General features: G+C 39.0%; 2 protein-coding genes across 2 annotated transcripts; one reads left to right on the top strand and one right to left on the bottom strand.

Annotated features, from left to right (window-relative positions):
• Nucleotides 1–16,387: 16,387 nt before the first annotated feature.
• Nucleotides 16,388–20,262, bottom strand: UTP23 (UTP23 small subunit processome component). The gene is made up of 3 exons (XM_086742579.1): nt 20,024–20,262; nt 17,792–17,966; nt 16,388–16,893 (listed from the first exon to the last, which is right to left on the bottom strand). The coding sequence occupies exons 1-3, from the start codon at nt 20,209–20,211 to the stop codon at nt 16,507–16,509; spliced, it is 750 nt and encodes a 249-aa protein (XP_086598705.1). The 5' UTR covers nt 20,212–20,262; the 3' UTR covers nt 16,388–16,506.
• Nucleotides 20,263–30,622: 10,360 nt separating this feature from the next.
• EIF3H (eukaryotic translation initiation factor 3 subunit H) lies at nt 30,623–120,302 on the top strand. The gene is made up of 8 exons (XM_086741188.1): nt 30,623–30,774; nt 52,333–52,489; nt 102,537–102,704; nt 104,194–104,293; nt 105,689–105,838; nt 114,503–114,623; nt 116,861–116,993; nt 120,042–120,302. Exons 1-8 carry the CDS (start codon nt 30,655–30,657, stop codon nt 120,137–120,139), a joined length of 1,047 nt encoding a protein of 348 aa, XP_086597314.1. The 5' UTR covers nt 30,623–30,654; the 3' UTR covers nt 120,140–120,302.
• Nucleotides 120,303–126,741: the final 6,439 nt, after the last annotated feature.

Genomic DNA, 126,741 nt, shown 5'->3' with positions numbered 1-126,741 from the left:
ATAGCAGCTTGCTGTATACCCCACTCACTTAGAGAGAACACCCTCGTGATGGATGACAAAACTATGTAAAAAAAGAACAGAGCGTGCTGATAAATTCATTGTGCAGTTTTGATCTATTGCCTTTCTAATACTCCATCTCCTCAGGACTTTCTCTTTTCAAATGTCTTAGCCTCCTCAGCTGTGGCTCTGTCTTCCTTTATTTATTTTTCTTTTCCTTTATTAAATTCAAACTACAGGACAAATGTTTCAGTCTCTTCATCCAGGTATGGAGATCTCACCTGCTCTAGGCCAAAGGCAGGTGAAAGTCTGTCCAATACTAGTGGAAACTTGGATACACAGAGAAAAAAAATCACTGTGGGAAAGTGTGGTGTCTTGTCACATGAAGCAAAAACTGTCTGAAATGCCAGTTCTGTTGAAGTGAGTGGAAATTTCCTGATGGATTTCAGTGAGGTCAGAGCTTTGGTCCTGGAGTTTGAGACCATGGAGCTGGGCTGTCCAGGGCACATCCCACAGCCTTGGTGCTGTAACAAAAAGAAACTGTGCTGTGGAATGATGGTCTTCATCACCTCATGGGAAGAGGATGTGGGCAGATGTGACTGCAGGGGACTGCATTGGGTGAGCTGCCCACTCACTCTCTCCTTATTCCTCCCTGTGCCAGAGAAGGTTTCATAACCTCACTTTGTCACCCATTCCCAGGCAGGATCCAGTGCTCCCCCTTCAAGGCCCATTTTTAAACCCGATGATTTAAAAGAAGACTAATAAATGACACTGTCAGAAATTGAAAAGCTGATTTGTCAGGATTGAGGGAACTGATGGATATTCCTTATGCTGAGAGAACACAATTAACATTCCAACATTATCATTACGAGGCCATCGGCCAATTTGGTCAGTTAACTTACGTGCTGCCTTTTTGCTTTGGCTGGCAGCCTCCCGGTCCAACCCACCACCCACGCCGGATCCTGCTTCCTAGCGTGAAGCCAGGGCTGGCACAGCATTCATGTCTGATGGAAACGGCAGTTTCCTTATTCCTAAAATGATCTGCTGAGCTTGAAATGGTAGTGCTTGGCACAGAAGGACACGGAGCAGATACCACAGACCGAGCCAAGGAGTCTGGGGATACCTCATACCTACCAAGAGGTACAGACAGAAAAAAAGGCACAAGTTTCCCTCTAAAATGTCCTCCTGTGTGCAGGTAACAAGGATAGCAAGCCTGAATTGCGATAGTAGTTGGAAATGTTTTAAAATCCATTTGCAGGTCACATCTAGCAGGCAGGCAAGCTGTCATCAGCTCTGATTTCACCATTTCATTTCCACTCGCTTTCATTCACGTGGAAGGATCCTGGAGTGCCCCGGGCTGTGATCTGCTCAGTTCTATTTTTGGCTGTCTCCTTTCTGAAAGAAGGTGATTTCTCACATGTGGTTGTTTTCCAATTATCACTTGTTGAGACATACCCCCCGGTTATATTACAAAGAGAATCAGGTGGCAAGCACATATGTACAAGTCTTTATTCTAAGGCACAGGAATACCGCACTGCTCTGAGCTTCGAACTGACACTGTAGGGACTCTCTGGAATCACATTTCTTCTGGCCGAGCTGACCCGGCCTTTTACTCTTCCATGGGAGATACAGAAAGTTAAGTATCATCTAATTTACCTGTGTGTGTGAATAGAGTGAGGGTGATCCATTGTAGAAGATTTAAAACAACCAAGTGTCTCCTACAATATGCTGTAAAGTTCCCCTTGTATTTGATATTAAGGAGGCTTTTTTTTCCAGTTACGGTTCACCCACTGCACACCAAGCTGTGATCCAGCTGCTTCCTTCATTTCAAAGGCTTAATCTTTCTGGTGTACAATATTAGTCCGCAAAGCGCTTTATCAGAGAAGCATGGATTTGTGAAGGGGTGAGTGGGCGAGCTAGCAGTGCCGTGCTCTTTCTGTTTGCTCTATCCCACTCACAGGATGCACGGGATTACCTTTGAGCTCTCTCAGCAGCACAAGTTTGAAAACTGGGAAAAAAAGGTGACAATAAATGAAAGATTTCCATTAGCAGAGAGCAGATGGACTCGTTCTGCATCAAAAATCAGCTCAAATATTGACAGCATTACAATAACACATCAAATACAGGAAAACAAAAGCCTTGGGGCTGCCATGCTGCTTATGGCAAACCATACCATGGGTTGGTCAAAGCTGCCTTCCCTCCTCATCATCTGCTATCCCGGCAGAGTCCCAGGGCAGGTCCCAGAAGTCCCCAGTGCATCCCAGCCACAACAATAGGACAAGCAAGGGCTTTTTTGGAGCAGTCTTGTCATCAGTGGAGGCTCCCTTCTGTGTAAGCGTGCAGGACCAGCTCGGTGAAACCTCCAGCCACTGGTTTTCCCCCATTCTACGAGCTCCCAGAAATGGCAAAAGTCCTGGAGAGAGCTGCTGAGAAGAGAGGATCTCTTTTGTTGACGCTGTGGACATTTCATGGCTCATAACCTTTGATTGTTTTTGGCAGCCACCTTTTCCTTTGCACCAGTGTGGTCAGCAGCTGTCTTTTCTCCTTGAAACTTGAATGAATTTGACATTTTTCTGCAGTTTCTGTTACTTTGGTGAGCAATTTATCCCAGGTTCTTTACACCAGCTGCTTTCCTCTTCCAGCTGTTTGCACACATCTGATGGAATGATTTCATTAGAGCAGCTTCAAGCCCATTGTAGTCAATGCCCCAGTTTCTTTTACAAGTCATTGAGATGCAATTCATTTTCTTGCTTGTAGTTTTGGGGATTGAAATTGAGCTGCATCAACATTCTGGCAATTTCTAGTTGTTTCTTACCCATTTTTTTCATTAATAGACATCCTGCTTTTTCTAAGCAAAGAGTACACCCATTAGCCCCTTCCTTCTAAGCATTGTTTGATTCAGAAAACGAAATCTGAGAACCAACTCACAGAGCTTTTCATCTACAAATGCATGTATTCAGCCTATGGTGAGTTGTTTTGGCTCTGGTTCAAACAAGAGCACCAGATGTAAAAATGATATTTGCAGGCCAGGCAAACTGAAGGAGAAAACCAGTATCTTCCTCAGAGTGCCAGAAGGATGCGCACAGTAAGGGTCGGAGCTCCCTGTTTAAGATGTGGGGACAGAAAGAGAAGAGGTCTTCAGGCCTGGATTGCAAAGCCTTGCTTTGTACCTGGGCATCCAGTACTGGAGATTTCTGTGAGCAACAGTTAACAGAAAGAGTGCTGAGAAAGAAATAAAAGGTATGATCATGCTGCAAAAAGCATGTGCAACTAGTTAAAAAGTTCAATAATAGCACCAGATAGCCAGAATGGAAAATGCCCTAAAAATGTATGCTTACTCTCTACAGAGGCTTGCAGTTGAAATTTCAATACAGTAAGTGGACTATTTCCTTATCAAATGTGACAGAAGGCAGAGCTGACTGTAAGGTACCGTACAAATAGGAACTATGACCATTATTTAAAGGCAGTATAGTGAATAGTCTGACACCTGGAAATCCATCTACCAGTAAGAACAGTTATTTTGTCCACGCCTAAATCATATTTCTGAACCTTTTCTACCTGTCAGTAGTTAAGTTAGAAATAATTACATGATTCAATAGCATGTTTCTGGAAAAATAAGTAGTACGAGAAAACAGGGGTTTTTCTCTCTCTTCAGCTTTGTTTTCCATGCTCCCTTCTGTGCTGCTCTCACTCTCCAAGTATTATATGAGGGATTCAAACTAATCTGAAGGAAGAATCAAGTAGCCTGGAAATACCTTTTTCTAAATTACATGTGCACTTGGGCTTCTGACTCATAGAATAAACCGGTGCGGTGGATTTTATTGAAATTGATTTTATTGAAAAGAATAAGCAAAGGAGTTTACTCTTAAGGCAGCAAGGGTTAATCTGCTACAATTTTGCTAAGTAAATTAAAAATGGAACAATATAGTGATTGCGTCAGGGTTCCAATTAAGACTGAATCAATGGAATCACTAAATCACGGAATCACTAAATTAATGCAGCAAGCAATCAAACTGGAGTCCGAGGTTGGCAGTGGAAAGAATGACTTTGTGTTAGTCCTGCTTCAAGCTCTCATGAGAGCAAAGGACAGAATTTAAGGAAAAGCCAACATCCTTTCTGTCTCAGGTTGCAGGCTGTAGTCTAACCAGTGCATGAAATCATTTAGCCAGTGAAGAATCATTTTGGTTTTAGGCTCCCATGCCAAGGAGACGCTGTAATCCCATCCTGTTTCATTTTGAGGAAATGCAATTTAGAGAGTTCTCAGCAGTTCCTCTTTAACACGGCCTCTTCGTGCTCGGCTGCTGCCAGCGGTTACGGGTTAACTGTTCTCTCTGAATACCGCAACAGCTAGAAACTTCCCAGAGGAGAATAAAGATTCGTTCCATGAGGTGGAAAATAAACAATACAGAGAGGAGCCTGCTGCCCCCAGACCAAGGGCTCTTTCTCCTGCCCAAGCACTTGTTCCCATCAGCAAACTGCCAGGCAGTGCTCTTCTGACCTGTCAGCCTTGAGGAGAGGCTACTCCAGCACAGAAGTAAACATATCCTGCAGTAATTACTCCAATTGAGTGGCTTTGGAACTGGAAAAGTTACCTGAGATGAAAGACACTTCTCTTGAAAATATCCATGACTCTGGATTACAGTATAAAATGTCCATCACATTGTTTGTGGTGCACAGAAAGCCTCTTGCATGGGTGTCATGGGGCATCCTCCCTCCGGACCTTCTGGACTAAGTGCCCTACTCGAACTGCCCTCCCTGCCCACCAATCAGCTAAATAAGTGGCAAGACTTCAGAACAATTTAGAATAATTATTTTATTTTATTGCTTGTTTTATGTTAAGTCCCTTCAAAATTTAAGCTGTCTTAATTTTCAGAAGAGAAATCTCAGCCTCCTTGCTGTGGCTGGGGCTTTCTTGCTGCTCTGCTTTTATCCAAGCAATTTCAGGGGAACACAGCCTGTTAAATTAAATGCTATGATATTTTCCAAATATTTCATGCATATTCTTCTCAAGACAGAGTGGTGCAAGGAAAACAGTGAGCTTTTACCTGTGGAGATTTAGGTCAGTCTTCACCGGTGAAGTTTCAAGAGCCACGTTTTTAAAGATGCGTCTAACGTCGAGTAGGGAACTGTGTCCCTCCTTTGCTGGGGTCCATCGTCACAGGCACAGGGTGTTACACAGGAGAGAAGGTCAAATCGCTATTAGTCAGAGTGGCTCCACACCTGATGTAGTGCCATCAATAACCAATATCACTCCTGTCCGAGTGCAGGGAAGTCCTGTGTGGTCACTGGATCACACTGAACAGTCAGAATGGCCAAATGATTTCTTCCAGCTGAAATCACATTTAAGGCGTAACGACTGGGGGTTCAGCCTGCCGGGCACAAATACATCACATCTGGCAAAGCCCTCGGGGTTGTGCCATCGCCAGTAACTCGAGAGGGCTGGGCAGGCAATGATAGCCCTGCCACAGACTTTCGTGGGACAAGTGAAAAATACATAGGCAGGCTAGCGCGCTTTACTGGATTTGACATATTTTTAATGAATTAGGAAAAATCCATGGTAAATTCATTAAGACTTTTCCATGGGGGTCTCTAACCAGAGTCCCACAGCTGGGATTTAAAGGTCCTGAGACAAGATGTAGACGTTTTCCCCTTGGATGAGGCCCAGAGAACGTATTGGAAAGATAAATGCACGCTTCTCTCCTCATCTTCTTTCTTTCTCTGTAAAACATTTAGGCTTAGATCTTCCCTGGAGACTGGCACCGTTCCACTCGTTGCAGTAGAGCTGCAATAATTTATGAAGGGCCTATGCATTTTAAATCACGTTCGTTATGGCAGAGACAGAGGGAATATTGCAAACCACGGTCCCTTTCAGACGACCACATCCCCTTCAGCTCTTGGTCCCCACCAGACTGCTCTCCCCATCCTCACTTCAAAGGCAGGCTTGGCGGAGGTTTCTCATCCTCCAGCACCCCGGCTCTGACCTGGGGACAAGAAATGCCTGCAGGAGCAGAGCTGCAGACAGGGGCAGCTCAGCACCCGTGCGCCCAGGCCGGAGCAGCCAGCGTGATCCCCGCTCGCTGCACTGAGCACAGGCAAAGCCAAGGCTCCTCGCAGACCCCTCGCCACCACCTCTGCAGACATCCCCGGGGCTCCCCGGGGCGCTCAGGCTGCCTCGCACCCTTCCACTTCGCAGCCAGACCCCAGGCCCCGTGCCCAGCGTGGCGTCACAAATCCCCCAGTCTTCCCCTGGAGCCTCTGCAGGCCTTGAGGGTTCCATTTAGCGGCCCTCTGAAGTAATTAATACAGGGGGCCATATGCTGATTCTGCAGAGCCCATTAATCACTTTTGCTGAGACAGAGGGACTGTTTGTACAGAGTTTACAGAGATTATCGCCCTGGCTCCGGGATTTGTCACGTTGCATTACAAATGGTGTTTTAGTGAGCTCCTCAGTTCCCAGGGGGCCATAACCTGTCTGAGGCGAAGTCAAATACCGTCGAGCGGCAGAGGTTTCCCAAGAAGGGGCTTATCTGTTCCCAATTGCTTGATTATATAAATAGGACTTCAATATGGGATACAAATGCAATTAATTCCTCAAGGGTTACATTTGATAATGGCATAGAAATTAATCTTCAGCTGCAGAAATAACACTGGCTGTTTCACAGAGTTTAAGTAAAAGCCTGTAGAGATATCCACTATCCTACCGAAAATATTGTTTTGGTTTCCCTTTTAAAATAATTATATTACTGTTCTTGTAACCTACTGAGATTTCTTATTTGAAAATGTTTTACCAGGGCTTAATTCATTAGAAGCTGAAGGAAAGGGCACAGCTGCCACAGAACAGCCGAGCTGCAAGCCCTGTCCTGCACAAGTGGTGGGCTGAGCCAGCGTTCCCAGCTTCCATATCCGCTCTCCCAGCCATAATCTGGCAGAAGGATGAACCAAGACGGAGTTTTACAAAGTCATTTAACATGCTGAAGTACTCCGGCGTGAGTTAGTTGCCTAGCACCATTGAGGAGTTCATTTTAGATGACACTAGGCCATTTCTCAGGGATAACTGGGAAACTCTCATGTGATTCTATGAGGAGATGCTGATTATGAACCCATTCCTGCAAAAGTTTACCAGCAAGACAGTCAGATAAAGACAGTCATAAAGCCAATGGTATTAGTGAAGAGTAAACATTCTCGGGACCATACTGTACATTTTTCAGCTGCTCCTTCTGCTCTCAGCTGAAGAGCAGAATTTCCAGTCTTAAGCTTTCACTTTAGTAAACTTAGTAACTTAGGTACACTTAAACTTACTTAAACTTAGTAACTATTAGTGTTATGGATTCCTTTTTTTTATGTTGGATTTTATTTTCTGGGCCCAAACTACCTATACATGTAAATGCATCCAGTGCCTTCCCCAAATTCTTGTTCTCCACGTGGTAAGTGGCAGTTCTATTCAGTTCCCGGTCCTTACACCTCGTATGCCCACGCAGAAGACCTATGCAGCTAAATGCCACAGGTTTTTCAGTTGTTTTCACAGACGAGTGAACCTGGAAGGGGATGGAGTGAGAGGAGAAGAGGGGAAAGGACATACAAAGTCGGGTGGGATCTGGCTTTGATGCAGAGATGCTGGTGCAGGGGTACAGCCAAAGATAAGTGGTGTTCACGTCACTCTCAGGTATATTAAACAAGTGGTGCTTACAGGTAGGCAGATGAGTATGATATCAGGAGAAATGTGTTGGGGGACCCGGACATGCAGTTTTGGCCCAATTGTGGATAAAAACACTGAGAAATCCTTCAGAAAAAAAATAAAATAAATTTTACAATGTGAAAGCAGGGCATTGGTCTTCCTCAGCATAATGGTACCAGATTTGTTTGTGGTGGAGGCAAGTTTGTGTATGACAGGAGGGTAGCTGAGGAAGCCTTAATCAAGTGTAGTTTAAAAAAAGCATACAAGAAAGAAAAGTTTTTTTGTTTAGAAGTTTGGTGATTATGTATTTTGAGCAATCCTACCACCCGCAGCTTGAGTCAGCTAGCTACTTCAGAGACTTTTGGATAGCACAAGTGAACAGATGGTGTGTTTGTGACACCATCAGGTAGTGGGCAGTGAATATTAGTAAACTGGCAAGTATCCACCAAAAATTATTCCAAAGCAGATAATTAAATAAGTTATAAATAACGACAAAAAAAAACAAAACCAAAACCTCAATAGTTGAAAATGAAAGAATGAGAGGAGGAAACAAGACTTTTTCAGATGAATTACACAGACTTATTTCTTACATTTTCCTAGTCCATTACACACAGAGACCAATTAAAAATCTAATAAATTAAACATCCCTCAGATATTTTACATAACTGAAGCTAATTGTCTGCCATTCTAATATGGTCAAGCATATGTAATAACAATGTTCTAGCTCTCACTAGTGTTAAGAAATAAATATAGACTTCAAATCAAGTCCCCCAGACATCATAAAAGGTCAGGTAGATGGAAAAAAAAGTCCATTGATTGGCACAGAGCAATGATTTGTATGAATGTCATATCCCCATTTTAATTTTACTGTCTTCAGCTCAGAAGCCTGGCAGGCCTGCCTGGGTTCTGATAGCACCGATTTTGTATTTTTTTCTGCACGTTTCTCTCTGACTCAAGCTTGACACCAACGGTATTGTTCTTGTTTAGGGCAACAATAAATCTGACTTACTTTCTATATAATGCAAATGGAAACACTGCAATTCTGTAAGCATTCTACTGACGATGCAGATATCTTATATCATTATTTAATATCCAGGTTAATTAATTAAACAAATCTCATACAAACAAGCAGTTCCCATTCTGAAAACTCTTTGTAGATACTCAGAGGTGAGATCTAAAAGTGGGATAGAAATACAGTCACGAGACTTGGGAGAAGATTCTGGCTATGGAAAGGCAGCCAAATAGCCATCAAGGTGCAGTCAGGAAGGCTGAGGCTGAGGCTTGGCTATAACTGAAGTTGGACATAGATGTCAAGAACAACAAGAAAGGGATCTTCAGATATGTGAGCAGTAAGCAGAAGCACAGGGAAGATGAACGACCATTGCTAAACAGGGCAGGGAACCTATGTAGTTCTTAGTGCAAGGCCACTGCCTACAATATTTGAAAAGTCATGGAGATCAGGGGATATCCCTGATGACTGGAAGAGGGCAAATGTCATACCCATCTACAAGAGACGCCTGACAGAGGACCTAGGAAATTACAGGCCCTTTAGTCTTACTTCAGTCCCTGGGAAAGTAACGGAATGAGTCCTCCTAGAAAGTATCACTAATCAAATGAAGCAGGTTATTGTGAAAAGCCAGCATAAATTTACCAATGACAAACAATGCCATACTGGCCTGATCACCTTCTACAACAAAATAACATCTTCTCTCAACATGATAAAGCAGTAGATGTTGTTCACCTGGACTTCAGTAAAATGTTCAACATCATTTCCCATAGCCTTCTCCTGGACAAACTGGCAAGGTACAGATTTGGTGGGTGGTTTATGAGAAGGGTGGGGAATCGGCTAACAGGCCAGACTCAGAGGGTGGCAATAATAGTTTCCACTTAGGCTGGCAGCCTGTCAAAAGTGGGGTCCCCCAGGGATCAATATGGGGCCCCACGCTGTTCAACGTCTTCATAAATGATCCAGATGATGGGATTGAAAGCAGCCTCACCAAACTGGATGATGATACCAAACTGGGTGTTGAGGTGAACATGTCAGAAGGGAGAGCCATCCTACAGAGAGACCTGGACAGGTTGGAAGAGCAGGCTAGCAAGAACTATATGAAATTTAACAAAGACAGACAAGTGCAAGGCCCTGCACCTGGAACGACATAACCAAAAAGCCCAGTACAGGCTAGGGTCTGTGTGGCTGAGGAGCAGACTTGCTGACAGGGACCTGGGGGTCCTGATGGACAACAAACTGACCATGAGTCAGCTGCATCAATGAAGGCAAAATGGATCTTCGGCTGCATCTGCAAGAGCAGAGATAAAGATGTCATCATCCCGCTCTACTCAGCGCTTGCCAGGTCACACCTAGAGTATTGTGTCCATTTCTTGTCCCCACAATCGAAGAAAGGCATGAACAAACTGGAGAGGGTCCAAGGGAGGGCCACCAAAATAACAAAAGGGCTGGAGAACCTGCCCTGTGAGGAAAGACTGAAAGAGGTAGGTCGTTTCTCCGTGGAGAAGAGAAGGCTCCAGGGGCACCTCATTATAGAATTCCTGTACTTAAAAGGCAGCCACAAAGAGGATGGAGGCTCTCTCTTTCAAGGAGCCAGATGAAGAAGACAAGGGGCAACAGGTACAAGCTGCACTGTGAGAGATTTCATATTGACATAAGAAAAAAATGTTTACAGTCAGAACAATCATTCACTGGAACAATTTCACCAGGAATGTGGTGGAATCCCCATCGATGGAGGTTTTTGAGATGCAGTTGGACAGGGCAGTAGATAATCTCATCTAGGCTCCTTCTCCCATGAAAGGTTGGACCAGATGATCTTTTGAGGTCTCTTCCAACCTGGGCTGTTCTATTATTCTATTCTATCCAAATTATAATTTCTATCTTAATTGCAGGGTACAAGTTTACAACTCTAAGTCTTCTGTATAGCTGAGTTTTATTTAGGATCTATTGTGTACTGGGCGAAGACTGGGCTCTCACAATAGTGTCTGCACAGTAGCCAGTTGACTTGTGCATGCTACTGATCCCAGCCTCTGAAGAGCTTGAGAGCTCAGGGAAATATTTACACCACCACTGCACAGGGAAGAAGCCAAGACATGTCCAAGGGCAACGGCATTCAGCTCAGGCATCCAGGGAGTCGGTGGCAAACCAGGAGCTGAATGCAGATTTCCTGTCCTGTGCGTTTTCTCACAAGACTCTTCTTGTCCATGGTCTTCCTCAAAGAACCAGAAAGCAGAGACACTCTGGTCATCTCAAGTGGGCTTGAATAAGTTGAAATCTGTCTTCCTGTTAGATGCTGCTGTTTGCAACGCAGAAGATACTTCAACCTGGACAAGAGATGATTGAGGGGAAATATCACAGAGTCTATGCAGTCACAAGAGGCACAGGAAGGGTGACTAAGGGATGACTGCTTAATGTTTCATCCATGACAAGGGCTAGCTAGTAGGTAGCATATTCAAAATAGACACATGAAAGTATTTTTCATAAGATGTGTTCAAGTTGTGCAACTCCTTACCACAGAAAATTAAGAGGCTTAAATTTTACACAGTCTCAAGGCGAGACTGGACAAATTAGTAAAACAGAAATTCATTGTGTGCTGTTAAAAACACAGTATTTTTCCTGGGTCAGGAACTCCCTAACAAATTGTTAGAAAGTTGGAAAGTAATCTGGGGAAGTACCAAAAAACCATTTTGTCTGTTTTCATCCTACTCCCGAGCAACAGCTTTCAGCCACTATTGGAGGCGTGATGCTGGGCAAGACACATTTTTGGACCATTCTGGAACAGCCCTGCTTGTATTCTTGGGAGCTGACAGAGAGGTCAGGGGAGGAAATAGGGAGCCAGGAATTCTAGAAAACTGCTCTCTTCATTTTTTTTTTTCTGAAAACGTGCCTGTCGAAACAGATGCCAATTCACAAAGTGAAAAATTTCCTCAGTGTTTCTCCGAGACAGTCTGAAAGAGTAACCGCCCCGAAGAGTCAAATCAGTAGCATCTTCAGCCCCAGAGGAATGAACATGGCAAAAAGATCATTCCAGATCAACTAGAAGTCAAGACTGCAACAAGAAACTTTGAAGTTCCCTGCTGAGTTCCTGGAAGAAGATTAGACTTTAAAAAAACCATACCATGCTTTGGGTCATGATTTCCACAGCCAGAAGAGCCCCAGTCTATCCTAGGCTATTGCTGTGAGTACCCTCAGGAGTAATTAACTACACGGATTCACCCTATCAATAATGGCACAAATAAGGTTGCTCCTGGATGTAGTATCAGTGTGCCGGGCAGCAAGCCACGCGCAATGTCAGCCAAGCTCTACAGAAGAAGATTTTGGCTGCAAACCTGCCAGTGCTGCAAAGTGTGTAATATTGAAAAACCATGAAGACGAGGAGTGTTTGGCATGGTGAGATGTATGCTCTGCGGGAAGTCTCGGGCTATCAACGCAGGGTCTGTGAGCGGGTTAGTCAGTCTAGCTCCCTGTTTTGAAAAGGCAGAAACTGAGTCAGAAAGGACAATGAAGTTTACCTAAGGGAATGAAAAAAAAATTTTTCCATTTGTTTATGGTTTATTGTTCTGTTCCCTACTCTCCTCGATTGCTAAGCCATTTCTGATTCACTTTTCACTACTGACCAATTCTTTCCTCCAGTTAACACCCAGAAATCCTCACATACATTTTTCTCTTTTCCTTGGCTTCTTCTAAATCCCAGTGACTAATCTACTGTCTCTTTTCTTCCTCCCAGCTCTCAGCTCTGGGCTGTTTTTGATGGGAGCGTTGTTAACAGCTTTGTTGTTTCCCCGTACCCATACACAGAGCACAGCTGCATGCTTTCCCTCTCGACTGCAGAAGAAATCAGAAAATAAAGTCCCCCCGAGAGAGCCCAGCCTGTCTCTCCTGTAACCAGCCGAAGCAACTTCTGCAAAATGACTGCCTCTGTGGGCAGACAGCTGAGCTCTCCAAGACAAATTTGGGACTCAGAGTGCACAGACATAATAATTACCAGAAATACATCACGAGCCCCTCTCCCGGCACTAGTTAGGCCATTCCTAAATCACAAGGTGCAGCCTCTCCCTCACTCCTGACCCTCTGGGTACAAAAACTTCTGCTTTCTGTCATTCTTTCTCGGTACACTGCAATCTTTCTCCCTGAAATTGTAAATGATAACACCTGCTGAGGCTCTTATTTGTTCATTCCCCGTATCTCCAGCTGCTCCCTGTGTGAGATATTACGCCCACATAGACGTATGAAATATACAGTAGCTGCTTGTGAAACTTCTATATGAAAGATGCAATGAGTATAAATAATCGTATTGTTCCCGACGTTCTTCATCTTCTATCTGACAGAACATGTTCAAGAAACTCCAGGAACACTCTGACGCTGACGGAGAAGTCACTCACACCGTATCAGCGTAGCTGAAAACAAATGAGCAGGACTGCTCTGGACATCCTATTTTCCTTTCACCACCAGAATATATTTATTCTTCGAGTCATTCCATATTTATATTTACTTTAATGATTCAGAAACATCCCAGGTTCCAGAAGCTTCTAATTAACTCATCTGTTTAGTGTCGTTAACAGATGCTCAGGGAGTGATTTATTGTACAATACTGGATCACACCAACGTATAAATCCAGCCAATTGAACTGGCAGGCAGTCTGGGTAAATATCTTCTGCTGCTGGTAGACGAGACTGTCCTGAAGTCAGCATTAATGCCCTGCAGACTGTGGCTGAAGCATTATTGTTTTCTTCTTCTATTACTCTGCACATGTAGCATGCATTGTACTGTAAAACACCAGTTATTTCCTTCTTTTTAAAAAAAAGATTTAGTGAGGTACTGCATATGACTCGGGGTATATGTTTAGCCTGTCTGAGAAAAGAGGAAACCAATTGCCCCAAAGAAGTTTTCACTCAAGCTCCTTTTAATTGATCTCTGGCTTTCTGCAGTTTTGAAAACAAAACAAGCTCCTCCAACACACTGCACAAAACGATCGTAAACTTTATTAGAAAGGTCATTTTGGGAACCCTGCCTATACTAGAGGTGTGGCCAGATCTCCAGACCATTTATTAATCAACAAGGGAGTGGGACTGGCCACCGCGGTTTTGGGCAGACCATGGAGCTGAACATCAACAATAGCAGAGTTAGTTCTACAGGCACTTCCATGGCGGTGTTTTACACAGTGCCAAGAGATGCTCCCAGTAACTCGCGCCACTGAATGATCAAGGGACTCCGGCATGCTTCTAGCCCGGGCCAGCTAAACCTCCTCCAAATCCTAGCAGGCAGAAGCAGCGCAGGAGAGAACATCTGCACGGGGCCATTTGCAGGCAGCCACGCCAGCAGGCACTACCAGACCCCAGCCTGGCCAGAGACAGTCCATGCCCGCTGGGCTCGGTGTCACAGGCTGCTCTCAGCCCGCCAGCTTTGGCCTGGCGGACTTCTTCTACTTGGAAACAAGGGGGGGGTTTTCTTTTCAAATTTCAAAATGGTAACAACACATCGTCTGATTGCCACAACTTGTTGCCTGGGCAGGCACCCTCTTCCAAAACTGAAAGGCAAGTTATTTACCTCTCTGGAGGAGAGCTGCAGCTATGCTGCAGACAATTTGTATGGCTTTTCTCTGAAGACCTCACTCCCTTTTCATTCCAGTTCTTCCCAACAGCAACACCATGACTCAGTTTGTGTTAACAAAATACTAAGGAAACACAGATAAATATTGTTTTAAATTCCTTAAGGTGGGAGTCATTAGAGGACTGTTAAAATATTATTTTTTTCAGTAATTATGTTTTTTCTGTCTATAGTCTTCAAAAAAGGTATATTTAAGCTTTGTGTTTCAACTGCACTGAAAGGGACTATTGCAAATAATTAGGGTGTGTTTTCTGCTCAATTTTTAAAAACAATATTTGTAGTAAAGCTACTGGCTTTTAATACACTTTTGACTTGGAATGAGATTTTGAAGACAAACCATGTCTGCTGTCTGCTCCAGGCTTTACTTACAGCAGTGCTTTCTGCAGATGACTTTGGGGAGGGCGAAGAAATACGAGCAATGTTTAAGGGGAAATGGTAAGCAAAACAACATTAATATAGCACTGCGCCCAAATAAGTGAAGCAGAAGGGAGTATGACATTTTGAGAAAGGTGGCAGGCATTAAACAAATATGCTGCATTAAGGAATTTCTAGGAGTTATCAATTTTTTCCTCAAGACTCACTATTAGCAATCAATGTAGGAACACCACCACGATGAGTGTGACTGTTTCTAATTAAAGCTTTCCCCTCTAGTATAGCACCATTCCTTGCTGCTTCCATCTCTCGCGGTCAGTTCCCAGGGCGCATGTGTTCTCTCATATGGAACAATAAAGGCCCAGTGCACTCCTAACAGCTGTGCTGCGAGGAACGGCTTTGGCCCGGGGCTACAGCAGCAGTGTACAGTGCTGCAAGCACAGAGCACACTGATGTACCTCCCCTGCGCTGGCTTGAGGAAGACTGCAGATTCTAGGGAACAACCCTGCAGTTTCTGCTAAGACTGGCCAACTCCCATCACTCAAGCTGGTTTCTCAAACTCCACGAAACAATGGTCCTTGGAATTTGAAAAGCCAACAGAAAGCATCATACACTATTGCTGTGTTACGTACTCCAGACATTCAAGACCCTGTGCAGGCAATGCACATATGAGAATTACTTTGCAAATGTATGATGATGGTTGAAGGATTGTTTAAAAAACATGGCTTCAATTTGTGTAGGTGAAGAAAGAGGAAGCTTTCCTTTTAAGTATTACATCTCAGTTAAGTAGAAACGCACCGAGAAAAGTTAAAAATCTGGTAAGAGATGACTGGGAACACAGTTACAGCACACCTATGCCACAGGATGTAATATATTGCATACTCCTCTATTATGTCATCTCAGTCATTCACTTCTGGCTCCTAATGCCACTAAACATGCAAGGTGCAGGAAACAGCTACTAAAGAAAACCAAGTACTTGAAACATTTTTGGCAATTCCCTCCTCCAACCCAACTCTGCTTTGCTCATAACGTCGCAGAACAGTGAAATATGCAACAGGGCCCGAGCCCCATCACCGCCAGCCGGCTGTACTTCAGGACTCCGCAGCTGTGCTACGCTGCGATGGCATTAGGTGTTAGCCAGTGCTTTGCTCCAGCATTTTCAAGTTGCATTCTTCTTATTCAAAAAGGAAGAGCAAACTAGAGAGAAACCAGGCACACTACAGATGCCATTATAATATCAGGAATATCAATGCAATCACATGCCCTTCAGGATCCTCTTAATAAATAAGGATTATGAACAACAGACATATCAGTTCACATGGAGTTTACAGAACAATTTAGGCTGAAAGGGACTTCTTGAGGGCATCTGGTCACTTCACAAAAAGCCAACTTTTGTGTTCAAACAACACAGATAAATAAGATACTATGCTCTTTCAGGTCAATTCCACATTCTGTAACAGAACAACTGTCAAAACTAGTTTTAGTAAGAACAGCAACCTAGATTTAGAAAGAAGTCTAGCACCCCACCAAAATCCATCTGAAACCCAAGAAGCATTTCTGAAAAATTGCTGCCGATCATGTGAACTCTGTCGGGAATCAAGATGCTAGAGAGAATAATTAAATATGAGGGTTCCTAAAAATTTTATCACAAAGCCAATTATTAAACAACAGAATAAATTATTAGGACAATAACCTGCAAATGTTGAGACGCAGTAATGAGCAGTACCATCTCAAAAAAACAAGTTTTAATATTAAAACAATTTGATTTCACATGACTGCACATTAATCTTTCTTCTTCCAAAGTTCAAACAGTGTTCAAGTCCTGCACTGTTTACAAAGATGGTTGGTTTTATTCTTCTTCATTCTTCTGCACTGACTGCACGGCTTCTCCTTTAACCCTATTTCGCTTTCTTTTTCTTCTTTTCTTCTTTTCAGCAGAAGGCTCCTGACCCTCCTGTGTTTTCTTCTTTTTCTTCTTCAGACAGCTGAGAGGATTGGGGCCGCCTGCCCTTTTACGTTTTCTTCTCTTTTCACCTTCTTGCTTTGCTAATCCTTCTTTTTCTTTAAGCTGCACAATACTTTGTTTTTGGTGCTCTGGAACAAGCTGATTTGTTTGCAACTTTTGAACAAATGCCAAAGATTTAGGTGAAGGTTTGTCTAGCACCATAGTGTTCTGAATAATAAAGAGGAGAGGAACGCCAGCCTTCTTTTTCACTTTGTTTGCTAAATCCTGGTCCTGTAAAATTAAATACTTTGGTCAATATTTTCGGATTAAACGATATTTGCAATTCAAATGTTACCTACTTTCAATACAAAACTATGAAGATAAATTACATTATGAAAAAGATAAGAAACTTAATCTAGCAAATATACCTGGCAGTGCCTTTCAGAGCCATTTAAATTTCAATTTTTCTCCTTCTGATTAGCTATACTTCTGATGGAAAATTTATTAATGTTTCCTTTTTTTCATGCATGTATAAGCGTACGTGCACTTTTTGAGAAAAAAGTCACCGTTCATTAGTAGGTAGTGCACCACTTCACAAGAAGTAAGATAATTTCTCTGTAACAAGTCATTTTAAACTCCTTGTATCTGTCTGTATACAGACTTTTACTGTAAATCATTTTATATATAGTGTATATAATTTACACATACAGTCTCAATAACAGACCTAAGAAAAAAAACACCCTTCTTATTTGTACACAAGTTCTACCTTTATTCTTTAGTTAAAACCTCCAAAATTTCTTAGAATTCAATTTATATGGTCAATTAACCATATTAACCAATTAACTGTGCAAAACAGTTTGGGACAGAGGATGCACACACAAGCAATATGCAAATTAACAGTCATTAGTTGTTTTCTTACATGTCAATAGGCAGTCACTATGGCTTCTACACTGTCTGCTGAACTAAGCAATATCCTTCCCGGGTAAAAATACCAAGTTTTTCAAGTAAGACAAAAGATTTCCTACTTCATAGTTAGCAAATATACTTAAGAGTGAGTAAGGCTTTTCAAGATTAATTCCCACAAGCTATTTAAAAATCTCATCATCAAGGTTTCTGTGGGTTTCCTTATCCTTAGGTATCAAAGGATCACTTCAAATGAAATGGAGTTATGTTTGTCATGAGCATTTACCTGTGTAGCAATAAAGAAGTGATGAGGGTTGCCTTCTTGAATCATGGAAAGTAAACAGGCTGAACCACTCACAGGATCCTTGCGGTGAGAACAGTTTTGAACTTGAAATCTTTGGGCAATTAGTTTTGCTCCGTACAGCGCTTTCCCCAATGATTCCAGTTCTTTTAGAACACAGCTGAAAACCAAATGCAACAGTGATTTCTAATCAGGAAAGTAACTACACATTTTTTTTACAACAGCAAAAGGTTCACGTGAGTTAATTAGGAATGAGCAACGTGCAGTTGCTCAGGCTCTATGATCTGTAAATGGCACCCAGTAATCTGAAAGCAGTAGCCCATCCCCAAGTAACCCTTGTCTTCACCAAGACTTCCTCGGTTCCAAACAAAATTAACTAGCAACAACATTAAGTTATATTAAATGGATTTTAAAATATTTTGTATCAGTGACAATGCTAAGTCCTTACATTTATGTTCAGACATCACCTAGCATATGAACTGCTGCTTCACAAATAAAATTATGTTAATTAGCACAAACTGATTAATCACTGCATACGAGTTGAACTCTTTACTAGTGTCCATCACCTTGCCTAAAATGCTATCAGAATCCAACCAACTCAAGTAAAAAAAGACAAAAGATTGTCCGTATCATTAAAGATCTGTCAGTTTACGGCTTCACAACATTCCAGTTAAGCAATATAATGAAAACCTACAATCCTCCTCCTAGCAGCACTTAGAGTAAATGTCCACATAGGACAGCACAGCAGCCTGTGAGGATGCTAGCTTGGATACTCAGAAATGAATAGAAGAAACCTAACCTACTGCGGCCACTGAGCCTTACCATTAAATGCAGACAGTGGTAGGAACATATGGCCTTGAAATAGAGCTTCAAGGACACGGTAGCATAGTGACTAATCAGAAGTGAACATGTCAAAAACCTCTTTGGAGCTTTTGTTTAGTTTACAATTAATAATGGTAAGATATTAATTAAAACTATTTTTCTTTCCAGAGAAGAAAGTTTAGCCTTGGAAGATAATCTTTGTGGAGCCTTGAGCATGTTTTTTTTTTTTTGCAAAGACCCTCAGAGTGAGCCAGCTCATTTCCTCAGGGAAGCTCTGGTCGTGCCACTGAGGTGTTGCCTCACCAACTTACGACTCTTGACAGCAGAAAAAATTAGTCCATTCAGTTGTTCTAAGTGAAAACAGGTCAAGAAGACCAACAGATATTGCTGAAAGAAGGAAGCAAGAATTGACATTTAGACATGACCAGAATACAATTTGGACTAAAGTTATTTGGGGACAGGTTGCCCAGAGAGGTGGTAGATGCCCCATCCCTGGAAACATTCAAGGCCAGGTTGGATGGGGCTCTGAGCAGCCTGATGGAGTTGGAGATGTCCCTGCTCCTTGCAGGGGGGCTGGACTAGATGACCTTTAAGGGTCCCTTCCAACCCACACCATTCTATGATTACCAAACCTTTCACAGCTAAAGTCATGAGTCGGTATTTTCTACTGTGTACAGGCCAGTTCTGTACGCTTCACCAGATGGCTGAGTGTCTAATTTCTGTAGCCTAGGGTATCCATCTTCCTGGAATTTTCAGAACTTGCTTCCATCATGGGCAGCCGGCTGTTCCGTCATTGCAGAAACCCCAGTGTAAGAGACTTTGCCACACACGATATACAAAGTCAAGTAAAGACAAAGCCAATTTCAAGGCAACTTAGACATTTAGCGTGCACACTTTACCTCCATGCCTTTGTCTAGCACACCCTTGCTCTCCCTTGAGAGCGGTTCCTTTGTCCCCCTCACCGGCAGGCTGAAACGCTAGACAAGCAGTGCCTCGCTCCCTGCCCAGAGATCGGAGCTTGCCTCCGTTCCCACTTCGACAGGAAGAGGTGAGCGAAGGAGGAGGAGGCCTACCCAGGCACCACCCCTGCCCCAGTTCGTCCCTCAACGGTTTCTGCCATGTTTGGAAAGGCAGCTGGTACTGAAAGCAGCTCCTGTCCCTCTGCAAGTTAACTACAGCCCCCCGCGCCACCTCCTCAGCCGCGCAGCTCCCGCCCCGCCGCGACGCCGAGGGGCCTCGGGCACCAACGCGACCCCCGTCCCTGCGCCTCGCACCCGCCGACCCCGCCACCCTCCCGGGCACGCGCACTGCGGCTCGCTCCCCTCGCCGTCCGTCCCCCCGCCACCCCCCCCGGGCATGCGCAGTGGGGCGGCGCGGCGCCCCCCGCGGCCTTACCGGGTGGTGCAGAGCTGCGTGGCGCCGCCCAGGTACCCCGGCAGCTGCTCGCGGATCTGGATCTTGTTGCGGAGCGCGGCCTGGCAGAAGGTGCCGTCCAGCAGCACCTGGAAGGGCTCGCAGAAGTGGAAGTTGTGCTTGTAGAAGCCCATGTTCTTCTTGGCGTGCTTCTGCCGCGTCAGCTTCATGGCGCCCTCGGAAGCTGCGCTGGGCCCGGCCGCCGCGGCGGAGAGGAGCGGGGCGGGGCCTACCGCCCCCCCCCCCGCCCTTCCCGGGGCCTGAGGGAGCTGGGGCCTGCGGGAGCAGGGGTTCCGGGTTCTTGCCGGGTGCCGTGGTCGCCTGCCAGGGTCTGGCTCCCTTGTGCCTCACGGGCCAGGCCGGGGATGAGCGGTGCCTCCGACGCGTGAGCGGGGGAGCTAGCAAGGGTCTGAGGCCTGCAAGGGTCCCACTCAGCCACCTAGTATTTCACAATGATTGCCCGAAAACTAGTTATTTGCCCTGTGTTTGTGGTGTTATGCTGGCTCCTGCCATTTGCTGTGAATCAGCAATATGCAAGATTTTTTTTTTCCTGACTTAGTATAATGATTAAATTCCAATTACTGTGCCAGAGACTTCATCATCAGTGTATTTTAATCATCCATCAGCATACTTTCTTTAGGAAGGCTTATCAAATGCCTGCTTTTATTGTTTTGCCTGTATTAGGTACATCAACTTAAGCTCTACATGCACAAAGTTCAAAATTAAAGTTGTCTACATTTTAATCCTCCTTTCCACGAAAAACAGAAAATACAATTTCACTCTAGTCTGGGGAAATAGCTGCCATTCAGAGAGCTAGATTGCACAAACTCCTCCCTGTTCATCAGAAAACCTGAGCACACCAGACATCTGGCAGTTAGGAAACTGAATGTAATGCCTGTATTTTAGGCAGGCAAAGGGATGTGATACCTTAACACCATCAAAATTATAATGAGAGGCGTCTGTCTTGCTGTGCAGGTACAACAGCAGACATCTTTCTGCCAGGGACAACTGTACTGCAAGCGAAATTTGCGGCTACCTGCCAGTTAGCTCGCTGTAATCAGTCAAACTGCTATGAAGTCATTTCAGCAAATACCCACCTGTCATATTGGTCTTTTTGCTACCAAATAGACATAGGAAACATCTGCTTCCAAGGTTAGTTAGTATTAAGAGAAACTGAATAATAATGCACTTAATTACTATTCTAGAAATGGAAATGTTTGAATGGGAAGATATTTTAAAGTGGCTACAGGACGAAAAGTGGGAAGAGCAGGTGATTGCAAGTATTTCCCGTGGGATATGACTCTGCTGTTGACAGTATTCTTCTGTCATTAAATCCTTCTTTCCAGCTGTCTTTGGGGCACAGTTGCCCGTGCTCGTGAGTATCGTAGACATGCAAGGATATACGCCTTACTCTGCGAGCTAAGTGAAAAGTTGAATTCATTGGTCTTTATTAAACTTCAGTCCCGTGGCCAATGTATTCCCATGCTAGTGTGGTGTCTCAGTTCCTCTATCTAATTTCATTAAAGTTAAACAAAAACACTCAGCAAGACTCCAAAGTGAAATCTTATTAGATTTTTTTTTTCTTTTTCTTCCCCCTCCCACCCCGCCCCCGCCCCAACTGCCCAAAGACAGGCACTTATTCCTTTTTAAGAGCACTTTGCCAGCACATCTCACAGTGGAACTGCCAGCTAGAATGTGGACTCTGCAATGGTAATAGCTGCTATTACAGAATGGAGATTAAAAGGAGAAACAATTAAACGAGCGCTTGAACTGGTCATCATTTTGAACTAAATGCAAAATAAAATACAATCCAGAGGAGGGTGTTAAATACGATTGTGACGAGATACTTCTTTGCTGTTCATTTCGTAAATACGGCCATCACAGCAAGTTGTAATGCAATTGGTATGGTAAAATATGTTCAGAAGGCTGGCTAGCAGGCAGAACAGCAGCACAGATTTCTCCTTCTTCATTGTGCAGAAGATAGCTTTAACTGCATGGTAAACTACTTGCCGCACCATTCTGTAAATTATATTTCACTTCTATGCAATTCCTTTGAAGTTTCTTTTTAATAAATTTTAGATATTAAAAGTAGTGTCTGTAAGAATACTGTGACAGTGCAGAGAAGTGGAATTTTTTCAACATTTTCTTCGATGTTTTTATAGTATTTTACATATAATAAAAGTCACCATTTTCCTTTTAAGTTCAATTATTTTACTATGCCTATGAACAATCTGAAGAGTGGATTTTTAAAAATAAGCCTAAGGATTTTATGGAAGATGCTGAATCCAGTGGTCTCTGGGACTGGGAGGTTGCTGCTCCTGGCTGCGGAAGTCCATCCACGTACGCTCTCTGGACCTGGGAGGCGTTTTAGGCTCACATGTATCCTGGACAAGCGTATGCATGCACACACAGAGCACATATATGACGTAAGTACAGACAGTGAGGTGGACCACTGCCTGCTGACGTGTGAGCCTCCTCCTCCCCATTTTCCTACATGTCCCCCTAGATCTACCCTGATCCTTCCTTTCCCTGCCTCTGGCCAGTTCTGTGAACATCCCTTAGCAAGTTTTTGCATAATCCCACAAGCAATCCCCCTGTTGATATCCCGTAAAAAGTTTTGCACAGTCCCATACACCCCCTCAAATATGTTGTAACACTCGTAATAATCATGTTTCCCCCATCTTACCAGTGACAAAGCTCAGGTTGGGTTCTTTCGTAGCTCCTTTAATGGCTGAAGAGTTCTGCTCTTCACTGTTCGTTTTTTTACCATCTACTCATTCGACAATTTTTGTGTGCTGTGTGTGTTTAATATATCACTTTCCTTCTTATTTCTTATTTCTTTTATACTGAATAATCCTTAACCAGATGACTTAATGAACCAAATGCTCTCACATTCCACATACCCTTAGAGGAACTGTCTGTAGCACAGCAAAGCTTGTCATAAAGTTCAGAGGAAGATAGCTTTTTGAAATTACTTGCTATTATATTTTTATTTGAGAAGTTTCATCAGTTATCTGTCTGCACCACTAAAAGACTTTGAGGGTGGTTTTTGTAAGTCACCGTTTTATCAAAGAACTAACAAACCACTTGCAGTATCAGTAGACTGCCCACCAGCAGTGTCATTGTGGAAGTGAACCTGAGGAGGAGAGTGGAAGGTGTTGAAGCACTACCTTTGTTAATGATGTGACTTGTTTCTCCAAAGACAGAAAACAGAATTTGAAATGAGGAACTTCTTTTTCTGAAATACATGTTCGTAATCGCCGCCAGACAGGATACTGGTCTAGGGTACAGTTCTGATCTAACAAAACAGTTCCTGTGACTTTATCAATGATATTCATACCTTGTGGGTAAATAGACAGTATTTATGAAAAGAAGATGTCACACTGAAGAAGGAGACCTTCTGTACATCCAAAGTGTGAGGAGAGCTTCGTGCTGAACTTCCCAGACCTGCACAGTGATGAGCCAGGAACCTGGGCTTGTTCCAGCAGAGTACTGGCTCTTTGCAGAGAAGACCATCTCTTGGCATATGCGAGTTCAGCTCTGGTTTTGAGACGCTAGGTAATGCAGCAGTAGAATTAAATAACATTAAATTGCTGTGACATGTGGATTACTTGAAGTGAAAGCTGTTCTTTATCAAAAGAGCTTTGATGTAGGCCTAATAACAAAGATTTCCCTTAATAGCTGGCACTTGGCAAATGCTTGTAGCTTGGCGAGAAAAACGTCTCGGCCCCTGATTCTCCCAAACTTGTTTTGTGTCAGACCTTTTTAATCTGAATGTGTTGCTTCTGGGCAAATGTTGTGCTCTGTGGTTATCTGCAGTAAATCTTAGCACAGACATGCTTGAATATGAAAAATGAACTGACTTACAAAAAAGAAAAGGGTAGCGTTTTCAATTACAACATTTAGAAACAAAACTATAATAAACACAGGACAGTAAAACATTGTTGGAGTGTGTCTGAAAATACTTTCCTAGGTATATTTTTTATTTTTTATGAGATATGTATAGGTCACAGCAGAAGATTCCGCAGTATTTAATATGCTAAATTATATTTGTCGGAATGTTTATTATTCATTGCTGGCCTCTCCTTTCATTGCCTTGGGGCTGGATTTGAGCTTTTGAATTTTAGCCTTCATCGTGTACATTCATCTTTTACAGTACCTATTTTTCTGTTATCTCATGGGAATGCAGCATCTGGATTTATAATAAACGTGGCTGTGACAAGCTCTGTTTTTTCTTTATGGATTGGTACAAACTCAGCAGATGAGAATTTTGTATGTGATAAAGCTTTCTGCACCTTTCTGGCTCTACTGTTACCAGGCTCCTCAGTTAGAAAATTACTTTAGGTTTAAATACCATAGCTGCTCATCACAGTATGTCCCATGTTAACTGTCTTTTAAATTGTGTATCATAAGAAGCACATATTTAATGTAGAGGTTAGGATATTTAGTTTCACTACATACTGGTGCTTCCATGAGTAAGAAATAGAATACAATGGATAAGTGACTACTTATAGTAGCAAATACTTTGAGAATGCTCTGGAGAACAAAGATTTTGCAGGAAACTTTTGCTTTCTTACTAAAGCTGAAAGAAATTACAGGGCTGAAAATAATCAGTGGGATTCTTGACAGCTTCTCAAACGTTATACCAGCTTTTCTCTCTTTTTTGACCTAGAGCTAAATTCCCATGAATGATGAACAAAATCAGATCTTATCTAATTTAACTAAATCTTTTGTCTTCCTGAATAGATACACTTCACTGATACATATAATTTAGTTTATGCAGCGTTTTTGGTTGATGCAGCTCTCTAAGAGGTACATGTTAAACAACTGGTTTCACGCTGCTGCAAGGACACTCAAGGGCACCCTTTGAGAGCAGCCTTTCCTCCCTGCACTGCTCCTCCAGATCTGCACTGGTCAGTTGCCATTCTGCGCCACGTATGACCTGCTGCAGTACTGCTCCCTCTGTCCTCCCAGAGCTTGCAGAAGCACTTAAGAGTGATGTAAAAGTGCTGCAATCTAGAAAAATAGGAGATCTTTGTGGAATACTCAGGACTGGAGTTGTAACCTCAATTTGGGGAGCAGGAAAAATGCAGCAGATGTCTTGCCAAATGCTGATTATATGGTAGCTGATGTGCTAGGTAGATAGAGAGGAAGAATGGAGTGATGCTTTACATCTTGTCTCCTGTTGTGCCTATGAAAGCATTCATTGCTTCATTTTGAGCAGAACCTCCCTCTCCCCCTTTAAGTATTTCTGATAGAAAGTTCAGTTTAAGTTCTTTTAAACAACTACATGTTTTTACTTTGGAGATTACAGGAAGATTGAAGACATAAAACATTTTGGATTTTTGGTATGCTTACTTCCATTTGTTTCCTCATTCCTTGTTCTCCTTAGAGAAGGTTGTTATCTTCGGCATGTGATAGCTTGTGTGTCATCAAGAATCAGAAGGTGCATTAGTTGATTATGAAGATAAGGCAGAACAAATTGACATCAAAAGAGAAATTACATGGGAAGCCTATCTCAGACAAGAAGTTAACTTTATGGCCAAAATTCTAATTTGTGCAAGATAGATAATTCATTTCTGTTGTCTGAGATACTACACGTGTCTTTTCAGCCTTTCTTTGATTTCAGGGAGAAATCAGTTAACTGGGAATAGGGAAGTGAAATCTTTACATTGTGGTGATAAATGAGATACACTCTCTATGCTTACATAGTTTTCTAACTTGATACTGTAGCAAGAAACTGGCTCTGCTTAGAAACATAATAATTTTGTGCAAATAACTTCTATTTGTTTTGCACACCAAAATTAGCACTTAAAATGTCTCAGTCTTTTTTTTTTTATAATAGACTTTCCATTAGGCAATTTTATTGTTAATTCCTATGTAATTTTCTGTTCCTCTTAGTTGTATGCTAAAGAAATAGCTATAAACACCTGGAATGTAAAAAGAGTAGATAAGAATAGAAGGTAACTGAAAACATTTATTGGAAAAGTTATTGAAAAAAAAAGCAGAGAAAAGGTTGAGCAGTGGAAAAAAAAACCCTTCCCAAGAAAAGAACTTGTATTTTTCAGATGTTTCCTTAAGGTGCAGAAATACCTTACTGTCCATGATAGCTGCTCCATTTTGTTTTTACAGTAGTGCTTTTACATTTAGTCAAGCAAATGCTAAAAGGTTGCCTTTCTAAGAGCATGGCTGAAACCATGCATGGCCTCTGAAATCTCCATTTTACAGAAAATAAATTGAATTTTCAAAGTTCACATTCTGGTCCTGTAGTTCCTTTATTACATTTGATGTTTGTCCCTGGGGGTTTCTATGCTGCTGCAGCTCCACTTTTACTGTTTTTCTGTCACTCCTGCACCTTATTACTTTCCATTTCCTATTTCAAATAAAAAAAATCCAATAAAACAAATTTATTTACTTTGATTCCCTTGAAGAAAATTAGAAAAAAAAAAAAGTGGATTGGACTTCAGTATTGGCACCAATAACTTCTAAAGTCAGAATTAGCCTAATGACAAATACTAGTACTTTAAAATTATTTGGTACAAAATGCCCATGTAGTTATGTAGCCTGATCCTAAATCTTCACAATAAGCTCTTCTGTGGAAAGTAGTAAGCACTGGATGAATATCTGACATGTCAGAAAAGTATTATTTGTCAGTGAAGACTGGGTGTAGAGTGCTATCTTATTTATCAGGGAGAACCTTTGTTAACGTGGGTTGATACGCCAGAGGGTATTTCCTTTCCTTTAGACTGAAAATGCTGAGGTCAGCAGAACACAAATGGCTGGAAACCCTGAGTTACACAGGGTTTATACACAACGCTGCTTCCTGAAGCTGTGGTCGAAATTTGGAATTGCCTGCACATGGCACGCAGCGCTACTGAATATAACTGTAGTTAACAGAAGGAAGAGTAACGCATGCACTTGGCAAAACTGTGTCTACTGGAGAGACTTGGGGGCCCCTGTTACATCTTCTCCCAACCGCTTTTTCTGGTAAACAAAGTTAAGAAAAGAATGAGCACTTAAGAGATTTTGTCTGCCCCATGGCTTCTGAAAGTCGACTCGCAAGTCTACTTGCCTTCCTCCTGCTTTCTCCCCATCCTGTGGGAGAGGGGAGTGAACGAGAGGCTGGGTGGGCGTTTGGCTGTTGGCCGGGGTCAACCCACCACAGATACCAGTGACACAGAGGGACCTTCTCGTCATAAGGATTTTCGCTCTCCCTGTGGGGTACAAAAGCAGTATGTGAGTGAGAAGCTACTACCAAAAGGCGTCCTGTGAATATAAAGCAATTTGAAAAAGAGCAAAGAGGCCATGCCAGGTGTAGAATTACGTGCAATAAGCTTTGTATTTGAACGTAGGGGTTAAGTACAGCTTTATAGTCACTACAGTTCTCCCAAATACAAGCCTTACTTTACAAAGGAAAGATGTTAGATACTTACTTCATTTTTAAGCAATGCATCTGCCTGCTAAGGCAGAGTAGGTACCTTACATATAAGGGCACATTGAAAAAGGTCAGTAGTACATTCATATGGAGATATGCCAAGTGTCTGTGTTTCTTGACGTTTGAAAGTTTAAGCCTGAATATCTCATCTCTTTGAGAAAACTGAGCTTTTTCTGAGCTTGAAACGTCTGTAAGGGTGCAAGATATTACAAGGCATTTTTAAGTTGATGTTAGGTAAATCCACCAAATTTTGGAGATTATTTTACTGGAAACAATTTCTTTTTGTAGATAATTAATGTTGGTTTAGGCAACTGTAGTTCTTAGTGCAACTTTGTATTTGGAGTGCTGTTGTGTCTCAGTGCAAGTACAGACGGCTGTATGTGTATCCCAAGTGATTCTTCCCTGTTCCTCTGTACTTTGTGATAATGAACTTAAGGTATTCATTATGCTTAGAAATATTTGGAATTGCTGAGAAGGTAGGGAGGAAAAACACTGAATTCAGACACAACCCATCTACCAAGTGGTAACAAGTCACTGCAGGTGAGCTGATCTCTGGTAGCTGTTCACGTGCGTGGTCTTAGCCTGCAGCACACACAAACATAATTCAGCTTGGTTTAGCCCTTGAGGGCTGACAGTTTGGAAGGGATTACATCTTTGAACCCTTAATCAGATAATTTCCATTTAGCAACACGAGTTCTGCTCATAGCATTGATACGCTGCAGCACTACTGTAGAGATAAATGTCACATCTGAATTACACCAAGGTTTTTACTTACGCAGGACTGGGGAATAAAAGGGTTCCATCTGTCTTTTGACTTGGAGTATCATTTAAAAATGATTAATGGAGTTTGTGCACCACTTGAATTTTCTAAAGCATTTTGTGATAGAGGTCTTCTGTTTTGTGGTTTTCCTGAGCAGCTTGGGCAGTGTTACTAAAATTTTTCAGTCTGACATCATTTTTATGTCCTCCTTTTCAAGAATTCAGTATTTTCAATAGTGAAAATTTCTGAGGCCTCTTGCCTGGAGCTGGTGAGTTCCATAAAGTAGAAAGTTGATATTTGTGTTTCATTTTTCATGTTAACCACAAGTAACCAAATTGACTGAATTATTCTGGCAGTGCATTAAGTAACATGAGCCCTATGTCAGTCCCTTGAATAGGGCTATTTTGGGTGCCTGCAGCAACCTCTTTGAACATGCTGATGTTCTGTGCTGTAGCTACTTGTTGTTTTTTTTTTCCTTTCTTTTCTTTTTTTTTTTTTTTTAAATTACATTGAGTTTCTGTTCAAAAACTGATAGGCAGAAATAATGTATCACATTTGTCTTATCCCAGGGGTTTTCATTCCTTTTCAGGTCTCTAAGAATTTGCCAGTGGTAAAACATTGTGCATTTACTGACAGAAGGCATGTTTTATATATTTAAATACCTTTCACCAACATCTTTGAAGTAGCCCACAGATCTCCAGCAGTCCATGGACTGGAGTTGAAACCACTATATTATCATAATACTGTTTCCTAATCTTAGTTTTCTTTAATTAAAGCTATTTGATCATATTTGTAAATTAAAACTGGATATGTATGTATGTATAACAGCAAAGTGAAATATTAACATTGAATCAAGCAACTTCAAAAGGCAATGCCAGTGGGAGTGCAACATGCAGTCGTGGAAACCTGTGAAGGGTAGGACTCAAATTTGCAACACCTACGTGATGGCTGAGATCATCAGCCACAGCATACTGCCTTGAAACTCTGAGTCGTTATTGCATCAGCCTCTCTACAAACCTATTTCTTAGAACAACGCCCTAATCCTGCTGCACGTGCACACTTCAGTCTCTTTGAAGCACATTTGACCTCAGCGAAGCTGCAATTCTAAACTTCACCCTTAATCTCCATTTAACAGATTTTTCCCAAAGGGAAATCTAAAGTGGGATTCATCACACCTAACTTTAGACATCTATTGTGAGGTGTTCTTGGTTAAGCTGAGTATCTAGGTTTCTTTGTAGAGTCAATGCAGATCTGATCAGTGGTATCAGTAGCATTTAGGTTTGCCTGGTGGGGATAATTATTATACTAGATTCTTTGCTTGAATTTGTTCCAGCCCTGATGCAGGCAGCTGGTAGGGAATATTCTTGTGATGCTAAGGCCATTTTACAGGAACAGGCAAATGCAGGGTCTATGTCTGCTGAAAAAAGCAGATACATCTTTGTATTGGTGTTAGTTAATATGTTCCCCTCCCTCCCAAAGTTAGAAATTAGTGTCAATTACATTATTGGAAGGGTTCATGGTGAATTTTAATGAGGTCACATATTTGACACAGTGTCTGGACAGCTTTGGGGTGTCTGGTATGTCTACCTTTCACAACCCATTTAATTTTTCAGAAGAATGCGTAAGATTTGAAATACTTTTTAAAAAACAACCAACAAAAAAAGAGCAGCAAAGCAAAATCAACAGTTAACTTTTAATACAACACCGAAACCCTTTCCCAAGAACATGAGTAGTTAATCGTTCAGGGTTTTGTTTGTATCTGTTAAAATTTTGTATCCGCTCTCAGTGCTGATGACTTGTTATTCATGCTCAAGACAGATATTCACATAATTCTATAGCAATGTGCTTTTCTAGAGCTAAAACCCAAAGCTTTCAAATCTATTCTCTCTTGGAAGTGCTTCTCTGTCGACATCAAGCTCGTTTACTGGGCATCAACGCTCCCCCCCAGCAGAGCCTCCCCCAGCCCTGCTGGGGAGCCCCCACCACAGCCCCACCGGCTGTGCCAAGCCTGGCCCAGCTGCAACTTTACGGGACCTTCACCATCAGAATGGCCCAAGGAAGCCATGGAAACGCACCCCCAGGCTGTCAGAAATGGCTGCCAGGCGCCAGCCAGCATGAGGAGAGGCCTCCATGGCCACAGGCGCCTGTGAACTTTTGAAGTTTTTCTAGAGAACAAAGTCGCCACAGGGTTCATCCTGCTCCCGGTGCGCTCGGGCCCGCGGTGCCGGCTGGCGAAGCCAAGCCAGGACCGGTTCCGAGGCCCTCAGCATCCCCCGCCATCGCACCCCGCGGCAGCACCGCGCATGCGCCTTCCTGCCGCCGAGTTTCCGCCCGGAGCCGTTTCCCCGCGCGCCGCCGCGGCCTGGCCGCCGCTTCCGGTGTTTCGTTTTTCTCTCTCCGGCCGGTGCGACGGGAAAGATGGCGTCGCGCAAGGAAGGCTCCGGCGCTGCCGGCAGCGGCTTCGGCGCCTCGAAAGGCAAAGGCAAGGCCGCCACCACGGGCGACTCGGCCGTCAAGCAAGTGCAGATCGACGGGCTGGTGAGCGGAGGGGCTGGGGCGGCGCCGGCCGAGGGGCGGGCGGGGCGGCCGCGGCCGCGTGGAGCCGCTGGCGGGGCCGGCCCCGTCGGTGGGGTGCTGCCGCGGCCCGGGGACAGTGTCTGTGCCGGGGCCGGGGTCGCCGCGACGCCCCGAGGGGCAGGAGCGGTTTCGTTCTCCTCCCGACCGTCCTAACCCGCGGCCAGGCTCCCCCCGTGCTCACCCCTGGGGAGGGGAGCGACTCCCGCCCTGTGGAAGCCATGGCCGGGACAGGGCAGGAATTAATTGCTTTGAAACATTTCCTTTCTTCCTTCCGCTCCGCTGCCTGGGTTTTCTGTTTACACCTCTCATAGCTCAGGCTGCTGAAAACTACACAGGTGTAAGAGATAGTGAGCATGGCGGGTTTTTCCCTCGTCAGTTGTGCTTTTTGCTTTCTTTGTTAGGACTCCTAATACCTACTGCATTTTATTAATAAGAAATAAGCCGATGGATTCATGGGATTTAGCAGAGAATGAAGCCGTTCTAGTGGAGTCAATCCTTGCAGACCTTAAGTGGCAGAGCATCTGTTGAAGTTGGTTCTTGGCTTTGCTGCTGAGAGTTTTTGTGTCGGTTCATGTATCGTACAATTGATATTACTCGAGGTGATGTAAAGTGGGGAAAAAATAGTTGCTTGAACTTCTTAGGGATGGAACCATTGTTTCTTCCCAAGTGTCACCAGAACACTGTACAGTTGAAGTGTGAAGGAGAATCAGTGTATCAGTAATGAGAAGGGAGATAATAATTTTGGGGCAAGCTTTGAAGCCTACTTGACATTTATTAGTGTTAGTCCCCAGTCATTATCTTGGAGTTAGACAGTATAGTAAGTCTTTGGGAAGAAGAAGAAGAACTTACTTGTGTTCTTATGAAAGAGAAAATGAAATAGAAAACAGATGTTTTCAAACTGTGTGTAATCTGCTTTGTGAACCACTGATCATTCAGATCGACTGTGAGTGGCCTTGATGGCCTGCTTCTGACAGTCCAAGAAATGTCTATGAATACTTTTTGCTTTATGCTTTTTATTTATTTGTTTATTTTTTTTTCTTCCCCTTGTCCTTGTGTATTCTCTTGGTACAGCACAGTGGTGGTGCCTCTTGCATAGAATCTGTACTGAGGAAGGTGACTTACTGAAAACAGTAGAAAGCTTGCACCTCTGCACTTGTTGAAGGTATCTCCCAGTAGGTCTTACACAAAGCATTCTTGGGACGCTAACAGTGTGGTTCACAAACTTCCGTGGCTGCTGTGGTGAAGAAAAGTGTTGGCATAAACTTGCTTGCTTTACAAACAGAGTAGTTCCCATTACAAGTCCTCAAAATATTGTATAGAAATTCTGCACTTGTAATATCTTAAAGATTTAAATATTTCGTCTGTACTCTCAGAAAGTAACAAGACATCAACAGTAAGCTTAAGTATGACTGTCGTAGTTTAGCCTCAGTCAGGGCCAGACTACACAGTCTCTCTCTCGCTCCCCCCACCTTCCGAGAGAATAGGGAGAGAGAATATAGGAAAACGGCTCGAGGTTTGAGATAAGGACAGGGAGAAAAATCCTTAAAGTTACCGTTACGGGCAAAACAGACTTGACTTGGGGAAAATTATTCATTTATTACTAAAACCAAAGCAGGATAATGAGACAGAGAACAAGATAACCTCCCTCCACCCCTCCCTCTTCCCAAGCTTAACATTATCTCTACCACCTTCCTCCCCCACCCCCCAAGCGGCACAGGGGGGAAAAGGGAATGGGGGTTATGGTCAATTCATTGTATGTTGTTTTACGCTGCTGCCTCCTTGCTGGGGGAAGAACTCCTCACGTTCCTCCCCTGCTCCAATGTGGGGTCCCACCGGCGGGCCACAGTCCTTTGTGAAACTGCTCCGGCGTGGGTCATTTCTTCCACGGGGTGCAGTCCCTCTAGAACAGCTGCCCCAGCGGGGCACAGCCTCCTTCAGACATCTGCCTGCCCTGGCACGGGGTCCTCCATGGGCTGCAGGGGGATCTCTGCCCCTCCGTGGGCCTCCATGGGCTGCAGGGGGACAATCTGCTCCACCGTGGTCATCTCCACGGACTGCAGGGGAATCTTGGCCAGGAGCCGCATTACTCCTCCCCCTCCTTCTTCACTGACCTTGACGTCTGCAGCCATTCCTCTCACAAGAAATTCTTCACCATCAGGCTCAGGCAGACGTCTCTCAGGTTCTCTTCACATCTCATCTCTTCACTTCTCTTGGCTGGGCTGAGTTGGGCCCAGTCAGCTGCCCGGCGGAAGGCCAGAGGATGAGGTCTGCAAGGCCCCAAGGCTCGCGTCTCCCCCTTTTTGCCCCTGCTCAGGTTCTTCACATCTTCTCTCTTTTTTTTTTTTTTTCCTTCTGTTTTCCCCTTCTTAAACACAGAGGTCTATCAGAGGTGTTATCAGGGAACATTCTGCTACCAATGGCTCGCCCTTGGCCAGCAGCGGGTCCGCCCTAGGCACGGCTGAGTCCACTGAACAAAGGGGAGCGACTTCTAGCAGTTTTTTTACAGAAGCTACCACCTTAGGCCCCCCTCACTAAATAAAACTGGAACAATGACCAAAGTGATTATGTGCCAAACTTGGGAATGTGTTTTGGTGACCATCAGGGAAGTTCATGACCTCTCACTCCATTGGTGCCTCATCTCTTGGCAGTGGCATAAGTAATCCTTTCAAATGGCACTGCTTTGAAAGCAAAGGCATGCTATGTAGGTTGATTTTGGGTCTGTGTATGCAACATAGAATGTATGTAAGAATGTGAAAGTACTTTTAGAAAGCTTGTTATTTCAGAAGAATGGTGAAGTAAAATAATATTGGTAATGAAGAGATGTTCTGAATGTCAGTATGTTACCTTAAAACTTAATACATAATGAATGATGCAGCAATACTTGCTTTTCTGACCTCCTTTAAAATTTGGTACAAGTAGAGCGTCCTATAGTTAACTTCTTTCTTATTTTAATCTGATTAATTCCTTACTGTATTGTGTAATGGTGTAATTTGGATTTAGATAAGTGTAATTTTTTTTTTTTTCCAGGTAACACCGTAGTAAATTAAAAAGCACTGCCATGGCAGTGGTAAAAGCTAACAATGAAACCCTAATTAATAAGATAGGCTACATTTGCATAACCTTAAAAAATGTTAGTACTATCAGTGTGTTCTTCGAAAAATAATAGCACCAAAATTTAGGAAGATTGAGGGAGAACTGTCACATTATAGACACTTGGTAACTTGATTGACGTATGTGAATGCTTGTTTATAAAATGCTTCTGAAAATAAATGTGAATGTAGATTTCCAGTCTTCACAGTGACAGAGAGGAGGGGGAAAAATACAAGTCTTTACCTTTTTCTGTCAGCTTTTCTGCTAGGTAATTAAGGTCTCAGTCATCAAATGATACATAATGCTAGCTACTGTATCATTATGATAATGAGATTCCAAGTATTTTGTTCTAGTTTTGGTAGCTTGAATGTAGTTTTGTTTTCGGACTCATTTTTGAGAGACTTGTAGCAGGCAGAAATTATCTACTTGTACAGTTATATTGGCAGTTTTGAGTTAGGAATGTCTTTTGTGAGGCACAGTAAGCAAAAGTGAGTAGTATCCTTCATCCAGCTCAGGAATACAGGGAACGACCACAATATATTTTAAAAAAAAAGACTATCTGGTTGCTTTTACAACATGGAAAAAGACACTGATTTCGTGTGGATCCTGAGCCATTGATGTTGAGGAGGTTTGTTAAATAAGGCATCTCTGAGGTGCTTGCTTCTTGGAACTGGTCATCTTCTGAATTATTTAATTTAATGGGTGTGGCAGTTTAGACTGTGGGGTGAATAGAAACACGACGTTTCTTGTACTCCTTTTAAGACAATACTGTGATCTGCTTTGGGTTTATTTAGTAATAAAAATGAGTAGTGACAGCCTATGCTTGTTCTACAGATCACTGTGTTTAACTCATCCCTAGTGAATAGGGATGCGTAGTCTATGTAAGAATTTGTACAGCTGTAGGGGATAACACAGTTTTAGTTGTATGTTATGGAAGGTCCTAATGTTTCTGGTTTATGCCATCATAAAGTGCTTGTGCTGATTCAGCCTGTATTGGTTCAGCAAACAAGGTATCCCATGCATTTAAGTTTTTTTACATTGAGCTTTTGTTGATACAGCAGTGTGTCAGAAAAATTCTATGCTTAATGAAGAAACCTATAGTGAAAGCAGTTTCCAATATAGGGGATCTAGCCTTTCTAAGAAATTAGAAATTGCAAGGTGAAAAATAACCCTCCAGAAACTCACACTTATAATGTGCTTTTTCTTTCAAATGAGGTGTAAGATCTCATGTGCTTGTTTTTGACCATTCTGAGAAAAAAAAAAAAACAACCAGAAGATGAGTGCAATACATCACGTTTTGTTGTCTTTGATCCTGTTGTGGAAATTTGAATAGAGATTCTATCGCATTCTCTTCATTCAAGTAGCCCAAAGAAAACTTGTCTTCACAGTAGCGGTGATCACATGTAAGATATGTCCGTGGTTGTATTTTTGGTTTTGGTTTTTTTTTGGTTTTTTTTTTTTTTTTTTTTTTTTTTCTTTCTTTCTATGTGTTTGTGGGTAAGCAGCCGTTTCACATTTCTGCTTTTTTGAGAGATTGGCACTTAACTGATCACTTAAATATGTGATGATTATGACTGCAAGGAGCTTTATGAAGACTCTGAAATACCTTCTGGAATTCTTAGGAACAGTAATTGTAAATTGTATAGTGACTGTCCATCTGCAATAATCACAGAAGAACAAGCGATGCTTTTAATATAAGAACTGGGCGGAGTGGGGGGAGGGGAGTATGACTGTTTTTTGCAGCTTGGTTTGCAGTAGACTTTTGGACCTAATTAGAGCCCTCACCTTCTTAAAGCTGTTTATCCATTTGGAGTACTGTACACTATTTTAACTTGTGTGTGTTGCTTTAGAAAGGCATTTTTAGAAGGTGAGTGACCTTATCCTTTGAATAGTCTTTTTACTCCACTCAGCTATCTACTTGCGTGGAGTCCCTAAGAAAGAGAGCTCTCTTGAAAAATAAGTTTAGTTTCTAAAGTTTAGTAAAATCACCAGCAACTTTGGAAGTATAGATGGGAGAACATATATGAGCATGAACATAAGTTTTCCTTCTATAGGGACCTAGACTAATAATTCTACTGACTGTCTTATATTACTGGAACATGTGTATCTGATGTAGTCACCTCAAACTTTCAGTTGTGTTTAAGAAGAAGTACAGGGTTAAGATCAGCTTATGATCATCTTTTGTCATTTGAGAATGTGAATTTAAACAGAATTCAGACATATGAAGACTGAAAATTGCTTTGGCTAGTTATTAGTTCTGGGACTTCGGCGTACTCTCACCTGCCTGGTGGTAGGTCAGGGAAGCTTGTTCCAGATGTGCCAGCTGCATTCACAGCTGGTTACAACTGTATTTAATTGCAGGCATGCCACTCAGAGATTAGAAAAGTTGTGTTTGTGACCAGACATCTAGGAGTCCCTTGTAGATAATTAAATTTTGTCTCTGTTCACTTTTTCATTGAAAGAAAGGATATATAGCATAAGCTTTTTCTAAGCTTCACATAGGGAGGAGAAAGGAGAGCACAACTCTGGTGTGTGTGCACGAGAAAAGCGCAGAAGGAAAGAACGTAGGCTTTCTTCCTAGTTGCTTGTGTGCAGCAGTTTGTCCAATCCCTTTCTCCTGCTGAATGGGTAAGTAGCAACAATACAACAAATATTGTAATGTGTAGCTTTTGCTACATGTGCTGGAGGCCCTTCTGATTTTTTTTTTTTTTTTTTTTTTTGTGTAGCTGGAAGGGTCTAAGTGTATAAGAGAACCATATTACAGCTTGAATGCTTCCTATTTCTGGCAGAACTAATGAGTGTAGTTCAGACTAGGTTGTGCATGACTTTGAGCTGTTTCTCCAATGGTTATAAGCTTGCTAGATTTTCAGTTTCACAGTTCTATGACCCTTCATAGCAGGGTACTCAAAAAACCTCTCTTAGGATCTTCCCCAAAGGGGTAATAATGATTGCATGCTGTCTGAAAGAAATGTAAAGCAGTGCCATAACTTACTTACCTTTTTCTTCTTTTTTTTTTTTTTTTTTTTTTTTTGCAGGAGCTGTTGGTAGACTTTAGTTTGTTGTATTTTTAGAAATTCTTTAGGTGGGACTGATTTTTTTTTTTTTTTTAAATTCAGGTGCTGAAATTAATCAGGTTTTCTTTGCTTACCTTATGTTCTTTTCCTTCAGTAAGGTGCAATGAATTTCACACTACAAGCTGATGGATTTTAGGACATTAGCAGTAGTTACTCCTTTGAATGGAAAGAGATTTTTCAGATTAGCTGAATAGACATGACAGTTTTCTTTTATGAGTGCCTACCTGGGCAGTGAAGTGACCCATGTTGATATACAAAAAGAAAAAATACTTATACCTTGTTGTTTTGTGTGAGAAAGCAAGGGAGAAGACTGGGTTACCAAATGATTGCATTTGGAGAAGAATAAAGTCCATAAATTTGTAAGCACTTTTTTACAAGACTCTTGTACTTACACGTACTAGTCTGAGTGGTCTGAATTTGTTAAGTTGAGTATAAGTATTAATTTTCCTTATTTCTACAAAACTGATCTTAAATCTGAAATTAAAACTTCAATTGCATACCTAAAACTATTGTAGCTTTCTGTAAAAATCACATATTTTCTGGGAGATGAGGTTGGTGCTGCTGTATTGTTAATTTATACAGATAGCTATATGGAAAATATATTGGTGTTTGTTTCCTTAAAGCTGTCAAGCATAATCTTTCCTCTTTTTCATTTTTTTGTCCTGAATTCATTTGGGATCTGCATTATACCATGCAGATAATGTAACAGAAGAAAACTTCTGGTTTTGTTTGGTGTTGAGATTGTGTTTTGAAACACTACTCTATTGTACAGAATTTCAGATGTAAACCCACTTATGGAATATTGCTATTTTCTTCAGAACCCTGTAGTTTACTTGTTTTTCAGTGGAAAATTTGAAATGAGAGAGGGTGAAAAGGAAATACTCTGTTAATTTTGTGCTTATTGGATTAATGATAAAGGTACTTGGATTTCTTGTGTCTTTAATTTTAAATAAGAACCATTGTTAACTGTAGGAGAAAGTGTAATTAATAATTCTGATCAGCTGCATTTCCTGATATTTGTTATCTCTCAAATGGTAAGATTTTCCTTCAAAATTACTCTTCTGCTGTTTCAAATTTATTTGACCTCTTACATATACACTGGGTTGTAGGCTTTAACAGTATGAGTGCCAGCGGTTTGCTCTGTAGTGCCCTTACACCCTTTCTCTCACACAGCAGAGTGAATAAATGAGGCAAAGAGGACAGCGAAACTCTGTTACTGAGGTAGCTGCACCGGGACCGTGAGAGCAAACAAAATGAGTTACTGTGTTGTCATTAAAGAGTCTTGCCTTCCAGTTTGCTGCATTATTACAATGGAAGTTTGCAGGGCAACCTTGTTTCATGTTTGTAGTAACTCTTCAGTTAACTTTTGCAATATTATTATTCTTTTCAGCAAAATAATAGTGTATCAATATTATTTAGGCTCAGTGTAACATTGCTTTACCGGCCTTGCAGGTTGATAGCTGTAAGGTGTTGTGAGACTTCAGTTGTGTTTTTCATTTACAGGCTGGTTTCCCATTGCTACCTAGCCTAATCTTGCAAACTTGTACTCTTGGGTAAGCTTATTTCTGGAATACCCAAAAGTTTAGTTTTATATAAAGGAAGCAGCATGCAGATTCTCCATTTTAAAAATTTTCTACTGTTGACAGTACCAGGAAACACTGTAGTCCTAATAAGAGATTATGAATTTCCATCAGAGTTTGGAGACTTTTCTAGAATGCTTTTTTAGTGAAAAAATGTGGAAATATTTCCATAATGTAGAAAGCCTGAATACTAGTAACATTGCCCTTCTGTAGGTAACGGATATTGCTAGAGCTTTCAACAGAAGCCTTGGATAGAAATGGATAGAAATGGGTGAGGCATACCTGAAACTTTAGGCTGTCAAACTCTGCGATGAGGGTTAGAGGCCATGTTAATACTCAAAATGATCTTCTAATGCCAGGTAATATTTGTTCCAGCTACTTAATTCTGTGAGTCTTTGAATACATATTTAGGTGCATTTCTTGAAGTTTATATAGAATTTAAGCTAAACCTTAAGATATCCTTGACAGTTTGTTGATATTAAATAGAAACATACATTGGTTAAAACATAAATATGTTGTAGGCCTTGTCTGCATTTGTATTTGCACCAGTGTGACTGTGCTGTAGATGTTTCTCCTGTGTCAGATATGACTGATTTACTCAAAGGTTGCTACTGTAAGCCTCAGTACATCATCACTGATTTGGTGATGATGTAGTGTGCCTAATGATTTGTAGTCTCATCTATGGGATATAGAGGGTTGGGTTTTTTCCAAACTATTTTATTTAACATAGACAAAAACCTGTGAGTCTACCTCTTTAAAGACACTCTAACATTACTGAATTGTTTTTCAGTAGTTGTGGTATTTAAGTTGCTTGTGCCTTGTTTTCTTATTACCAGCCATTTTTGTTCTAAAGGCGTATGACAGATAGGATTGTATCCCCAGCTGTTGATAGAGAAGGCCTAGTTAGCTTCTTGGATGAGAACCTCTTTAGAGTGATTTGTCTGACGATAGTAAATAGAACAACAAGGTATCCTGTTTACTGAAAATAAACTTTTGAGACTTATCTTTAAATGCTCTTTCAAGCGCTTTTTTTTTTTTCTTCAGATTATAGATGTTAATTTTCTTGGGAGGAAACCAGTCAGTTTCCATGGTGTTTGAGTACCCCTCATTTAAAGTTGCTAATAACAGTTAAGCCTGTATTGAACTGGCTAAAAATCTTTGACATTTTCTCAGGTTATGAAAATTGTGCTTTTCCTGACATTTCATGGATACTTTGAACTGTGGAGAAGACAGAAGTCTTTTGTATTAGTTGGGTGATATGTTTATACTTTCTATTAATCTTCACATGCGTTGAGTTGCAGGAGTATAACCCATAGGGGAGCTTCTCACATGTAATCCATACTTACATTCAGAAGAGAAAGCGCTGATGTGTACTAGCAAGTTGAAAGGGGAAGAACCTCCTTGGAATAGAGCACTTTCCATTTTTCAGTCTTAGTGAAGTGCCAGTGAAGTTCTGAGGCACCAGCCTGCGTTGGTTTTCTTACCCCTTCTTCCCCTTGCTGGCTACGTCCATTCGTAACACTTCAGCAGGGCAGTCAGTGGCTGTCTGTGGAGAATGGCCCACAGTGTCTGACCTGCTAGATTTCATGACTTGGCCTTGTCTGTTACCAGAGTAACAGTGGTACAAATCAAAACAGTAAAGAGTTCAGCAACGTGTGCCAGTAATATTATCTGTGTTCTTTGTGCCTCTTTTTACATTGTCATGTTCCTATTTAAAGCAAAATAAAAATGATTGGTTTGTTGGTTTTTCTTCCTTTTTTTTTTTTTTTTTTTTTAACTAACCTAGGGTTCCTTCAGTTCTGGGTCTGAGTGGTTTCTTCTAGCAAGTAAGAGACTTTTTTTTTTTTTTTTTTTTAATTCTAGACCCTTGTTCTTGCTATTGATTTAATTCTTAAATGTAGGCACTATCCCCTTTGAGATTTCTTAACCTGATGTGAGTAAAGTACCCACATCTGGTGGTCTGAGGATTACAATTTTGGTGTGTTTTGTCAATGGATAGCAGGTATACTTGCTAACAGAGCACAAACTTTAAATGATTTGTAAGAGTGCATTGGTGCACTCAGCATCTACTAAGCGTCATAGTAAGCATACTCCAGTGAGGCATTTAAAACTAGAATATCTGGTATCTCTTCATACTGTGAAACTGGTGTGCTGACAAAGGAGCTAATCTAAATGTGGAGGTGGTTTAAATGCGTTGAGCAGTGTTACACTTCAAGACTTGAAGGGGAGAATATAGTTTCAAAACAGCCTTTTTTTTTTTTTTTCTTTTGCTGTGTGCAAGGAGGAATATGTTACCCTCAACACTACTGTCATTAACAGTTAAGCTTCTCATTATTTTTTGTTCCTGTTATGTGGGTATCATACTGGTCTCTTGCCTTATGGTACCTATTTGACTGTGCTAATACCAAGGAAAAAAGTATTTCCGTGAAATATCTTTTTAATCATTAAAATATAGTAAGTTATTTTAATGTTACATCAGGAACAAATGAGATAAATAAGACACAAAGCTGATGCTTAGGTGTTAAATTTGACTCGAGTATCTCCGAGTGGGGAGGTGACAGTTGCTGGCTTTGTTGCTGAGAGTGTGCATTATGTCCTCTTGCACACTGAAACATTGTTAAATATTCTTTGGTTTTCAGTTTATTGTTACAAAATTAGACATTTGCAGCTGACATGCAGCATGGTGTAGTTGAGGGAAGCGTACAAGATGCTGCAGACCACGGGTATAAAACCTGCAGATACTGCAGGGTACAGATACTGAAAGGCCCTTTGTGGTGCATATAAAATGAACATCTGTTATGCCTTGTTATATCTTAGGGCTTTTTCTTCCACCTTTTAAATAAATCTTACAGACCTTATGAGAGGCCTGTAAAAAGAGGAACAAGTATTTTGGGTTTTTTCTAGTCTTTGAAAAAAGGTAATGTATTTTCAACTTACTGTTGCTGTAGTTTGGTTTTTTTTTTGTGTGTTAATCTTTCTTTGCCAGAGAAAATTTTTTATATGATTACTTGTATGTTATTTTTCCATATCTGCACATGTGCTCAAAATACCTTCTTGATGATGGTACGGTTTTAAGCATGTTGATCTTTCACGTTTTTTAAAATCTTCAGACAGTGTTAAGGTTACAGATACCTGCTTTATCAACAATGCTTAGCAGTTAAATTATGTTACTGCATGTTAAATGATATCCTAGTAGAAACAAAAAACATTGTTAATGTAATAAACTGGAAAATTTAATGCCTGTATAGTAAGTATTCTTGTTAGTATTTTGTAAGATTATCCAATAGTCTAAAATCAGGAATACAAAACAAAGACAACGTAACTCGTTTAACTTTGATAGTGTTTTTTGTAACATGCATACACAAGGTTATTTAGGAATAAGCATGAGAATATTCTTGAATCACTTGTATATGGATACTTAAGCATTTTATTAATTTTTGGGGGGCTTAATCTAATTTTAGAGTCAATAGAGAGACTCATTTACTCACTGGAGTTTGAGGATGCACCTGAATTTTGCATGCAGTAACAGACATTCTCTTTTATAAACATTTGGCCTTTTACTGGAAAAGGAGGACTGGGGTGTTGCTTTGAGCATATAAAGTTTGTCAGTTCCTAGCTTTGTTGTGTTCAAACATTGTATCTTGCTTTGCAGTCCATTTGCTGTGCATCGTCCCGTTCCATGGAGCCTTGTATCCGTACAATATGTGATATACATACCTATTCGTGTTAAGCAAGTGTCATGCCCATTTGGTGTTTAGGGTCTTGGAGGCATAAGCCACTTCTTTTCGATGTTTTTGGTTGTTTTTAATGCCGATCTGAGGAAAGTAAGCAACTACGTTGACAAAGTTCATCATTAATGTAGGACTGAGTTTTGAACACTTAATACTAAATTATTTTTTAATATTAAATTGTTATAAATGCAAAAAAAACCCTATTTTAAAGCTTTTTAAACTTTAGGTGCCATATAAGTTATTTACTGCAGCTGTCATATCACTTTTTGGGAACAATCTGAAAGCCATACTGCCATATACGTTGGCACTCTCAGTGATAAAATTAGAATAGTTGTTTATAATCTTACTGTCACAGTAGATATTATTAGAAATGAAGCTGTTCTAGAAGTGATTTTCACATGACTATGTTCAGATGGTGATAAAAAGGCTAGTCTTACCTCTGTTTGAAAGATGGGGAAGCTGAAGCTTACCAACAGTAAGTGACTTTCCTGCTTTTTTTCCTCAATTTTATACTTTAAGTCATCAGGAAAACTGAGACTCAGTCCTGGCTCTGTTCTCTGGATTGCACTACCTGTTACTAGGAGGATCTGTCTCTGTTGCAGATCCTTAGCACATAAGCAAGTTCTTGCCAGAAAGGATAAGTACTTGGATATGGAAAAAACTGTTGTACAAAAAGTTATAAATTATTAAAATGACATGGAAGTCATGTCCAGTAGGGATTTACTCTGGTTACTTGGAAGCATCTGTTATATGCATGTGGAAGTCATGATTTTAAGACACACCCTTAAATGGTGTATGAGTTCCAGTGCTGTTGTGCATGGTATGGTCTTTGAAAAAGATTAGTAATCTCAGATCAGCCCCTCTTCCCTATCTAGCTCTGCCCTATATTACTAATTTTTAAAGGTCAAATAGATAAGGGTAGCTGTCTTGCAGGTTTTTTTTCAGTTTCAAAATGATAATAGTTTGGCACAATCTGATTGAAAAATAGGCTGTTAAATAAAATTTGCTGCTACTGCTTTTGGCTGTTGTCTTTAAATCTTTTTTTTTTGTAGGAAGATACTAGAAGTTGATGCTGAAGAGAGAACCTTTTATTTGCAAATTCACTGCTAGCTGAAAGAGCCCTGAATATCTTGAATGATGGTGACTCACTACTACACGGAACATACGTATTGACTGTGTGTTGAAGTATGAGCATAAGGCTCTGCTGTATCAAGCGGAAATTATTGAAACTATGCTTGCCTTTACTGCTTCTGTATGATTTCCATCTGTTATGCTCTAAAGAAGTGTATTCATATCAGGTTTCATTCTTGAAATGACGGTTAGGTATTGAATTCATTAAGAATAATAAGTATAAATTGTATTGGCAACTTACAAAAATTGCCTAAAGTACTGAATGTTTTCAAAAGATCTGAGTTCTGTGAGATTTGTGAAATAGGAGAAATAATACACTAAGTAGTCCTGGGAAAATGCTCCATCCTGCTTGTAACTAGCAGAATTTTGGACATTAAACTTATTACTGCCCTACGGCTGCCTCCTGACGGTGTGCTAATGACATCTAATGCCCTGCTGCTCGCACAGTTGAAATCATGGGGCTGCCTTGCAGAAATGTTTCTATAAGGAAGTGATTCTGTGGTGCATGTGACCCTGATGGTTTCCATGGGAATGAGCATGGATCCATGCGCTGTGAAATGTATTGTGAAACTTTTTATTGTGGAGAAATACATTATACCAGTGAACAGGGCAATGGAGAATTTAAATACACAAATATAATGGTGCCTTTTTACTTACTTTGAGGCAATATTTAAAGTATACTAATGGCTTGCGAACAACTGTGGAGTTGATTGTTAACCTGAACTGTTGTGCAGTCTTAAAAAACAAATTAAAATGTAGTGGGACAAAAATTGGAAATGAATTGATCTCTTTGGTAGAATGTGCTTTGATTGACATTCGGTATTTTTCTATGTTTTCATAAACTTTGCGTTTCCCCACTGTTTAATTACTTTGATGCACTGCAGTTTTTGCTTTAACGTCTTCCCTTGGAAAGAACAAACATGTAGCTTGGGCATGAGTAAATAAATGACTTAAACAAGTGTTTCATGGTACCTACAAGACATTAGCTGATTAACGTAAGTTCCTGATAGAGTCAAGGAAAACAACAACCTATGAAAACCCAACAGGCCTCTAACCAAAACCCAGTAATCTCCCTTTCTGATGTTGTATTTGTATGGAGACAGGCTTAGTGTCTGTACTGTTTCATTTTTGCAGGCTGAATTCTGCTTGCCTATTTATGCCAGTAGCAAGTTCTTTTTCATTTTATATTTTAGGTAAGGCATATATCAGTTTTAGTTCTAGGTATTAATTAATGGTTTGTTTCATGTTCTGTGTCTGATTTCGTAGAAAATAAATTATTCTTATAATTTGGAGTGGCTTTTTTTTTGGTAGACTTTATGGGGGTTTTTTTTGTTGGTTTTTTTGTGGGTTTTTTTTTTTTAATTCCTAGGCTTTTGAAATGTCTCAGTAATAGAATAATTGAGAAGGTAACCCATGTGTACAGCAACTGGGTGTGCTTCCAGTAAGTACAGTGTATGTGTCAGTCACTTGGCAGTGTCAGTAGGAGTCTGGACTTGTGTGAGCGACCACCTTTGCTGGAAGACTGAGACTGCTGGAAGGTGCAGGCAGGCGTTGTTGCTGTAGAAGGCTCTGTTCTTGTTAGCCTGGATTTCCCTCTTGCTTAATGGGAGATTCTAGAGCTCTTGAAATGCAGCAGTTTGGAAGTAGTTCTTAAAAAGAGAAGTAACAAAACAACTGAAAGAACAGATACTGAAGTATTTTACATGGGGTATTACCTGCTGGTGGTTTAAGCTTTGCATTGAACGTGTTGCTGAGATATAAATAATCTGTGTAACAGAGTTACAGAAAGTGAAAAATGAACTGAATGTCTACTTTTTCCAGACAGAGCTTCAGAGTAAGCAAGGTACAGCTTTTCCAGCCATGCCCCAAAGAGTACACGTAACCAGTTAGTGTTCAGGACGGAGTGATAAAATGCTTCTTGACCTGTTGCTGACTTTGAGTTGTGCTTTGAGTCAGCTGCTTACTGAAATAAAGTGGCAAGGTATAGTCTATCTACCTTAATGCCATGTGTGGATATTATCACCTTTGTCTTGTTGAAAAAGAAAACACACAGGAAAGTCAGATAGCTATAAGCACTTTATGAGGCAGGAGATAATATGGAAAACCATCTTGATTCCTATAATTACAGGGTGATATGGTAGAAGTGAGAGAAAATACTGGTGTTAAATCAGTAATCTCTTATGATTTGGATTGTTTCCTTCGGCTTAACATACATAACGTGGAGCTGCACTCCTTTATGAATGTTATTGATGTTCTGTTTTGTAGTTAAATCGACTGAAATCTTGAGGTTTACAAACTAAGCAGGTGATATGGTACCAACTGATGTCATAAGTCACCCAGGGAACAAAAAGCTTTTGGATGCTTTTCATGTGCTTCCTAATACTCAATATTCATGTAGTGCAGGAGCATGTAACATCCCTCCACTTCTCCCTCTTCCCCACAGAAAATCCCACTGAAGTTCAAGATCAACTATTTTCCATTCAATTTAATATGGATTTCCAAAACGGTGTGGTACTGAGGACCTAAATGAGAGAAAACCAACACAATCCTATGATTTATAATTTTAGTGTGAAAATATGTAGTATCCCCTTCTTGAGGACCACCTCAGATCAATATGCATTGTTCATAACAGTTGAATTCAGGCTCAGCTCCAGGAAACTTCCACTCTGATGTCAAAAAGATTTTGATATTCGCACCTGATTGCGATGATGTGAAATGGCATGCATCATTCTGTTGTGCCTCTGATATAATTATTGGTTTTAAGCTCCAAATTTCTGTTAAGTTCAGAAATAAGTTTTTAACATCTGGTGTTTATTAGCTATTGAGTGACATAAAATGTAAGCTTATTATTCCAAGAACTTAATTTTCAAAGGCTTTGTAAATGTTGGTGTTAAGGCCCTAGCCAGTCATGATAAAGGTAAAACGTGGGGCATATGAGGCCTCTGTGCAAAGGACAACTAGCATACTTGCTAGACAGAACAGTGAGGGCTAAGGCTCGTTATTTCTAAACTTGCTGTTCAGAAACAACATTTTTTTTAAAGTTACCTTTGTTTTGAAGTCTACCCAGTCTTGTCCTTTTGGCGTTAGATTTTGTACAGTATGTTCAGATTAAGTATCTTTCTGATTACTTGTCAGGGAATTAAAATACTTTTTTTTGGCCACCATTCATAGTAAGGACTGAAGATATCTGTCAAAATAATTACTTTAAGATATTAATGGTCTTAGTGGAAAATGATTTTTTTTTTTTTTTTATTTCTCCTAAGATAAAATTGATTTAAGAGTTGCAAGAGCTTTTATTCCAAAATTAAGCATGGAGAAGAAAGGAATAAATGTTTAGACATTGATAATGTTGGGAATGGTAAAAAAATTAGCACTGTTGAATAAAATAATCTAGAAAAACTTAAAAATCTCTGCAGATGATTTAGAATATGCGTTTAAGTAAATTCAGGGTTCGATTTTCAGTAGAGATTGAATTTTCCACATGATACTAATCTTGAGAAATATGACAGTTTCACCTCTAATCTTCAGTTCACCTCATGGCATGACTTTGTGTGGTGGCAGTCTTGTGTCATGAAGCTTTATATCCAACACTTAAAAGACGAGGTTATCAGCCTGTTCATTTTGCGCTTTTGATGCGGTATCTGTCAGTGCTTTCTAGAACATGTTTCTGTGGACTGCACTGATTAAGTTGGAATTTTTTATGTGTGTATGTAAACATCTGTCTCCTTAATCATCTGGAGGAGAGCGTTATGGGTATTAGACATATGTTTTCTTACTCTTAACCATTGCAGTGATATCTTTAATTTACTTCAGAGTTCCTTTTCTCCTGGCAGGAAAGTTGAGAGACTTTGTTACCATCTTATCAGGTGTTGCTATAGCCAGGAGACAAATCAGCTCAAGGCAAGTTTTCGCTTGGTCAGCTTCCAGAACTTGTCTTTTCTAAGTGTAGGATAAGCACTTATCTGTAGTGTGTAAAAACCTCATCTGGAACTATTAAAAAAAAAAAAAGGTAACATTGGCCATGTTTCGCTGTATCTTGCTCTAGTTTTCTCTTATTTTTTTTCCAAGTCTTTGTTTAAAAACAAAGCCATTCCATGCTTACCCGAGGATTTCAGAACAACTGAATTAAATTTAATTTCTATGTAGCTAATTGATTAAGTTTCAGTACAACGCAGGTTGTAGATTTGCTTTTGGTATAGTGTGTGGTGAGGAAGCAGTCAGGGCCACTAAATTAGTGTAAAATTTGGTATGTCTTCATTTGAATATTATTAAACAAGTGAACTAGCTCATCTTTTTCCAGGGGTGCCATATGTTCATTTTACGTGTGTCAGGTAGATGTCTTAATTTTAGACATCTCTGATTTTAGCACAGTTCAAACTCAATTACATGACTTGTTAGTTATGATAGTTGAGATCTATCCGTTTACAAAAATACAGTAACAATTCTCTCTTGAACTTTCTGCTGTGATTTTAAGTAAAACTACTTATACTGAAATGCTTAAACGTAAAAGGTCATGATTTGAGTTTTAAGAGTTATTGTAGAGAAGGCTCCGTATGTGATACGGATGTATTCAAAATATATCAGACACTGTTAGTGGTAATAGCTTTTAAGACTCTTTTACCAAGCTAAATGTAGATCAGAGTTTCACTAGTGTTGAATGTTGAGGGGATGTGAGTGTTGGGGCACCTTCCGCATTTGATGCCCGTGTCAGTTCTGGTTTGTTTGAAAACACCTACATAGCACAGTGTTACACTCTCTCTCCATCCTCTCCCCAGATGCTGGCAAGTGGTGCTGGTGGCTGTGCCGACAAAGCTGTCTTGGGTGGGCAAAAATGTTAAGCGTTCATAAAGATTTAAATACTTAAGACTGTAAATCAGCTTGTTACATCATGTGTCCAGTGGGCTAGTAGAAGCTTTCTCTTGTTTGGTACCTCATCTGTAAGACACAGCACGGGTACTGCAAGTCTAGTTTCGGTGTGGTGACTTTCAGCTCTCTGGAACACAATTGTAAATGAATCTACAAGTGCTTTGATTTGCTGTTATCTCTCTCTAGAGAAATACAGAAATGTGCATCTGGGCATATTCATGTCCTTACAGTGGAATCTTCCCAGATTCCCTAAAGGCTTATGGTTCTTCAGCTGATAGTTCATGTTGTAGGTATTTCTGTAACATGATACAAACTTTTGAAATTAACAGCTGTGATGTTGGGATGTCGCCAAAGTTAAAATTTGGCATTATACTCCTACAGCTAAAATATGTATCTTTGAAGTTTTTAATAGTTTCAGAATGGTTCTTTTTTGTAGTATGACTTCATTCTTGATGTTCGAGTGGTGTTTTGAAGATCTGAAGATTAGAAGCACTGCTGAACTGCAAGCTGCTACTTTTTGTTGTTGTTGTTGTTGTTAATTGAGGATTAGTGGCCATTAAAATCTGACAAGTGGCTACTCCAAGTGATTAAATTGCTTTGGTATTTTGAATACCAAATTTACAAGGCTTGGGGACTCTTGAGTCTTATTTAGGAGATATTTGTACATTGTTTTCTAAAGAGTCTCTGTGTACCTGAATATTTCTTACATACTAATTGTATTTACTAAATCAAGCTGCATACAATTATTGGCTTGTGTGTTCAGAGGTATTAGAATTTAGAAATCTGGTTGGTTTGTTTTTTTTTTTTTTTTTTTAACAGTAAGTCAAATGACTGGATACATTTTCTACTTGCATACTTAGCCGTTCCTGGTTGACCATCTGCATTACTTGAGTAACAGTAACTGTTGAAATGTGGTTGGGTTACTGTTAATTTCACGTAGCAGTGGTATAGCAGTGAAGGGTCTAAGGCTATTTAAAAGCAATTATAGTTTGCGTAAGGAGGCAGTATCTCATGATAGATGAATAGGTGAATGGGAATTATAAATAGTGTTTGGAAAGTTGAATCAGCATTGGTTGAAATATGGGCTATACTGGTGTTCATTTAGATTTCTTTGGGATTATTTTCTGTGTCATTTGGAAAACCTGATTTGTATTTTTCAGTGTGCTATGTTACTTGCATTGTTTATATTAACACTTCTTACATTTATTTTCAGATCCATAAAACTATTCTGGTGCTTCATAAACGTAACATCTTCTAGGAAATGTCTAGATACAAGTTAGTGTTCATTTTTTTGGGTGTGCGTGGGTTGCTCAATATGAAGTATTGGTTTGTGCAGTCAAATCAGGAGATGTCATGACATTGTTTGTATAGTGGTCAGCTCTTCCTACTGTATCTAGACTAGCAAACAAATGGAAACAACATTTTTTGATGTTTGAAATGGTCTTTTTGTCGTTAGAGACATGGTTCTACTTTACACTTGAAGGTCTGTTTTTAGTACTGAAACACAAGTTCCAATGCATGTTTGCCTCATGGTCATATGGTAGTATTTTGGTGACAGGTTGTTCAATGCAAGTTTAAGAGCCTGCTCCACTGAAGACTTGTCTTACGTGCTAAATAAAACTCTCCAGAACAAAGAACAAAATGAAAACAAGAATGGATGTGTTTCTCAGACTTGTTCACTTATCTTTTTATAAATTATTTCAGTAGCTAATGTGTTTTCCAGTGCAGTCATAAACCTGAACTTCTCCAGCATATCTAATGGGTGTGAAATTTAGAGCAGTGAGTTCATGACCTTCTCTGCTACTTTCCTCAGACTCCATTAGAAAACAAGCTTGCAGGTAGGCCTAGACTGTGGTCTGTATCTCCCTGGATAACATCTGCTGTGGTCTTCAGGCTGGAGATTGAAAACTGCAGACTTATGTAATAACTTCCTTGTGTATTGGGGTATTTGGTTAGCATTTAGGAGTTTTGAACTAGTTTTATCTCCCTGAAAAATCATTGATACTCGATGACAGTCCATGCTCTTTTCATTTGCGGCTGCTTTCTGCGAGCAATTATAGTCAGAAATACTGCCATAAAATTGGCCTCGTATCACAAATGGTCCTGGAACGGAATCAACACGCGAAGAGAATTCACAGTAACAAGGACAGTCAGCTTGCATAGAAGACTCAAGAGCAAATGAGGAGAAAAATACTGGAGAAGGTGAAGCTTACAAGACTGTAAAGATACTGAGAATAGTTACGCAGTAGGCAGAGAGCGTGCTGTACTGTAATGTGGGCAGTTAGTTAGGAATTCCTTGATTCTTATGAGCCAGAGCTTATGGCAAATATATCATAAACCTTAACTTCGCACTAAATGCAAGCTCAGTATTATTTATATGCTGGCTCTGTGGTAGAAGGCATCCATCTTCTACATCTAGGTGATCTCAAACTGGTGCTTGCTGTACTGCTTTTGGCATTGTTAAAGTCTACTTCACTGTCCATTGATCTTGATTTCCTTACTGTTTTCCCATGAAATGAGATTTATCTAGCCAAAGTATCTCTTTGTCTCTCTGCTCTGTAGACCTCTTAACAAATTGGATGAAAAGATATGGCTTCGGAGGGCTTCAGGGACAGATATGAATATCTACTGGGGTGAAACAGTGTTACCTACCTGTGGTTGAGAGGCTTTAGTGTGAGTGTAGCTGGATGCAAGAGAAAGTAGAAGTGAACAGAGAGAAAGTATTGTGGATAAAAAAAGAATTGGTAGGTGTTGGTAAGCTGTTTGATACTTATATTCAACTTATTTTGGAAAAGATATTTATTTTCCATTCTCCTTCCACCCCACAAGCAGGTTGTATATGAAGCTCCTGTTTTCCCGTTTTACCCTAAGAAGGCAATGTGTTTGTAAATAACTTATTTTCTAGTCACCTCTTTCTTACATTTAACTTACATTGTGGCACTTTAATGGTGTTTTTTAAAATTGTGACATAAAGTTCTGCTAAACAGCCAAGGGGAAAGCTAGGGACAAGTATGCGTTGGGTTTTTTTCCCCCTGCAGAATGTTCACTAAATACCAGTATTTGTACAAAGTTGGTTCTTAGGGTGGTTGAGTTGGAATCCATTACACTAGTCTGTTTGCTAACAGACAGTAAGGTACTATTGCTTTAACAACAACATAGTCACCAGGTGTTTTCTGGTGCATTTTGCTTGGATGGATTAGGGTTTAGTGAAATAAAATCCACTTGTGCTGGACAAAGTGTAAGTTCTTTCAAGTCTGTGATTGTGGTTAATGTCTTATCTTGTTCTTAAGCATAAAATTGTTCTTCAGTGTAAAGTGTTTCTGGCAAATGATTGACTATTTTAGAGTGTTTTTGTTCATACTGTTCCAATTTACAGTATCATCTCATGAGAATTATTCATTGTGGAGTTCAGATTTAGGGAATGAAGTGATAATTATATTACTAAAAATATTATGAGCAATTTATGCTCCTTTTTTCTTTTATCATTCATTATTCTTAAATATCCTATGACACATAGTTTACTAAATATGAATTACATTATCATCTGAAGTAAAACTGCAACGAGATGTAATTTTGAAGGTTAATGGAACTGAAGTTTGGTGCATTTTATGCCTTTAAAAATTTTCCTACTCGTTTCTGCATTGTTATACACGTTTCTGCATAGTTACTTTCAAGGTGTTTTGATAGTTTCTTGTTCAATGTTTCCCTCAGGAGGGAGCTTATTGCCCCTACAAGGCAGCTTTTAACAGTTACAGTGACAAGGTAAAGTAAAAAAGATCAATATTTCATCTTAGAAGAGTGTTTCAGAAAATTGGTTTAGAACTGCATTTTGACCATTCATTTAATAGTCTTTTTTTATTCTCTTGTAATATTAGAATGGCCTCCAGTTCTTCAACCTGTATGAAAATTGCTGGTGTTTAAGTCAGTAGCTCACTTGGTTTGCAGATCTAATTTCTGCAGCACTTCAGTGATTTAAAAATTCCAAGTATATAGTTTGAAGACAAAAACCCCACTGCATAATACTGTTTTCTTGTAATTGTGTTCTAGGTTGTCTTAAAGATCATTAAACATTACCAAGAAGAAGGACAGGGGAATGAGGTGGTCCAGGGAGTGCTGCTGGGTCTTGTCGTGGATGACAGACTTGAAATCACAAATTGCTTCCCTTTCCCTCAGCATACAGAAGATGATGCAGACTTCGATGAAGGTAATGGTTACAATTTTGCAAAACTTTAGATAAAACAAAAAAAAAATTGATGTGCAGAAAAGGATTTTTTTTCCACAGTCACCGGAAACTTCTATGTGATCAGAGTGTATTTTTTTTTGATTTGAGTTATCAGTTGGTTACTCACCGTGCTATCCTGCATATCCAACTGAAATCTTGTCTGTGTAAGGAAAGTTATAGGGATAAACACTGTTTATATCGGCACACTTGTTGAGTAAGACTGTCCACGCAGGAAGTTACATAAGTTTCCATTCTGTAATTCATGTAGACTTTAAAGCTCTTTATGAAAATGCCTGTTTGTGTATTATGTCTGTGTATATATACATGTGCATATGTGGTCAGGCATATAGATTGCCTCTCTGTAGAATTATATGTATGTGTAAAGTACTCGTTGAAAGCCTGAGGAGCAGAGCTTTGTAAGTTTAAGAGGCATTTGTTAACTTGAAATCTGGGTGATATTTTTGCTTCTTCAAGTAAGACTGAAGAAGCATCGGTGGTTTCTGCCTTGGTATTTCCTTGCTGGTCCTCATTATGTTTTGTTATTGCCACTGTAAGTCAGTATAATTGTCTTGAGACAGAATGGTATAAAATTTATAAAGTAAACTTGAAAGGCTTAGAGTTCTAATATTGGTTATATGTATGTGTGTGTGTTTTAATGATACTGGTAGCAGTGCTTCTTTGTTAGGGCTTAGAGAGACAGTTTAACTTCAAGAGAAACTAAAGAGACAATACAGTCAAAGTAGTTGTGATTGGAAGCTTGATTCTATCTAATTTTCCTAATTCAATATGAGCAGGATTACTTAAAGTATAAACTGCTTTTTCTTGCTTATGAAGAGGTTAGTTATTATTAAATTAATATTTTATCTTATTATAAAAGAATCTTGGACTCTGCCTTTACAACAGAGATCGTTTTAAGAATTCTTTGCAACTTGGGAAGGTTTCTTATCTATTTATTGCTTCTTTTGTAGGATTATACAATTTACTATATGGGGAGAAAAAAGAAAAACACAAAGGAATCTTAATTGTCCTCCATTAATACAGTGCTTGAGTCAGAACTATATTTTATTAAAGCCTGAAAGATGTTTTCAAGATTCCTTCTTTTCTGGAGCTCTTCAAAGGATTGGAGTAATCTAAATTTTTAATTGGAGGTCATACTTCAGGTTTTTTTTTTGTGTAGAAAATAGCTGAATTGTTTCCGTGGAGCTGATAGGCAAGCCAAGAGTGAAATAAACTTCTTCGTTTCCAAGATGGGTTCATCTCACCATATGATGACTACCGTGCTGAAGCTGTAAGCCTGTGATCTTGTATGGAAGGTTCAACTTTTCTGCTTGGGAGAAACTTAATTCCAAGAAAGTGGCTCTTGTTACCAGTCTGTCTTTTTTCCCTTTTTAGCAAATAGGCAATAATCCTGGCAATGGTTGAGGAGCTTCCCTCACCTGCATGTCTTAGCTTGTCAATCTTCTATTCCCATACTGCAGGCACAGAAAGAAGAGCAAACACTAGCCAGAGCAGAAAGTGAACCTATCACAGTGAAACTGATGCATACATCTGTCAGTGATAGGGAATTTGCAGCCAGGTCAGGGGAGCTTATCTGGCCTGAATCATAAAATCTTTTAGGTTGGAAAAGACCTTTGATATCATTGAGTCCAGCTATTAACCTAACAGTGCCAAGTCCACCACTGAACCATGTTCATAAGCGTCATGTCTACATGTCTTTTAAAGATGTCCGGGGATGATGGCTCCACTACTTCCCTGGCAGCCTGTTCCTATGCTTAATAACCACTCGGGTGAAGAAATTTTTTCTAATACCCAGTCAAAACCTGCCCTGGCGCAGCTTGAGGTCATTTCCTCTTGTCCTGTCAGTTGTTACTTGGGAGAAGAGACTGACAGCCACCTCGCTACAACCTCCTTTCAGGTAGTTGAACTCTATAAGCCAAACTCAAGAGCCATTTTGTATTGATTTTCATCTTACCTAGCCTCTACAATATGGGCCACATAGAGGTTCTCTCTGTATTCTTCTTAGTGAAACACAGTTAAACAGATTGAACCATTCAGGAAACAGTGCTCATGTTCACTCTGCATTCCTTTTGTTTAGGATCTGTTCAGCCCTTTGACCTATGTGGTAGAGGCTAGGGAAGATGAAAACCCAAACGAAATGGCTCTTGAGGTTGCCAGCTGAGCATTAGGTACCTTTTTAAGCTCTGTATAGAGTTGTCTTCTGTCTTTGTCTATGATAAAGTATTTATTTTTATAAATACTCCTTGCTTGATTTCCTTGGAGCTATGTTTCCCTATGCAAGCATCCTGCCAGATTTTCAGAAGTTTCTTTTTTTTTCTTCTAGATACAGATACTCCAGCATAGAAATATCTTGTTAAATACCAGAACCTTAAAATTTAGGATGCTAAAAACCAAACCAGACAAGGCATCTTCCTCCCCCTAAGACTTGTATGTCACTTTGGTATCACAAGTGGCTTTATATATTTGCACAAATTCAGGCCCCAGGATATGGCAGGAAGGAATAAGGGTCTTGGCACAGCAATGCCTCCGTCACCCAGAATGATGCTTAATGTTGTTATAGATGTATTATATATACACACGCACTAAGCAAGAAGGAAAGTTATATATTCCCCCCCTCCTTTGTCTAAGATTCTGGAACAGGAACAATCTTATTGAGATTCCAGGTTTCTGGGCCTGCAGAAGGCATTTCTTAGCAGACTTTGGTCGTATTTGATCTTGTGTTAATGCAAGGTCTGTTACACTGGCTGAAGGGCCACACTACCCCAGCTGCCTCTCTCCTGAGGGGAGGAAATGGGGAGCAACCATGGTGCAGTTATCTGTTGGCAGAATTCCTGATCTGCTATGCTGAGAATTGAATGAATATACCAAAATAATAATTTATTTCATACAATTTTGCCTGAGCTCTGGGAACAGATTACCTTAAAACTACTCATTTGCCTTGTGATCTCGAGGTGATTGGTATAAAGAGAATTGTGCTTAGGTACAGGAGGGTGATATTTGAGCAAACAAACTGTTAGATAATTGGCAAGAGGCATTTAAGCTAATGTTTTCCTCTTTTAAACTGAGCAAATCTAATATAAAACACATTTTTGAGGGTGCTAAGAAAATATCCTTAATTTGAACTTGAAATAGGTATGCGTGACATTTAAGAATCAGTTTGATAAAGTGGTATTTGTAACTTGTTAGCAACAACCATTTCTTCAGATGTGATTAGATATGCTTTTGTTGTGGTGCTATTTTATCTCCTGCTAATGCCTGAGATAATAATAGGTTTTGACTATTTGCTGCAACAGAATTCCTTCAAAAATGAAACTTTTATTAAAAAAAAAAAACCAACAACCCAGACTTATTCTTTTAGTACAAGAACGTTTTTAGTGCAGTTTGAACTGGGCTATTCTAAAATCTACAGAAAACATGAGGTTTTTTTAGCTTCAAGTAATTCTTCTTATGAATCTGTGAAGATTGTCTACTATTTATGAATCCACAGGTGTTTTTCATCTTGGGAAGTTTCTCCTGCAGTGTTGTCTTCGTACAATTCTTTTTACAAAGTGTAATTTTTTGGTAAGATTTTCCTGTCAAGGAAGTCTTAAACACCTAGGCTGGCCTGCTGCAACACGAGTTTTTTGGAGGGAGTGGGAGGGTTCAACCCGGATCTGTGTTAGAAATCTGTAGGTGAAATTTAGTTGATGATGTGTGAGCTAAAGGAGGAAAATTGCAGAACAGGGATATGTTGTTGAGTCTTCAGCAAAAGATGCTTCAACATGGATGCTTGGTATTTTCGGGCTGCACTCTGGGCTTTTGGGCAGGCGTTCACTTTTCAAATAACTATGTTTCCTTATTACTAGTGTACTTAAATTCTCATAGAATTTATTTCTCAAAACACAGGTCTTAAAGAAGATACTTTCGATTATCTATACATGCAACCCCTATTACCGTGCTCTCCCCCCCACCCCTATCCTCCACCCAATGGATTCAACTCTTGTGTACGGAAAATCAGATTTGTGCTGTAAGGGTTTTTGGCTTAGGCACTTCTGTGAAATGATGTGGTATTCCAGCTTGTCTTTGTGAGGGTACTTTCTTGATAATTACTTTCACTTTAGGGCACTTCTGAGCTTTTTTTCTGAGCATAGTTTTGCTTTCTTTCAGTTAAGGTTTACAAAAAAAGGTGTGATGCACGAGTTGTATTTTCTTCCTAAGAGATAAATGTATTATTCTCGACAATAAATTGTGTCTCTAAGCAACATGTTAAGTTCAATCCTTTGCACTTTATTGTTTTTATCTTCAGTGCTATTCATTGAGTAGCTGTTCTCCTTGTTTAAAGGAAATTTATATTTCTCTCATTGAAAGCAACAGTTAAAAATGTAGTATACATCTTGTAATTTATTATAGATCTTGTGAGACATTGTTTTGATAAAGTATTTTGAAAGATATTTTATTTCAACCCGATATATTTTAGTGCCTTACTTACAAAGCTGAGATAATAAATTAACTGCTGTGATAATTATACCAATTGAAACTTTGAGACAGTGATATAATTATATCTCAAAATAAGTTCTAGAAGGTTGTAACTTTTTCTTCTTTCATAACTATGCAGCGTTCTCTCTGAAATGCTTCAGGTTAAGAGGTGATGCCACCTTCTCCTCCTCCTCTCCCCCCCCCCCCCGATTTTTTCTTTCTTACCTGAGAAGGTTAATTTTGTTTTTGAATTTTCAGATCAGAAGTATCTAGATAGTTAAAGATTCTAATACCTGCATTTTTCAGTGGGGTAGGTTGTTACTTAGTTGTATCATCACTCGGTAACAACTAGAAATAACATAGTGCCACAGTTCCACAAAAACTCACCATTTTCTTTGTGGCTGTTTAGCCTCAGATGAGTGCAATTGCATATGGAGAAACATGTCGTAGCTCCTATATGGTACTTTTCCAGGGTTTTAATTGACCAGAGGTAGCAGCAGATCATACTGCTGAGCCTTACCTCCCGTGTTGCCAGTACAGTGCATCACTTGCGTGTGATATGTGGTTCTTGCAGAAGCAGAGGCTTCAGGCACCTAAGAGGAACATGCCTAGAAAAGTTAATTTAAGATAAAGCAATGAACTGAATATGTGCTTTTCAACTGTTGCCTACTGCAGTGAGAATGAAGTTAATGTTGGCTGTGTTAAGGCCTTTCCTTTTTTTATTGGAGGACTTGTCCTTGAGGTTGCATTTCTTGAAGTGAAGCCTGTGATCATCTACGCCGGTTTGACATTAGAGGGGCTTCAAGACCAAAGACACGTGAGTTCTTATGCCCTTGAGCGTACTGTGTCTCAGTGCACAGGTGTGGTGGTGTTTGGTGGACTGTTTTGGCTTTTTAAAAAGCATCTTGGTAAAAAAGGCTACTGTCTCCTAGAGCTATATATATATATTTTTTCTTTTATTAAGTTAATAGCATAGCTCCACAAACAGGCTTGTGAGTGCAACTGGAGTATGAACCCCTAAGGTGCTTGAAACCCCTGTATGGTCAAACCAGAATCTCCCAGACAGTACGTATGTACCTATAGAGACCAGATTAACTGTGTGAAGGTTGATTTCTTTTGCCAGTATTGCTGTAGAAGTCCTGGTGTCATTAAATCACAGCCCCCTAGCTGTGTTGATTCATCTCCTTTCTGTAAAGACTTCTGTGAGGGCTAAATTGTGCCATTTTTTTTTTCTTGTGAAAGCAACTTCTAGTTGTTCCCATTTTAAATCTGCTAGTATTGTAACTCAAAGGTTTATCGTTGTAGGCGTATCTTTTATTTCTCTTGTATTGATGTGGGACAGAACTTGAGCATGCTGTAACTGTGTTCTGAATAGGCAGATACAATTTTAGCTGACAATTTTTTTTTTTCCGGTGCTTTTGTTTAGTTTTAGTCTCTTTAGGTATAACAGTTGGCAAAAATAGAGAAGGTAATGTGTATTGTCTAATATTGTAAGAAAATGAGATTTTTATGAAATGCAGAAATCTATATGCTATATGAATTTTTTTTTATTTCACTAAGGACAAGAGGAGATGACCCAAAAGCTCCTAAATCACAGCCTTGATTCTGACTCCAGTTGTAGTCCATTTATCTGAACTCCTCAACCATGTTTTTCCTAAGTTCCTATAGTAATTTAGGAAGAAAACAACCCTGTGTAAATGTTGACTTTTCAATTACCAAGTGCTTGCAAAAGCCCAGGAAGTTTGTGTGTGCATTTGTGAACTTTTACTTTGCGCTTTATGTAAAAAGAGTATTGAGTTGTAAGTTGGATTTTTTTTTCATTATAATTTCGGTGTAAAGAATTAATGAAATAGTCCATAGACTTGGTAAGGATTAATTTATACATGGAATTCAGATAATTACAATAGAGGGTAGATGGTCACTTGTTAAACACACAGAACAGTCTTGCCTGGTCTTCCATGTTTTGTTTTGGTTTTTTTTGTTTTTTTTTTTTGTGGGTTGCTGAAACTGATATTGGAATATACTGGTTGACGGATAAGTTGGTTATTAGATGTGCTTGATTGCCGTGTGATAAAATGTACCACATAATCAAGGTTCTTTATTAAAGCAGCTAATCACACCGGAGTTATTTTGTACTTTACCTGTCACTGGGGCAAGTTCTTGATTCGTTTCCTAAAAAGAAACGAATGCCGACACTGTTCGCATAATTGCAGTGGCTCAGTGCAGCAGCAGGCACACAGCATGTTAAATGTTTTGCGTAAGTTTCCATACTGTGCAGCCTTACCTCTGCTGGAGATTTCTGTCTTTACTGGGCGAAGAAGAAGAAATTCAGATAAAAGTCTCCTTTTCACAGCACAGTCCAAAGCACCTGTATGTGCAGATCTGTGGACTTGTCTGTATCAGGTACAGCAGCGGACCCCAAAGTCCAAAGGAAAAAAAAAAAAAACCCAAAAAACCCCCCCCCAAAAAAAAACACCCAAAAAAGCCAGGAGAGGAGGGGTGTGAGGAGTTACCAGTGTGTCCCCTTGGCTCCGCGTCAGGGCCGCAGCAGCGCGGGCTGGGGCCCGGTGGAGCGCCCGCCAGAGGGCGCTCGCAGCCAGCCCACAGGCACGCGCCGGGCGGCTCGCGCGGGCGGGGGAGCGCGGCCCGCACCTGGGGTGGCTGCCGCGGCCTGTCACCCGCCCGCCTTCCCAAAACGCCTTACAGCTACACCGGCTCCGGGCTCTTCGCGTTCCGTAAATCAGCCTAAATGCGCTGCGTGTGCTGAGGAACTGCATAGATGGGTAGAACTTGATTCGGAGACTTCTGTGTGTGTGTACGTGTGTCCTAAAAGCAGAACAGGAGCTTTCTTGTTTTGCCTGTCCTCCTCCAGTTCCCAAATCTACCCCGCGTAGCCGAGAGAGAGGAGAGACAGCACTTGGGATGCATCCCCTTAGCTTATCGCAGTAGGTTTGTACTGCTAGACTTAAAAACTGCACACAAACTTTTTATCTTCTGGTAGTATTGCATGAAAGGCCTGAAATGCTTTCTTTATTGCATTTCTGGATTTTGAAGTTGATTTTTACTATAGAGGCAATGCTTTAAAGTGGGAGGTAAATCCTTTTGTTCAACATTTAATTTTGAATCAAAAAAAGAGAAATCGTGTGGCTCTTTAAAGCACCAGGCATATTAAAGTTTTATTTAAATCTAGCTCCATTAAGATTTTGCTGCAAAAGAAGTTAGGGTAATTTACTTTTAAACAGGGAAATACTGTACTAGCTTTTATCTTTTTTTTTTTTTTTTTTTTTTTTAAAAAAAAAACATATTTCATGGCATTTTTCCGTGAGTAATTTTAAACATAAAAACCTTGTGGTTGCCTAAGTCCTGAAACATTTAGTCATAGTTTGAGTTTTTTTTTTTTTTCTTAAATAATCCACAATTGCAATGGATATTAAAATATCTAATAAACTTTCATGCTGAACTTTACTGAAAATTATGCTTTTGGTAATCCTAAAAATTAAGTTAGAGAAGCATCTGTTTTAAGTGATAGGTAGTTTGCTGTGTGTGACTATCTTCTAGCAGCATTAGAATGAGCTGGAAGACTGTATCCAGCTCAGTTTTGCGTTCAGCCGTTTCACTGTATGCAAGTTTTGAACTTGAAGCCAGGAGACTTATTTTATAGTTTGTGTTCTATCTTAAATGTGTTCTTTACTTGTAATCACAATACACGATCATTTAACTTGCTATATTTCATATACTTTTGTAACACTTGCAGAAACTAATTAACTTTTATGTAATCAGCAATATGAAAGTCCAATTTCTTTTATTATTTTCTGCAATTTATGTAAAATATTACGAACTGGATATTCTGAATTTGATTTTTCTTGCTAATATAATCAGCTCAACTGACGGAAGACATTAAAGCGCACAAAGAGGATAACCAATTAAATAATAAAAGTCTATTCAGATGTTTAATATCTGTTTTTTGATTTCAAGTATCAATCTGAACTTTATGCTTATATTGTATTTTATGATAGTGATTTGAAAACATTAAGCTTTATGCTTACTGTTTATTAGGAGAGAGAAAATACAGGTTATGTACCCTGAGTACTCATAAATTTTTTTTTTTTTAAATTTGAGTTACAAAGAATCTAAAGGCTGTTAGTTTTTTACAAATTAATTTAATGTGTTATTTGTTCAGTTTTAGGAATATGCAAAAAACTCTAAAATATGAAAATACTTTATATTCCTCCACACTTTAAATCATACAGATGCAAATGACCTCTTGTTTATATTTTATCATTAACTTGTGGAAATATTATGGTAAAAAATGTGCTAGTTCCTATTAAAAGCAGAAATTCCCAAGTAATTATTTCAGCTGTTCTACTACAGATTAGTTTATGAAATCATATTGCTGTGAACATATGGTAGAGGTGAAACTTGCTGGCTTCCCCCCACCCCCAATATACTCTATCACTTACTGAGCATTTGAATTTCGCTGTACTGCAGTTCAGGAAAGAAGTCTGGATATAACCATTTGTATTTTAAGGAAACAGTGTGTTTTCAGGCAATTACTAGAACATATAATAGACATCTGGGTAGATCCTGTATTCATCTTACCCAGCTGAGGTAGGTGCCTTCTTGGGTGCCTAAAAGTTAGAAAAGTAGTAGCTTTAAGGTTACTTCTGTGTTTGGAGGAAGTAAAGCTTCATCCAGAGGGAAACCCAGACCGTGTAAAGATGATTATGTCAGTTCTGGTAAAAACTTTCTGCTTCTTCATTGTTGATTATGACTCTTCGTTCTTAGACAATATGCTACAGGAGCGGACATTTCCATTGGACTGCCTGGATCTCTCTCTCGGTGCTTTTTGCGTGTTTTGTTTTGGTCTGCAGCATGTCCTTTCTTAAGAGACTGATTGCATGTGGTCCCTGTGTTCCCCTGTAGCTTTGGCCAGATAGTTTGACTCTGTACTTTGTTCTTTTGCTAACACTTCTCCCAGTATGACTAGACCAAGAGGAAGAGTGCTCTTTTAACACCTTCTTATTACCTCTTTCCATTCCCCCTCCTCTCTTTTTTTTTGCTAATGCAAGTATTTAGCCATTTCCTACCCTGAAGAATGCTGCAATAAACTTGAGGGAGCTGAAGAAAAGCACAGCAAAATGAACAAATCCCACGTGCTTATATTTTATTCTGAGAGCCAAAATGAAGGAAATGCCTGTAGTTCTATTGAACGACAATTCAAATCAAAACATCTGGGTAGAAGATAGTGGAAACTGATTGAAATAAGTAGTAGTAGTAAATTAAGAAAATATTTTTGGTTCTTGTTTCTCACTCCGTAATGTTTTACGGATTTCTCAACTGCGTAATCTGGAAAAATTATGGAGCATTATTCTCTTCTAGAAGAAAAGGATACATACTTGAGATATAGAACACATTAAACACAAGTCACAATCCAAGTTGTTTATAGCATTTACATTTATTTTACTGATGGGAAAACAGAGACATGTTACTGGCCCGAGGTTCAGTATTGAGTATTGAATTGAATACTTGAAGAACAGACTTGAAATCCGTTTTGCTAACAGGAAACCTACTACAGCAGTGGAGTTGAAGGAATAAGAAATTGATTCACAAAGATTACTAAACTTAAAAGATTTTCTAGAGAAAAAATAGTCTTTGATAGAAAAGAGAAAAATCCTTAGTTTAAGTTTAGATCTGTATTTTAGTAGTATTTATTTATGATTAATGTATGTTGTTAAATCCAGTGATGCAGTCAAAAATGTATGGAGAAACTGAAAAAGCTCGAACTGAGCAAATCTTGCATTTTGCTGTACTGTGGTGAGCCAGTGTATTGAATCTTAATAACAGCAAAATTTAATGAGATAAAAGCTTATTTAAAGCTCTACTGAAAATGAACTGGATGTGCATAGCTGCACATGTAATGGTGTATAGTAGCTTTGGTTTATATAATTCCTTATCTACAGAATTTATTTATTACAGATAAGGTTCTGACCCATCTAACTTCAAGACATTTCCTGTCTTTTGGCTTATGGTGCACTGGTGGAGAAGTTGCCGTAGTATGCAGCTTGTCTTTTGTTTCACTGTTTGCTGAATGCACAGTTTGATTTCTTTTATTGGATTGCATGCTTCAGTTCAGCGTAAATTCATGCAGTAGAAAAATACACATTAAAATAGTTTGTTTACTCTTCAGTAAAATATTCATGTGTTTTTGTAGGTTTAGTGCGATAAATCCTTGATGCACGTATTTATAGCCAACATGCAGCATTGTGGAGTTTTAGTCAATAATAGAAATGAAAAGATTTTGTAAAACTTTTTTAGCAAACAAGACAGACGCTTTTTGTGCGATATATTTAGGTCATAAGGGACATCTGCTAAGGATAATTTTTTAACACTTGCTAACAATTCTAATATAATATGGCCTATTCATCAGTCATATTGTTCCTGACTTGGCTAGCGCGGATTTTAGTGATTCCCGATGTGCATTCAGACTCTCTTAATTGCTAGTTTCTTGCTGTTCTATCTTATTGTTTTGTAGGACAATGCATAAGTGGGCACAGAATAATCAAAATGGTTTCCCTGGCCATATTAGGCACCTAACAGAGATATATTTGCTGTGCAATGTGTGGATGTTTTTGCAAGTGGAAGTCTCATTGAAACAAAATAAATCTTAACCGGGAAATAATTCAATAAAATTTGAACATGCTATTCAACATGTGTGTGTGAATATATATTGAAAATATGTATTTATATTTATACAAGTGTGTGCATATATATATTATATAAATATAAATAAAAACCTAATCTGTGCAATGTATTTTGGAGCTTTTGTAGCATGCATTTATGCAGCAGAGAAATTAGAGGAGCAAGTTAGGGAGACACTACAGACACAGAATGTCAGGATTTTAGAGTCGTTGATAAATTGTTACATAGTGCCAGTTTTGTGCTTTTGGTTTAGAAGGAAAAGCTGGTTCAGAGATATTTGCAGTATAACTGAGATCCAGTCTTTTATGTTCTCATGAACTCAGAATTTGACTTGGCTGTAAGGCGTTTGACTCCTGAAGAGGTCTGTGTAATATTCCCCCAACTAGCACATACGAGGTAGATAGTAAGATGGGCAATACTAGGCTTCATTGTTTGAGGGGAGAGAGGTTATGGTGGGTTTTAGGTTTTGATACTGGTGAAATGGGAAAGCTGACCAGCTGAAGTCTGCCAAAATTACTGAAAGGGGTATTTGCAATTTAACTTCCACGTGTAGATGGAAATAGTGTGATGTGGGGTTTTTTCTTTTTTCTTTTTTTTTTTCTTTTTTCCCTGGCATGTTTGGGGGGTTTTGGTGTTAATTTTTTCTTTTTTTTCTTTTTTTTTTGTTGTTGTTGGTTGTCTGTTTGTTTGGTGGGTTATTTTTGAGGAGTTTGTGTTACTTCATACTGTGTTCTTACCTACCGTTAGAGTAATAGGTGTTTAATGCTTTTGGATAATTGTTCTAATCATTAAGTGTTTTATCTTAATCCAGTTTGTGCAGCTCTGAACTGTTTGTGATAGTGAAAGAAAAAAAAAGTGGAAATTGTAGCTTTTGCAGCAGTTTGGGGGAAGCTTTATAGCTTATTTGAGGTGTTGAATCTTTTTTAAACCAAAATCTTCTCCCTCTGATCAATTTTAGGAGGAAACAAAAGGACTTTATTTGCTAGATTTGTTCCTCTCATTTTTACTGAGTTGTCTTAGCCCATGTAGCTGCAAAACATGAGAATAGTGGGTTTTTTTTTTTTTTCTTTCTTTAAGTGATTTTTAGTTCCGCTCTAACAAAGCATCTTTAGGAAAATTGGTTTGGGCTATTAAAACAATACCTGTAATCGGGAATAAATCAGCTTGTGGCTGTTAAGTCAGTTGTTGAGTACAGTTGAAAGACCATAGTCTACGCAAATGTTGATTTCATTCAGAGTTGAAATCTGTAGCTGTATGGCTTAACCGAAGAATTTTATCAGACTTCATAGTTATTCTCTACATTAAATAGTTGAAAATTTGATTCATCTGTGCACTGTTGATTGAAACAGTTTGGCAAAAGCTTTCTGTAAACTGCTTTACTTAAAGTATACTTTATGAAATATACAGGTTAAGCATAGAGCTGCTGATTTTCTGTGACTGCAGCCTGGAGAAAGGAATGAAGGAAGACTGTTTGAGAAGGGGATTGAAGATGTTGTTGTAAGGATGCAGTTTGGACACTGGGTGCCACTCCTGGTACACACTGAGGCTTGAAAGCCTTTCTCACACAGTGGAATAACAAGCACTCTTAAAAATGGAGGTCTCTGTTACTCAGGAAATTCTGGAGGTCTTAATCTCCTGAGCCAAGTGGTTCTTCTAGTTGAAAAACATATTCCTGAGTCCTACAAGGAGTAACTAAAGCTACAAGGGCATAATTTTTTTTTTAATGATTTTAATCCTACTGAGGATGATTTTCTAGACTTGATGTGTTGCTCTCTAGTTACATAGCTCTCGCCACATAGAAGAAAGACGAAGTTGCAGCACCAAGTATTCAGGAACTAGACCAAATGTAGCAATTCTCCTCAGGAATAGGAAGAATAATTTCAAAACAAACAAAAAAAAATAGGAATATAGGAATGAAATGTCTCCTTGGAAGGTTTGGTACTTATTAGACTAGTACAGCATCAAAAAAAAAGTCATTGAGTGGTGTGTTACTGATGGAAGACTAGAAAAGACAGTTGAGGATCGGTTTGGGATTGATCAACTTACAGAAACTGGAATTAGAAGCATATAGTGATGGTTTCCGGTAGGCACTGAGTGCTGAAGATACGAGGAATGCTGGGGAGATGGAGTGAGGAGTGCGAGTAAGAAGTGCTTAGATGTAAATTGGAACAAAGTTAGTGCTCCCATCCTGAAAGCTATGTAGCTCTCAAACTAGGAAGCGCAATGTGATTTATGCTTTACTGTGCTCATGCCCGAAGGCGTCAGCTGGCTCTGGGTGTCCTAAATATTGTACACGTACTTGCTCAAACATTTTAGAAACAGCATGGGAGTTTAGGTGTCCAGGTGTCAATGGCTTTCAGTGGAATAATGGCACCTCTACCTCTCTAATTTGGAAACTAAAATTTCAGTTATAACTAAAGGGCAGATGGGGCTTTGGAAGGCTAAATGCGATAGCATTTTTAAAATTTTAGACTTCTAAACCTGATTTCCATGCAAGAATTTTATCTGCTCTTTTGTTTGAAAATGAATTGAAATAGTGGGTCAGAAATTAACGTGTGCTTGGATGGTAGGGGAAGCAAGGAACTACTTGAAACAATGACTGACAAGATGAAGGATGACAGAGGTCTTTGTAAGACTGTACTTTGATGCAGTGGTGTAGAATTAAAAACAAGAAGTCCCTCCATCCTCAAATGTAGAAACTTGAGGTCTTGGTTTTACTCTTTAAAATGACATTTGAGAATGGATTCCTCTAATTCACAGTGCTCCATTCTGTGACGTTTGACTGAATCTTCCAAGCCACTTTTCTTACAACGATGTTTCAAGTGAAAAATTAATTGATGTATTTGGATGCATAAAGCACAAAGTTAAAATGAAGAATAAATGTCAAATAATCTTTTTATCTGCTTGCTGTCAGAGTTTATACTCCTTTTAAAGGTAAAGACTTTCAAAAGTAGCTAAAAATATTGACTGTGTTTTTAATTGAAACTTGCAGGTTAAGTCTCTTAGAGTTGCCATTAAATTTTCTGGATTTTCAAGGACAAACACACTGGCTCACAGAAAACTATGGCAAACATGAGTCATTTGGTATCTCATTTGCAATTAGTTAAGCTTTGTGTAGATAATACAAAGACACATTGGTTTCAGTGGTTTTGCCAACTGTGGCAAAAAGCCTGACTCTTAAACCAGTATTGTTTAACTTTTTTTTTTTTTTTTTTTTTTAAATTTTACCGTAGGCCTTCTTATCAAAAGGCACAAGATACCTAAGCAGAGCTAGAAATGAAAGAACTGGCAACAAACCTTCTTTTGTTGTCACCTGGAAGTCTATTAAATGGGCCACTTGAAATAATGAGTATGGCATATGAGAGGCGAGAGCCACCTGGGTTTCATTAGGCTGCTTGATGCTTTGATCACAACTTTAAATAAAGAGTTGTCTGTTTATAGTGTCAATGTTCCTTGTCATTGCTGTGATTTAGATTTTAATCTGATGCAATACAAAAAGGGATTGCAAAAACCAAGACAAGACTCATATCAGAAATCGGTATGGGAGAGGTGGTGGTTCAACTTATCAACCTTGGAGCAAAAGCACCCGTTAAACAGGACCTGTAATCTGAAAGTAGAGCAGTAGATGATTTTCAGCAAATGTGGGACACATCTGCATCATACCATGGAGAGCAATGGTAGTAACTCACACTTGCTGAGAGCAGACAGAGGAGTTCACATGGAGCTGGGTGCTGCCATCTTGGGTGGAGGGATTGGGGTGGGCATGACTAAGGCCATGTGTATGTTGGCATGTTGCAGCCGTGTCCCTTAGGAGCCAGTGTCATGAGTAAGCATGGCTGCAGCACCACGTGCACAGCTCTGGATTGCACTGGGAAACAGCCATGTTCTGGTCCAGCTTCAGCGCTGCCCACTGTATGATGCAGACACTCTGCTTATGATTTTCCTTTGCTTTGCCTTCACGCATTTAAGAGGCAATTTAACATGAAAGAAGGAACACTTAGGTCTGTCCTCTGATCCTGCTCGTTCTTGCTAATAAATTAATAAAATCTGATTCATCTTAATAACTTGAATATGGGAAGTAGCTGTCTTTATTCTTTCTCTTAATACAGTTTTGATGTATCCAAACAAGAACAACAAGCTGGTGAAGGGTCTAGAGAACAAGTCCTTCGAGGAGCAGCTGAGGGAACTGGGGTGGTTTAGTCTGGAGAAAAGGAGGCTGAGGGGAAACCTTATTGCTCCCTACAACCACCTGAAAGGAGGCTGTAGTGAGGGTGGGTGTTGGTCTCTTTCCCTAAATGACAAGTGATATGACAAGAGGAAATGGCCTCAAGCTGAGTCAGGGAAGGTTTAGATTGGATGTTAGGAAAAATTTCTTCACTGAAAGGGTTGTCAAGCATTGGAACAGGCTGCCCAAGGAAGTGGTGGAGTCACCATCCCTGGAGGTATTTAAAAGACATGTAGATGTGGTCCTTAGCGAGTGGACTTGACAGCAGTAGGTTAATAGTTGGACTTGATGATCTTGAAGGTCTTTTCCAACCTAAATGATTCTATGATGCAGTTTTGCAGAGGTGAAATAAAACCTTCACTATATACAAAATGCCGAGGTTGTAACTTTTTGAGACTTTGCTGATTGGCAGGGCTAGGACAACTGCTTGTTTGATAATGTCTGTGTATTTGGTTTGGTCGTGGATACTTAAGCATGTTATTCAGCCTTTTACAATACTACTTTTCTTGCTGAGTTTATCAGATACTCAGCCCTGCTGCTGAAAGTACTTTTTTTTTTTGCTATTTTTTTTTTTTAAGTCTATAACAGGATAACAGCTAATGTTTAAGAATAAGGATGGCAATAGTTCTCAACTGGGATTTTCTTTGTTTCTCTTGTGTGTTTTGGAGTTCTTCAGAGGAGGAAGGGTGAAGGGACATTTTATTCAGTCTCCTTTAAGAAAACGGTTTCTGGAAAAGAACACCACCACTTTTTATCCCCCCCCCCCCCCCCCCCCCCAATGTAGAAGAAGAAGCAGTGGGTTTAATTTTTATCAAGGGAGGATGAGGTGAGTCACCAGGAGAAACACTGAAGGGTAGTAGGCAGGTTGAGGGGAAGTCTGGGGAGGTCTCAAAGGTTACATTAACCAAAGGCTCACTACAAACTGTGTTAATAGGACAAAACAGCTATCAAATGTCTTTTAGCTCTGTCCCTATGATTTGATATCCTACTTATCCTGAATTCAAAAGAGACTTTTAAATTACCAAAATCTATGTATTTCAACATCTGTTGTGTGGTAATATTTTCCGCACACACACACACACACCGTAGCCCCCATATGTGGAAGTTTTCATTTGTGAAGGGATTGATGTGAAGGTGGTGTGATTTCACTGAAAATATTTAGAGTTATGAAGGGGCAAACTGGACTGCATATGAAAACATCTCAAACATTGTAGTTCATATATCTCAGAACAGTATAAAGGAGAAGTGATATTTTACTTTTTGTTATTTGGTGTTTTACTCAATTGTATGTGTTGAAGTTTTCGTGCTTTTGACACAGAAGTAAGGTAGTTTATGTGAACATGATAAGCACACTGCAATGTCCAAATATCTTTGAGATCCACTATGTGATAAAATGAGAACATGTCATTTGGGGAGGATGGAGGAATGGCTGGAAAATGGGGCAAGTCCTCCCGTCTTTTTTTTGGTTTATTTTTCTAGTTTCCAGATTATATATTATATTTTTTTTCTGTGAAATCTAATTTTTCCTTGATATTATTTTAGGAATTTGAGTGTAAAATTTAAAATCCATTAAATATATGCCAGCAATTGTTTCATTAATCCATATTTTCTCTTTCAGAACAAATACAGTTTAATTGTTAAGCTAAATATTTACTTAATTTTAATGCTGACATTATTTGCATTCAGATAAATGTTATGATCTTAGTTACAAACAGCAGCAGGTCTGTATTTTCAGGTTATATGCATGCAGTATGTATATACTGTTCTCCAGTGTGTATATACTGTACATCTCCTTTCTTCAGAAGTTCTCATCGTTGTGTTGCTGTCCTTCAACTTGCTTCAAAGCTTAAGCAAACCTCTTCAAACATGTGTCCACAGTAGATGCTGGACTGACTTGTACGGACCCAAGTCCTGTAACTCCTGCCAGTTATGTTTCAATTATTAGCAGGGGCTCTGGCTGGTTTGTAGTTAGTGCTGCTGAATGGTCCTGAGCAGGCAGCGGTCTTGCTCGCACAGTTTGTGTGAGCGGTTATTCCAGCAGGATCTGTAGCCAAGGCCTCGCTTGTTCAGGCGTGAACTGGAAAGTGCCGTATGAACGGGGACAGATCCGTGACTGCCTGTGGTTATCTGGATCTAACCCATGTGTTTAGGAGACTTCCAGGTATCTTAACCAATGAGGCTGTTTCTGTCTGGATCAGTTCTCGAACATGATACTACACTTAATATTAAAGATATTGGCAAAATAAAGCAAATGGTAGCAGTCAATTTTTATATTCAAGTGTCAAAGCGTAATATTAATATACACTCCCAATCCTCATTAACTTTTTTTTTTTTAAGTTAACTAAAATAGTGACACAACCTCCAGAATACTCTTAAGTCTTTCTGCCAAATGTGTGTGTTTAAGTATGGAAACCAGTTGATCAAATGGTTTGTTTATTGTAAACTTGGATAAAAGTAGTGGTAGTTACTTTTAACAGCACACTTTTGTATAAGCCGGTACTAGGAAATGTGCTGCTAAATTCTAGGCCTTCAACTCAGGTAGACTTTTTTGTTTTAATTTCCTAGTAAGGTCTTGCAGATCTTTCACACAGATAAAGGCCCATCCCCATTTTTTTTTTTTTTTTTTTATATTACAGGAAACTGTTATGGGAATAAAGTAATACAACTTCCGCTCTCATGGAATATTTCTATCATATCTTGATAAAAATGAGATCATCGTTCAGGTTTTATCAAGAAATGACTAAAAGTGTTAATTGCAGATGTGATTGAATAAATAAATTCAGTGAAAGTTTTATTTACTAAATGTATTTTGGCAATAAATCCATTCAAGCTCTTTTAACAAAAAGCCACATTTTTGTTATGTAGGAGTAGAATTAATATCTCATGCCATGAATGACATAATTGATCAGGTGTTTTTAAACACTTCAGCTGTCTTTTAATTTAAAAGGTATTAAATATTTAGAGGTGTAGTTGGTGTTTTTCTTCCCAGAACACTTTTCTTCTCCAGTCAGGACTTCTGTAAATGCGTATGTGTGCTTCTTTTTGTCTCTGTACAGCGTAAAGGTGTGTAGCACACTGAACATCTATAAAATGCTATTGCTGTTGGCTCTGTGAAAAGGGAAAAATATTCAAAAGAAACTTGCAAGAAAAGAATGGAAAGGGACCTCAGTTTCAGGCCTGAGGAACTGCACTTCTGAGCTGCTGGGAAAAAAAAAAAAAAGACAACTTTGTTTATATTAGTAAATCATAACTAGAAGCTGTAGTGAATGCAGAACTAAAGTGGATTTAGCCAGTGTTGTGTAACTTTGATCATCATTATGGTTTGTTTTGCATTTCCTTCGTAGTGTCCCACCAGGCTGTCTTTGAATCGGCTTTGTTGTCATCATGTCATCCACACGTGCAGACTCCAAAACTGCTATTCTTCCTTCCTATCTGGAATCTTGCAAATGCTGTATTTTCTTTAACTTTCTGAAGTATTTTACTTTTTCTTCCTTCCATCTTTTGTATGGAATATCACTTTATGGTAAATTAATTTTTACTGTCACGTCTTTTCTGAAGTCTCTCCCATCTCCCATCCAGATTATAGCATTAGGGTAACAGTTGATTTACATCTATTTTCGTTTCTCTCCTTGATCTTTCTCTTTCCTTCCTCCAGCTTGTCCTGTTAACATAGAGCAGATCTGCCCTTGCTTGCACTGCTGCTTTTCCCCCCCCTGCACTTCCTGCTTTGAAATCTTTTTTCTACATGATCCTCTGACCTGCAGACCAGGCTGATAAAAGTGCAGTCTCTTTGCTTCACTGTCCATTTTGCTGCCTCTGCTAGATCCATATCACTGGTGAATCATGACTGCCAGTTTTCCAGTGTTGGTGTTACTGCCTGCTCCAAACTTAAGATTATTTTATTAATTTAGAGGGAAATCTTCATCTAATATATTATTTAAATAACGTTATGATGAAGGAAATATAAGTGTTAAAACTGGTTATAGACCCAATGCATGTCTTGAAAAGTATGCAATTAAAAATTAAACTTACAAAGATGGCCAGTGATCCTTTTGCTCCTCCTACGCTACAGCTTTTATGCGAGTTAGATGGTATCTGGCAACGTATGTTACATGCAGCTGACAGAAGTTTCATGGATCTCATAGTACCGCAGCCAAAAATGTGATGTCTGTACGCAGCTCGCAGGCTGTGTATTTGGGCAGTCTACCTGAAGCTGCAGATGTCTTGAACCAAATGCCCCTGTTTTATGCAGGAAAGTGTAGGTAGCAGCACCACAAAAGTGCACTGTGTCTAAGATATCTGCTGCGGGGAACCTAGCCAACGTATGTAGTAGAGAGTTTAAATGGTTGTAAAGCTGCCAACACGAGGTAGAAGGTGGGATAAGAGAATGATTTGTACCTCGAGTGTGAGATTAATACCCTGCACTTGCATAGCACCTTTCATTTGAGGATCTTGGCACACTTTATGATCAGTTAATTGCCTCATAACCTCTCTGTGAGGTAAACTATCACTAGTTTACAGTTAAAGAAATTGATGCGTAGAAGAATTTAAGTAACTTCTTTGGGATGCCTGGGTAGTTGTGGGAGAAACTGTGAAGCTTGTCTCATGCTAATTTTGGAATGTCTAACATCCCCACATTAATTTACCTAAACAAAAGGCTGTAACTGATTCTAGCTCTTTCTTGCTTCTCCAGCTCTTCAGTTGTGCGGGTTCCTTTCCTGTTTTTTTTTTTTTTCCCTATGGTCCTTTGAACTGCCACTTACAGGTGGCAGCTGTAGGGAACTGTTGGAAAGGGAATCGAAGTGCTCTTTTAACTGAGAGTTACAAGCACTGCAACTTTTCTCTCTTTTAGGTGCTGAAGAACAGTTTTACCATGAAAAGAACTGAAGTCTTTTGACTTTCTTCCCATTCTCCTCAACATACAGCTGTCTTAAAGCTTCTCCTTGTGTAATATATTTTTCTTATCACTTAGAGAAATCATAAACCAGTTATCCTCTAGTGCCTGAGTTAGCATGCTCATTTGCTAAGTGTTTGTATTACTGGTGATGGTCTAGCAATGCTAGGTGAGATAGACATTACTAAGTAGGAATGCTCATGTTACGGCATGGCTTTGTCTCTGTTAGAATTTATAAGTATTAAATAAAACTGCATCTCTTTTTTAGTGTATGAGCACACCTCTCTGTGGCCTTTGGTATTAACTACGTGCTCAATAAGCAAAACAGACTTTTTGACCTCTACTTTGGAGAAGAAAAAGAAAACAGTAAACAGGAGTTTCCCTTAAGATACTGCAAACTTGACAAGACTGATAATTTATTTTGATCTTTCATTTCACCTGCTGTTGCCTCACAAGAGAAAGTATTTTTTTATTCTGCTTCTTAATAGGCAGTAATGCATCTCATACTGGAAGGCAAAATTATAAGGTCAAGTATCCAAGATAGACAAAAATTTTCTTATTTATGTTTCTTTTTTTTTTTAAACCCCAAACCTACTTTAATTGTTCTGGTTGTCTGATCTGCATTGCATTTAGCAAAGCTATACAGTAATTCTTTCTTAAAATAAGAGCAACCAGAGCTGAACATAATTTAACTGATTTCTTAAAGACAGATCTTTTGAAACAAATGTACAAAGTTTGTCTTTGTTATAGGAGGCAATTTTAGAAACGTTTTAGATGGCACAAGGATGACTGTTCTGATGGGAAAGGTAATGGATTGTTTCCAGTGAGAAAACTTGCCAGCTGTAGGTTTGAAAACCAACAAGTTGAGTGGTTTTGAGCTAGAGGCATCTGCTGATGGTATTTTTAAAAATGATGGTTTTACCCGTGCAATGTGTTGTGTACGTGTAATATTAACCAGCTCTTTCTAGCTTATCATCCTAAGCACAAGAAAATTAATTAGGGTCACATTAGGTATTTTACAAATTTCAGAGGTTCATGCTCGTAAGCATTCGAACTTGCATGATAGATAGCTGAGCAGAACTAATCCCTTATCTGGTAAGTCTTCTAGTGTTTAATGGTACTTGTTCTGCATTTGGGATGTAATTAAAGAGCAGGCATTACTGGAGTACATGTTGCTGTAGCCTCAGTAAAGTTATGGTCATCTTGAAGAGAAGAAAAAAAAAAAACCAACCACAAACACCTTTGGTTGTTTTTCTCTTCTGTGTAATATAAAGTGTACGGTGTTGTGAGGCTTTTATTCATTTATGTGCTCCTTCTGCATGGACTTTCTCTTCTGACTGACTTGCATGCATTTTTCATTGCTGAAATGGTACTGATGCATCGCCCATTTTCAGTGCTCAGTTAATTTGTCACACAGAAGATAACTGACTCTGTGTGCCATAAAATTTGTTTTATTGCCAATACGTTTAAACACTTCTGATTAACTTTTATTAGGGTCATTTTATTAAATTTGATGCCTGCGAGTATCATGCTGAGGTAAAGATTGCTACTTCAGATGGCACAAATTTTATTAAATTGTTATCTGAGAGCATCGTGGTTCTTTGTTCCTGGCCTGGACATCAACTTGATTTGGAATCTGGCAAAAGAATGTGTTGTTTCCTTCTTTTAAATTGGTATCATGCTAAGTAGTAGAGCCTCCCAGATGCTTTACACAATTATTTTTAAAAGATGCAGAAAACCACAGAAATATGAGGAAACTTCTTTTAAAAGCTTGGATGGCTTTTTTGAAGGACAGATTTGTTTGCTTTGCCTCTTCTACAAAAGAGTTCACAAAATAATAATGCCCAGGAAAATGTACCTCTTTGCAGGTAGTTTCATTGTCTTCACAGAGAGTAATACAGCTGGCCTATTTGAAACATTTGCTGTTTCCCTTCACAGTGGGCTGGAAATGAAGTTTTTAGTATTTAATGATTCAGCCCTGGAGGAGATTTTTTTCTTTTTTTTTTTTCTTTTTCTTTTTTTTTTTTTTTAGCTGAAGTGGCTACTTTTAGTGCAAGTTAATTAGATTTTACTCCCAAGAAGAGTAAGACAGTAGTAGTCTCGCTGCAGCTCAACATTGATTTGAAGATTACATTTTATTAATGTATACTTTAAAAATAGAGACATCTTCATTATTTAAAAAACATTGCTGTTAGAAGTAGGTGTTCTTATTTTTATTGATAATAAATAATTTTTATATAACGTAATGGAAGTTATATGATTCTTTATCATGAGGGTTTTATGTGGTAATTAATTGATATCATAGCAGTCAAATAGTATTACAAGTCCATTCTGCTGAGGAATAGAGATGTGCCAAACAGTTACATACTGGGACTTGAACAGGCCAAGTAGGTTATTAATTTTAAGTAGTAAATGGGCTACTAGGTAATGTTTACCTACAGTTTATCCTGGGGAAAAGAATGTCTTTAATAGACTTCTGGAGAAAATTTTAGATGCATTAGCCCCAGTGCCCAGTGGTAAATAGAAAGGCAAAGAAGGACTGGTAAAACGTGTCAAAGCAATGCTTAAGAGAAATGCAGAAGATGATTGCTTACTACTTTTATGTTCACAAGATGATAATTTACTATTGTAGTTACTTAGTGAGAGTTGTGTAAGTAAACAGGCAGAAGTTAAGCAGCAGGGACAATGGAAGGAAATATGGACATTGAATTGGCGAAGAGAGGAATCACAGCAATGAGAGAGAAGATGATTTATACATGAAGAAATAATTCATTTTTACTATGTTGTGAGTTGTAATTTGATGATACTTGGAGTGAAATGGTGATGGAAAATAGAAGTTATAAGGCAAAGTGTTGGTCTGTGTTTTTGAGCAGAGTCTCTCTTTACATAAAGATAAGACTAAAATGGTTAAGTTTATTTCCTGTCTCATAAAAATCAAAGGATTTGATTCAGTGCATAAAACCAGCATTTGAGAAATTCGATGAACTGTGTGCTAAGTGATTATTTTACCTCCATGAGAGACCCTGAGGACCTGCGAGTTTTTGACACTGGGGGAAATGTGTAATTCTTTAAAATAGCTCCTGCTGCTAACCTAAGTAAAGAGAGAACTTTTGTATGAAAGCCTAATATATGTGTTTCCTTAGTCATGCCAGAAATGCAGAGATGGTGTTTCATGTAGGGTTTTCTGTGGCTCCCAGTAACACAACTGCTGAATATCTAACAGCAGTGAATGTTTTTCACCATAAATTGGTAATAGTCTGTGCTTTGGACGAGAGAGAGGATAGTAATCTTTTGCCTTGTGTCGCCTAATCTGATTTTCAGTTCTTCAGTTACATAAACACTACAAAATCAAAATGTGGACAGCTGTTCTAGAACACTGGTGATTTATTTTTTAATAGTAATTTCTATTTTCAGTTTATGTCTTCTGTTAATTTTTTTTTCCCTCAGACTTTCGTGGACTAATCCTCTGCCTTCATATTAAACCATGGCTTTCCTTTTCTAAAAACAAAGGAAATAGCTGTGAAATGTCTAATTCCTTGAGCATTAAGTAGTTTTTCATGTGAAGAACACTCCCCCCCCCCAAGAAGAGGAACATGTTTTTTATGCTTTTTAAAAGCTACTAAAAATACTTTTAACATGGTGTGCTCTATCATGGTAGCCTGTATTTCATGATAAATGCGTATAAGGTACAGATTACAAAAACTTAGTGTACTGTCTAGATGTTATAGAAGGCGATCTGTCTACATACTAGGAAAAATGTTTACTTCTACTCAACAAAACCAGATTATTTTCTTAAGCAGGAGAGCTGTTTGTACAAAATATTGTCACTTCAGGATACATATGAAGTTAATGACTAGATGAATCTGTTTGAGGTGCCATCAGGTGGTGGTATGTGTTTTTGGCACACCATGCTTACTAGCATTCTGATGTTTCAGGCCAGATTTTATTTTAAACATAATTTATCTGAAAACTGGGCATGTAAATAGTGCTCTTCCTCCTCCCCAACAGAGATACACTTTTAAAACATTTTGTTTGAGATGTTTAACTGTGTTGTAAAACTAACTGGAGAAAAGACTTGAACAGATATGAGAAACATAGTATTTGAAGTTTGCTCTGTCTGCTGTTTTTTGTAAGACTATTTTATTTTCTCTACAAGTAAGAAGAAAATAAATTACAGTAAATTAGTATGGCTGGATGGCCATCATGGAAGTTGAAAAAGAAAGAAAAACAGCTGACCTGCTAATAGGTTGTGTAATTTCTTACTGAAAAAAAAAGGATATTTCACAGCTGTTAGAACACAGTGGACAAGACAGTGGACAATATTATAACCAGCTAGAGGAAAATGGGTTGTAAGTCATTCCAAAATAAATAAAGCTTGTGGTTCTTACTGTGATACTGAAGGGGGGGGTGCAGGAAGTAAAATCTTTAGAAATATTTTAACATGTTGTTTTTCTAAGTGTAATTTAATTAATAACTCCTAAGTTTTTTTTTTTTACCATGTTATTTGTATAAGTCAGTTATGACTAATGGGAAAAAAAAAACCCTAAACCAACAGATTTTCAGTTATTTTGTATAGAATCCCACAAAAGATGATGAACGAAGTTTGATAACTGCTGTTTTCCTTGCAGTGGACAGATTGAAGCAGGATTTTTAAGCATTTCTTTAGAATAAGACAGCTACCCTACTCATTTCTGAAAATTTTACTAGTATCAGATAATTGAGGGAAAGGACACTGACAAATTGAGTTGACCCTAATCTTGTCTCACTCACCACTTAATGCTGTGGACAGAAGGAATCCTACTGTTTTTTTGACTCCTTTTTTTTTTTTGCCTTTCTTAAATTACATTAAAGTAACATGTAGGGTTTTCTGGTATTTCTAGTCTTTTGAGTGTCTTGGTAGCTATAGCTGCTGTGGAAGTGGGGGGCAATTGCAGACAAAGGGAGCAGTTTACGAAGGTGGAGGAAGGATGCTGTAGTAGCTTGTAAGTGTCCCTTTACAGTATCTCAGAGACCAAAGTTATTTAAGCTTGCTTTTCGTTTATGAGAGGGAGAAGCTCAACGAGAGTAGCTAATTTGGTGGCAGGGAAGATGTCAACTGATATTTCACCTCAGAATGAGAAGGTATCTGTGTTCTGGCCATAATAAAGGCACATTGCTGAACAAAATTAAGCAACAATGGTAAAAAATAAATATTTAAAGCAGCTTATAACTAACTTGTTAAGTGTTTAAAGTATTTACTGAAGTAGATGATAATTTTTCATTCCAAGTTTATAAGACAGTGCTATGTTATGCCCTCACAGAAGCATGCAAGTGAAGAGAGGATAAGGTGAGATATCTTGAATTTCACTAGAGAACAGGAATTATTTCTCAAGGTGTAACAAACTTTCAGTGTTACACCACTTGTTTTAAAACAAAGTACTAGCTTTTAATCAAGATTTTGCTGTGCTTTAGCGGATACATTTTGATTTTTGCAAATCCCTCATGAGTTCTTTAAGCATGTTTTGAACTGTAATTGCACTTAATGTTTTGGTGAGATGGAGGAGTCTGTATCTGTGAGTGGTTTTTTAATTATATACTGAAATAGTTTTTAAAAAAAATTCTACTATTTGTGTCCCTCCCAATATCCAGTTTAATTAACTGTCTCTATTCAAATACAAGCGTGTTTTCTCTGTTGTTTCTTATGTGCCTAAAAGCTGGGGGCTCTCAGAGGATTTTTAGAGTAATTCATAAACTGCCCACTAATTTTTTCACAGAATTCAGTCTTTTTCTCATAAATTGCATTTAAATGACTGACTGATAAGTTGGAAATGGGTCCTTCAGTTCTGAAGCATATAGGAAGGTGTCCTCCTCTCTGCAACATTATTCAGTGGTGTAGCAGTTAAAACCTATATTAAAAAAGTGGGCCCAAAGGGGTTGCTATACGTTTGCTTATTTGTGTTAAGGTATTTGTCAAACCAAAATGTGGTCACACTGCATTTGTGTGATGCACCAACAGCCATGTTTCCCTGCTTGGAAGTGTTAGCAACTTATTAAAACTAATAGATTTTTTATCAAGCTTTCTTAAGCATCCTGACAGAGGAGTGATTTCTCACAGAATAATGAGAAGGATTTGCAACTGGTTTAAGACAACTCTTTGTAAGCAAGAAGGGCAGTGTTTGTGCTTTTCTTCATAAGTTTAATTGCAATACTACAACAAGATAAGGGGGAAACAGCAAAAAGGAAAGGAGAAGTTACATGAAAAAACAATGGAAAGGCATTGAAAGTGGAGAAATCAGCTTACATTTATTTTAACTGTAACACTTCTTTCCTTACGCTCCAATATTCTTAATACTGTATTAGAGTGTCTTAGAGCGGTTGTATAGGAGAACTATCTGTATCAGCTTTGTAAATTGACATGAAGAAATTATTAGTATACTGGTCAAAGCCAAAGGAAAGCAAATGTCAGATTTATAACAAAGAAAATATCAAGAAACTAGATCATTTAATTGTCAATTTGTTGTTCCTGTATGTAGGAATGGCTTTGTTTTAAATTTTGATTGACTTTTCTTAAGGATGTGTCTAGGACAGAACTTGAGAGGATCCCCATGTGCTGAGTGTAAGCAGTATATTTAGTGAGCTTTGCGTATCAATAAAAGCAGATGTATTCCAAGGTGAAATTTTTCATGTAAAGTAAAACTTACTTGGCTTGACAAGAAAATGAGCAGTAGGGAATGTCCAACTAGGGAGGAAGGCCAACTGGGAAGAAGAAGAAAATATACTGACTATTTTTTATCAGCTGTCCTGTTTAGAGAGGAAATTGAGAGGTTTTGAGAAATAGGGAAAAGATGACTGAGACTGTTGGTATTAAGCCTGAGCTGGTGAAGTAGCAGTCGTTCAATCAGAAGATGCTCAAAGGTGCCACTTCTTTAGAAAGGGCATGGAGGTGTTAGCTGGTGCTATGGGAAAAATCATGATGTTGTGATCTAATCTGAAGGATCAGACTCAATTTGGAGACTTGATTCTGCATTTGCTGCAAAACTAAACACATTCTTCAATCCCTTTAATTGTTCTACTGTTTTACCAGTCTCCCAAGAATAAAAATCTCTATTCTCTTTCTTTCTCACAAGAAATGCAATTCACAGTTGGAGCTTTAATAATATTCTTTGTGAGTCATCTTGTCTGTATAGAGTTCTGCAGAGGGGAAGACATTTTCTTTGATGGTTCCTGTCTTGGCTTATTTCATGGAGTTGTTAATTGGTCATAGAGTGAAATACAATGTGTACCATTATTTCCTCTGCATAACTTGATCCTACTCGACCTGCCGACAGCACCACAAAGCTATGTGTATGGGGAGGAGTGGTTTGCATGCGCTGTGGGATGGGGAGAAGAATGCAAAATGACTTAAAGCAAGATATGTCAACGTTTCCAAGCCCTGTAACTCTACTTGACTATATAACTTTTCAGAGGAACTATTTCCTAATAATGTAATTTTATTAAAAAAAAAAAAAAACTCAGATCGGTAATTCTAACTCCAAGCAGCTGGTAGACCTTGAGTATTAATGCAGTCTTCTATTCCATGTTTTTCTATTTCAGACTTTTTTTGAGCTTTCCTTTATCATTAGAGTACTTTGTGTTGATACACGGTACCCCCAAAATATCTGTTTTAGTTGACAAAGCAAATGCTTTACCCTTTACACAGCTTTTTAAATGGAAGACTTTTTTTAAAAAATAAAAGATTTATTCTTTTGGAATTTTGACACTCCATTTTAAGCGTTTGCTGCATAAATCCTGTATCCATATGTAGGGCCCTCTGAGTATGGGTTTGTCGTCCTTCTCATTCTAAGGTTTAGTGAATTAAAGTTTCCAGTTAATGTCAGAGTGTTCTTGCTTTTGAGTTCTGCATTCGTTTTTCAGTTTCTCATATGTGAAAAACAAAATAAGGCTGTTACAGAATTTATCAATTAATACATATGTAAGTTCTGGATGACTTTAAATCATTCTAGTGCTATTTAAGTTTCTTGTGATTCTCCTGATCAGTTATAGCTCTTGCACGTGTTACTAGGAGCAGACCATTTCTGAAGCAAATGATTGTTGTTACAGGGAGACCTTTGTAGACAGTGTTTAATTTAAATGTGTTCTTACAGCAGTCTCTTGGCTGTTAAATTTTGTAATTCAAGCATCTGTCGTTCAGAGCTCACTCCCTGGCAAAGCAAATCTTAGGTAACAGAGGCATTTATACTGTGGCCTGGAAGCAGCACTGTATTGATTAAGTTGGATGGTTTCAAGAATGGTAAATTAAGCGTAACATGTAATTTACCCCTTCTTTGTTAGTTTAGTAGGACAAGTTTTTTGAATTATGTATAACAAAAAAAAATGATTGAGTGTTTCTAGTTATGATACTGTTCATTCTAGGAGTGATTTGCTGTCTGCAGGTGAACTTTCATAATAAATGTAATCTAATCTAACAGCCAAGGGATGGGAGGGGTCCTGACTGTTCCTCTGTGCGCTTGGCTGCATGTTCCTGCCTCCTCCCTTGCAGAGAATCTAGTGACTGCGTGACCACAAAGTGAGTCAGATTAGTTTGTTGATCTGCTGGAGAATGAGTCCAACAAGTTGATGCAGCTCACATAGCTGGAAGAAGAGGAGGAACGAGTAGGGACCACCCATTCCAACAGCAGTTCGGGCTAAAGAATTGAGTGTAACATGAGACAATATTATTTTTGATCCCATCTTATTTACTTTGTTGTCTATTATTATAGTGGAGAGTTTATTTTACCATAAAATGATCAAGAGCTGTAAACATTATTCAGATGACTTGTTTTATTCTTAGCTAAACATCTAGATAACATGTCAGCTATAGTAATTCTGAAATTAGCCTGGGCAGAATGTTATCTGTATCACAGCTGTACACTTATTTGTCAAATCATGTAGAAAAGCTGAGCAACTGTTGTGATTCTCATTAAGGGAGGAACTAAATTTGAGCTCACAGAAACAGGATAGCTGAGTATTTAAATAATACTTTGCCTGAGATTCCTCCAAATTGCTGTATGTGAACAAGGTAGTGTAAACAGATAATGATTTATAGACCCTAGCATATGTATGTCATAGGACTATCCATATAAGAATAACATTTTGGTCATTTGTGCTGATTTGGTTGGTTTCTTAGGTTTTTTTTTTTTTTTTTTTTTTTTTTGTCCCTGCCTCTCCCAGCCAGCTGATTTGAGTTATGAAAAGCTTTTGCATCACACTTTTCTTCAAAATATTTCAAAGTTATATTGCGAGGTAGACTATTTACAACAGTTTTTTGGAACAGAAGGTGAAGCTTGCTTGCTTTTCTTTAAAACTGAACAAACGCAAGTACCCTTTCCACCTCTCAGTTTTCGTTGTGTCAGAAATAGTCTCTTTCTTTATCCATTTTTCTCCTGGAACCTTTCAGCACTTTTCTGCAGGATGTCAAGGAGCAGGACACAAGCCTAATATGAACACCTAATAACTTGGTATACTTGGTATCGCAATTCTATTTCTGCGTTCTAGATTCTTGGTACCATGCATGATTTATATCATGACACTACTCACTTAACGACACTTTCCATGGACAGTTCTTAATCTCTGTTTTCCCTACTTAACCACGTTACATTCATCCATTCCCTGTTTTCGTCTCATGTCTTGCATTAAGTACATGTAAAACTTTTATTATTATTATTATAAAGGCTATTATGCAAAGGTAAATGGGAGAAAAGGGCCCCGTACTGAGAGAGTTCTCTGCAACACAGTTTGTGTTAACGTGTGGTCTGTTCAGTGGAAAAGTTTCAATGTTCCTGTGATGGCATTAAACATTTTAATCACTTTCAGTTCTACTATGAAATTTTTATCCAGGAAAAATAAGTTTGAGTCTGGATGTCACTTCTTCATCTTCTAAGTTTGACTAACCAAATGCCCACTAGGGTATTTATTCTTCTGATTTTTGTCCCAGGTTTGATGTTAGAATTGTTTAGTGACCGAGCTCTGTTTCCACTGTCAGTAATGTTCCTACCATTTATAACACTGTGTAAAATCCAGTCTTTCTTTCATCAGTACTAATGGAAGTGAATGATAGTATGAGGTGATGGAAACATTTTATTTCCTAAACACTTCTCAGTTTGCCATTGATTTTGGTTACTCTGGAGGACTGATCTTTCACAGCTGTTGCAAAATGTAAGTGTTTTTTTTTTCTATGCTGTGCAGATATCTGCTTTTTTCTAAACTCTCTGTGGCACAAAGGGGTCTTTTTAAAATGTCACAAATACAAAGCAATTTATGTTGGCATTAAATGTAAACATTTTGCTGTCATTGTTTATAGAAGAAATTGAAAGTCTAGGAGTGAATGGGTAAAAAAAAAGATAAATATTGGGGAACCTTCTTGTAGAAACAGGAATGCAAGTTACACAGTTTATTCCTCAGGAAGTATCTTACATTCAGTTTTATCAGTTACCGCTTGAAAATACTTGGGGTTTCACTTTTACATAGTTACAGTAACTATGCCTTTTACTGTCTACTCTTGTTTTTTACAAATACATTTTGTCAAATGGAACGACGTATGGATTAATTAATGGTTGTAAGTTTTCTTGTGGTCTAAGACTAGTGAAAACTATGTATGTATATCTAGTTTTATATACATATACATACTAATATATGTATGTATATAAATATACCTAGATAAATGATTACATATGCATAAAATTGCCTAAAATAATAGGATAGGTTTTAAATGAGATAACTTTACTTTTAGAAATTATTTTCCACTGAGGGTTAGTGCTGGACATTAATACATACATATGGAAGCACAATGTTGATTCAGATGGAAAAGGAAATATCAATTTAGATTGAGGAATGTGTTCCCTATAATCCTCCCTGTTCTCAGTTATTCTTGTAGAGCTTTGCGTAGACCTTGTAGCTATGGTCCGGTAATACTAACTTCAGTAGCAGATGTGAGCCTGAAGCTTATTACATATTTCACCAGATGTTTAATTTATCATTAGGGCAACCTTCTGGTTTGTTTTTTATATCAAATGCTGTGAGAAATCAAAATTCAGAATGTATTTTAAACATGTTATGGGTATTTGGACATAAAGGAACCCTTTTATAAGCTGAATAAGCATTGTAATGTCTCATATTAAATGTATTTTTCTTTTAAACTGTATTTCAGGAAGACACTCTATAATTTCATGTATTGATCCAATTTTCTTTACACTAAGCTTGCTTGTAAAGATAATGTAACCCTAAACTGAGCACATTTTGTTTGTTTATGTAAGCTCATTTTCTAGTTTTGTATTTCTCTATTAATAGTTCATGTGATTTAATATCTTTGTTTACAGCTTAAAATAATCTTTTGGTTGAAGAAGCCTCAACATTTTCAATAATAATTGTAAGTTTCAGAAGAGATCCTTCACAGAGGCTGATTCAGTTGGTAGTTGTGGAAGGAAATTGATCTTTGGGTGGCTGTCTTTGTGCAGCAACCATCGCCTCTGTGCACAGTAGGAGGTCGGAAATTCAGCTTCTGAGTTCTTGCACCTGCTCACATGCTTAAAACCATGTGCTATCCTTACTGTATTTGAGTTACAAGATTGTCCTAAAGCTGGTGTGTGTTTGGTATCTATTAATGAAAGTTTTAGTACTTGTGACATGGTTCAGGAGTATTACAAAACCGTATTTTGGAAAGTTTTACCAGTGAAAATTGTAGAGGACAGCAAGTGAAATGTCTATAAAGTCTCTTTAGTGATTTTGTTCATCAAGCACATTTAATTGTGTTGCTCATCTGGCCCTGTCTCTGCATTCTGTCTTTTCTTTCGTGGCTCCATGAAAAAGAAATAGCATGTTCACAAGCTTACAAAAAACCCCAGAGTGAATTGTTAGTCAACTTCAACTAGAAGGTAAGTAGGAACCAAGTAAACACTAACATCTGACTCTGTTCTGTAGATCTGAATATTACATGAGTTCTGGAGAAAAAAATTCGGACTTTGTGAAATCAAGCAAAAATTGAGTACAGTTCTTGCACTTGAAATGCAGCATTGGAAAACAAGTTCTTTATTGCTCTTGTCCTTGAAAGGAGAAGTAAAAGAGAGAGTCATTTTAAAAACACTTTTGTTAAAGAGTTTGTGAACTCTTGTGTAACATGGAACAGGTCTTAATAAAGACTATTCTGTGTACTCTTACGTTTGTGGGTCTTTCCTTTGTGCCTGTGCAAACGTCTCTCCCCTTCAGGACTTTATTACATAGCCTCCTTGTAACAGCTACAATTGCTTACATAGAAAAATAATATCGGGAGAGTATTTCATATATTTATAACTATCTTTTAAAACAACAGCTGGCTACCAGAGGCAGCGTGATGTGATCAGCAATTGCTCTCCAGAACAGAATTTGGAAGTCTATTTTAAAAGCTAATTGGCATATCTTTTAAGTCTGCGGCAGTATTTCTGTTCCCCCTCATGCTTCCATAGTAATGCCTAAGAAAGGAGGCCTTGGATAGACTTTCATTGCCACGTGGTCTTGTGGGGATAGAGGAGTAGAGAAGAGAGAACAGCCTGGGCTCCACTTATCCTTTACAAAATGACAGTGGAATGGGCAGAGTTTCAGTTGTGTTGGAGTGATCATATAGCTAATTGAGCCAGTTACCTAAAAAACTCACTGAAGAAAAGGCTGTCTGTTGCAGAAATGGTATCGTTTACCATGGACTGGGTTATGCTGAGTCCCTAGTTGAAGTCTGGATTTGTGCAATCATTGTGGATTCATCTCTCCCACGCTGCAGTTTTGGTAGTGCAATTGTCAGTTTGTCAAGCATTTCCAACTCACAGGACTCCAGTGAGGCCATTTTTCACATGGAACCTTCTCTTCCACCTACTCAAGGAGTGGGACACGGTTTCCAAGAACCCTCAACTCTAAGTGTAAAAGCTCAAGAGATATTTGTAGAAAAGATGTCGTAGACTCTTAAGCTAAATGGTAACTGAAGTTATTTACGAGGCAGAAAAAGAATCTTTTTTTATCATGCTACCAACCAACAGGATTGAGATGGTCAAGGTGGTGCTTTATGGCTGAGGACTGTACACACACAGGCTCTATGTCTGTGTGGATACATTAGTGCCCTCTAATAAGCAGCACTGTGGCTCACAGTTGTCTTAGAGAAAGGATTTTTAATTTTTTTTTCCAGTCCCTTTGAGTATATTCTTAAGATAAAATATAGGAAGCACAAATTGCAGTTTTTAAGTAGTTTGGAGACTCTGAGAATGATAAAAACATCTTTCTTCTGAGGCAGAGAAAACTATCAAAAAGTTTGCAGTGTTTCCTGCTGGTACTTGATGCTATGATTGTGATACATTAAATAAATTGGGAAGTTTAAAATAATTATTTGAAGTAAACAGAAATTGAGCTTATTCTTACTGAATTATTGTCGTGGTTTTGTTAGTGAGGGGGGGCCTAAGGTGGTAGCTTCTGTAGGAAACTGCTAGAAGTCGCTCCCCTTTGTTCAGGGGACTTGGCCAGGCCTAGGGCGGACCTGCTTCTGGCCAAGGCCGAGCCGATTGGTAGCAGAATGTTCCGTGATAACGCCTCTGCGATAACGTATTTAAGAAGGGGAAAACAGAAAAAAAAAAAAGAGAGAAGAGAAGATGTGAAGAAGCTGAGCGGGGGCAGAGGTGCAGAGGGGGAGGCACAGGCCTCACGGGCCTTGCAGGCTTCACCCTCTGGCCTCTCGCCAGGCTGCCGACTGGGCCCAACTCAGTCCAGCCTGGCTGCAAGAAGTGGAAAGGAGATGAGAAGTGAATAAGATGTAAAAAAGATCCTGAGAGACATCTACCAGCCTGTTGTGAGGAATGGCTGCAGACGCCAAGGTCAGTGAGGAGGGGGAGGAGTAATGCGGCTCCTGGCCAAGATTCCCCTGCAGCCTGTGGTGACGACCATGGTGGAGCAGGTTGTCCCCCTGCAGCCCATGGAGGTCCACGGAGGAGCAGAGATCCACTTGGAGCCCGTGAAGGACCCCGTACCGGGGGAGGTGGATGCCTGAAGGCAGCTGTGGCCCGTGGAGGGACAGCTGGGACAGCTGTTCTGAAGGGACTGCACCCGTGGAAGAGATGACCCACGCCGGAGCAGTTCCACGAAGGACTGTGGCGTAGGGGTGGGACCCCACGCTGGAGCAGGGGAGGAATGCGAGGAGTTCTTCCCCCAACCATGAAGCAGCGGCGTGAAACAACATGTGATGAACTGACCACAACCCCCATTCCCTCTTCCCCCCTGTGCCACTGGGGAGGGGAAGGTAGTAGAGATAATGTTAAGCTTGGGAAGAGGGAGGGGTGGGGGGAGGTTATCTTGTTCTCTGTCTCATTATCCTGCTGTTTGTAGTAATAAATGAATAGTTTTCCCCAAGTCGAGTCTGTTTTGCCCGTGACGGTAACTTTAAGGATTTCTCCCTGTCCTTATCTCAAACCTCGAGCTGTTTTTCCTTATATTTTCTCTCCCTGTTCTCTCGGAGTGTGGGGGGAGTGAGAGAGAGACTGCGTAGTCTGGTCCGATCGGGGCTGAACTACGACAATTATCTCCTTTCCAGATCCCTTAAAGTTGTCACTGTTCAGCTTATTGAACTTTTATTATTCTTAACTTTTTCTGATATGTATGTATATCTGAAGCACATGTAAATTTTTTGTTTTCAGTGAAATACTTCAGAAAATAGCATTCTTTGTAATATCTTGCAGAGAAAGGATCTTCAGCAGTTCACCTAAATTTTATTCTGGTTATATTATTGTTATTCAAGAGTATGTACTGACTTTATTGATGGCTGCAACTGTTATTTCTCAATTTTCTTGATTTAAATGCAGTTTTAAACAGAGGAGATCATAGTCAGCATGCTAAGATGCTTTTTGGTTTGTATTTCTTTCTGCCATGTTTCCCCATCTGTTGAACAAAATGAATTCTTTAGGCCTCTCTTTTCAAGTCCTCTTGACATTACAGTTCAGTGCTATTCAGTCCTTGGCTTTGTTTCCTTTTTGTCCTTTGACAATTCTGTATTTTCATGTTTGCTTACCATATTGAACTTCAGTCACAAATCTAAGCATAGTTTACGAAACAAAATATTTTTGGACTGGCTTACTCCTGTTAATTTTTTGAAAACATTTCTGTTACATTTTTGACGTTCAGTGAGAGTGGCTAAAATAAATATGGTCTATGGCTGTTAACCGAAGATTTTGTACTTAGTGTGACTAGTGTCATGTTTGCATTTGAAAAAGTATTTAGGCTGAGTCCTTTGAGAATTATATGGTGCTCTGCATAATTGTTTTTATCATTTTCAATAACTAACAAAAAGATGAATGCAGAATGAAGTAAGTGCTTTTGAAACACACAGCGTCTCCTTTGATGAAATTTTACACTACGGTTGTTTGTTTCTAAAAGCTTGTATTTTACTCAAACCAAACCTGGATTACTTAAATCTCCATAATTTTTCTTTAGTATATAGTAGAACTTTAGTGATCTTGGCTCCCTTTAAAAAATAATAATAACAAAATTAAAAATTGACCAGTAATGTTTTATGTTTGGTTTGGTGGATTTTTTTGTTATTTTTTTTTTCTTTACTGTGTTCTAACTTATTAAGTTATCTTTTCCAGTCATAGAATCATTGAATAGCTGAGGTTGGAAGGGATGCATAAAGGGCTCTGGTCGAATCCCCTTGCTCAAAGCAGAGTCAGCTAGAAGTGGCTATCCTGTTGAACAAAACTTGGGTTTTGGTCATCTCCAAGGATGGAGGTTCTCCAGTTTCTCTGAGCAGCCTGCTGCAGAGTTTACGGTGTTGTTTGTTGTTGGGTTGGTTGGGTTTTTTTTGGTTTTTTAAAGTATTTCATCTTTTGTTTAATTTCCAGAGTATTTATGCACATGGATGAGATCCCCCTCAGCCTTCTCTTCTCCAGGCTGAACAGCCCAGCTCTCTCAGCTTCTCTGTGTATGACAAATACTCCAGTAATTTTCATGGCCTGTCCCTGAACTCTGTCCAGTAAGTCCGTGTTGTCTCTTGTACTGGGGAGCCCAGCACTGGATGCAGCACCTTAGCAGAGGGAAAGGATCACCTCCCTTGAACTGCTGGCAACAGTCTGCCTAATGCAGCCCAGGAGGCTGCTGGCCTTCTTTGCTGCAAGGGCACATTGCTGGATCAACTTGGTGTCCCTGGACCCCCAGGGTCTTTTCTGCGGAGTTGCTTTCAAGCAGACCAACCCCAGCATGTGCTGGAGCCTGGGGTAATTCCTTCCCAGGGTCAGGACTTCGCATTTCACTTTGCTGAACTTTGAGATTTCTGTCAGCTTGTTTCTTCAGCGTGCTGAGGTCCCTCTGGATGTTAGCACAAAACTCTGGTGTTTAAACCGCTCCTCCCAGTTTTGTATCATTGTGAACTTGTTGAGAGTGCACTCTTTCCCATCGTCCCTGTCATTAATGAAGATGACAGACGAGTATTGGACCCAGTATTGACTCTGGTGCACACCATTAGTTGACTGGCCTTGGGATGGACTTTGCGCTGTGGATCACAACCCTGCATGCCTCATCATCACTGTTTCTTTTATCTGAATTCTCTTTGGGTAGTCTTAATCTTGATAAGCTCTTATTTTTTTTTTTCTCCAGCTATAATTTAGGTTTGTAAATGTAACTTAGTTATGAAGGCATTTTGGCAGTCGGTGAAATACAGGTACCACCAACAGATTCAGTGATTCATCTTTTCCTCAAATGGGGCTGTTTTGCTTTGGGGCTGTATTCAGAGTAAATGGTGAATGCTGTCCCAGGGGTTTATAATCTTCAGAGAAGAAGCAGGAATGGAAAGAATTGACTTGTCCAACCCCCATCAGGGAGTCCTTCAGCTGAGCAAGCAGTGGAACCGCAGCCTCCAGCTCCAATGTGCTCCCCAGTACACTGTGCTTTTTCTCTTGCTCGTTAGAGAATTGATTGCAGTGGATCTGTCTCTCTGCTTCCCAACTTGTTTCCCATGTACAAAACCTACTTTAAGTTTATAACTTCCTCCTTGGCACAGAGCACCTCTGCCTGTTTAAACAGGGTGTGAGTTTAGTTCTTGGCTACTTTAAAAGAATAAGGCACACTTAGATATAAAAGTTGCAAGTGCTGTGTTGCTGAAATATTAGCTTTGGCTTGCAGAATCCTGCTGTATTACAAGCCCTAGAAAGGGGAGAAATTCACCCTAACTCTGCCTTGTGTAGCTTGATGAAAAGCCATGAACTTTATTTTCTAAACTTAATATTCTTAAACTGTTTATGGTTTTAGTTTTGTTTAAATTATTTGACATCTTTTGCATTTGAACATAGTGCATGATCTCAAGTTGTTAGGTGCCAGAGGCAGCTTGTGAGAAGGCATGACTGTCTTTCACCTCAAATATCTAACCACTCCTGTTTTTATTGTTCCTCTTGCTGTGCTATGGAAAAGACTTTTTGAAGCTGGCCTGAATTCATTGTTTCTTTGAGGACACACTGAAGAAGTTATACTAACAGCAGGCATTGCTAATGTTAGCCTGGGCTTTAGAAACTCTGTGGAGTAATACCGATGGTAATGCCATTCAGCAGATACCTTGCAGTGTTACAGCTCCTAACTGCTGCAGCACTAACGAGCAATGAAATGGAGATTTCTGGTTTGAGTTACCTTGTCTGAATTCCTTGTCAGGTTATTATCTGGACAGTGGTGTGAAATCATAAGCTGAATTTCTTCCCCCCCCCCCCCTTCTCTTTTCTCCTTCTCTTGACGAGTAGAGAGGAACCTTGTAATACTTTGATACTTTGAACAAACACGTGTTGTCAGGCTTCTCAGTCTCCTTTGTTGCTGAGAAGTTGCCTTTTCATTACTTATTGTTGAGCTTGCTTTACAACACCCTTTTTCCATCTATATAAAAGTATGACCATATGTGTTAACATTTACCATGGTATCCACCTTGATTCTTGGTTAAATGTATGCTTAAATATAGGGGATGTTATGTGTATTCTCTCTCTCTCTTCCTCCTCACCCTGCTGCACCACACTCCTCCTCATATGCATGTGTCTATGTATATATGCATACGCACGTAAGTGAAAACAAGGAAGGGATGATGAGAAATCTCATTTTCTTGGGAAGAAAATGGGTCTTGTAATAGCTAACTATTCAGATTATCCAGGACAAGGTTGGAAGTCTGATACAGAGATAGTTTTAGGATTTGGAGAGTGTTAATACATCAGCACAGTTGGTCTGGATCTGTCTTGGCCAGTTTAAATGCAATTTAGTTGTACCAGGTTTTACTTTCTTCACATCTGTGTGGAAAGCCTCTGAAGACTAAACAATGCTTGTTTAAGTACTGCAGTAGGTTCTTGTGTGTTAAAACAAGGACTGGCGTTCTTCCTTCCACACTACGCTTACCCCTTGCCAAGTTTGGCATGCTAAATTGTAGTTTTCTTCCCCAAATTAAGGAGTGAGAATTCTGTTAGAAAGATAGTGGGAACTGGAAAAAACAGCTTTCATGGTTCTTGTGTCAAAACGGTGTAGTTGCTGCCAGTGACCCTTTCGAAACCATACCTGCTGGCTTTCCATGGCACCTGTGTATTAAGCGGCTGTTAAAGCATCATATTGGAGTTATTTAGAAATCTGTACTGCTATGTCTGAAATGATACGCTTTTAAAACGTTAAATGTCTTAATACTGTTTCACTAACTAAATGTCGCACATGCTGCTTAATCGATAGCTGTTGTGGCAGCAATCATGTAAGGAAACAGCACAACAGTAGTGATGTTCTTGAGCATCCCTGTGTTGGAATTGGCATAAAAACAAGGCTTCACCTAATGAAGGATAACATACTTCCTCAACTGATTAGCTCCAAAGTTCTTAATACGTTGCTTTTCTTCTAACATCGGTGCGTAGCTGTATGGGATGAGATGTGCTGAAAATTTAGATGCCATCAGTTTTGAATGATGATTTTCTAGTGAGAATGTCATGTCTCATCACTGTAAGCTTTTGCTGCCTGTTAGAATCCATGGACACTAGATGACTTTTTGCATCTCTACTGCACTGCTAATGCTGTTGCCTGTCATATTGCTATTTACATAATATTATTTGGCTTCAGGATTTGAAGGAGGCTAGTTTTCATTTGCAGGAAGGAACTGCCTTTATCAGAATTTGATTTAACCAGCTGGTTTTTGGTGCAGGCAGCAGCTTCCAAAACGATTGTGCTGTGGCCCTTGGCAGGAAGGACTTAACAAAAAGATGTAGGTTTTCATGAGATGTGAAAATGTCTTGTAATCTCTTTGCAATAATTTAGGGGTCTTTCGGGCAAATTCTTTCACAAGGTCTGAACTACTGGTCCTACTCTTCCTTCAAAACTGAGTATTTTCCTTTGAGCTCCCTAAAAAATGTTAATCAGGGTCTTCTTCTCTTGAGCCCACCTACAATCAGTTTCCATCATGTTGTTTCAGAAACTCTAAACTATCCTAAGAGAGAATTGAGAACAGCTCTTGGTAACAAACATGCTACAATAAAACACTAGCGTAACTTGTATCCCTATAAATATTTCAATATACAGAGATGTTTAGGTGGATAAGTTCTTTAGTTATACCTTCAGAAACCTGCATGTGAAGAACTTTTTGTGTTACCACTAGGATAGTAAATGTTGAGATTTTTTCCTCTGCTTTAGAGTTGCTTAGTGATAATAAGTGGTATTGAATGTCTCCTATGTAGTGTTTGGATCTGTTGCTTGAGACCTGAACAAGCAGGAAACCTGTTGCTCTCAGATATTTCTGTGTGCAAGCTAGAGAAGGGTTAAGTTCTTCGTTATAGGAGAGATTGCAAGCAAGAGGAGTTGATTCATATTATCAGAAAGTCAGTGCTGGCAAAACGAATTGCTGACGCTGGATCTTGTAGTGGAGAGATGTTTTCTCCTTTCCACTCCTCTCCAAAGTCCTACTGGTTAGGACTTTGGATTCTCACTTGGACCTTGTGTGAATGAAAGTTATGTTGTTCATGGCTTGAGGGCTTGGCTGACAGCAGTGAGGAGTGCACATAGATGATTCTGCAGCAAAGATCCAAACAAAGCTACCCTTGGCTGGCACTTTCATGCCGTTCGATCATTTCTCTCTAAGATAGCTGGATGGGATGTCTCAGGCTTTCTTTATGTCACGGACAGTTAAATGGCTGCCTGCTCTGTGGGCTGTGTTAGAGAGGTGTCAGGTGGTGTTTTAAGGGTGTTGCAAAAGGCATACTGAGATGTCCGTCTGACACTGTTCATCTAGGTATTGCACGAAGCTCCTAGATGTTGCTTTAAACGAGAGCTGAGAGTTAAGTGCTATTCTTACTGAAAAAAAGTTAATATGGCATTTTACTGCAGTCTGAGTGGTGAGTAGCAGCACCTGGGCTGAATAAAACTAGTGAACTTTGTAAAACTAATGTGAATTTTGGGGGTTGTGTAGGGTCCTCCATCCTTCCTTAAAGGAGCAGTAGATATTAATTGCTTTAATCCTTCCAGGCACATGGGGAGATGTTGCGTGGCACGAATAGGTCCTTGGTGGAAGAAGCTGTAAGTCTGAGACTAAAGATGTGCTCATCTTTTTTTTTCTAAATGCGCTTAACAAATTTGAGAGCTAGATACTTGTGTAATTTCATTCAAAAGATGTGTTTAAGACAGTCTCTACCATGTCCTTCTGGCCAAAAATTAGAACTTTTCTTGACTGATTCTTCCTGCCAGATGTTTGACAGTGTTATCCCTACATGATGGGCTGATGGAGGACACAAAAAACAAATAGCTTGTGTAAATTTCAACTGAAGAAAGAGTTTCTAGAAATTATTTTTGTTCTAATGGATCTTGATTTATTGTAAGGACAATCCAGGAAAACTGTTGTATGGGGAGTGTGTCTGCTTTAGTGTTTGGACCACATTTTGTGTGGTTCAAGTTTTGAAACTTGAGAACAGCGTGAGAAATTCTTCAAAACAGACATGTGGATATTTAATACCAAGCATCAGAAAACCACTTGCTTCTTTGTATCTGGTAAGACAAGATGAGTGTTTTGGCTTTAAGTAAGCTGTTGAAGATGCCTTCCTCTTCCCCCTACCCTTTGAATTTTTGCAGTGCAAACACCGAGTGGTACAAGGTACCCAAACTTTGAAGCTTTACAAAAAAGAAAAATATTTTTCTACTTTTCAAGGGGAGATGGGCGATTTAGAAGCAACAAACTGCTTTTATGAAGTCATTATTGGTTTTTCTCACTTATTGAAAAGTTATTAACAAAATCAAACTGACTTTGTGATGTGTACTGTATAACATTGCTGATTTCCAAAGTTCAGTGATTGCTAAGTTTTTTCCATTTCAGTGTCTGTCCCTGTTCTTTCAAATTGTTTAATATGAAAATCTCTTAAATTATAAAAGTAAAAAATGACCATGTAATTAATTAATCTTTAAACATTTCCAATTTTATTCTAGATAATTTATAACCCCTCTGAGCATTTATTTAGTATAAAGTTTCATAAAAATACATTAATTTGACATTTGTGTAGGAAAGGAATTAAGATTTTCACCACGTGTTTGTGTACTTAGTTGCTTTGTAACTTACAGCACTGACGTAGAAGTGTTGATAGTATTTTGTAAAGAAAGATCTTTTACCTGTTAGTGTAGCCTCATTGGAATAAACAAGGAAGAATCAATGACCAGTAAAGAAACTTAAGGAAATCTTACTAAACTTTTAAAAAAATTTATTTTATTCTTTTTTTTTTTTAAAGGAGTTGTTTAGTCAGAATGAAATTACTCTAACACACAGTTGGTTTTTTGACCATGCTGATTCCTTTTCATGCCTTTAATCCTACTTTGCATTTTAGCAGCTAGAACAATGCTCATTGGACAAAAATTATGTAAGTAAAGGCTGAAATGCTTTGGGTGTTGAAGTTCATGGGAATGCATTCCTAATAGAAAACGTCTGAGGTTTTCATTAGGCATTTGATGTTTATTAGGAAATGTGATAGCATCTTCGCACTCTTTTACAAGGAAAGCAAGAGTTAAGTTGCCCAGATGTCATTTTTAGTAGCATAATTTACTGCTGTCATGACAATGTAGGCTGACTGAAAGTTTTTTCCTTGATAAAGATTTTAATCTTGTATCAAACCTATGTTCAGTCAACATAAAAATAATAGTGTAGTAAGCTAAATGGATGCCTAGATAGGGATTATGTTTACCTGCCATATAGGAGGAGATTGAGGATTAAGTGAGGAGTGTTTGTAAGATACTGTAAAGATGGAGCTTTCTATATAAATGTCAAGAAAACTACTCCAAATATATGTCAGAAAACCTTCTAAATATGTTGCATTTTCTTCTGGCAGTTGCTTCTTAAAGGTCATCGTCAACAAAATAGTGAAATTATATTGCTAGATTTCAACTTTAATTTCAAGGTGCTGGTTTAAAATGGATTTCTGAGTTAAACACTTTCAGAAGACTCAAGTGTTTTACTATTTCTGTAAGTTAGTATTATAATGCTTTTATCCTTTGGAATAATGTTGCATACCTTAGAAGACGATTTTGCAAGTTATCTTGACAGTCCTGCCCATCATCTTTAGATTATTCTTGAGGATCAGGTGTGTTGATTTAAAAACGGTACACGTTTCCATTATCTTGAGTTGTGTAGAGAATTGTGTGGTCAGTGAAGTTTATTTAGTTTGTCCATAGGCTTATCTGAGTGTTTGCTCATGTGTTAATAAAATGATATGATAGCTTGGTTGGTTTGATTGCCTCCTTATTGAGTGGTTATGTGCTTAGACCAGAGCCCCAAGCTTGCTGTCAAACACTGGGTGAGTGCCAGCACATGTGCAGGAAGTGGTGTGCTACCATTTGCTGCTTTCCTGTTGTCCCGTCACGCACATCCTCATGCTCCCCATTCCCTTGTCTTACTCCTTTTCTCTGGAAACTTGTCCTCATCCTCCTTTATTCCCACCAGTGATAGAGCCACCCTTTCCTAACTTGCCCTGCTTTGGTAGGAGGGATGTCCTTGTGCTGGCCCGTGTCTTGAGGCCACCTCTGTAAAGCAAGAAGGTAGTGGTGGGCAGTTACTGCCTGCATTGCTGTGGTGCCCCAAACACCAGGACGGTTACCTCTGCCCATACTGCCAAGCCTCCAGTCATCCGCTCTGGTGGAGACTAGGCATGGGCAACTGCTGTCTAAACTGGTAATAAATAACAGTCTGTAGATACATGTTACGTCTTTGGTAAGTATCTCCGGACAGAAGCACACAAAACATGTTGTTTTATTTTTATTATGTTCCTGTTACTTTTCACTGTTCACCTATTGATTGTGATACCTCCTCTGGGTGTCCCATACTTTTCCAATAGAGCACAATTAATATCACACAGTGCTGTTGTAAAACTAACATTAAGTTGTGCTCAGGGTTAAAAATGAATTAGTTCACTGAGCATACACCCTCTTGTGTTTCTCCCCTTCTTTCTCCTGAAGTGAAGGACTTCTTATTTTAGAAGGCATTAAGACACTAGCAAAGCCTTAGCTGCTGTAATCAGCATCTCCTCATGGAAGAGGTTGGGCTTTCTGTTACTAGACCGGTCGCATGAGTGCCATAGATGGAGATGATTGCTACAGATTTGCTTTTAATTTATCCCATAGTCTACAAAGAAAATGCAGATTTGTAAAGCGTGCGTTTCAGATGGTATACAGTTTTTCCACGGCAGTTACTAACTTATTAAAATATACAAATTCCTTAAGAAAAATTTATTCTACTTTGGACAAATATGTTCTGCCTTTTTTTTTTTTTTATCCTTGAATTTAGCAATTAAAATGGAGTTCAATTAAGTCTTTTGATGCACTTTTGATTTTGTGGTCTTATGATGGACTATGACTTTTGGACTTTTGCCCATTTTCAGGTGATTTTTTCCCATCCAGCTACTCACAGGCCCTGGTCTGCTTAGCTTCCAAGTTTAGAGGAGATCAGGTGCTTTCAGCACAGTATAGCAAAAATGCATAAAATAGAGTACTGTTTTGTAACCCTGACTTGATATTTCAGAGGAGGAAATGAATATTATTGAGGAAGGCAGTATTTACTTTTTAATTTTTTTCTCCCTGAATAGGAGAATTGTTGGGTTACTGAGCTTGTGCATTTGTCTTCAGAGAAGTGTCGAAGGGGTGGTTGGATATAGATAAAAATCTGCAAATAAGTGCATGCATATGTGTTGCACAGTTAAGCTTAAGAAATATACTTCAGCAGTACCTAAAGGCTTTTTCAGATAAAACATTACCTTTGCCAGAATTAACTGTGAATTCTTATTTCTCTTTGCCCATCCTTTTTATTTGTATTTTTTTTTAACCAGAATAAGTTGGTTGTGGTACTAATTATAATTGTATCTTCACAATTTGAATTGTTATCAATAGATGCAGTCATTGTGATTCATAGCTTTTTAGACAATTAATTGAGATTGTGTGCATGGAGGGAAATGAATTAATCTGTTGTCTCCATAATTCTCTGTGCTTAATTAAATAAGTCAATTTTTCTTCTTTTTAAATGCGTACGCTGGTTCCTTGAGCTAGCATCTGCTAACTTGTTTTCGTCATTGAAGATACTGTCTGAAGCATACATGTGGTTTGGCAAAGCTTAATATGTATAGAAAAACTAGAATTTTTTTGTACTGCTAAAAAGTACCATGTAGTATATAGCACTTGTTTAGTATGCGTGCTACCGCATGGTAGCACTTCAAAAGAGACAAATTACTGCCTTAAAAATACTATCCACATTAGTAGTGGTGCTATAAAAGGAGTATTTAAACTGTTTTTCAATATAGTTTGACCAGAATAACTGAAATTTGCTGTGTTCACGTTGCTAGTTAAATTCAGAGAAGTGTTAGCGCAGAGGCTGGATGCTATTTCTTCTGATAGACTTTTGTGTCCCTTGGAAAGTATGCCCAGTCTTGACAATTTTAGTTAATGACAGTCCTAAGTTTTAGTTCATCTCTCTTCTGGATGCCCAAGATTCTACGAGGAAACAATATTCATCCTCAGATACTCCAGGGCGTCTTTTTGAGGAGGCTGTTGTGAGCGAGGGAGCAGTAGATGTCTACCTTACTTTTGAATCAGTGACCTGCCCTCATGAAAACGTGTGTAACTTCTGCTGTTGGAGTTCATAGTTTAAGGTCAAATTTATGAAATGTGAGTAAAGACAAACACTTAGTTGTGAAATCTGGGCTGAAGGCTATGCAGAAGTTAGTGGTTTGTAGCACAGAGCTGGTTGCTACCTCCTTTGGTAGCGCTGCCTGTGTCCAGTGTACACTGCAGCGAGCTGGGTGAGCAGACATGTAAACCCAGTCCACAGCATGTGACACTGGGTGCAAAGTTCTTCCAGTATTGTGAGGCTTGGCTTTTTAGGAAACATGTTGGTTGCTGCTCCTAAAACAAGATTTCTTCAGGCATGTCAACTTAAAATGTGTTTTGGAAATTAAGACCTTGAGCATTTGAGGTGCCATCAAATGTCGTGCCTGCAGGCCATCTTTGATCAGGGTTTCACGTGTCATAATATTTGCCAGCAGTCTGAATGTGGCCAGGCTGAAATGCGTCTCATCTGATGGCAACGATAACTATTGAAGGACTAAATTTTGGTAACATGTACATTGGTATGTGACCTCCTGACAGCTGGATTTTGCTGAATTGTTTATAAAGAAATAGAAGTAATACAGTTTTAGTGATAAATAAACTTGCATCATGTATCAGGTTGCTACAAGAACACTTGTTTTGGAAGCATTTTAGAAATAAGCTGTTGTTCCAAGAAGGATGTGAATTTGCCAGTTGTTTGTAAACTCTGGTGTCTTTGATTTGTTTGCATGTTAAAATGATGACATGGACCGTTTTTTCCTGTTTTCAGTGCCTCAGTTGATTTGACCTATTCTTAAATTAGGTTTTCAAATAGTGAAGTTATTGACTGAGGATATTTTAAGGTATTTCGAGAACATGGCTAAGTTGTCCCAGCGTTGAACAGATCATTGTGTTAGTGTTCAGTTCTTGGCCTTGTCTCTGATTAATTATATAATTTTGGGTATGTTATTTTCTTACAGGAAAGGTCGTGTATATATCTCCTGTATGTTAAAGCACAGATAAAGTTTCTAATGTTGATAGTACTTTTTAGAAAAGGAAAAAAAAAATTATTTTAGTATTTTCATTAATCTTTTACAACACGTTTGTTAAAATGTGGTTGAACTTAGGGGGGGGAAAATACCTACCAAAGTACTGTAGTAGGGCTTATTGTTTTCAGTCAGAGGATTTTGTTGGTACAAATTCACACAAGTCAGTCATATGCAAGCAAAACACCCATACTGTATAGTTTTGTACTTTTTCTGCTTTAGACAGATCATAGTAACACTTTCTAGCTGCATTAATTCCCACCCCCCCGCCCCCAATTGTTTGCAAACTAACAAAAAAATTGCCCTTATAAAGGAAGGACGTTTTTATTTTTTAAATAATAGCAAAAGATATACTCTTTCTCCTTTTTTTTTTTTAAAAAAAAAAATACACCCCAGAGAGGTGCTCAGGAGGTGCATGATGGTTCAGGAGACAGAGGCTGTGCGTTCTCAACGCAAGCAGCACACTGAGAAGTGCAAGTATGACTGTTGACTTTCCTTATCATAGGGACACGCCTGAACAAATAATTTGCTTAAAAATACAGGTAGGCTGTTTAAATGTGGGGAGAGGGGAAAGCATCCTGATTTGGCTATTCCCCTGTCTTTTACCTTGCTCACCTGAGTTCTGGGCGCTCTCAGATTTAGAGACACTTTTTGGTGGCACCTTTGCAGCATGGCTTGAAACAGCAAACTCTTCTTTAGAAGTGCGTGACTGTCCCAAGTCCTAGCAGATTGAGGGCTGGATAGGAGAGACCTCTTGCATAGTCTGTGCTAAACTTCTAGATAAAAAGATGATGTTCTCTGGATTGGGCAAAAGATGTAAAGAAACAGTGGTAACGACATCAACAAAAGCAACTTGGAGACTGTTATCCATTTGTGCAAGCTGGCAGCTTGTTGGAGCTATCTAGCTACTAATACATGTGATAAAATATATATGTTTGGTTAAAAGAGTTTCCATTTCTCCCTGGTGGCGACTGCATCATGTTTTAATTTCTGCAGTTGCTTTCCCAGGGTAGAGATGTTAGCTATTGATGCTTTATTGGTTCTTTGAGATTTTTCCGCTATTGCCTTCATTATTATCTAACTGCTAACAGTCATGAGAGGAGGAACTGCTGATTTGAAATCTGGATGGCTTTCAGTGAGTCCTTTTTCTTCTAGATGATATTGCTTACCTTTACGTTCAGTTACATATTGCTGGTTGGACCATGCTTAAGAAAAGAAGTTGTCCTGAAACTTGGTTACCAGTTGCCTCTGAGATTAACACTTTTAAGAGCATGTTTTATTAAAGTTTGTAAAAGGTCTGTTTTCTTAAGGTGTTCCCTGTAAGTATCTTTTTCCCATCATTACATGACCACCTCTACTTTGACAATGTCTTCAATTACGAGAGAATTGCCACTGCAAGGAGCAGACTCTGGCTATCTAAAAATCCACATTTAACTTCATTCTCAAAAAATGTTTTATCTCTTTCAGTTGCTTTTGAAAATCTGTTTCTAATTCTTCCTTTTCGTGACTTCATTTGGCTAGAAAGAATCTAACCATAATTTCAAGTTTTAGCATGTTATAGCACGTCATGTCAAAAGCAAGTCTTAGTTGCTTTCCACACAGGTATATCTTTGAAAAGCTTCTTTTAACCAAAATAGTTTATTCTAGCTACATTTAATAAGTGGATCATATGCTTTTTCAATGCAAAATCATGGTCACAGCAGGAGTCATTTATTTTGCTCCATGGGAGGTCTGTGTTCTTTGTTTTAATTGTAAAATTTAGAAACTTAACATCTTCCCCTCCAAAAAAACCAACAAAACCTTTAAGTTTAAAGACTGAGCTTCTTTGCCAAGCTAGATCTTAGCTTTGCTTTTGTGAGAAGCATGGAGATGCTACCTGCTGAAGCATCAGGGCTGCTGTGTTAAGAAGCGTGCTTGAAACTGGCCGCTGTTTCTGGAAGTTGTGCGGTGAAAGCGGGATTAAAATTTATTTTGATCTGTCAAGGACGAAGGTTTTCATACTGACTTTAAAATAGCTATTTGGTCAGTTCTGCTGGCTGTCTCTTCTGAAGTGGCATCTTTAGCTTGGCCTTGGTTTAGAGACAGTGAAACGGTGCAGACCTTTCCTTTGCTTGCGGTCTATTATGGGATTGCAGTCTGTAGCCTGGCTGGTTTTGCTCTGTTAGCTTTGGGGTGCTGTATTATCATGGTGTCCTGGATGAAACACAAATTGCAAGTCGTTTCTATTAAGATACTATGAAATAGAATGCAAGCACCAACATGTGCTGATGGAAAAAGTCTGCAAGGGCTTAAATAGGTGTACGTAGATTACTTTAAAAATACAGTTAGTAAGATATGGCAATTTAATGAAAAGGGCCAGCAGACTGCAGAATGTAGTTTGTGCTGTAAGGATGATAAGTTGAAAAAATATTTGTCCAATCTTTAAAAATGCCTCCTCATATCTTTAAAGAGTATGGGTGGATTTTTTTTTTTTTCCCCTCCAGAAAGGATATGAAGTGTGGTCTGAAAAACAAGCACGTTCTGTCTTATAATTAATTTATGTTGCTTTCTTTTAGAATATCATATTTTCCTCTGTGCAAGGAGAAGCCTTGAAAAAAAAAAAAAACAAAAATGAATACATAGGAGGGGGGTTGTTTTTTGTCTTTAAATTTTGTGACTGCAGACAAAACTTAAGGATTTTGTAGTGCTGTTACATTTGATTTCCTGTCAATTGACTGTGAGCATTGGTTCATCCGATAGTCACACTGTTTCCTTAAATTTAACCAGCAGGCACAGAATTTATCTGTTTAAAAAGTCTGATAAGTGATAAGGTGTGTTGATCTGCTTGGTAGGATTATCTTAAATATTCCTGAATAGAATTCTATTGCCTATCAAGGCAATCTGTTTCAATCAAGCATTTAGTAGAAACAGAATTTATGCGTTGGTATAATGAAATATTACAGCTGGTGGTGTATAAAGCCTGACAAAAAAAATGTTCTCTACTGTCTAAGGTAACTTACTGTATATAAATGTATGTGTTATGTATAATATATACATACATGCATACTTAGGCATTTATATATGTCCAAAAAGAAGAAACAGTGTTGAAAAATTGAAGATAAATGCAGTCAAAACTATTTGACAGCTGTAGCTGGTCCCCCAAGCTCTACTACTGAAAATGTAGTTTTACATTATGAAGAGACATAAGTAGTTTACCTTTTATTTCGTATACTCATTAAATAATTCTCCTTTCGATTCCAAAAGTTACCTAATTCCTGACAGTATTACAAGTTCAATCACAATATTTCTTTGTTACCAAATAGTAAAATGTTACTGCTTAATGAAACCCAGTATCAGAATTTTTTTTTTTTTATGAATGAGTAAGGTCATACACACTGTAAATGACGTGTAACAGTTTGTTGATCACTTTAGCAATTAACTGCAGCTGAAAAAAGTTTGCTTATTCAGGCTAGTCTTGCTCTCATTCTCTGAGGAAGCTCTGGATTTTAATGAAGACAGTCCAGCAGTGAATAAACAAACTTCTACACAGTTGCAAAAAATGAAAATAAAATAAAATGTACTAATTTAATATCAACTCTGTCTCAAAATAGTACAGATTGTGTAAGTTTCCTTTTTAAACATACTTTTTATTTAATCTTCTAGTTCAATACCAGATGGAAATGATGCGAAGCCTTCGCCACGTAAACATTGATCATCTTCATGTTGGCTGGTACCAGTCCACGTACTATGGCTCTTTTGTCACTCGTGCCCTCCTGGACTCCCAGTTCAGTTACCAGCACGCAATTGAGGAGTCTGTAGTTCTCATTTACGGTTAGTATGAGGTTTCCTTTATTATTCTTTTCCCCTCTTAATATTATTACTACTATTTTTGTATTCTGTCTTTTGCCTGTAAGAGTAGCCTGGCAGGCCCTTTCGAGTAAATACCAACCCTGTGTCTACGGCAGCCTCAGCAGCAGCTAAGTCTAGACAGGGTTTCCTTCTTTCTGTTTATTTTTCTTGCTATCAGAGCCCTGATGTGTACGTTTTGGAATGCTGGAGTAGCTGCTTCATTTTTATTCCTTCATCTCCCCTCCCTCGTCGAAGGGGCTGGTGGAACCCGACCAGATGTCTAACAAACCCCGCTTGCTAGCGTGTCTGGCTCTGTACGTGACTGACCAATCATCGCATGAATTGCCAAGTTTTTTTTTATACCTCTGACAGAAGCATACAAAACCTGGACTGTTTCTTAGTACAAAGATTTTTTTCTTTTCTGCCTATTTAATGGTGTTTCCTCAAGCTCTCCAGACCAGATGTTCTGTGCTGTATCAGAACCGTAGGCAATTTAACAGCTTTATAGCCTCCCCCTCCCCAAACACTCACAGTTTGCCATATCTGGCAGACTTGCATATAGTTTCCAGCTGAGAAGTAAATGTAACGTCCTGAGTATCTGTCAGAAAAAATACTAATGAATACGATCAATCTTATGAGCTGCCCCAAAATTGTTTCAGTATGTTAACAATTGGATTACAGTAAAGAACAAGTTGTTAAAGTATACTTATATTGGCTGGAAACATTGCATCATCAGACCTTGATGAATTTTCCACTTGTTTCAGTCTATTTTGGTTTTCATTTTATCACCGATCACTAAAAGTTTTACTGTGTTAAGTTTCAGACAACATGAATGTTAACACAGCTTTTATTCTCATGTTGGCATGCTTCAGCCGTTATCATGCTGCAAGTGTTAAGCTTCTTTGTCCTAGGAATGTAACAGTTTGTTTAGAAAATTTCCCCCTAAATTCAGTAGAGTATGTCAAGGCAAAACTAGTCTTTTTATATACCAGTTACATTGTTATGCATGAAGCAGCAAGGTAACTTGGTCTAGATTAGCTTATTGCCACTCTAAATTTTTTTTTTTTTAATAAATTGTAGTTTAATGAATATTTTAATTTACTGCATAATGACTGGAGGGGAAAAAATCTTTATTTAAGAGAGATAGCTGTTACGTAAGTTCTGTGGATAGTTCATATAAAAGAGGAGAAAATGGGGAAATCATGTTGCGAGTAGAATGGGTCTAGATCCCCCATGTTCTCCAAGTTAAGTTTATTAATTAGCCTCACTGTATATAGATGGATGTATTTTGTTTCAGTACACTAGGTTTACTTCTGCTATAGTGTCTTTTCTGTGTTGGTTGTCTTAATTTTTTTTAATATGACTACTTAGATTCCCCCCCCCCCGCTCCTGTTTATGTCATTCAGATACTAAAAACAAAAAGGGCAATCTGGGGTTAGTTGTAATACGCTTCCTCCATTTTTAATTATAGATCCCATTAAGACTGCCCAAGGGTCTTTGTCACTAAAGGCATATAGACTGACCCCCAAACTGATGGAAGTTTGCAAAGAAAAAGACTTCTCTCCAGAAGCGTAAGTGACTTAAAAGAATGTTTCATCATAGGCTTTGCTGGATTATTTGGGAGGCAGAAGGGTACATGAGATGATGAAATACTGTATTTAAAATCTCGGGTGCTGGGGAAACTGGATATATATGGGTAGTGACAGACGTGGGCTGAGAAGACATGAAAGTCTGTCTTGGGGCATCTAAATAAGGGCTGAAGTGGTGGAACTTGAACTGATTTTGGAGATGGTCAGCAGGCTGGCTGTAAGGACCGTGGTGAAGACAGCTGTACCTGGGAATGGAATAAAAAATATGAAAAAAGAAATGGATCTGGGGAAATAGCTGGTCTGTCTTTAAGCTCTCTTTTTTCCAAAAGGAAAAAAAGGTATTCTGGAATAGCTGTTCTTCTGAATTTATTCTAAATTATCTCCCCTATGTGGACATAATCTTCTGGAGTAAAGTAGGGTAATTACTGTGTTTCAAAAGATTAGGCGCTTGTAATAGATGTAGGCCGTAGCTGTCATCTTTTTCCTCAGACAGCTTGGTGTTCAATGGCAAAAGCACAAGCACTTGTTAAACTTTCTTTGTTGAGGAAAAACGGAATCATTTCATTGCTTGGTGTTTAAACATAACATTTCCATGATGAACAAACAAATCTGTGCTTAGTCAAAAAAAAAAAAAAAAAAGGAAGTGGGAGGAAGGCAAAAAGCAAAAGTTTTTATTCCAAAATTCAATATGCATACAGAAGATACATTTCCTTACGAACTTATAGGTCATGCCTTTATTTCCAGATTTTATGAAGGATATTACTGTCTACTTTATTATAAAGCAATAGCAATAGTTTTTATTTATATTGTAAAAATACACACACACACACACACAGTGGAAATTCATATTTTAATGTCTACTTTGGAATTTAATTATTCCAGAACACACACTTATTTTGTCAATCTTATTTTTGGTCAGTAAAAATTTTAATTATTCAGCTATTGGGGAAATTGTTTTCATTGTAGTACTTAGAATTTTAAAGGTATTTCAGTGTCATGTGGTAACTAACTGTTCACTTTTGTTTAAGAAACCCTGACGGCAGGGAAATCAGTAAAATATTTTGGAAGGGGCAGAGTTAATCCTGTCAGTACAGTCTTTTGCTGGAGGCTTTTTCATGTAAGTAAGTTATTAGCAAGCAAAGCGGCTGCTTGGCTTCTGAGAGTTTTTCCTAGAGAAGCTTTTTCTAGTCTTTGTAAATGTGAGGTTTTGCCACGCAAATCCTCTCTTACCAAAACTCGACTCTTGTTTGATTGTGGATCTATAAAAATCAAGGGTCTTTACAAAATTGCAAATTGTTGTCAGAGCAGCAATTCAACAAAAAGAACAAGAGTGTTACTGGTTATATTAATAAATTTTTTTTTAAACTTTTTTCACAGCTTGAAAAAAGCAAATATTGCTTATGAAAACATGTTTGAAGAAGTGCCCATTGTAATTAAGAATTCATACCTGATCAATGTGATGTTGTGGGAACTGGAAAAGAAATCCGCAGTAGCCGATAGACATGAATTGCTCAGTCTGGCTAGCAGGTAAGTACTTGTTACAATAATGGATGTATTTTGTTCGCTTTCCCAAACCACAGTTTAACACCTTGGGTGAAATCCCAGTCTCATTACAGTCCATGGAAGCTTTGCCTTGACTTTTAATGGAGTTAAGACTTTACCCTTCATGTTCTTTTGCTGAAATTAAAACTGCGTGGTAAAATTTTAGCGTTAGATTCAAGGACTAAATTCCGTCTGTAATCTGCATATACCTGTGTGTCGTAGTTCAGCCCTGATCAGGACCAGACTACGCAGTCTCTCACTCCCCCCACTAACTCCTCTTAGACCCCCCTCACTAACAAAACCACGACACTGTGCTTCTTGAACTGTGTAGTCTTTTCAGTAGTGTATGTTTCTTCAAGAAGATACTGGCATTCAGAAAAGTCAGGCAAGTAGATCTGGAAATAAATACTGATTTTATTAAATATTCCTTAAGTAATTGTATAAATTATTTTAATAAAAATAAATCACATTTGTTCTACTGTGGTAGCAGGATGCATTTGAAAATAAAATGATAAAGCCTCTATCTGAGAAACTGGCAAAAATGTTCAGACTGATTGTCATGACAGACAGCATTCGTGATGTCAGAAATTGTTTGAGTTTCTAGAATGATCTTCTCATAACTTTATCTAAGACTTACTTTTTGTTCTTGTAGCACTTTGCCCTGAAAATACATTTATTGTAACAAAGTACGCATGACTTCTAACAGTGTGATCAGAAATTTGATGGTGCTTAAATCTTACACAACACAGTACAGTTAATTGGATTATTATTGGGCTGACCGAAATAACCAGATACACAAAACGATGCAGTATCTTGTTGCATGTAGGAACTAGAATGTATTCACTAATAGGTTTTTGGGGTGTAACACTTTCTTTTTACGTCAAGGTATTGTCTGCCAAAATTCTGATCTCTTCTGACTCTGACAACCAACTTAGCTGAATACTAGTGGCCTCTCTTCTTTTTCCTTTCCCCTCTGCTCCCTCTGTCATCATGTAAGGCTCTTATTAGTGAATCCATGTAGCTAGTGGTCCATATGTTGCCTGAGTTAGCAGAAATTTTCCACTCTATTTTCTTTACTTGAGTTATGTGGATGTATTGAAGGATCTGATAGCTTTTAGAGAAACGGTTATAGGATTGAACTCTGCCAGGGAATTTACTGATGTTGCAATAGATACTTAGTCAATAATTTTGTCCAATAAAGTTGTGACTTTGCACCTTGGAATTAATGAAGTGAAGAATTTTTGCCAAGATGTTCAGTCTGCTTGATTTTGCAGGCTCTGTCAGGCTCTTTCCTTGGTCAAAGCTCACAAAGCTTTTACCATCTGAGGAGAGAGTGGGCACTGGATATAGGAGATGACAGTTATTTCTCATGAGTTCTACTGCTTTACTGTGAAAAGGAGGACCGTGCTGAGTATACAGCAGGTTTCTAGGTGACCTGACAACGTTGCCCTTTATTGTTTCTATGGGTTTACTCCTGTTAAGAAGGGTTAGGATTACTCAGCACCCTGGATCCTAGCATGAGCTGCTGCTTGTCACGCAATGCAGTTCTGGAAATGGAAATTAATTTGAACAGATCACAAACCACAGATGAAGTTTTTCATCAGGTTTACATCTTGTGTAGTATCTGTTCAGTACCATTGCACTGACTCAAGATAAAAGATAAGAACTGTACAAACCAATTTATTTTCTAGAATTATGGTGTTAATAGCCTGGTGCAAGACAGTCTTTTGTATTGATTCTCACATCAGTAAATGAGATGAGAAGTGAACAAGAAAAACATGAACTCCGAAGAAAAAGGAAACTTCATCATAATTTGTGTTTAGGAATCCTTCACAACAGGAAAAAAAGAGAACTTTTGTCTCAGTGAATCAACATTTCTTTTCCATGAGCAGTGCTGTGCTGTTCTTGATGGTGACAGAGGTGGAACTGGATTCTTGATAAACTTGGTTAAAAGTGCCTTTTCAATTAAGTGTACTTCTTTGAACTTGCGCAGTTACTATCCTGTATACTGGCAACAATTTCTTGAGCTTTTTGAAGTCCAGAATTTCCCACTAATGGGGAATTAATTCAACAGTTTTCAGAGGTATTTCTGAATTATGTCTTCTGAACTGACTTTCCTGGCAGGATTCTTCTGGCTCACCTGGTCCTTTTCAGGAACTTAAGATGCTTAGTTTTGTTTGAAGCAGATGAAAGTTTTGGAAATTACCCCAGTGGGTTTATTTGCAGGTTTTCCTATATGTCGTCTTAAAAATATTGGGTAGCTCATTTTAGTTATGAGGCAGGCTGCATTCAGTGATATCTTACATTGGTATAACTCAACTGGTAAATTAAAACATTTTAATGCTCATTTACTCAAGGTAGGGTTGAATATTTAACTAGTTTTTACTTGAATTCAAGAACTAAGATTTCTCTGTCAAAAGATATATTGCCTCAAGTAGGGGAGTTCAAACCCCCACTATTCTGGAGTTTTACTTTCACTTTGCGTTTCCTCATTTTTGTCTTTGAATAGTTGTGGCTAAAACATCTCAGGTATCAACTTTTAATTTTGGTGCATGTCCTCCTCACTTAACTTTGCTATTGTAGAATTAGTTGGCATAACTTTAAGTCTATTTTTTTTTGAGGGAATGGGGGGTGGGGAGTGGTTTTGGGGGTTTTTTTTTGGTCCTTTTGGGAGCATCCATGAACCTTTTTTAATCTTCTGAAGCAATGGTTTTGGCAATGAAATTATTTACCGCTCTCCTCTGGAGAGTTTGTTTCATCAAGATTCTCACATGTTCAGCCACCCACCTTGTCTGAGTTTGAAGCTGTACCTATTTGAGGTATTTTGTCTGCACCTTAATACCTTTCTCCTTTTGAAGTACATCTGTGATAATTTTATAGAGTAGTTTACTTTTTTGGGCATAAATTTGTATTTCTCTTGTGAAATCTAAATTGACTGGGATATTCTAGGGAAAGAAGTTGAAGGCAGAGCAGCACAAGGCTAGCAAGTAATAGCAAGTAAAGGCCTTTTGCTCAAAGCGTTATCCTCCTGCTACCCTTAAGGACCAAAATGTCTTGAAGACCTTGGAGTACTGCCAGTCTTTTGATAGAGACTCAAGAATTAAAATCCTGTCAGATAATGTTCCAGATCTTCAGAAAAATAATTACAACCAAGTTTGCCATTCTCATCCATCTCTTCCCTATTCTATTGATGATCTAGTTTAAATTAAAAAAAGCTTTTTTGTGGTCTAGCTTCGTAATAGGGTTGTTCTATAATATCTCAATTTGTCTCAAGCAATTTTTCTAATAGTGTGCGTCAGTAGAAGCAAACATGTGCTGAACATTTACTGCAGTAACATCTACTTGGCAGATACTTTTTTTTTTTTTTTTTTTTTCAAACATCAGATGCAGTATTTTGCAAAAGTGACATAAGGAGGGTTACTTTGGCTTTTGAGAACAATATTAGCCTTTATACATTGTACTGCTTATTCAGAAATCTCAATGTGCTTAACGGATTATTAAGATAATTATGAAAATCTCTAATTTGCAGATGGGGGAAGCTGACACAGAGAGGGTAAATGTGTTGCCCAAAGGCACACATCAAAGTCAGAGTAGAAGAGGGAATGGAGCTCAAGACTCCAGACTTGCATACCTCATTCAAACAAAATCCTCTTAAAAAGAGCACAGGTTGAACTCGGGCTGAAATGCTGAGATGTAAACAGGTTCTACTAAGCAGTGGGAATGTTCATGAGAAATATTTAATCAAGGAGATGTGCTTTGCCCAGCAGTACCTCTCTAATCCACCTAAAGCTATTCTCACCAGGAGAAATGCTGCACAAGGTGGCACCTTTCCCAAAAACCAGTGACTCTTAGAGGGACCTCAAAGAGCTGATGGAAAGTGAAAAAACGAGGCAGCAGATACAGCATTTTCTTACACTTACTTTTGCTGCTCACTTTTCTGATCTTCCTTAGCCAGAGTACAAGCAAAATGAAGTTAAGTGAGGGGATCCATTTATGGTGATGGTAGGTTAAGTTTAGGGGACCATCTTTTTTGGACACCTTCATCTTCACAATTGTTATGCCCAAAAATTAGGTGCCTGGGTACAGCACAGTGATTCAGATCTCAGAGGCTGAGCGCCTCTGCTCCCTCCATGGCCAGCACAAGTAGGTGGGCTTCTCCAAAAGTGCAAGCTGAGGCCCGCAAACTGTGTGTAGAAACAGTTAAAACTTATGAGCAGGACAGGGGAAGCTGTGAAGATGTGAATTGCTGCCTCTCTTTGAAGCTTTGATGTCTGACTCAATGCTGCATTTTGGGTGTTTTAGACCTTTAGCGAGCGTGTGTCTGGCGTCCTCTCTTGATTAAAGATGCTGAAGTAAATGTGGGCTTCATGTGTAGTTCCCCATTATGAATCCTACAGAAGTGGAGCCAGTTTGAGGTTCGAGCCCCAGCTGCTTGCATCATTCCTCCCCACTACCCCCATTTCATCTCTACACCCCTCCTACCCTCAAAGATTTTTATTCCCTCATCTGTTTCAGAATATGGCTGTACAAATAGCTTTGTGGAATAGCCTAGTGGAAAAAGTCAGGCTGCCACTCTTTCCTTCCAGCTTTTCCCTCAGCCTTCCTAAAAAATGAAAGAGAGAGAGAAACCCCAACAGAGGGTAGTTTTGCATTTACAGTAGACTGTTTCACTGAAAGAGTTTGAAGTGTGCCTACGCAAACAGCTGAATCCATACAGCTGAGAGTGCTGTAATCCTTGGGCAAAGGGGGAGGGAGAGGCAGGAAGATGCTGATGCTGAAACCTCTTAAACTGGCTTTGCTGGCAACAGCAAACTGCACCTTTGCTCTCCTTAAAATACATCTGTAAAGGGAGGCACTGGTGGTTCGAGCATTCCCTCAGGAAGAGGGAGACTTGCATTCAGGTCTCTTAGCCAGATCCATATCCTAACAACATACCCCTGTGTGGTGAGTGATCCGTGAGTTTAGTTAATGTCTAGTTGTTGCTTTCTCCTTCTGTGGATGCTGGACCATAACACTGCCAAATGCAAGGCCCACCAGCTGGAAGAACAAGACAGAAAGGACCATGACTGTTATTTGCAGATTAGGCTACTCTGCTCACAGGTTTCTACTTCTCACCCTCAGAATTATTTCACCTTTGTATCTGAATTGTTAAACAAGGAATCAGAAGTAATCCATGTGTCGAAGACTTGATTTCGTATCTGCCCATTTGGGTGAAGGGACACCCCTTCAGGTGTAAGTCTGTTATAGCAAAAATGCACAGTATGAGAAATTGCTTTGTAGGCTATACTTTCTAGTCATTTCTTTTTTTTCTAAACAGACTTTAACAGTTTCCCTTTGACAGTTTGTGTCTGTTTTTCCTTTTCTTTCATTTTTTACTATGTCATCCAAGCTACACAGATAAGTCTCAGATAATAAATTTCTTGAAGTTCTACAGATCACTCACTCCAGGTGAGTGATCCTAATAACAATTCTGGTGAAAGAGTGCTCTCACATTAAATTATTTCTTTATTAGATGTGTAAGAATCCACACGACAGATAATTGGATTTTTTTTTTGTCTGTGCTAACTGCAGGAGAAGCTTCATTCTGTTTTTTCACCTTTTATTTTCAATATTTCTCACCAAAAAGGAACACAGTCCACATGTGTGGCCTTTCTGATGCTTAGAATGATAGCTGTTCTGCAGATGATATTTTTCTCCCATGAAGATTTCCCCCCACCCCCAACTAGATCAGGTTGCTCAGAGCCCTGTCCAACCTGGCCTTGAATGTTTCCAGGGATGGGGGATCTACAACCTCTCTGGGCAACCTGTTCCTGTGTTCCACCACCCTCACTGTAAAAAATGTTTGTAAAAATTTTTTACAAAAAAAATTCACTGATACCTGAGGTGTGGAGGTCTCTCTTAAGGTGGAGCTATGTCTTTTAGTTCAGTTCAAGTGTGTGCTGAGGTCATCACCACTGGGTGATCTCAGGCTTGACTAGTTTCAGATGAAAGTAAACTGAAAGTAGGTTTTAGGAGGGTACCTACTGTGCTTCAGGCACTAAAGGGTTTTAAGATCACTGGACCACATCAGAACTAGTTATGAAACCCCCCTGAAACACATGTGGACATGGGTTTCTCAGCACCAGTTGTTTTGCTTTATAGATCTGTTCCTGTTGGTCTACACTACTTGCTAATCTAAATGTAAACTTGATTTAATTGACTCTTTTGCTGAATCAGCTGCCTGAAATGCATCCATTGAAAAAACAGTTTATTACTGATGCCCTCAGAACAACAACAAATGGAAGTGCTGAGCTCCACGTTGTCTACTTTTGGTTATCACAGAGTCTTGTAGGAAATTGAGTCTTGATGGGGATGTAAGCAGCATTTACTGGCACCCCCTTTAATTAAAAAAAAAAAAAAAAAATTTGTTTAGTAGCATTGACAGGTAGGGGGCATTTAGGTGCCTAGCAGTGTGATCTTGTGAGATCTGCTCTAGGGGAGTGCACAAGGTAAGGAGGTGCCCAAAAGATCCTTTGGGCTGAATAAGTGTATGGTGAGTCTTATGGACTGGAGCAATGTGATTTAGCTTCCTAAACCTCACCAGAATAAACTTAACTGAATAAAAACTTGCTTAAACATTGTATATATACATTTTTATATATTACTTCCTATTGGTCTTTCTGGTTTTTTAAGAGATGGCGCAAAAAAGGGTATCAACCACATGAGAACTGAGGAAAAAACTAGTCCTGTATTTGCAGCATACTTATCACTTCATGTCTCAGTTCACATCTGTTTAAGTTATCTGGTTTTAGCTTTTTGTTTCCCTGGCAATGGGAGCAAACACTATATTACTGCAACTTCTAACAATAACTCTCTGTTTCTGTATTCTGGTGTGCTAAGCTGGTCCCAAAGAGATTCACATACAATCATTCTTTTCAACCAGCTATATTTCATATGGACACTATCAGGGGGAAAAAAAAAAAAAAAAAAAAAAAGCAGTATTCTCGATGTCCACATACCCTACAAGGCTATTAGTGTGTACCTACATAGGCATTTCTGATAATATCTAGTTCTAACAGTAACTCTGTAAAATATAAACTCTATAAAAAAACCTGAAAATATGCACACCCCTAGCCGTGACAGTTTTCCACAGTTGTAAATATCATGTGCTTTAAACACTCAACCAAAAAACCCCAAGTTCAAAAATAAAATTATAGTAGCACCTTACTTGCTGCTGTGTAGCTGAAGTCCTCCATATCATCTGCCCCTGTACACAACTGAGGTTTAAAACTCTGGCTTGTAAATAAATTGTGGTCTGAAATTACTGATACAGCCTTTGGTGCAGTGAGCAGGCAGCGAAATAGCTGTCCATAGTACTGGGAGGTAAAGATGTCTTTAGCGATGTTCTCGGCAGGTATCCTCTAGTGCCTCAGTATGTTACCAGCTTCTGTCTCCAGCTGTGAGTTCTATGGATTTGGGGAATAACTTACACTTAAAAAGGGATGTGCATAGTATTATGTATGTGGTTCCCTTTTCACTTTCTGCCTGTTTCTTCCAGCTAGAATATCTAGAGTCTGTAGGCTGTAGTATGGGGGGTAATGCTTTGTAAAAGGCAGAAGGAATCTCAAGATAACGTGGAAAAGCAGTGACTGAAGGATATGATTCTGACATAGAAGTGCACCAAACTTTTTGTTTGAGAGAAACTCTGATGAGCAGTATAGGATTTCAGTTGAGAAAGAAGGATGGAGTTTAGCTTTTTGAGTCACTGGTCTTCAGCCAAGTAGGACTGGGTGAGGCTTAGATCAGAGCCAACAAAGTAGCTTCTGATCAAAGGGATCAATAGAGAACAGTAAGTGTCCTTTTACTGCATTACCCTGTAAACACAATTTAGGATGAATACTGTCTCCATGGGCACCAACCTAAAAACTTCCAAAACTTTAACTTGGAAGCTATACCTTAAATTGAACATTCTTGCAAAATACTGAGTCCATTGCTAAAAATGGTTACAGTAAAACTTGTTTAACAGACTGCATTTGTCTGGCCAAGGCAGTAGATCGCATAACTGGAACTGAACGCGCCCAGCCTAGCTGCTTCCATGTTGCCTATGGTATGGAATGTGGAGCTGGCTGGACTGGATGTAAACTCCTGCTCAACAGCTAAGATCAAGCGATGTCTGCTGAACTTCCAGGTGTGGTTTGATAGACCAATTAATGACATGGAGTTCTGAAGAATATTTAACAATCCCTGGGATAAGTTAACTATTTGTGAAAAAGCTAGCAGTAACTTGAAACCAAACTCTTTGAATGCATCTCCTGGAACATTGTTTGGGGTTGCATGTCACACAAGCATCGGACTTTTTCTTTTAAATGTTGGGCCTGCATCTGTAGTATCAGTAAATTCACAGAAGGCGTTGTTTTTTTCATAACTATGAGGTTCCCTGCAAAGACCAAAACACTGAAATATGGTATTTGCAGTGTGACAAAGATGCTAGAGGAGGAAATGCTATGTAAGGCATCATCAAGTAAATATATGAACAAAGATAACCAGGAGCTTAAAAATTTGCAAACTGTGCCATTAGTGCAGAAATTCTAGTCAAGTGACTTGAAATGTGTATTTTTTTTACTATTTTTTTAAAAACTCAATTCTTCATTAGTGTTTCTTGTATTTTAGTAATCACTTAGGGAAGAGTCTGCAGCTGCTGATGGACAGAGTGGATGAGATGAGCCAAGACATCGTTAAATATAATACCTACCTGAGGAATGTCAGCAAACAGCAGCAGCAGAAACACCAGGTTGGTAACATGGAAAACCTGAATGAGAGGATTTTTTTTTTTCCCCGCAAAATACACTTTGGGTGTTGTTATCTAAGACAGATGAATTTGGATCTAAGCAAGATAAAATTCTTATAGAAATTTATCCATTAAGTAGATTTATAAAATGTGCTAGTCAGTGGGCTCAAGGGCCTCTTTAAAATACAAAATATTCTGATTAGAGGATACTGAGTACAGAGACTGGCTGTAGGCGGCCCTGCTTGAGCAGAGAGGTAGGACAAGGTGACCTCCAGAGGTCCCTCCCAACCTCAACCGTTCCGTGATTTGGAGACGATATTACTTTATTTGCTGTTGCTGTATTTGATAAAGCAATACTGTGTCTAATTATAGAAGAATGCTGGTAAATTGGAAAAAAAGCTCTATGATTTAAAAGTCTGGAAAGCAAATCTTAGTGAACGCAATTCACTTCACATGATAAATTAACAAGTGACTTGCTTACTCAAGAAGTACCTGCATGAAAAATAAATTTGAACTCTTTAATCTAGCAGACAGAGATATGACAAGATTCAATGTCGGCCAACTGAAAATGGGCCAGGCCACTTTAAAGATAAAATATTGCAGGTACTGCTACACAAAGTAGCTAATTATTAAAAAGAGCACCTGTGGTTCGTGTGAAATACTTCATCGCTGACTATTTTAAAATCAAAATTGGCTTTTTTTTTCACTTAAGTAAAGTGTAGCTTGAACAGGGAGTGCTTTAGGGAAGTAGCACATAATCGTTGGTCTCTCTTGGCTTTGTAGTTCCTGAGGACATAGAAGCTTCATGCATGTTATCTTCAGAAAATTTATTTTCCTTGGCTGCCTAGTTTGAATAGAAAGATGGCATCCACTTCAAAGGTTTTTGTTAATAACAAAGGGATCTATTTATTTTGAAAAGCAGAGCAAAGTAGGTTCCATGGTGTCTCACTTCATTTCTTTACTAACTATAGTTGCTTTAGTAGTGGCTCATTGCAGCATAGTTAGTGGTCTTAACTTCATTTTTTTAAACAGAGCAATTGTGATTAAGAGCAAGCTGTTTCAATAGAGAATAATAGGCAGACTGCTGAGAAGTGAATGGGGTAATGCAAAGAAAGAAGAAACTACATGCAATTCACATACAAATATGGGCATTTAAGATCTTATTTTTAACATTGTCCAAAAACATGTATTTGTCTGTACTACTGGAAAAAAAAATACTTAATTTGAGTACGTCACCAAGTATGAACTGTTTTCAGACTCCTATGCACAGATACAGTTAAATAAGTGAGAGAAAACACCCTGTACTGTCTGGCCTGTTTATTTTAAAGGGTTTTTTTTGTATTAAATATGAGGGCTTTGATAGACAAACCTTACAACTAATTCCTGGCTGTGACATACAGCACAAAATCTCACTACATGTTTTTGAACGTACTTACTTCTGCAAGAACAAACGTTTATCCAGTAGCTCAATAAATCGTCTGCGTTAGTTTTTATAAAGTTTGAGTAATCTAGATGGCAAAGGGAAGCACTGAAAACAAATTTGTTTTGTTGTTTGTTTTTTAATTTTTTTTAATGGAAGAATAATTTTGACAAACTGCTACTCTGGTATATCATCTGGTAACATAAAAAAGTGGCATCAAAGTGGCAGAATGTCTAAATAACTGGAACAGAGAAGTGAACCATTATGCTTTGTTTCAGCCACCACTTTGTTCTCAGTTTAGATTTAATATTTTTTGGCTTAAAATACCTTGTTTAATCAAGTTCTCTTCCCCTTTCACATTAATATTGTTTTGACCTTTAACTTGCATAAAATTGAGTACTTCAGTTTTTGGTTTTTTTAACTATTTGAGGTAAAGGCTTCTCATACCTACATATTCCAACCTTGTTTTCCTTTTTTGCATGGGGAAATGGAGGTCTTTATCTATCATACTGTATTCTTTCCATTAGATATAGTATTTTTCTCTATCAAAAAAAAAATTAAAAATTAACTCCGCCACTGAAGTACCATACAAGTTTTCAGTACCTCACTTATTTAACATGCCAGCGTGGGGGGCAAAATGCTTTTTACTAGTGAATTGAAATAAACTGTGAATTGCATTTTCATTATTTGAAATAAACTGAATTGCATTGAGTAAGTATAATTTTTAAAACATGCTGGTTAGGTAAGAGCATCTAAAAAAAAAATCTTTATGCTACTTCGGAAGTCCTGTTGCATTCTGTTTCTGTTACTGTATTTTCAGTACCAGCAGAGACGTCAGCAAGAAAATATACAGCGTCAAAGCCGAGGAGAACCCCCTCTTCCTGAGGAGGACATCAATAAACTTTTTAAACCACCACAGCCTCCTCCAAGAATGGAGTCACTCCTTATTGCAGGTAATATTCCAGCAGCCTCTTCAACTCATTTTTTCATATATGAATACTAGCTTGGGAAAAAGTGCAGTTGTTACCTTAGAAAGCATCTTAATTTTTCGTTACCTTTGCCATTATGATGTGATATTTTGGGATAGGTACTGTCCTTCATTTGGTAAAAGGCAGTGGTTTCAACCTGTGATCTACAGCCCTAGTGTCTGAAGTATTTAAAACAAGCAAACAAAAGTAGCTAAGAAAAACAACCTTATTGCTAGTAGGCAGTCCATGCCTGTGTTAGAAAGTAATCTTCCACACATAAAAATTTAAAACCATCTAGGTAAGTAACAGAGGCATGCCGGTATGAACATATGTAATTTTTTTAAAGCAAGCCACTGTGTTTAACCAGAATGGCTGCATAAAGCTTTAAACTTGATGTATGGAAATTTTCTCCCTTTATTTCTTATTTTCCCGTGGTACCTAGCTCCTGCTTGACCGTCTGTGCTGGATTGATGGGAAAGAGCAGAAACAGCAGCTGGAGCCTCTTCCTGGCTCCATTCTGCAAGGGTGAAATGGGATTTTAAAGGAGAGCAGGAGAAATGTCCCATGGAGGAGGCTTTCTGCAGGAATGAGTGTAGCAACTACTGCAGTCAATAAGCTGCTCCCTGCAATCATACCCCAGCTCCTCCCTCAACTCCAGAAGTTAGGGGGTTGTATGGACAAGAGACAGGAATAAGCTGTTTGGGCTGGAACTGCTGATTCAGAGCAGTTGTCTGCAGCCCTAAGTTACTGGTAACATCCCTACGTGTTGAACTGGCTGTTGCAGCAACTGAGAAGATTTTACTTTGAATTTCACACAGAATTGGGATAATTTCTGTGATTTCTATGGCCAGAGTTTTAGGGAAACTATACCCATCTTCCTGCATCCCAAGGTGAAAGAAAATGTAAATAAGAATAAAGGATAGGTATTTTTGGTCATGTCCCACTCCCCCAATTTCTCCAGTTTACTGGTGTACTGCAGTATGTAGCCACAGATTGGTACAAAAGTTAGTGCCTGTTCTGTGCCTCCTGGAAGGGTAAAAATATCTAGGACCTCAGACTGGCAGCAGAGAGCAGAGAACCTAGATGCCCTGCTAAGTAATCTATATTTGGAAAATGTCATGAGAAGGTGAATTGTTTACCTATAGCAGGCTTTTTGGATCAGTTAACTATCACCTTCTTTTGTACCAAGAAGAAATTAAACTGAAGTCCTGGTTATTTAGTGTACAGAAAAGAGTGCTTTGACATTTAAAAAAACCCCAGTGAATTTGAATAACCACTCTTAAATTTTGGAGTGACCACGAAATTATTTTAATATTGATACTTTTTCACACTCCTAATAAGTGCTGCTTTTAGAAGAAATAATGTTCTTGATTTATTATTCCGCCCAGAGTCTTTAAAAAAAACCTGTTGTTTTGATAGTTTTTACCAGTTAATGAATCCTACCAGCATTAAAGTATTTAAACAGTCAGCTTTAGCATAGCTTAAAAATGCAACAGAAGTGTGTATGTGTGCACGTGTGTGTTTTATGGAAGTGATAGCTTAGGATGACTCATCTGTTATAAGAGGAGGAATTGAAAACTGTTGTACTTAAAGGAAAAAACAGTTTTCAGCCAAAGTACTCTCTTCATTTGTTCTTTTACCATAGTCAAGGGAAGAATTGAAAGCATCTACTTGAATAAAATTTAGCTCTTTTGTCTCCAAGGCATTTAAAAACTTCTCAAATAGAGCATTAAATTGAGAGTTTATTTGCCTTCTAAACAGTCTTAATTTTGATTAAACTGGCTTCATGTTTTGCTATTCCTAGCTAACAAGGGAAATAGCATGTAGCAGTACATGTATAAAAATGTTTCAATGAGCACATCTGATTTGTTAAGCACTGACAAATCTTCATACCTTAATGACTTTTGAAAGAGCTAATAAAGTGAAATATTAGGTGGAAGAAAAGGCTAGCAAAATGTCAAATAGGAGTACCACAATTTTCAAGCTACTACTGAAAAATATTGGTTAGAAACATTTTAATAGGGTGTTGTGTTTTAACCCCAGCTGGCAACAAAGCACCACACGGCTGCTTACTCGTTCCCCCGCAGTGGGATGGGGGAGAGAATCAGAAGGGTAGAAGTGAGAAAACTTGTAGGCTAAGATAAAGGCAGTTTAATAGGTAAAGCAAAAGCCATCCACGCAAGCAAAGCGAAACAAGGAATTCATTCACTGCTTCCCATGGGCAGGCAGATGTTCAGCCATCTCAAGGAAAGCAGGGCTCTGTCATACGTAACAGTTACTTGGGAAGACAAATGCCATCACTCTGAACATGTTCCCCTTCCTTTTTCTTCTCCCAGCTTTATATGCTGAGCATGATGTCGTATGGTGTGGAATATCCCTTTGGTCAGTTGGGGTCAGCTGTCCCAACTGTGTCCCCTCCCAGCTTCTTGTGCACCCCTAGCCTACTCGCTGGTGGGGTGGTGTGAGAGGCAGAAAAGGCCTTGACTCTGTGTAAGTGCTGCTCAGCGATAACAAACATTCCTGTGTTATCAACACTGTTTTCAGCACAGATCCAAAACATAGCCCATACTAGCTACTATGATGAAAATTAACTCCATCCCAGCTAAAACCGGTACATGAGGACAGCAGATGCATAAGAACACAACTGAAATTCAGTCTTGTAGTATTTTTAGTGCAAATAAATTGAATAATTAATGTGTTTAAGCATCCAATACGGCAGTGAGAATTGTTTATTCTTTTTATTGTAACATGTCCTTTCAGAACTTGTACATAATAGAATTGTAGGAAAATTAAGGTTTTTTAGAGGATACTGGTTTGCCTATTCTGCTAATTTAGTTTCTTCTTCTTCCCAAACTTATTTGGGAATACTGAAAATGTAAAATTCCTAAGTGTAAAATAGTTGAGCTGTTTTGGTTGCTTCTCTGTATAAATCCTGAATGATACATACACATTCATCTTTTTAAAAATTATGTTCTAGCATGTCTTTCTGAATTTCAAAACTGACAAGGGTTTATTTTTCTTTCCTATTGACAGGTCAAATTAATACCTACTGCCAGAATATTAAGGAGTTCAATGCACAGAACTTGGGCAAGCTTTTCATGGCTCAGGCTCTCCAAGATTACAACAACTGAAGAAATTTTGCTGGAGCCCTCAACAGGAAAAGTTATTTACAGTTTTATACTGTTCATGATCATCTTGAAAATTTACTATATTAGGAAAAGAGTCTTGTAAAACAGAGTCACCTTGGTTTGTGTAGAATTCTCCTGTAAGAAAAATAAAGGCAAATTTTAATGATGTTTTAGTGTTTCCTTATTTATTGGCCTTATTGGACTGGAATTTTCTGTGGTCACTCAGGTTTTCTAAATATTTGGCACTTATTCGTGTTTAGTCATAGCAAATAATACAGGTTTTATTTAACTTGGAATCTGAAATAAAACCAAATTATTACAAATATTCAGTATAGCTGACTTCACAGAAGAAATCTAAGATTTCCCAGTTTTGGTTGAGAACTTAAAACCATAATGTACTAGTCACTTGGAACAGTTGCTCATTTTTATTTTCATCTGTTTGGACAGTCTGGTGCAATGGACTTCCGTATCACGAATATTTCATAGGCTTTACGTTTGGATGATACAGAACTAGTGTTATGTGGAGGCTGATCCCCACCATATTGTGCTAAGCTGTGTTCCCATTTTTTTGTTGCCACCTCCAACTGGATTGAAATCTGGTGATGCTACTGAAATCTTCATGACAGAAACTGTAGAAGTAGCTAACCTGGAGCAGCTAGTGTGGTGTAAATGGACACCGCACCTACTCTGCCTTAACTTTGCCATCTGGATGTGCCTTTGTTCCTGAACTCGGGCTACTTATCTTTTAAACAAGAATGTTAATTTAAAAGTTTAATACGTCGCAACTCACACATGTTACTATCACTGATTTCTTTTTGTTGGTTTTTTTTTTTTCGGTTTTGGGTTTGGTTTTTTTTTTGGTTTTCCCCTTGAGTTCGTTCTTTCATGTCATTGTGTGGTGAGTTCTGAGAGTCTAAAATGGCTGAAGGAGTTTGGTTTGGTCTTTTAAAATAAATAACATCCTCTAAAGATGGACTTAGCATGGAATATTTCAGCCTCTAAGGTGAATGTTTTGGAAAGCCAGAGGTGTGTGAAAACTGGGGGTTAGATTAAGAACTTACTCTTTTTCCAGCCTAAACTATAGTGATTGCAGTATTTGTGTAAATATGAATGCAAATTTTGTTCAGCCTCACATATCTGGCACACTGCCAGTCTGGTTTTTTTTTTGCCTTGGAAACTTTGGACACCTTTGGGTTAGCTTTCATCGAATGAACTTCTCTGAAATCAAAAATTAGTGAAGTATCCTGCTACAGTGCCACATGATTCAGTTTCATTTCCTATACAAATAATATTCAAACTGTATTAATTTTCTAGTTTTCTGAAGGACCAAAATAACCATCAGGGAACAGAAGTAGGAGCAGATAATTAGACCAAGAAGAGGTATTTGAGACAGAAAAAAACAATCTTCTGGATAACTGGGAGTAGAAGACTGACTCTGTAGTGAATGTGTATAGAAGGAAGCAGCAGTAACATTATACGTACTAGAAACTCTGCAAAGGAGGTGTTAGCAAAATAAATACTTGTTCCAAGTTAAAAACAAACTGTGTTTTGAATTATTCTTTAAGATTGAGGATGTAAATGTGAGAAAGAGGGCAGTAATATTCTGCTGTACTGGAGTTTAACAAGGTCAGTGAATTTTATTTAGCTAGATCAAATGTGCTGAATGTCAATTAAAGTCCATGAAGAGGTATGGAAGACTTCAGTAGAGATTTGTGGCTTCTAAAGGTAGAGATGCATCCTGGACAGGCAGGGGAATGAGACACGGAAGTCAGTGAGGTGTAAGTACACTTTGGAGAGAATTTGACTATTCTGTTCTGAATCACACTTGGGTCTTCTGTTGTGGTGGAAATAGAGGAAGCCTCCCTAGGTGAAGTAAGTGGAGTCAGTTGAAGCTGTTGGTCTATAAATGAGAGTCAACAGCTGTGGAGATTACGAATTACAAGGGGTGGGGCTTTGTCTCCATGCTGGGTTTGGTGTAAGCTTTCCCCACTATCTGTATATTCCTGGAACCTTCACTTTTACATGTTCTCTTCCTAATGCGAGTGATCTGGCAGCTCATTCACCATAAGACATGTCCTTTCAATTTTTAGCTATCATAGCACTACCTATTTTTTCTCCTTCCTTGGCTGTGAAAGGCTTTTCTCTATACTAATAAAAATGTAGTGACATTAGAGTCTTTAAAAATCACTTCTAAAGGTAAAATTTATTTTCAATCAGCAAGCCTATTGTCATTGCAGAGGCAAGCAAGGCCTCTGCCACGTGGTTCCATTTCCATCCTGTGTCCAGAGGTAACGCATATACACACAGGAGACAAAATGTGCGCACAAGTAAAAACCTTCCCGGTAGTCGTTAGTTACACACATAGTCCACATCTACTGTCGGCTCTCCTGTCATGCTCCTAGCCCTGCAGGTCAGTGTTGAGATAACTGTTCTGTGACTGGTTTTTATTTGTACAGAACTATAATGCTTGTAAAAGAAAATGTTACTTTGGAATCCATCTCTAACTGGCAAGAATCTTCCGGCAAGTCTTCTAAGTTAGATGTGCAAAGTTTCAAAAGTGAGATTTGAAAGGAGAAAAAAAGAGGAGGGCCATGAAGATGATCAGAAGGCTGGAGCACCTCTCCTATGAGGAGAGGCTGTGGGAGAGTTGGGGCTGTTCAGCCTGGAGAAGAGAAGGCTCCGGGGAGACCTTGTAGCAGCCTTCCAGTACCTAAAGGGGGCTACAGGAAAGATGGGGAGAAAGGAGGCCTGTTGTGACAGGACAAGGGGTAATGGTTTTAAAACAGAGGGAGGTAGATTTAGATTAGATATTAGGAAAACATTTTTACACTGAGGGTGGTGAAGCACTGGAACAGGTTGCCCAGAGAGGTGGTGGATGCCCCATCCCTGGAAACATTCAAGGCCAGATTGGATGGGGCTCTGAGCAACCTGATTGAGTTGGAGATGTCCCTGCTTCTTGCAGGAGGGTTGTACTAGATGACCTTTGAAGGTCCCTTTCAACCCAAACCATTCTATGATTTTAGTTTTGATGCTGAAGAAAAACAGTATTCTGACTGGTTGATACTTGAGATTGTCACAGCAAAACTGGAGCTATGCTGTTGAAATTGATGGCCTCTGTTCCACTGCTACTTGTGAAATGCTATAGTTGTATTGATAATTTGAGCCTAGGTGGGAAGTGAAGTGCTGTGTCCCTTAACAGCAGGACTAGCTTGGTCATAGTGCCATGAGTATGGAGATCCTCCTCTGTCCCCGCTCCCTTTTCATGTGTAGAAGAAACATAAGGACTTTGCTGGTGTAACCTAGGGTGGATGCAACTTGATGTTGCATAAATAGGTAGAAAGTTAGTGCTCCTATGGCTCCAGGTGACACTCTCACTGAGAAGTCACAGTGATCGATGGTGCATGCTCCTACCCAGTCACCCAAAGTGGAATAGGTTCATCTGTGAGCCTCTCCAACAGTATGAAATGTGTCTTGTTATACTGGCAGTCCTGAGGTTATCTTCAGGACAGGTAATAGGAAAGGATGCTAAACTTGGGACCATCTACTTGCTTAACAAAAAAAAAAAAAAAAATTCCTCAGATGTGGTTAACTGCCACAGTTGTTGTCAGAGACTAATCATTAACAATATTTAAGGAAAATGAATCTAAATGGAGAGCTTTTCTGTAATCCATGCTTGCTTGGTATGCCCTTACCTCGACATCAGGATATGATGTGCTATTTCCCTTCTTCTTTTGGGGTTCTCAAAGTTGGACCAAACTCCATCTAAACTGTAAGCATTCTGCCGCTGACTGCCCATGTGGAGGAAACCTGCGGTGCTTTCCCCCTTCTACACAGGTTATCATGTCCTTTTTCTTCTCAGATCCACACGATGTTTCCCCAGATACTTAAACGTTTTGGAGGCTGAATTTCTACTTCTCTGCATCCTGTCAGAGTTTGGACTTCTGTGCAGAGCTCAGCAGTGTGGGTATGGGGTTACAGGTACTGCCGGGGAACAACTGCACAGAGCACAGACTAGAGCCGGTCTAGGTGAGGCTGCAGGTGTCCTTTTTGTGCTAACAAAGACGTTGTGTGGGATTGGCAGTGGCAACCAATAACACTTGTAAAGAATATCTGATGTCTTTGTGTTTATGCTCTTTATGCTTCGCAAACTCCTGAGCACAGTCATTCATTAATCCTGTTGGTTGGTTTTGCCTGATTTTTTTTGCTTTCTGATGAATCTCTGATATGACAAATCACTGGTGATGATCTGAGACATCTTTAAGAAGCAAACACTGTTTAATGGTTCTCACTTGATAGTCAGAGGACTCCTGGTGCACTGTAAATAAGTTGCTAGGAGCTGGTGATGCCAATAATACCACTAGCCGAAATATCTGCAATGTGTGCAGTAAGAGGAATGGAATTGCTCTCTGTAGAACTGCTTCTCATCCAATTTGCTAGCCCTGGGGTAAAAGATGTGTTCCTCATGATTTTCCATGCCTGTGTGTTTTCTGTTTTCTTCCTCTGGATTTTATACTTCCTTTGGTTTTGTTTTGTTTTCTTTTTTTTTGTTGTTTTTGGGTTATTTTTGTTGTTGGTTTTGGGTGTTGGTTTTTTTTTTTTTTGTATTTTGCCTTCAACTTGTTGATTTTTAAGCAAAAAGAGCATCCAGTGCCTTCTGACATTTTCTGCTTTACTTTTCCATGAATTCCTCTGGAAAACTTTGTCTGCAACTGGAAAGATATTTTAAATTTTGTGAGCTGAACATTAAATTCATGGTGGCAGTTTCGGTTGCTCAGGTGTCAGGTATGGTCCTGACTTTCTCATGCCCCTGGTCTTCTCATGGTCGTCTTATGCCCCTGGTCTTCTGCTGCAAGGAACGGGATGCTGAGGAGATGGTGCTGCTCCTTGGAACTAGTCCAGAGGGAGGGATTCAGAAGCTTTTCATACCAACTTTACAACTAGAAAGAGGTTTATACAAAGTTGGGCCTGTGTTTTATTTTTTGATCTCTTAATTGACAGACCAGATTGCTGTTGACAGCACTCGTCATATGCTGAGCTGTAGCGAATTGCACAGAGCTGTAGAGGATGTCTTTAAAAACAACAGCTTTGGCAAGAGGCTCTGTAGTGAGAGGAAAGTTAATGTCTTATTCCAATTAAAGCAAGCATTTATATGTGAGGAAAAATGGCCAGACCCATTTTACAATGATATTAAAAGGCATTAGGGTGTCAGTAAAATAAAGAAGGAAGGGTAACAACATATTTATCCAGCAGAAACGCAGCTAAAGACTTCAAAAGCTTTGTAATATAAAAAGAACATGCGCAACAAGGATTTCCATTCTGGTTTCAATGATCAATTTATTAATCTGTCACCATTACTAAGGGTGGTGTTCCTTCAATATCATAAGATACATCAAACTTTTGATCTTTCTTTTTTTTTCTTCTGGATTTGAGCAATACAAATGTAGTTTTACATGCAGAAATGTGTCCTGTTTTCATCATTGAGTGTGTGATTTTATCTTTTTTATCTCCGTAAAACTGATGGAGAGTCCTATTCAACAGGTTAGAAAGTTGAAAGCTGAGTGAAAGATTCAGGGGTCTCATCCCACGTGCACTGTTTGCTTGCATTTGAAAACAAATTGCAGAAGGATTTAAAGTAGGTTTTGTCTGTCACAGAATTGGTTGATTTTTCATTCCTGAATCTTTCACTTGGCTTCTTTAATATTAGTAATTCAATTATTAACTTGCTGATAACATCTAAGGCAGGAAAAAATATTACACAACTGGAATGCACCAGTGGCAACAGGTTTGCCTCTTTCAAGCTGCAGTAATAAATATGTCTGAAAGTGGAGTCTAATAGACCAATTTATATACTTTAGGAGAAGTAGTAAGCAATATGATTGTCAAAGCTGGTTGGTCTTACAACAAATTGTAACACTTTTGAGCAGTTTCTGCTTTGTGTGTGACTTCTACACTGATTTGTTTATTTGTTTATTTATTTATTTAGCTTACCTGAAGCAAAAAGCATGGTAATATCAATTGCTGTAGCATTTAACATAACACAGTGGTGAAGCAAATCCGTTGTTACTAGGTATGGAAAAACTAGTTCCAAAAGGATTAGCAATTACGAGCTTCAATGATGTTAACAACTGGTTTTACATGGACTACAAGGTCATATTCAATTTCATCATTTTTAATGTGACTACCGAAGCAATGTTCTAGGACTATCTGGGTTTCTAGTACAATTAGGCTTTCAATCAGGGATGAAACACAACAACTTTCAATTTATAGAAGACCACTTTCTACAGTTATATATGTGAGCACAAGCAGGCACGGTCTTGGGTTCTCGCGTCTTTTTGGTCTTCCAACCGCAGGTAGCTGTTCACAATGAGTCCTACACACAACTGCCAGCTTCTATCTTCAGCTCCTTCCAGGAATTTCTTGCTCTCCCTCTTTTGAGCGTGTGCTGGTCCAGCACTCTGCCTCGCCTGCCTTGTTCCTAGCAGGCCATGCGAGTGGCTCCCCATCACTGCCTGTTCCCAGCCCCTCTTGAGCTGCGCGTCCTGTGGGTCTGCTCTGGGACCTCCACGGCTCAGCCCAGTGATCTATCATCTCGTTGAACTTGGCCA

Source organism: Chlamydotis macqueenii, chromosome 2 (assembly GCF_036417535.1).
Source record: "Chlamydotis macqueenii isolate bChlMac1 chromosome 2, bChlMac1.mat, whole genome shotgun sequence".
Taxonomy (NCBI): domain Eukaryota; kingdom Metazoa; phylum Chordata; class Aves; order Otidiformes; family Otididae; genus Chlamydotis; species Chlamydotis macqueenii.
This window is presented reverse-complemented; position numbering and strand designations above follow the sequence as displayed.

What these genes read in the sequence shown, in the direction of transcription:
- UTP23 (XM_086742579.1), bottom strand. Translation starts at nt 20,211, where the DNA reads ATGAAGCTGACGCGGCAGAAGCACGCCAAGAAGAACATGGGCTTCTAC. An exon ending in ACGCAGCTCTGCACCACCCG is followed by an intron (nt 17,967 to 20,023) that starts GTAAGGCCGCGG and finishes TTTGGTTTTCAG; the next exon opens with CTGTGTTCTAAAAGAACTGG. An exon ending in ACTTCTTTATTGCTACACAG is followed by an intron (nt 16,894 to 17,791) that starts GTAAATGCTCAT and finishes TTAATTTTACAG; the next exon opens with GACCAGGATTTAGCAAACAA.
- EIF3H (XM_086741188.1), top strand. Translation starts at nt 30,655, where the DNA reads ATGGCGTCGCGCAAGGAAGGCTCCGGCGCTGCCGGCAGCGGCTTCGGC. An exon ending in TGATGCAGACTTCGATGAAG is followed by an intron (nt 52,490 to 102,536) that starts GTAATGGTTACA and finishes TTAATCTTCTAG; the next exon opens with TTCAATACCAGATGGAAATG. An exon ending in GGAGTCACTCCTTATTGCAG is followed by an intron (nt 116,994 to 120,041) that starts GTAATATTCCAG and finishes TCCTATTGACAG; the next exon opens with GTCAAATTAATACCTACTGC.